The 144,179-nt window shown below is 37.2% G+C and overlaps 4 protein-coding genes across 5 annotated transcripts; all 4 read right to left on the reverse strand.

The window, feature by feature from the left end:
* Positions 1 to 30,060: 30,060 nt before the first annotated feature.
* Positions 30,061 to 34,828, reverse strand: LOC113333624. Its single transcript, XM_026580049.1, has 9 exons — positions 34,734 to 34,828; positions 33,606 to 33,663; positions 33,391 to 33,441; positions 31,563 to 31,661; positions 31,401 to 31,502; positions 31,233 to 31,307; positions 31,047 to 31,121; positions 30,766 to 30,840; positions 30,061 to 30,415 (listed from the first exon to the last, which is right to left on the reverse strand). Exons 1-9 carry the CDS (start codon positions 34,826 to 34,828, stop codon positions 30,068 to 30,070), a joined length of 978 nt encoding a protein of 325 aa, XP_026435834.1. The 3' UTR covers positions 30,061 to 30,067.
* A 10,439-nt stretch (positions 34,829 to 45,267) lies between these two features.
* LOC113333814 lies at positions 45,268 to 50,442 on the reverse strand. Of its 2 annotated transcripts, XM_026580221.1 has the most exons (6): positions 50,018 to 50,442; positions 49,869 to 49,937; positions 49,692 to 49,762; positions 48,300 to 48,353; positions 46,409 to 46,546; positions 45,268 to 46,070 (listed from the first exon to the last, which is right to left on the reverse strand). In XM_026580221.1, the coding sequence occupies exons 1-6, from the start codon at positions 50,121 to 50,123 to the stop codon at positions 45,348 to 45,350; spliced, it is 1,161 nt and encodes a 386-aa protein (XP_026436006.1). In that variant the 5' UTR covers positions 50,124 to 50,442; the 3' UTR covers positions 45,268 to 45,347. The 2 variants fall into 2 exon arrangements, with proteins under 2 accessions (XP_026436006.1, XP_026436007.1); XM_026580222.1 differs by lacking the exon at positions 48,300 to 48,353 and having other exon boundaries at positions 45,270 to 46,070.
* An 18,925-nt stretch (positions 50,443 to 69,367) lies between these two features.
* LOC113333524 lies at positions 69,368 to 70,150 on the reverse strand. Its single transcript, XM_026579960.1, has 2 exons — positions 70,095 to 70,150; positions 69,368 to 70,022 (listed from the first exon to the last, which is right to left on the reverse strand). Exon 2 carries the CDS (start codon positions 70,017 to 70,019, stop codon positions 69,456 to 69,458), a length of 564 nt encoding a protein of 187 aa, XP_026435745.1. The 5' UTR covers positions 70,020 to 70,022; positions 70,095 to 70,150; the 3' UTR covers positions 69,368 to 69,455.
* A 2,838-nt stretch (positions 70,151 to 72,988) lies between these two features.
* On the reverse strand, positions 72,989 to 73,504 carry LOC113333625 (uncharacterized mitochondrial protein AtMg00810-like). The gene has a single exon (XM_026580050.1). It carries the CDS (start codon positions 73,502 to 73,504, stop codon positions 72,989 to 72,991), a length of 516 nt encoding a protein of 171 aa, XP_026435835.1.
* Positions 73,505 to 144,179: the final 70,675 nt, after the last annotated feature.

Here is a 144,179-nt window from a genome sequence, read left to right on the forward strand (position 1 = left end):
TGTGTCCGCTGGTGACGTTCACTAACATGTCGATGTTAGGTAGAGGAAAATCATCTGTTCAAGTCTCTGAAATCCACGCAACACCTGATCTGTCCATTTTTCTTTTTTTACCGGAACCACATTAGCCAACCAGGTTGGATGATGAATGGTTTTGATGAAGCCAACAACTAGCAAATTCTGAATCTCAGTCTTGATTTTCTCTTCTACCTCTTGTCTGAATTGCCTCGGAGATCGTTTAACCGAATTGGATCCAGGTATGACATGTAGATGATGGGTGACCAATTTTTCATCTAAACCGGGTATTTCTTCATACTTCCAAGAGAATATGTCCTGGTAATCTTTGAGAAGTTCCTCGAGCTTCGTGCGTTCATCCATACACAAGGTTGAGCTGATGGAGATAGGCTTAGGAGATTCCTCATTCCCAATAACGATTTCGAGCTCATCAGTTGTGGATTTGGTGCCATCTTGAAGCTGTCGTGGAGCATCTAGCACTTTTTCTTGCGGCTCGTCATTGTTGTAGCATTCCGTTGGGTGGAGAAACTGGGTAACAGTCTCCCCTGCTAATTGCTAACAGCGGCATCGGTACACGGTTTTCCCTTTCTGATCACGGCTCGCCACAAAAGTTCGCTCCCTATTAGTGTGAGCATGGGTCGCGGTTTCACGTGATGAAGAAGAATTGGGACACCTTGTCAGCAAAGATGCATCATGAGGCTTAGCCTTCGATGATGCAAGTCGGTCCTCCACCTGGATTGACGCCCACGTGGGGAGTGGGATGCAATGAACTTTGTATGATTCTTCGCGCGGAGCTTCTCTTGGTTCAAACAATTCTACTCCACATATTGGTGCATAAGGAGACAATGATGCAGGAATACGAACGACTTCTTTATTTAGGATAGTCGCAGGCATTGGTGATACGTCGAGGGGACGATCCTATTGTCATGAAGCCATGGTCTCCCCAGTATCATATGGTAATCCGGCTCCTTTTCTATGACTTCGAATTTCACCTTTGATTGGACGGGCCCTACAGATAAATTCAGATTGACATACCCGTACGTGTTGGTTTGGCTTCCTTCAAAGTCTGTCATCGTGGTAGGCTGTCGCACGATCTTGCTTGGGCGAACCTTGGCCGTCTTGAGTGTCTTGAGAGTAATCACATTCGAAGATGCTCCCGTGTCGATGAGGGCCCTATTGAACTCTTAATCTTTGATGCGTGCAATAACGTGTAGGTCCCGGTTGTGACCTTCTTCCGCCATCATGTCTTCTTCCGTAAATGTAACATTATTCACAAACATCTCTGGTGTTTTTGAGGCTTCTGGACGCAAAGGAGTTAAATGCACATCCAGGGCTATCTGGTTGATTGCAACAAACGTCTCCGCCCGCTGATTCTTCGAGAGGTATAAAAGTTCGCATAAACTTTCCATTAGAGAAACCGCTTCCTGATCCACCAGCCTCTGGTTCATAGTGAAATTGAGGAGGATCATTGCGAGGATCAGTCCCTAGTTTAGAAATCTCTGTGACAGGAGAACCGCTCATATCTGATGTCATCTTGATGAGGAGATCGTATGCCATTTATTGTATCTTTGATCAGGTCCATGTTCTTCGTTTGAATCTCCTACACCCGTGCTAACTCGATCAATGTTGGGATTCTTCCGGTTACACCATCAGATACACTGTTGGGAAGAGGGGTATCTTCATTGGAGGAACTTCGATCGGGATTTGAAATTGTTGGGGGAGTCCTAAGACCAACCATTTTGAAATCAACCAAATGGGATTGGGTATTGAATAAATTGACTTCACAACTGAGAGATTAACCTTCCACCGTGGTCGCCAATTGTTTATGGGTGAAAACTGTTTCTGCTGGTTTTGGTAAATTTGGGTGTGTGTGGATGAGAAACGAATCTAAACCCTAAACAAATGCACTTCATGGGAGTGATTTTGATTCGAGAGATCAATCTATACAATTCTGGTCTTAACCAAGAGATGGTCGTTCCATACTTGCTTCGGTCACAAAGTGAAGGAGATGGGGTTGATCTTAGGGAGGGAAGCGAAGAAGGTGTTGAGATTGTGAAGGTGTTGGATGTTTATGACTTGTATCAGAATGTTGAACTGGCTTGATGTAACCTATCAGTTCTGAGTGTTTTCTGTATACTGATGACAACACTTGGTTCTTCTGTGTCTGTCTTGTTTGGAAATAGGTGAAGGACCTATTTATACAAGTCATTGAGCGCAACCCTCATCTGGTAGGAAGTGGAGGAGGTGAAGTGATGGAGTAGTGGGGTCGTGTAGGAGTGGTGATTGTCACACGATCACACCTTTGCCCACTTCCCTCATCGCTGTTAACCGTCCACCTTTTCCTGACACGTTCTTGTAATGGCGCGTTGCACGTTGTAAACTGCCATACCAATATCCCAGTAAGTATCCCCCAGTTTGTGACATGCTTGATGTCTCGAATGAGCGGATCGTGGGACCCACTACAGGAAATAGCATACGATGCTAAGTTAAATAACTAAGTTATTTAAGAAATTGATATTCATGAAATATCGTGTATGCTCGATGCATGTAATGCATTGAAAACAATCAATATGTATGAAGCATCGCTGTTTTAAAGCTTAACCGAATAAGTCGCGGATTAAGCGTCTTAAAATAGCATCACTCCCAACCATCTTCGAATGATCTTTTAGAGGCCGCACGGGCGATCTATCCCCTGGTCGATCACTCTCCGTGGAAGAGTGGCGGACGGCGATCATCGAGATGCTTCATTGGTCGCCTAGATTTTATCCTAAGCTGTCCGATCAAGCTAGCAAAGTTGGATGGACAAGATGGTTTGCGGCACTTATTTGCGACCGTTGATGGAATCTTAGGGTTCCTAAGAGGTGCGCAAGCATCCCTCTTTGGCTTGACCGAATCTACTCATGGGCGCCAATTTTGGTGGGACCGATTAGTCATGCATGGAGGCGGTCCGTTGTTGTGCACGTCTATCCCTCTCAGTCCTGTGAAGGCTTGATCTAGGCCACTCAAGTTGACTGGCAAAGATGAGTGGCCGTGATCGATTTGCGATAGGAATCCTTTGCCTCAAAGGATTTGGAAGCTGCGCGACATGCCACCTTTGGGCGTGCGTTTCGAGGCACTCGGCCGTGGTTTGCCTAAGCCGATCGATCTCATGCACAGGTGGGCCCATGGTGATCACGTCAACATCCTTGGGACTTCTTGAGTCTATATCTACACCCTCCGTTTAGGCTGGCGAAGATGGATGGACGCGATCGAACTAGGATTTTTAAACAGTCGCGCACACGTGACTTTGGCCAAACGGTTTGGCAAGATATGCTTCTCCTTTGGAGAGGTCGATCGTGCGGGTCCCACGTTGGACTGACGGTGAACATTCGTGCACCTCCTTGATGGTCTTAGGTGTGATCTAAGCCGTCCATATATGCTGGCTAAGTTGGATGGTTGTGATCAATTTAAGACATTAGTGGAATTTTCGTGATCTTGAAAAGCATCACGCCTTCCATGGTTTGAGCAATCGTTTCATTGATCCATGGCCTTGCCGTGAGAAAACCGATCGGGTGAGGGAGAAGTGGGCTCGCCTACGTGTGCGTTAGCACTTCCCTGATCATTCATGGGATGATCTGATCCGTCCAACCATGCTGGAGAAATTAGACGGTCGTGATGACTTTAAGACTGCCCTGAACAATATTGCTAGAGAATGGCTAACCAAAGCGCGTCGATACAAGATTCACTTTGTTAGAGAATGGTGTAGCCTGTAAGGGTATTTCGTGCATATCTCAACATTGACACTTGGAGATTCATGTTACTCTGCTGAGAGTAAACACTCAGTCATCATGCCATGCCAATAATGAGAGTTATGCTGGGAACAACACAGGAAATACTAGGCAAATCATGCATTAATTAATAATGCTAAAAATTCACAGAATATTTGGGATTGTTGCTACATACACCATTCTGGGTGAATTTTGTGTATTTATTGAATTGCTTCGAATAAATAAAATGAAGAGGTACTCATCATTTATCAAGCGGCTTTACCCTTTGCAGGATATCAGCGCATTAAATTTGATTTTCCAATCTTAGCTCTGAACTAGAATCCACCATCAACAGTATCATATTGAGTTCAAATAACTTCCTTCTAACTCTTTCAGTTATTCTTTTAGTCTCTCTTTACTTGGAAGGAAACTTTCTATCTTCCTGGCTAAGTAGTTCAATGGAATCTCTCTTCTATATCTCGTTGATATTTATCCGTTCAAATATGTTATATGCGTGACAAAACTGAAAATATTTTGGGTCATTGAAATAATGAGAGAAGGGGCCTGCAATGAGAGAGGACTAATGCCATGAAAAATCAAAGATTAAAACATTTTGGGTCATCGAAATAATGAGAGAAGGAGCCTGCAATGAGAGAGGATTAATGCCATGACAAATCAAAGATTACAGGTGAATATAGCATCCTAGCAATGCAACCAGCTTTTCATCAATTCCTATTCTGAAATTCATTTGAGCAATTCAAGCCATAATAAAGGAAAAAATACAGTCGGGAAAAAAATACAGTCATATAGATGAGATACATCAAAAGGGTCAAATGTCTGAAGCAACATCTAAGACATTTAAGTGAAGATCATTACACAAAAGTCTTGAGTTGTTGCAAGAAAGTCTAGGGTTGTTTATAAAATAAAAAAACACGAACCATTAATGAAACAGTGGGATGCACCAAACGAATTTACAATTGAATCACTGGAGATAGTATTAAGAATGCATTAGTATCATTTTGGACAAAAGAAAAAGGACTTACTAGACAAAAAAATAATTAATGACAGTACACATCCTTCCATCCAACGACATACCTACTATATAGATGTGGCAAGTGGTTTGGACTCTTCATAAGCCGAGCCAACAACAAAATTTAACTCGATTTAGGAAGATTTTTTTAAAAAACTGACCCGTGTATATCTCTATTCTCTGCCCATGTCTTTTATAGATCGACAACATTTCATGTTTTTCTAAATCTATGACAAAATAAAATGCAATATTTTTAGTCTTTGCTATTCAATATATGCAATATACCGACTTATCGTATCTTTTTGTTACACAAATCTCGCGCATACTATTTAAGATATATTTTAACTCACTACAAACTTTTTGTTTTTTTATAATCAAAAATTAGTATTTCATTTTATTAAGAAATGTTACACAATGATTTTCGAAGAAATAAGTACATCATAAACATAAAACAAATAAAACGAAAAATGCAAAGTGTAAATAAATTGTGAAGAGACTAAATCCATACATACAGGGTATCGAAAACAAAGGTTGAGCCCGGTCGTAGACCGGATGATACCTAGTGTATATATAACCCCACCAATGCTTTGATGTTTTTGGCCGTGAATTAGCAAGCATCCTAGTTAGCTATTTCTCTCCGATTCTTATAACACTTTGGTAGTTTTTGCCGCAAACACTATTTAGCTTCCAATTTAGCCATTTTCGACCCGATGATCAAATTCACTTGTATTTTCTTCAAAAGCACTAAAATAGTGTTACTAGCCAAAATATCGAGTCCTACCTAATATAAATATGGGTATAAAATGTAGCACTTACGTGCTTATCAAACACCCTCACACTTATATTTTGCCAGTCCTCGAGCAAAACAAAGAATATATCCGCTCCACGGCTGGATATGAAGAGTGATATCCGTTAAAAAAACAGATACATAAGAGGCATCCGCTCTACAGCAGGATAAATATCCGCTCAACAACTAGATATGGAGTAACATCGAAAGAGACCTGTTAGAGCATTGCTCGGTCGAACTCGCATGGGTTGCTATCTCAAGCATGTTTGTCAATGTTATTGATCAAAACTATAAGTCTTGATTTCTAGTCTACTATAGCTAAGGTCTCGGACTATGATAGAAAGTGTAGTTGAGATCAAGAACTCCATGGCAATCATCATACAAGACGAAGTACTACTCAAGGAACTGGTGGATCTTCATCGACTAAAAGGTATGTGGAGACTTGAACTTATCTATCACTCAAAAGTATATTTATCTCCTATATTGAGACAAAAGTCATTTTGCTATATAGACTTTAGATTATACACATTTGGTATTTCGAGCCGAGTTTACCTCGCCTATCTATTTCTCGAAATATGTGTTGGTAGCCAAGTTCATCTTTACCTAGTGACGAATGTCATGTTATGTTTCAATCACTTTGAAAATTGCTTTGACGAAAAATGGTTGGTGAATAACAACTATATAACGTTCTTTGAGAATGTTTCAATGATTGAAATGAGAGTTTAGACTATATAACCATTTGGAGGATATAAGCATTATTGTGGAAACACATATATGTATAAGTACTTATTGCTTGAACCAAAGTTTGCGAAATTTGTTGATCAAGTGAACCGAAGAAGTGCGTGAGCTAAGTCCGCGAACTCAGTCCGCGAACTGGCGAAGTTCTCAAACCCGAGAATTTCTGCTGGAGTTTGTGAACTCCATCCGGGAACTTAAGTCCGCGAACCCAGTCCGTGAACTTGAGTAGGTTATGTTTAAAAACGATGTTTAGTGAACTTATCTTTATAAACTAAGGAATGCAATTGAAAACCGTGGCTATAGAGTTCATGAATCGATTCATGTGAATCAAATCGTTTTTTCTTCAATTGTGTCTTGTGTAGTATATAATATTTCCTTGCAATTGAACAACTCTCTAACTAGTTCATTTGAGTCATTTGAACTAGTTATGGTGAAGAAGAATATAGTTGATATGAAAGTGATCATATGGCTAACCATTTGGTTAACTATTGTTGAACCAACTAATGTACAAGTTTGGGTACGGTTACACAAGCCCAGGAACGTACATTTCATTTGTGTATAACAAGCTATGTTTGCGATCTAACGGTTGATAAATATTATCTTGAATCTAAATCAGGTTTTCATCTAACAGTGAATATTGAATGATTTGTTACCAAGCTAACATTGATTGCAAACCCTGATTTGAAAGACCATATAAGGGAGAACTCTAGCAACCGGGAAACCTAATCCCCACACATTCTGTGTGATACTAGTTGTGCTAAGCTAGATTCGATTCTCCTTTAACCTTTGATTTCTTCTTCTAAACCAGGTTAACGACATAAAGACTTCATTGGGATTGTGAAGCCAGACCGATACTACTTTTCTTGTAGTAGTGTGATCTGATCTTGCTGTTTCTATCGTACGAGTACAATTGTAATAATTGGCTTGAGATTTCTATCTCCGATAGGCAAAATAAAAAGTAATCACAAACATCTTCGTCTCATCGTTTGTGATTCCACGGTATCTTTTTTCGCTGCATCGATTAAGACTATTGTGAGGTGATTGATAATACTAGGCTGTTCTTCGGGAATATAAGTCCCGATTATCAATTAGTTCCTGTTCACCTTGATTTATCAAAAGACGGAAAAAAACTCATACGTATATTCGTGGGAGACTGATTTATCTATTACCATAGACTTTTCTGTGTAATACAGATTTGTTTATTAAAGTCTTCGACTTTGGGTCGTAGCAACTCTTGGTTGTGGGTGAGATCAGCTAAGGGAATCAAGTACGTAGCATCCTGCTGGGATCAGAGAGTATGAGCATAACTGTACCTTGGATCAGTGTGAGATTGGTTGGGGTTCAACTACAGTCCATACCGAAGTTAGTTTGGAGTAGGCTAGTGTCTGTAGCGGCTTAATACAGTGTGTGTTCAATCTGGACTAGGTCCCGGGGTTTTTCTGCATTTGCGGTTTCCTCGTTAACAAAATTTCTGGTGTCTGTGTTATTTCTTTTCAACATTATATTTGTTTATACAATTGAAATAATACAGGTTGTGTGTTGTTCAATCAATTAGAATATCCGACCTTTTGGTTGTTGATTTAAATTGATTGACGCTTGGATATTGGTCTTTGGGACCATCCAAGTTACCTCTCTTTGACAAAGACTCGCAGATTTCTATTTGCTTGAGTATAAATCAAATCAAGAGATTGAGATATAAACTCTTTGATATACTTTTTATCTAGATTGAGTCTGACTGTCTAGTTGATTCTCTAGAAAGTATATTGGAGTTTGTCCATACAGATTGCTAAGCGAAATATTGGGTGTGGTTATTAGTTTTAGAGCACTGCTCAGTTGAACCCACTAGCGTTGGTATGTCAAGTTAGTTGTCAATTTTAGTTGCCAAAATGCATTCTTGATTTAGCATACTAAAGATAGTTTCGGACTAGATTAGGTCTAAGAAGTTGAATCAAAGCTATCCTTAAAAGATGAATATTGAAGACTAAAGAGTACAAGAAGACATCAACAATTACTTCATCAACAAAGGTATGTAATTGATTTCATTTGGATTCTTTTTCAATTCTACCTTTCTTATCTATCAAGATAAATGCTCACTCTATGGAACAATTCCAATTATGGTAAATACTTGAGGTTATTTGATTCGTGACCATGGAGACAATAACCTTTATCCTTATAAAGAATTTCATGTTATAGTGAATGATCTTATGAATCCAACGAGCCAAGAATCACTCAATTTTGAGTTATAACGATGAAGTTATGAGTGATTTATTAAAGTAACAATTATAAGTGTTTCCGTGATTGTTACAGTTCGTTAGTAGAAAACAATCCATGGACTGTTTGTGACAGTACACGGACTTGGGCCCAATTACGTGACTAAAAGCTATTTTTGGTCAAGTTGGTGATGTTTCCTTGTCTAAGCAAGATGGCTATTATTCCAAACATTTTTGATTACCATATTAAAGTGTTTGTGATAACTTTTAATTCCTGCCTAAGTTAGAATGTGATTTATTCACATAAATAAATATTTGAAAATTAATTATTTATTAATTATTTATGCATAATATTTGTAACTTAGGAAAGACTCCCATATTTAGGAGAGTCTTGAAAAAGGAAAATAGCTTTGCTTAGCTTCCAAGCTATTGCTCACTATAAATAAAGGGGTTCGTCAGTTTACACGTTTTTTATCCCCTTTGGAAAATTGGCGTAAGCTTTGCAGGTGGTTTTCTACGTCTTCTGTTCTTCGTGAACAAGAGTGAGATAAAAGTCTTTGTATTAGGGATCACAAAGCCAAGTTGGATTTAATCTTCGTGATTGATCAGACAACTTGTAATCTAGGTTTTTCACCTCTTGTCTATTCTAAAGTTTTCTCTTCTGACCATTCAAGAGTTGTTGATCATAAACCGTAGGTTTTGATAGATTTCAGTTTCCGATCGTATACCAACACTTGTTAGTCGAAATCGGAGACTACAAAGAAAAACCTCTATTGAGGCATCTCATAAAAATCCTTGAGAAGTTTTAAACAAGATATCTCTAGATTTATTCTAGTTGTTCTTGTTGTAGAGTTATTAGGTTTCTCTTCCTGTATTGAAGAGTATAATAATCCTTAATCTACAAGTTTGTTTTTGATATTACTTTTACCTAGTAATTTTTTTTATCAAAATAAACACAAGATTTCCAAAACCTTGATTCATATCTAAAGGGAAATCAAACCGGTGTTTTGTGCAAACAAAATATCGAATCGTATCAATCGTGGTGGTGTATCTTCTAAAGAGAACCTTGGGTTCTGCTAGAAGATTTGTGAGAAGAATTTCTAAAGAGAATTGATATTCTGCTAGGAGGTCTACAAGTGCTGAAGAAGGTATTACATCTAGTCCGAATAGGTATTAGGAAATTGGTGTAAAAACTTATAATCAGTGTGTGTTTATTCTGGACTAGGTTCCGGGGTTTTTCTGCATTTCCGGTTTCCTCGTTAATAAAATTCTGGTGTCTGTGTTATTTATTTTTCGCATTATATTTTATGTACATAATAGAAATATCACAGGTTGTACGTAAATATCAATCAGTTCTTGTGTCCGTCCTTAGGGTTGTTGAGTGAATTGATTGACACTTGAACATTGGTCTTTGGTACCGTTCAAGTTAATCCTTTTATATTCAATCGGGCTCGCAAATCCCTATTTTTTGATTGCAGATTGAATCAAGAGATAGAGATATAAAACTCTTTGATATACTTTTTATAGATTGAGTCTAACTGTCTAGTTGATTCTCTTGAAAGTATATTGGAGTTTGTCTATTCATATTGCCAAATGAAATACTGGGTGTGGCTGTTAGACCCCCGCGTTTTCAATTAGTATCAGAACAGGCAAACACGCTAAGACCTCATAAGTCTGTGTTTGTAGCAATCTGATTCTATGGACAGAGGTGCTATCTCTATAAACGTACCGCCAGTATTCGATGGCACGAACTATTTATGGTGGAAAATTGCTATGCGTTCTTTCATTCAAGCGCGATATTTTTAATCATGGGTTCGTATTGTTAATGGTTATGATCCGCCATCAGTTACAGTATACAGTGTAACTGTTGAAAAGAATATTGGTGATTATAATGATCTTGAGATTCCTGTTGCAAAGAAAAATTCTGAGGGATTAAATGCGATCATCCACACCATTACCCCAGATCTTCAGCACCACTTTACTACGTGCAATAAGTATAAAGATGCTTGGAATATCTTAGAAACCGTATTTGAAGGGAATGTCGCAGAGAAAGAAGCGAGGCTTCAATACTTAGCATCTGACTGGAAAAACCTTCGCATGTATGATGATGAAACCTTTGATGAGTTTGACCAAAGACTTTCTCAAATAGTTAACGCCTCATATTCATTAGGAAGAACTATTCTAGAGAAAGATATTGTGTGCAAAATTCTCAGGTCTCTACCATCAAGATACGAGTCTAAGAAACACGCCATTGAAGAATCTACACTCTCCATAATCACCCTTGTTAGAAAGTTAAAGATCTTTGATAATGAACACGCAAGAAAAGAGGTGATTTATCTTAAAGCTGCAAACAATTCTGAATCCTCTAAGGATAAATCCAGCTCACCAGACACTAAGGATGTTACTCCACAACAATTTAGAATATTCTTGAGACACAGGAAAAAGAGTTTTTCTAAAGGTGCAACATCTCCTAATGATGATGTACAATGTTATAACTGTCGTGGTTTTGGGCACCTGTCTTCAATATGTCCTAACTGGAGCCGTAGAAAATCGGAATATGCTGCAGCTTTGCCTACTCTTGATGATGGACCTGAATTTTATATTCCCCAAGAGTTGGCAGGCGAGGTTGCGTTAGCTTCTGAAAAAATTCTTTCGGATACTGATTCTGACGAAGAAGTGTTCCATGTTGATCCAGTTGCTGATAATCTTCTTAAAGAATGCCATCGGAAACTCTCAGAGGCTGAAAGCACCATCTTCAGTGACAAAGTTAAATATGACAGACTTCGTAGTCAGAATAAAGACTTGCAAGATCAACTTGATTCTATTGGTGCAAGAGATTATCTCAACGAAATACGAAAGCTTAAAGAAGAAATTGCCGAAGGTCGAGATCGGGAAGTCATTCTTCAAGCTACGCTAGATAACTTGGAGAACACTGAGATGAACTTGTTATTTGATTCAGAACGAGAAGATCTTAATGTTCAGTGTGAATCATTCAAGAATAATCTAGCTATTGCGCTTGAAAAGGTCAAAAGGTTGGAAGAAGAAAACTCAAGCTTAAAAGAGAGTTTGTCTAGAAATAACCGCTCAGATAAATTAATCTCGATATTGGGAGCATGTAAAATTCATCGTGATACACGAGGATTGGGATATAAAGGAATATACGCTCCTATTATTTGCAAGGAGGTAAAATATGTCAAAGCTAAAATTCTTCTCAACCAAAACCTTCCACGGTTGACAAAAGTAAAGTATCTCTACAAACTGCCGTTGAAGAAAAGGGGAAATACTGTCAAGCTCCAAAGCAAGAAGATACACATTCAGGTAATACTAAACATAACTTTTTCCATTTTACTAAACATTGTTTTTATTGTGGAAAACCAGGTCACTTGCAAAGGAATTGCAGATTTCTTAAACGAGATAAAACCAGATATGATTCTGTTAAGAAGACAAGATCTGATGTTCCAAATGGAGAAAAACTGAGTCTCAAAATATCAGTTCCTTCAGTATTCCCCCCAAGAAGTTTCAAAATTATATTGAGGAGAAAAGGAAATACGTTTCTCCAAGAGTTGATCAGAAATGGGTACCAAAGAAGACCAATAGAGCAACGAGTACTATTAAGAAGGATCTCCCAGAAAAGAGTTCGACAAGGGATAACATCTTAAAAAGGTATGGAGCAGTTATTGAAAGTTTCAAGGAAGTTTTTAAATTCCTAGATTCCATGTTTGATCTTGTTTTAAATACCTGTGGTGAGCAAGATTTTGTTCACCTCAACACAACCTGATTGTTTTGAAAGTGCATCCTCACCAAGAAGCGCTAATAAATGCGGTGGGAATTGCAAAAGAATTGGGGCACACATGACATGTTGGGAAATTTCTGAATATGTGAAACAATTTATTGTTTCGAGATGAGTTTATCTCGCTTACATATTCCTCAAAATGTGTTGGTAAGCTTTCCTTTCAACCAAGTTCATCTTTACCTAGTGACGAAAGTCATGTTATGTTTTAATCACTTTGAAAATTTCTTTGACGAAAAATGGTTTGTGAATAACAACTATATAACGTCCTCTAAGAATGTTTCAATGATTGAAATGAGAGTTTAGATCACATAACCAATAGTAGACATAAAAATTGTTGTGGAAACACATATGTGTATAAGTCCTATTCCTTGAACCAAAGTTTGCGAACTTTGTTGATCAAGAGAACCGGAATATGGCGTAAAGCCAAGTCCGCGAACTCAGTCCGCTAACTGTCGAATTTCTCAAACCCGAGAATTTCTGCTGGAGTTTGTAAACTACTTGCTTGAGCCAAGTTCGCGAACTCAGTCCGCGAACCCAGTCCACGAACCGGCGAAGTTCTCATACCCGAGAATTTCTGCTGGAGTTTGTAAACTCTGTCCGGTAACTTAAGTCCGCGAACCTAGTCTGCGAACTTGAGAAGGTTATATATCTAAAGATGATTTCTGAACTTAATCTTAAAAAGACTAAGGAATACAGTTTTCAAACCGTGGCTATAAAATTTCATGAACCGATTCAAGTGAATCAAATCATCTTTGCTTCAATTGTGTCTTGTGTAGTACATGAGATTTCCTTGCAATTGAACAACTCTCTAACTAGTTCGTTTGAAGTCATTTGAACTAGTTATGGTTAAGAAGAATATGGTTAGATACCACATGTATGAGTTTTAATTACCTAACTTGATTTGGGTTTGAAATTCTTAAATATAACAGGTTAGAAGAAATTATCAAAGCCATGGATGTTGGTTTTTATTGTCAAAGAAACCTTTTCCATACACTTATGGTAATCATTATTGGTGTAAATACTTGTGGGAAAGGTTATTCTTCCTTCTAAGCATATCAATTCCTGTTTATACAAGTTTGTAGCTTAGAAAAGATGATCACAATATTTGTTCTTCATATTGTGTATTATTACCATCATATAGTTCTATTGTTCAGTAACTTGATCTCAAGAGAGACTTTCAATGATTGGTTCTTAGTTTGTATCTCCTTGTGGGTTTTCTAAAATCAAATGTATAAATCCTTATCTCTGGAATAAGGTCGCTCTTTTTTTTCTTTCGGGAATGACATCAAATGGGGGAGAGTTCTTTTGAACTTGTGCTTAATGGTAATATCTTGAGGGGAGTGCGGCTGTGGAATATTATAGGGGTTATCTTGTATCTTTAAACTCCTTGATGAATGCATTCAGCTTCGGCTTTATGATTGCATCTAAATTAGTTGGTATGTATTTTTCTTTTTAGTCCATGAACGTCTCTTTCAGAAATTTCATTAGGATCCCGTTCTTGTACCTTTGCCAATTTTATTGACAAAAAGGGGGAGAATTAATATGTAGTTCACACTACAAATACGTATGGTTTTCGGATCATTATGTAAGGGGGAGTGGTTTCCATGTGAGATGGAGTATTGACTAAGGGGGAGTGATACATATCACCGTAGTATTATTGTCAAAGTTGTGATACAATGAAACTTTGATATTGTGTAATAATACTATGATGGATCTTCAATGAGTATAGGATGAACGCATGCAGAGTTGAAGAGCCAAGGAAATCAAGATTGTCGTTTTTACTTTTAACAAGTACAATCCATATGTAAAATGGTTTTGTCACTAAAATTGACAAAGGGGGAGATTGTTAGAGCACTTCTCGGTTGAACCCACTAGCGTTGGTATGTCAAGTTAGTTGTCAATTTTAGTTGCCAAAATGCATTCTTGATTTAACATACTAAAGATAGTTTCGGACTAGATTAGGTCTAAGAAGTTGAATCGAAGCTATCCTTAAAGGATCAAGATTGAAGATTGAAGACTACAAGAAGACATCAACAAGTACTTCATCAACAAAGGTATGTGATTGTTTTCATTTGGATTCTTGTTCAATTCTACCTTTCTAATCTATCAAGATAAATGCTCACTCTATGGAACAATTCCAATGACAGTAAATGTACATTTATCTATATATACTTGAGGCTATTTGATTCATGACCTTGGAGACAATAACCTTTATCCTTATAAAGGATCTCATGTTATAGTGAATGAGGTTTTGAATCCAACGAGCCAAGAATCACTTAGTTTCGAGTTATAACGATGAAGTTGTGAGTGATTTATTAAAGTAACAATTATAAGTGTTTCCGTGATTGTTACAGTTCGTTAGTAGGAAACAATCCATGGACTGTTTGTAACAGTACACGGACTTGGGCCCAATTACGTGACTAAAAGCTATTTTTGGTCAAGTTGGTGATGTTTCCTTGTCTAAGCAAGATGGCTATTATTCCAAACATTTTTGATTACCATATTAAAGTGTTTGTGATAACTTTTAATTCCTGCCTAAGTTAGAATGTGATTTATTCACATAAATAAATATTTACAAAATAATTATTTATTAATTATTTATGCATAATATTTGTAACTTAGGAGAAACTCCCATATTTAGGAGAGTCTTGAAAAAGGAAAATAGCTTTGCTTAGCTTCCAAGCTATTGCTCACTATAAATAAAGGATTCGTCAGTTTACACGTTTTTTATCCCCTTTGGAAAATTGGCGTAAGCTTTGGAGGTTGTTTTCCACGTCTTCTGTTCTTCGTGAACAAGAGTGAGATAAAAGTCTTTGTATTAGGGATCACAAAGCCAAGTTGGATTTAATCTTCGTGATTGATCATACAACTTGTAATCTAGGTTTTTCACCTCTTGTCTATTCTAAGGTTTTCTCTTCTGATATAAAACCATTCAAGAGTTGTTGATCATAAACCCTAGGTTTTGATAGATTTCAGTTTCCGATCGTATACCAACACTTGTTAGTCGAAATCGGAGACTAGAAAGAAAAACTTCTATTGAGGCATCTCGTAAAAATCCTTGAGAAGTTTTAAACAAGATATATCTAGATTTATTCTAGTTGTTCTTGTTGTAGAGTTATTAGGTTTCTCTTCCTTTATTGAAGAGTATAATAATCCCTAATCTACAAGTTTGTTTTTGATATTACTTTTACCTAGTAATTGTTTTTATCAAAATAAACACAAGATTTCCGAAACCTTGATTCATATCTAAAGGGAAATCAAACCGGTGTTTTGTGTAAACAAAATATCAAATCGTATCAATCGTGGTGGTGTATCTTCTAAAGAAAACCTTGGGTTATGCTAGAAGATTTGGGTGAAGAATTTCTAAAGAGAATCGGTATTCTTCTAGGAGTTTTACAAGTGCTGAAGAAGGTATTACATCTAGTTCGAATAGGTAGTAGGAAATTGGTGTAACAACTTATAATCAGTGTGTGTTTATTCTGGACTAGGTCCCGGGGATTTTCTTGCGGTTTCCTCGTTAGCAAAATTCTGGTGTTTGTGTTATTTCTTTTCCGCATTATATTTTATATATATAATAGAAATATCACAGGTTGTATGTAAATATCAATCAGTTCTTGTATCCGGCCTTAGGGTTGTTGAGTGAATTGATTGACACTTGAACATTGGTCTTTGGTACCGTTCAAGTTAATCCTCTTATATTCAATCGGGCTCGCAAATCCCTATTTTCTGATTGCGGATTGAATCAAGATATAGAGATATAAAACTCTTTGATGTACTATTTATAGATTGAGTCTAACTGTCTAGTTGATTCTCTTGAAAGTATATTGGAGTTTTTCTATTCATATTTCCAAACGAAACACTGGGTGTGGCTGTTAGACCCCCGCTTTTTCAATTAGACCCCCGTTTTTTCAATTAGTATCAGAGCCGACAAACACTCTAAACCTAATAAGTTTGTGTTTGTTTGATCCTTAAAAATTTTCCCATGGGAAATTTATTTGGAAAACTTGGTCTTGGCATCTGTAACGCACGCCAGAATCCCTTAAAGATTGCTCAAAGATTATTATGGCTAAAACCTTCGCTTTCGCCTGAGAATCTCACTTTATCTAAAAGGGAAGTTTTAGATAATGAGTATCAATCTAAAGAAAAAAATAAAAAGAAGGGAAGATTGAGGAAACGTTCATGAAGCTCAAGGATATGGACCCTCACTAGATTAACTCTTGATCTATATGAGGAATCATAATGGATCAATTGATAAAGATCTATTCAGAGCGTTTGAAGGCGTCTTTAAATTCTTAGAAAAACTTAATTCTATTAAGTCTAAGAATCACTCCGAAAAGGGTTCTGTACATAATATTGTACAACCTAGGAATCAGAAGAATATCCCTTCTAGTCATATCAAACGAAGGATAGAAAGCTCTGACTGCCCTGATTATATCACGGGAACTGTTCACAGATATCAACCATAAATGTTGCATGAGAATTCCTCTACACATTATGCCTCTTGGTAACAAGACTAGCAATACCCCATGTGTATATATCTTTAAATGGGGCAATAAATGGTTTGAGTTGTGTACAGTTTTGTTATTCACTTTTAGAATACCAATTTAAGCTTTCTACTGCATCCATCGTCTCTCACAATGTGTGTTGTCACGGGATGCATAACCTTTGATGTGATATTGGCTGAGAAAAACCCTCTTGTTTGTATGGGTCGCGGTTCACAAACGGGTCCAAGCCCATTATTGGCCTTATAAAGATGAAGTTTGCACACCATCTTCTTCATCCCATCAGTCAGCATACGTGAACCTCTAGGGTTTTGTTCATTTTTCTCCATTGAAGTCTCTTTGGAGAAATTGAAATAAAGGGTATTGAAAATTCTTTCCAAGTAAGTAAATTTCTCTTGTTCCTATCAATTTCTTAAATCTCATGATGAATTCTAAGGGTCAAAAAGAAGTTCCAAAAATATTTCTAGCATGGATTTTCCTTGTGACCAAAATTCCCTTAAGATTAGGTTTGTTGATGATTCTTGTAACTAGAATTTTTGAAAAGATTTCATATAAAGGTTTTATCCTAGAAAAGAAATTGGGTATCTCTAGTGGACATGAAGAGGATTTAAGTTGCTTCAAAAAATTCAAGCTTGGCAACATCTTTGATGGTCATGGTCATGGGTTTGATTCTCTCACAAGAATTTTCTATGCCAACATTCATGATGTTGATCTTAATAAGATGGAATTCAAATCCATGATTAATAGAGAAAGATTTTTTGTTTATAGGGAATTAATTTCAAATATTACCAACATTCCGTTGGGAAATGTGCGTCTTCCTAGACCAAGTGACGAACGTCCATCATGTGATGAAATCTCTCTTGGGCTTTGTGCCAAGAAGGTAACTTGGAATCAAGGAAAGTTTCCTACTAATGATCTTAGTATTGCATTGATGGCATTTGGAAAGCTTGGTATCCCCAATCTTTGTCCCTCCATAATTGAGAATTCTTGATGGAGTCATGAGTTTGCATAATTGGTCTATTTCCTTGATTCGTGGGTTCAAAGTCTCGATATTTGTGGCTTTATCATTTCTCAAATGACTTAGATGACTTCTCCCATCAAGATGTTAGGCAATCCTTGCTTTATTGGTCAAATTTTTCGTGATCGTGGTTTTGATTCAATCGGCAACTCTCTCGGGGTTCCAAAACCGGTTCGTCTTTGTACCTTCAGGCGCATAAGGGAAAATGTGTGCAAAATACAAAAAGATGCTTCACTTAATAACTGTGATCCTACCACCTTGGGTCTTCTTCAAAAAATTCACAAGGGCGTGTGTAAAGTCAATTCTAGGGTGAAGTGTGTGCAAGAACAATTGTCATTGGTTGCAACGAAGTTTCCCGAGCTCAAGGAAGAATTGAACACAATTCAAGCATCTCGGAGTATCTCCGATGAGGAAGAAGATGAGTAATTTGTATTCCTATTGCCTAGTAAATCTTCTATTTTTCTTGTTTTACTTAGAAGAATAACTAGAGTTTGAAATAGCCATTATTGTGATTACACATAGCTATGTCGAACGTTTTCTTCTTCACGTTTTTAGATTTATTGGTTTAAATTCTAAATTTGTTTGAAAGATGATTTTTGCAGTATTAATCGTTAAGGTTTTATATATTGCAAAATTATTATGGGATATGTGAGTTTACGTCCGTGAACTTGATTGTCCCATACTTTGTCAAAAGTAAAGTCGTTCGTGAGTTGATATGTATGTATTCATGAAAGAATGAATTGAATTTTGACAAATACAAAAGTTAAGCCTATTATGTCAATTTTTGATGGAAGATAGGTTAAAATCTTTTGTGTTCAAGGATTATGTCTATTGGATGTCATTATGCAAATGGTGATGGAAAATAGAATGAGTTCTTGATTTTTCCATGGTATTAGGTCGATCTCCGATCCACAATTTGTGTACATACTGTGTTGTTCCATAATGTGTCTTATGTTGAGCTCTATCGACTGAGTCATTGTTTTGGCATAGTTGTTGTTCCATGAGATACTTTGTGTCGAGCATGACCAATTAAATTGATTACTTTTGTGATTAGTTTGATTGTGTATTTTGATTAGATTTATTATGGGTTTTCTTGTGATTAATCTAATTGAGTGTTTTTAAGTCTCCATAAGTTTACTTGTGTTGAGCATTTCCGATTAAGTTAATCATGGGTTCTCTTATGATTAATTTAGTATTTTGGAATCAAATTCATACTTGTATGTAATTTGTTATGTCCAAAGAAATCCTTCTTTTCTTTTTGAAATTAAGGCCACTCTTGTTGTTCTTTTGGGAATGACATATTATGGGGGAGAGTTCTTTTGTACTTGTGCTTAATTGCCAAATATTTGTGGGGAGTGCGGCTTTGGAATATTTTAGAGGTTATCTTGTATCTTAATAAACTCCTTGATGAATACATTTAGCTTCGGCTTTATGATTGCGTCTAAATAAGATGATATATGCTTTCTTTTGGTCATGAAATGTCTCTTTCGGAAATTTCATTAGGATCTCGTTCTTGTACCTTTTCCAATTTTGTTGACAAAAAGGGGGAGAATTAATGTGTAGTTCACCCTACAAATACATATGGTTTTCGGATCATTATGTAAGGGGGAGTGGTTTCCATTTAAGATGGAGTATTGACTAAGGGGGAGTGACATATCACCATAGTATTGTTGTTAAAGTTGTGATACAATTGAACTTTGACGTTGTGTAATGATACTATGACAATGTATACCAATGATTAAGAACTCTTCTTTTCTCATTGTTATAGCTCCGGATTTTCAACAACGATGATGCTAAACTTACAACCTTTGGTATCATTGGAGTACTTTGGAGTGACAAAGATTTCAAGTAATGTTGAAGATTAGGCATGTGGAATAGGAGCTACAAAAGTTTATTTACATATTTTTTGTATTCCATATGTATTGATAGTTTTGTCATTAAAATCGACAAAGGGGGAGATTGTTAGAGCATTGCTCGGTCGAAATCGCATGTGTTGCTATCTCAAGCATGTTTGTAAATGTTAGTAATCAAAACTATAAGTCTTGATTTCTAGTCTACTATAGCTAAGGTCTCGGACTAGGATAGAAAGTGTAGTTGAGATCAAGAACTCCATGGCAATCATCATACAAGACGAAGGACTACTCAAGGAACTGGTGGATCTTCATCGACTAAAATATATGTGGAGACTTGAACTTATCTATCACTCAAAAGTATATTTATCTCCTATCTTGATACAAAAGTCGTTTTGCTATATAAACTTTAGATTATACACATTTGATATTTCGAGTCGAGTTTACCTCGCCTATCTATTTCTCGAAATATGTGTTGGTAAATCTTTCGCTTTAGAAAAGTTCATCTTTACCTAGTGACGAAAGTCATGTTATATTTCAATCACTTTGAAAATTGCTTTGACGAAAAATGATTTGTGAATAACAACTATACAACGTTCTCTGAGAATGTTTCAATGATTGAAATGAGAGTTTAGACTATATAACCATTTGGAGGATATAAGCATTATTGTGGAAACACATATATGTATAAGTCCTTATTGCGTGAACCAAAGTTTACGAACTTTGTCGATCAAGTGAACCAGAGAAATGCGTGAGCTAAGTCTGCAAACTCAGTCCGCGAACCCAGTCCGTAAACTGGCGAAGTTCTCAAACCCGAGAATTTCTGCTGGAGTTTGTGAACTCCATCCGGGAACTTAAGTCCGCGTACCCAGTCCGCGAACTTGAGTAGATTATGTCTGAAAACGATGTTTAGTGAACTTATCTTTATAAACTAATGAATGCAATTGGAAACCGTGGCTATAGAGTTCATGAACCGATTCATGTGAATCAAATCGTTTTTGCTTCAATTGTTTCTTGTGTAGTACATAAGATTTCCTTGCAATTGAATAACTCTCTAACTAGTTCATTTGAGTCATTTGAACTAGTTATGGTGAAGAAGAATATGGTTGATATGAAAGTGATCATATGGCTAACCATTTGGTTAACTATTGTTGAACCAACTAATGTACAAGTTTGGGTACGGTTGCACAAGCCCAGGAACGTGCATTTCAGGTTTTCATCTAACGGTGAATATTGAATGCTTTGTTACCAAGCTAACATTGATTGCAAACCCTGATTTGAAAGACTATATAAGGGAGAACTCTAGCAACTGGGAAACCTAATCCCCACACATTATGTGTGATACTAGTCGTGCTAAGCTAGAGTCGAGTCTCCTTTAAACTTTGGTTTCTTCTTCTAAACCAGGTTAACGACTTAAAGACTTCATTGGGATTGTGAAGCCAGACCGATACTACTTTTCTTGTAGTTGTGTGATCTGATCTTGCTGTTTATATCGTACGAGTACAATTATAATAACTGGCTTGAGATTTCTATCTCCGATAGGCAAGATAAAGAGTAATCACAAACATCTTAGTCTCATCGTTTGTGATTCCACAATATCTTTTTTCGCTGCGTCGATTAAGACTATTGTGAGGTGATTGATAATACTAGGCTGTTCTTCGGGAATATAAGTCCGGATTATCAATTAGTTCCTGTTCACCTTGATTTATCAAAAGACAGAACAAAAATCATAGGTATATTCGTGGGAGACGGGTTTATCTATTACCATAAACTTTTCAATGTAATACATATTTGTTTATTAAAGTCTTCGACTTTGGGTCGTAACAACTCTTGGTTGTGGGTGAGATCAGCTAAGGGAATCAAGTACGTAGCATCCTGCTGGGATTAGATACGTAGGAGCATAACTGTACCTTGGATCAGTGTGAGATTGGTTGGGGTTCAACTACAGTCCAGACCGAAGTTATTTTGGAGTAGGTTAGTTTCTGCAGCGGCTTAATACAGTGTGTGTACAATCTGGACTAGGTCCCGGGGTTTTTCTGCATTTGCGGTTTCCTCGTTAACAAAATTTCTGGTGTATGTGTTATTTCTTTTCCGCATTATATTTGTTTATATAATTTAAATAATACAGGTTGTGTGTTGTTCAATCAATTAGAATATCCGACCTTTTGGTTGTTGATTTAAATTGATTGACACTTGGATATTGGTCTTTGGTACCATCCAAGTTATCTCTCTTTGATAAAGACTCGCAGATTTCTATTTGCTTGAGTATAGATCAAATCGAGAGATTGAGATATAAACTCTTTGATATATTTTTATCTAGATTGAGTCTGACTATCTAGTTGATTCTCTAGAAAGTATATTGGAGTTTGTCCATACCGATGGCTAGGTGAAATATTGGGCGTGGTTGTTAGACCCTCGCTTTTTCAATTGGTATCAGAGCCGGAAAACACTCTAAACCTAATAAGTTTGTGTTTGTTCGTTCCTTAAAAATTGTCCCATAGGAAATTTATTTGGAAAACCTGCTCTTGGCATCTATAACGCATGCCAGAAACCCTTAAAGATTGCTCAAAGATTATTATGGTTAAAACCTTCGCTTTCGCCTGATAATCTCACTTTATCTAAAATGGAAGTTTTAGATAATGAGTATCAATCTAAAGAAAAAAATAAAAAGAAGGGAAGATTGAGGAAACGTTCATCGCGCTCAAGGATATGGACCCTCACTAGATTAACTCTTGATCTCTATGAGGAATACTATCATAATGGATCAATTGATAAAGATATATTCAGAGCGTTTGAAGGCGTCTTTAAATTATTAGAAAAACTTAATTTTATTTAGTCAAAGAATCACTCCGAAAAGGGTTATGTACGTAATATTGTACAACCTAGGAATCGGAAGAATATCCAGTAATTTGTATTCCTATTACCTAGTAAATCTTCTATTTTTATTGTTTTACTTAGAAGAATAACCAGAGTTTGGAATATCCACTATTGTTATTACACATAGCTATGTCCAACGTTTTCATCTTCATGTTTTTAGATTTATTGGTATAAATTCTAAATTTGTTTGAAATATGATTTTTGCAGTATTAGTCTTTATGGTTTTATATATTGCAAAATTGTTATGGGATATGTGTGTTTACGTCCGTGAACTTGATTGTCCCATACTTTGTCAAAAGTAAAGTCGTTCGTGAGTTGATATGTATGTATTGATGAAATAATGAATTGACTTTTGAGAAATACAAAAGTTAAGCCTATTATGTCAATTTTTGATGGAAGATAGGTTAAAATCTTTTGTGTTCAAGGATTATGTCTATTGGATGTCATTGTGCAAATGGTGATGGAAAATAGAATGAGTCATTGATTTTTCCACGGTATTAGGGTTATCACCGATCCACAATTTTTGTACATACTGTGTTGTTCCATAAGGTGTCTTATGTTGAGCTCTATCGACCGAGTCATTGTTTTGGCATAGTTGTTGTTCCATGAGATACTTTGTGTCGAGCATGACCAATTAAATTGATTACTTTTTTGATTAGTTTGATTGTGTGTTTCGATTAGATTAATTATGGGTTTTCTTGTGATTAATGTAATTGAGTGTTTTTAAGTCTCCATAAGTCTACTTGTGTTGAGCATTTCCAATTAAGTTAATCATGGGTTCTCTTATGATTAATTTAATATTTTGGATTCAAATTCATACTTGTATGTAATTTTTTATGTCCAAATAAATCCTTCTTTTCTTTTTGAAATTAAGGTCGCTCTTGTTGTTCTTTCGGGAATGACATATTATGGGGGAGAGTTCTTTTGAACTTGTACTTAATTGCCAAATCTTTTTGGGGAGTGCGGCTATGGAATATTTTAGGGGTTATCTTGTATCTTAATAAACTCCTTGATGAATGCATTTAGCTTCGGCTTTATGATTGCATCTAAATAAGATGATATATGCTTTCTTTTGGTAATGAAATGTCTCTTTCGGAAATTTCATTAGGATCCCGTTCTTGTACCTTTGCCAATTTTATTGACAAAAAGGGGGAGAATTAATATGTAATTCACACTACAAATACATATGGTTTTCGAATCATTATGTAAGGGGGAGTGGTTTCCATGTGAGATGGAGTATTGACTAAGGGGGAGTGACATACCAACATAGTATTGTTGTTAAAGTTGTGATACAATTGAACTTTGACGCTGTGTAATGATACTATGACATTGTATAACAATTATTGAGAACTCTTGTTTTCTCGTTGTTATAGCTACTGATTTTCAAGTAATGTTGAAGATTAGGCATGTGGAATAGGAGTTACAAAGTTTATTTATATATTTTTTGTATTCCATGTGTACTGATAGTTTTGTCACTAAAATTGGCAAAGGGGGAGATTGTTAAAGAATTGTTCGGTCGAACTCGCATGCGTTGCTATCTCAAGCATGTTTGTCAATGTTAGTAATCAAAACTATAAGTCTTGATTTATAGTCTACTATAGCTAAGGTCTCGGACTAGGATAGAAAGTGTAGTTGAGCTCAAGAACTCCATGGCAATCATCATACAAGAGGAAGGACTACTCAAGGAACTGGTGGATCTTCATCGACTAAAAGGTATGTGGAGACTTGAACTTATCTATCACTCAAAAGTACATTTATCTCCTATATTGAGAAAAAAGTTGTTTTTCTATATAGACTTTAGATTATACACATTTGGTATTTCGAGCCGAGTTTACCTTGCCTATGTATTTCTCGAAATATGTGTTGGTAAAGCTTTCACTTTAGCCAAGTTCATCTTTACCTAGTGACGTAAGTCATGTTATGTTTCAATCACTTTGAAAATTGCTCTGACGAAAAATGGTTTGTGAATAACAACTATATAACGTTCTCTGAGAATGTTTCAATGATTGAAATGAGAGTTTAGACTATATAACCATTTGGAGGATATAAGCATTATTGTGGAAACACATATATGTGTAAGTCCTTATTTCTTGAAGCAAAGTTTGCGAACTTTGTTGATCAAGTGAATCGGAGAAGTGCGTGAGCTATGTCCGCGAACCCAGTACGCGAACTGGTGAAGTTCTCAAACCCGAGAATTTCTGCTGGAGTTTGTGAAATCCATCCGGGAACTTAAGTCCGCGAACTTGAGTAGGTTATGTCTAAAAACGATGTTTAGTGAACTTATCTTTATAAACTAAGAAGTGCAATTGCAAACCGTGGATATAGAGTTCATGAACCTATTCATGTGAATCAAATCGTTTTTGCTTCAATTGTATCTTGTGTAGTACATAAGATTTCCTTGCAATTGAATAACTCTCTAACTAGTTCATTTAAGTCATTTGAACTAGTTATGGTGAATAAGAATATGTTTGATATGAAAGTGATCATATGGCCAACCATTTGGTTAACTACTGTTGAACCAACTAATGTAGAAGTTTGGGTACGGTTACACAAGCCCAGGAACGTGCATTTCATTTGTGTATAACAAGCTATGTTTTCGATCTAACGGTTGATAAATATTAGCTTGAATCTAAATCAGGTTTTCATCTAACAGTGAATATTGAATGCTTTGTTACCAAGCTAACATTGATTGCAAACCCTGATTTGAAAGACTATATAAGGGAGAACTCTAGCAACTGGGAAACCTAATACCCACATATTCTGTGTGATACTAGTTATGCTAAGCTAGGGCCGATTCTCCTTTAACCTTTGGTTTCTTCTTCTAAACCAGGTTAACGACTTAAAGACTTCATTGGGATTGTGAAGCCAGACCGATACTACTTTTCTTGTAGTTGTGTGATCTGATCTTGTTGTTTTTATCGTACGAGTGCAATTGTAATAATTGGCTTGAGATTTCTATCTCCGGTAGGCAAGATAAAAAGTAATCACAAACATCTTTGTCTCATCGTTTGTGATTCTACAATATCTTTTTCGTTGCGTCAATTAAGACTATTGTGAGGTGATTGATAATACTAGGCTGTTCTTCGGGAATATAAGTCCGGATTATCAATTAGTTCCTGTTCACCTTGATTTATCGAAAGACGAAACAAAAATCATAAGTATATTCGTGGGAGACGGATTTATCTATTACCATAGACTTTTCTGTGTGATACATATTTATTTATGAAAGTCTTCGACTTTGGGTCGTAGCAAATCTTGGTTGTGGGTGAGATCAGCTAAGGGAATCAAGTACGTAGCATCCTGCTGGGATCAGAGACGTAGGAGCTTAACTGTACCTTGGATCAGCGTGAGATTTCAAGTAATGTTGAAGATTAGGCATGTGGAATAGGAGTTACAAAGTTTATTTATATATTTTTTGTATTCCATTTGTATTGATAGTTTTGTCACTAAAATTGGCAAAGGGGGAGATTGTTAAAGAATTGTTCGGTCGAACTCGCATGCGTTGCTATCTCAAGCATGTTTATCAATGTTAGTAATCAAAACTATAAGTCTTGATTTCTAGTCTACTATAGCTAAGGTCTCGGACTAGGATAGAAAGTGTAGTTGAGCTCAAGAACTCCATGACAATCATTATACAAAACGAAGGAGTACTCAAGGAACTGGTGGATCTTCATCAACTAAAAGGTATGTGGAGACTTGAACTTATCTATCACTCAAAAGTACATTTATCTCCTATATTGAGAAAAAAGTCGTTTTTCTATATAGACTTTAGATTATACACATTTGGTATTTCGAGCCGAGTTTACCTTTCCTATCTATTTCTCGAAATATGTGTTGGTAAAGCTTTCGCTTTATCCAAGTTCATCTTTACCTAGTGACGTAAGTCATGTTATGTTTCAATCACTTTGAAAATTGCTCTGACGAAAAATGGTTTGTGAATAACAACTATATAACGTTCTCTGAGAATGTTTCAATGATTGAAATGAGAGTTTAGACTATATAACCATTTAAAAGATATAAGTATTATTGTGGAAACACATATATGTGTAAGTCCTTATTTCTTGAACCAAAGTTTGCGAACTTTGTTGATCAAGTGAATCGGAGAAGTGCATGAGTTATGTCCGCGAACCCAGTACGCGAACTGGTGAAGTTCTCAAACCCGAGAATTTCTGTTGGAGTTTGTGAAATCCATCCGGGAACTTAAGTCCGCGAACCCAGTCCGCGAACTTGAGTAGGTTATGTCTAAAAACGATGTTTAGTGAACTTATCTTTATAAACTAAGAAGTGCAATTGCAAACCGTGGATATAGAGTTCATGAACCTATTCATGTGAATCAAATCGTTTTTGCTTCAATTGTGTCTTGTGTAGTACATAAGATTTCCTTGCAATTGAATAACTCTCTAACTAGTTCATTTGAGTCATTTGAACTAGTTATGGTGAAGAAGAATATGTTTGATATGAAAGTGATCATATAGCTAACTATTTGGTTAACTACTGTTGAACCAACTAATGTAGAAGTTTGGGTACGGTTACGCAAGCCCAGGAACGTGTATTTCATTTGTGTATAACAAGCTATGTTTTCTATCTAACGGTTGATAAATATTAGCTTGAATCTAAATCAGGTTTTCATCTAACAGTGAATATTGAATGCTTTGTTACCAAGCTAACATTGATTGTAAACCCTGATTTGAAAGACTATATAAGGGAGAACTCTAGCAACTGGGAAACCTAATACCCACATATTCTGTGTGATACTAGTTGTGCTAAGCTAGGGCCGATTCTCCTTTAACCTTTGGTTTCTTCTTCTAAACCAGGTTAACGACTTAAAGACTTCATTGGGATTGTGAAGCCAGACCGATACTACTTTTCTTGTAGTTGTGTGATCTGATCTTGTTGTTTTTATCGTACGAGTGCAATTGTAATAATTGGCTTGAGATTTCTATCTCCGGTAGGCAAGATAAAAAGTAATCACAAACATCTTTGTCTCATCGTTTGTGATTCTACAATATCTTTTTCGTTGCGTCAATTAAGACTATTGTGAGGTGATTGATAATACTAGGTTGTTCTTCGGGAATATAAGTCCGGATTATCAATTAGTTCCTGTTCACCTTGATTTATCGAAATACGAAACAAAAATCATAAGTATATTCGTGGGAGACGGATTTATCTATTACCATAGACTTTTCTATGTGATACAGATTTATTTATGAAAGTCTTCGACTTTGGGTCGTAACAACTCTTGGTTGTGGGTGAGATCATCTAAGGGAATCAAGTACGTAGCATCCTGCTGGGATCAGAGACGTAGGAGCATAACTGTACCTTGGATCAGCGTGAGATTGGTTTTGGTTCAACTACAGTCCAGACCGAAGTTAGTTTGGAGTAGGCTAGTATCTGTAGCGGCTTAATACAATGTGTGTTCAATCTGGACTAGGTCCCGGGGTTTTTCTGCATTTGCGGTTTCCTCGTTATCAAAATTTCTGGTGTCTGTGTTATTTCTTTTTCGCATTATATTTGTTTATATAATTGAAATAATACAGGTTGTGCGTTGTTCAATCAATTAGAATATCCGACCTTTTGGTTGTTGATTTAAATTGATTGACACTTGGATATTGGTCTTTGGTACCATCCAAGTTATCTCTCTTTGATAAAGACTCGCAGATTTCTATTTGCTTGAGTATAGATCAAATCGAGAGATTGAGATATAAACTCTTTGATATACTTTTTATCTAGATTGATTCTGACTGTCTAGTTGATTCTCTAGAAAGTATATTGGAGTTTGTCCATACAGATTGCTAAGCGAAATATTGGGTGTGGTTGTTAGACCCCCTCTTTTTCAAGACCCGCTCTACAGTTGATCATATGCAAAACCTCAAGACCCTCTCAACACCTGATCATAATTTATTTTTTTTAGACCCGCTCAACAGCTGATCATATCGTGCAATTTTTTTTTATATAGACCCGCTCAACAGCTGGTCATAATATGGTTTTTTCTTTTAATCAAATTCTTAACGAACGTGCCACTCCGACACACTTAAACATTACATTGTCCTCAATGTAATTGAGTCATCCAACGTAGAAATTAAGGTGATAAATCCTAAAATGTTATGCAAAAAGCAAAAAATAGAGCAAAGAAAACAAATTTGATGGGTTGACTTCCATGAAGCAAAATACTATGGTTTGACTCCCATGAAGCATAATCTTTATATCTCTGCCTGCGGAAGCAAGGAATCTCAAACAAGGTGATGGTGCACCAAAGTAACCTGGCAAACATATATATAAAGTCGGAAAAGTTGGGGATCAACCCAACAAATCAGGTCAGCTGAAAAGATGAACCTGGAATAAAAATGATTAGTATCCAGAGAGCTATAACTGAATTCAATCTTATTCAGTACATAATTTGAATCTGCCCAACCATATGTGGTAATGTGAAGTAAATCAGATCCACAGATAATTAGTAAAGATTATTTAAAAAGTTGAACAGTTGTTGTACTCCCTGAATCTGGTTTTAAGTCCGAGGAAATAACTTCCGCGGCTGATATTGATTCCAATTCACCGGTATCAATATGTTTAACACTAACAAAAGCTTTTAGAAAAGTGGGAATTAAGTGTTTGACCCTCTCCTCACTCTTTCTTACTCTCTTGGCCATGGTCTTTAGATGGATTCGGATTTTTCAAGCCCACCTGAAAGAAATGGCCAAAACAATAACATGTAGGGTTATTTAACTAAATTTATTTACTGACATCAGAAATAATAAACTTTTCATTCCAAAAATACCCTTCGTTTAAAATCGAAGAATATATACTTCGATTTGAGAAACAAAAGCGAAAAACCAAAGTTTTCATCATAATCGCTCTGCAAATCCATGGCAACATCATAATCCGAGAAGATAACAAGCTGAAGTGTCGCCGTGAGAATCATAACGCCGAGAACATCATAATCACAGCAGCATATCGTCTCTGTAAACTCAGTCACTCCATTATTCACAAGTGGATGGATCCATATTATAATATTAAAGAATTTCAATCAAGTATATAAGCATATATAACTTACCCAAGCGGATGGATCCATGTGCAACACTTTCAGGTATTTTTTGTTACCAAGTTTACCCTGATCTTCGTCGAATGCTTTTTGCAGCTTATATGTGGTGTATGAAAATATTTCCGCATCAAGTGCTTAGTTGTACATTAGGTCCTCAATGGTTTTGCAATATACAGACAACGCGAATATATTAGGTTCTACTCCTACATACACTGTCCATGCAGCTGACCTGTAATTTTTACACAATATGTATATAATCATCGAATGTAAGATGAACCTAACAAGATAGTTATGCCTAGTATGTATAAGAGTAAATAGCAAGTTTTGACATCAACGCAAACACAACCTGCTGTGTATATAAGAGAATGAAAACTCACCTTAGGGTTGCGTTTAGAAAGAATAGTGACACAACTGGTGTTTGATCAAGGGTCAACTTCTGAAAAATTGTTACTCTACTATTTTTTTTCAATTTAGTTCTCTCGTTCCTTTTCTTCTTTTGAACAACCGGTTGCCGCAAAGGTTCATTTCCTGCCTGTTCTGTCTTATTATTTCTTCTTTGCACTCTTTCTTCTCTTGAATCAATGTTGAATTTGCTCTTTGCTTTTTTAATTTTTTTTTTTCTGAGTAGTCAGTTCCACCAGTGTACATTGGATCGTGTTTCTTCATTCTATCTTCACGAGTCATTATATCAGTCACCATTGAAGACACTTCTACGTACATATTCTTCCTCTTATTTCTGTTGATCTTTTGTTCAAGATTAACATTAGTAGTATCTAGTGGCAACCCATCTTTTGAAGTGTTTCCTTCAACATCCTACAATTTTCAATATACCATGCATATTTCAGTGTGTAGAATATTTTGTTACATGAGAATGATAAGCCAAAACATCAAGTTTATGATCATAAAGTTTTTTACTTAAACAATACGAATGATATACAGACCTAGTTCATTGTGGAAAATGTTTAATTGCAGAAAATATAAACACATTTTATTCAGTGTAGAGAGTATTCACACATTAAACAATACCAATGATATACAAACATAGTTCAGTGTGGAAAATAGTCAAGTGCAGAAAATATACACATATAGTTCAGTGTAGAGAGTATTCACACATAATTCAGTATATAAACTATTCACGCATTCAAGCTTTTGAAGATGTTTACCTTTGGAAGCTTTTCGGCTCTCAAACTTGTATTACTATCTCCAGCTTTTGAAGTTTTGTCATCGAATAATCCTTCCTGAAATATAAACAAAAATTTACATAAAATCTTAAATCAATCAACTAACTGTTCACATAGTTTAGTGTATAAACTATTCACACATTTTCAGTGTGGAAAATAGTCAAGTGCAGAAAATATACACACATAGTTCAGTGTAGAGAGTAGTCACACATAATTCAGTGTATATAAACTATTCACACATTCAAGCTTTTGAAGATTTTTACCTTTGAAAGCTTTTCGGCTCTCAAAATTGTATTACTATCTCCAGCTTTTGAAGTTTTGTCATCGAACAATCCTTCCTGAAATATAATTTTTTTTTTTACATAAAATCTTAAATCAATCAACTATTTGTTCACATAGTTCAGTGTATAAACTATTCAGACATTTTCAAGCTTTTTGAAGATGTTTACCTTTGTAAGCTTTTTGGCTGTCAAAGATGTATTACTATCTCCAGCTTCTGAAATTATGTTATCGAACAATCCTTCCTGAAATGTAAACAACAATTTTTTTTACATAAAATCTTAAATCAATCAACTATTTGTTATATGCAGGTAAATTCCACAATCAACAGAAATTACCTTTTCAAATTGTTGAAGAATTTCCCCCACCCTTTTGGAAACGTTTTCTGAATTCTCTTTCACAACATCATCCTGTCCTTTTGTACTCTCTATCTTTTTCCTCTTCCTTTTACTTTATGCATCTTTTGGTTCTGCATCAGCAGCTGGCTTTGGTTGTGGAACAGTAAGATTTGTGTCAGCACTGCTTTGTTCTGGATCAATAGCTCCTGCATTAGCATTCTTTGGTTCTAGAACTGTAAGATTTGCATCATCATTCCTTTCCTGCTTAAAAATAATAATATTTATTATATTATTTATCAAATTTTAACACAAAGAAGAAAATAGAAAACAATACAACTGATCGGTTGTCCGCCCGTCAAAAATAATTCACTTTCTCACTCAAATAGATATAAATATAGTACGTGATAAGAAAGAGTTCGTATCCACAGAGAGGCAATTGTTGTTATGCGATTTTCAGTGTCTAAGGTAACCAAGGGGGGATTTTTGTTGTTTTAACAAAGTAATAAAATAAAATAAAGCAAAGCAAATAATTGGAATAATTAATAGAGAGAGGATATTGGTTACGGGATAGTATCATACACAAACATGTATTTTCATCAATGACTAGAATTGAAATTTTAATCTCTCATTTACTAAAAGTCCTAGGATACCTTGATCGCAAGTATACCCCGCTAATTCCCTGATTTCATCTCAACCACATTAAAAGATGCATATGTGAATTCTTCCTAGAAAGCAACCTAAAGTGTAAAAGCACAATTAAGTTTAACTCTCTAAAAGCTTTAAGTTTTATGGCTAATCAGAGCAACCGAACGTGTAAAAACACTAATTCGATTTAACTAAGGTTATGATTCATATGTGACTAGTAGGATATATCACTACAAGCACTACTCACATTTATGCTACTTGTAATCAGGAATTTATCACTTTTTCGTATAATAAAACCTAATCTAGCAATAGATATGAAGACCAATCTAATTGATTCCGGACTCAATCAAACTAGCACTCAAATCATGCAACAATATTAACAATGAATCATAAACAATAAAGTTGGGACAAAACTGATCCATTGATTTAAATATCATGCTTGAGAAATCAACTTTTATCCCATAACCAATAATGTTATTTAGCTACTCATAGCTATGGAGTTCATCATAATCAATAATAAAGAAGATGAAAATAACGAAAAGCAAACCCTAGTCGCCGCTCTCCAATACTCCAAGTGAATAATAGAATACGTCCGCTTTGAAGTTGTAGAAAGACTTCTCTTTTATAGCTCCTCTTGTTCCAAAAATAGGTCCAAGTCTTCAAAGTCCATTAGATAAAAATCCACCAAGCCCATATGTGAGAAAAACCCATTTAGAAATTCTGCCAAAAATATGTTGCCGGAAAACTGGTTCCACCACCGGGAATTTGCCGGTAAAGTGGTCGGAAAAGTATCTCAGGTGACCTGCAAAGTCCACCCGATCACCGGTTAAACGGGTCAGCTCGGTGGTCAACTGAGTCAACTCGGGTCAAGTAGACCGAGTCAGTGACTCAATTCAGTAATGTCACGAGTCAGAAGCTGAATTAGTTAACTGACTTGGCTGAATGGACTAGGCCAGAACTGTTGCCAAGGCCAAACTAATTTTGCACAACCTTGGTGCTTCACAAATCCCGCTTCCAGCCATGTTGGCTAGACATTCTCCAGTTTTTTTTTATTGTTCTCAAACACCACTTCCAACTGCAGCTCATGGCTTGACTGCAACACCTTTTACTCACTGCAACAACAACACTAGCTCCCATCTGCTCATCAACATCTTCACTTCAACTGCAATTCAGTCAAGCAGCAATCCAGCTGCAACAGCAGTTCACCACAGACCACCTGCAACTCCATCCAATATCAGCACTTCCATTAATCTGCCAACCCTGCTGCCAAACACACAACTCCATCCCATGCTTCAGCTGACCTGCAATCAACAGCAGCATCAATTTCCTCCTACTCCATTCTCACTGTCACAACCACTGTGTAGTTCAGCTCAATAGTAGCTATTAACTCAAACACCTGCAATGCTCACATATTACTCATTGCAACTTCTTTACCAGCGCCATTCAGTCAGTCATATCCTTCTCTGTCTCAGTCTTGTATTCGAACTGCAGGCAAGACCGACAGCTGCTGCACATCAAGTCAGCTTCAAAACCAATTCATCCCGTGTTAGCATCAGCTACCCATCTCCTCAAGCACTTGTTATTCTCATGCTCACTGCAATCTCCATGGCCATTGCCCCTGCATCTCAACTTCCAGAACTCCCATTACAGATTTACAGCTGCATCACAACCTTATAATTCTCCAGCTCACAACACTGCACAGCTGCAACTATCAACACCATTGTCTTCAATTCAATTTTGTAGCTTCTCTGCAAAGCAGTTCAGTCCATCACCAGCATATTACTCCTCAATTAAGACTGCATCAACCTATTTCAGTCTCAAGCCACCACTGAACACAAACCCTGCACTGCTATCAACACACACAATCACCAATTGCAACCTTATCTCAATTACATGTGCTGCAAAATAAAAGCTTATGTTCCTCCAAGCATCAACTCCATCTCCTTTATCGAGTCCTGAACCCTCCAAATCCAGCCATAATTAGTAGCAGCAACCGCACCTTCCTACTGAAATTCAGTCCAAGAGGTTCACTGTTTGTACCTTGAGAACTCAACAAAAACTCAAACTTGGAACCATCTTTCCTTCTCCCTGTAATACTCAAGACCCTGTCAACTGCAACCTGCTAACACCATTCAACATTCTTCCAATTTCTCCACAAACCCAATTTCTTCTCGATCTGATTTCTTCATCAACAGAGGTCTCTATAGAAATTTCCATTGTCTTCCCTTCATATCTTGCATCTTAAAATCACCAGACCCATCACCAATTTCTCTGATTTCTTCGTTATTCTTCATCAACAGTCATCAATTCCTCCATCTGTTTTCAGCCCTGAACTTCCTCTCTATCTGTTCTCATTTACTGACAGATTCAGCAACCAATGTTTTTCTTTGTTTCTTTCCCATCTTCAATTCACAAGAACAACATCTCAGCAGCAACTTTATGGTATGTAACTTCTTGATCTCAGACAACAACCGCTTTTCTTTCTCAATTTCAGGTGAATGGGGTGACTGAAAATAATGAGAAGAGATAAACTCTTCTCTGAATTCTAGGGTAAGAAAAATTGAAGTGATACAACCACTCGGAAGAAATGGATAAGGGGGTATCCAGATAAGACACCCCAAGAATAGGATAAGGGCCAACCAAATGGCAGCCCCTATGTCGACTTGGCTCGATTCCCATGTCACTTACCTGCGCCTTGATCTTTTTTCTCCTTTTCGCTCCAAATGAACGCCTTCTTCTTCCTCGAATTCTTCCGCCAACATCAGTCGTTTCTTATTTCTCATATCCACTTTTTCTCTTTAATTTCTTGACATCACTAAAGTTGTCATGCTTTTCGGACAGAAATTTGCATCACTAAAGCCGACATACTTTTCAGACAGAGATGAAGAAATAAAAGCAAATAATGAGAAATAATCCTTCTTGCCCTTTTATGCGACGTTTCTTCTTCTTTTGTTCCAAATGACTCCAAAGTACCTAAAACCTCAAAAACAAAACATAAGGTACATAATTTACAAGAAAACTAAGCTAAGAAAGCATAAACAATAGATAAATATCAAGGTGTTTTAGACATCTATCAAATTCCCCACTTTGCTAGTCCTCGAGCAAATCAAACAAAATAATTTTTAAACATACATACAACTCCATGTCGCCGAGAATACGGTTACTATTAGCATAAATAACAGGCCTTTGAACCCCTAGGTGTCCCTAGTGGACGAGTTATAGTCTCGTGAAGGTTTACAAGAGGTCTTCCTACAAAACCTATATTTTCAACTCCATCTACCTGTGACAAATCTATGAACGAATCCAAAATGGCTATTGGAGGAGGTACCCTGATGCAAATCCAAATTAATATATATGTAAATTAAGCTTTACTCCGAAAGTTGAACAAACCACAATACTCGGAATCTGACTAACCACAATCACATATGAAAAGATTAAGAAGATGGATATATGAAGATAGATGTTTGCGAATGTTGACTAAGTGGAACGGTGTTTCCCATATTGTCTGAAGGTGACCGCCAAGATGAACCTACGAATCCTATTGGATTGAGATACTGGTATGAATTCTAGTGTCAACACAGCTGGGGTATACAAGGGAACCGGCGGTCGACAATCTTAATTCTAGATCAACTCAACTGGCATATACAAGGGAACCAGGAGTCGATTGTATTGAACAATAATAATAAAAAAAAATTCTTCTTTTCTTTTCTTTTTTCACTTACTTTTTTTTTTTACTTGACAACATGATTAGATCTTTTGAATCCAAGCGCATGCTTCTTGTCAGCGGATTACATGGTAATTCTCGTGGATCTTGCGTTCCACGCTTGCTTAGGCGACGGAGACAGGGAGAACACGCACATATTGTTATCCAAGTGTCATATTTTTATTCCGGTTGGTCTAATTGGTCAGGTCTTTTTTTTTTAGTAACTCAATCACTCTATTTCATCCTAGCAGTAATAAAAATTCGATGTTAGTGACCCACCAAATCACTTAGATAAACAATAGAAAAAATATGAAAAAGTAAAAATAGAAGGTGATATGGTGACATTCCGAGATATGGTAACAACTATCATATTATTTCTAACATTTCTAACACTTGAATAATTCTGTCCTTTTAGTTAATGGGTTCATCAACTCCAGCAGCCAAGATGGTTTCATCCGTTTAGATTGATAGTGTCATCCTATAGGCACATATTTCTATGTTTCGGAGTGTGTAAAGCAATTTTTTTAAGAGGCATCAAACAAACTATACAAACATATAAATGCTCCCTCACACTTAAACTTTACATTGTCCTTAATGTAAAATTTAGTCATTCAAAGTAAAGTTCAAGGTGGGAAATTCCGCAAATGATATGCAAAAACAAAGATAAAATGCTTAAAAATAAAAAGATAAAGATAAAGATACAAAACCGGTGGGTTACCTCCCACTAAGCGCTTGGTTTAAAGTCGTCAGCCCGACTTTCAGCTCCGATCACTCCTCCAGATGGAGTACTTCCACAAAATTGACTCCTTCCACGACTTCCGAAGAGAAGTTCTCATAATATGGCTTCAACCAGTGCCCATTCACTTTAAACTCTTTCCCTGTAGCAATTCTACGAATTTCTACTTCACCATGAGAAAACACATTAGTGACAATAAAAGGTCCAATCCAACGTGACCTTAATTTACCCGTAAATAATTGCAAGCGAGAATTAAACAAAAGCACTTTCTGCCCAACACAAAATTGTTTTCTAGGAATCATAGTATCATGAAATGCCTTAGTTTTCTCCTTGTAAATGTGTGAGCTTTCAAATGCATCACTGCGAAGCTCTTCTAGCTCTTGGAGTTGTAGCTTCTTTTTCTTTCCAGCACCATCCATCTCCATATTGCATTGATTGATATCCAAAAACGCCTTATGCTCAATATCCACGGGTAAGTGACAAGGTTTACCATACACAAGCCTAAAGGGAGACATCCCAATAGGTGTCTTGTATGCGGTTCTATAAGCCCACAAAGCATCATTAAGTCGCATGCTACAATCCTTCCTTGTTGGATTCACCGTCTTCTCAAGTATGGATTTCACCTCTCGGTTGGAAACCTCGGCTTGTCTATTTGTTTGGGGATGATAAGGTGTTGCAATCTTGTGCGACACATTGTACTTCTTCAACAAGTTTTGTAAGAACATGTTTTTGAAGTGAGAACCCCCATCGCTAATTATGGCTCTTAGAATTCCAAACCTTGCAAAAACATTAGCTTGCACAAAATCTGAAACCACTTTAGAATCATTAGTTGGGGTGGCCTTAGCTTCCACCCATTTAGAGACATAATCAACAACAAGTAAGATATAAAAATTCCCATGGGAGTTGACAAAAGGACCCATAAAATCAATACCCCATACATCGAAAACTTCAATAAATTGAATAAAAGTTTGTGGCATTTGATTTCGAGCACCTAGATTTCCTGTTCTTTGGCACCTATCACAAGTTGTACAAAATATATATGCATCCCTGAACAAGGTTAGCCAATAAAAACCGCTTTCAAGCACCTTGTGAGCGGTTCTCTTACTCCCAAAATTTCCTCCAAAAGCATAAGAGTGACAAAAAGACAAGATATAATTAAATTTAGATTCGGGAACGCACCCTCTTATTACTTGGTCACTACAATTTTTCCATAAGTATGGATCATCCCATATGTATTGGTTTCCCAACTTCTTAAGTCTGTCCCTCTCAGCACGAGACAAGTTCTTTGGGATTTGTTTAGACACCAAGTAATTGACAATATCGGCATACCATGGTTCTCCAAAGGAAATTGAAAATAGTTGCTTATCCGGGAAACTTTCACGCAATGGGATAGCTTCCTTTTCCACAACAAGACGGCTCAAGTGATCCGCAACGATGTTCTCAATTCCTTTCTTGTCTTTGATTTCAAGATCAAACTCTTGTAAGAGTAAACTCCATCGTATAAGCATCAGTTTCGCTTCTTTCTTCAATAGAAAGTACCTAAGTGCTGCATGATCAGAAAAGACAACAACTTTTGTACCAATTAGATAAGAGCGAAACTTTTCCAAAGAAAAAACAATAGCTAACAACTCTTTTTCAGTGGTTTTTTAGTTTTGTTGGGCCTCATTTAACGTTCTAGAAGCATAATAAATAGCATGAGGTATCTTCCATACACGTTGCCCAAGCACCGCACCAACCGCATAGTCACTTACATCACACATGAGATCAAAAGTCTTGCTCCAATCCGGTGGTTTAATGATAGGGGCTGAAATCAAAAGTTCTTTCAAACGATTGAATGCCGCCATACACTTTTCATCAAAGTTAAAAACCACATCTTTTTGCAATAAATTGCAAAGTGGTGATGCTATCTTGGAAAAATCCTTGATAAATCTATGATAAAAACCTGCATGACCAAGAAAAGAGCGTATTTCCCTCACTGTAGTGGGAGGGGTTAGAGCACGAATAAGGTCAATCTTATATTTATCAACTTCCAAGCCTTTGGAAGATATTATACGGCCTAAAACTATGCCATGAGTTACCATGAAATGGCACTTCTCCCAATTCATCACAAGGTTTGTTTCAACACATCGTTCAAGGATTAAAGACAAGTTGTTCAAGCAAAGGTCAAATGAATCACCAAAGACACTAAAGTCGTCCATGAACACTTCGATTATGTTTTCAACATATTCTGAAAAAAATACTTACCATACACCTTTGAAAGGTAGCTGGAGCATTGCACAAGCCAAAAGGCATCCTTCTATAAGCAAAAGTACCGAAAGGACAAGTGAAAATGGTTTTATCTTGGTCCTCCGGTGCTATCACAATCTGATTGTAACCTGAATAGCCATCAAGGAAGAAATAGTAAGAGTGTGCAGCTAAAATTTCAAGCATTTGATCAATAAAAGGAAATGGAAAATGATCCTTCCTAGTGGTGGCATTCCATTTCCTGTAATCAGTACAAACCCTACAACCGGTTTGTACACGAGTTGGGACAAGTTCATTCTTATCATTCTCCACCACCGTCACACCTGATTTCTTTGGTACTACTTGTATCGGGCTCACCCACTTGCTATCGGATATGGGGTAGATAACACCCACTTCCAAAAGCTTGAGTATCTCCTTTTTCACAACTTCCATCATTGGGGGATTCAAACGACGTTGTGCTTCCCTTGTAGGCTTTGCATCATCCTCCAAAAGGATCTTGTGCATACAAACGACATGACTTATACCCTTGATATCATCAATTGTCCATCCTATGGTCGTCTTGTACTTCCTTAGCACTCGTAGAAGTTTTTGCTCCTGTAATTCACTAAGCTCGTTAGAAACAATCACATGTAACTCTTCCTTGTCACCCAAGTACAAGTACTTTAAGTGACTTGGAAGAGGTATCAATTCTAACTTTGGATATTTAACAATGGAAGGTACAAGCTTTTCATCACTGCATGGTAAAGAAATAAAAGAGATATTATGAGTTTCCAGGCATCCTTGTAGTGAATTAAGATCACCAAGGGTTTCCTTGACTTCATTACCACACTCTACACCATTATCCATGGATGTAGTTAAAACGGTTTGCAAAGTATCTTCACCATTCAATTCAAACACTTGTTGTGCCAATGTATCCATAACATCAATGGAGAAACAAGAGTGGACATCACTAGGATATCTCATCGTCTCGAAAATATTGAAACGTATTGTTTCTCCATCAAACTCCATAGTTAGCGTTCCATTGTCCACATGAATAATAGTTTTCGCCGTTTTCATGAAGAGACGCCCAAGTAACAATGGAAGAGACGAGTCCGGTGACCCTTCATTCATCTCTAACACGCAAAAGTCAGCTGGAAATACTAATTGATTAACCTACACAAGAACATCCTCAACAATACCCATTAGGTAGACATTAGAGCGATCGGCTAATTGCAATACAATTTCAGCCTTTTTAAGAGGACCAAGATCAAATTGAATTATACATTGATGCAGGCATAACATTAACGGATGCACCTAAATCCAACATAGCTTTGTTAAATGTAGTGTTACCAATTGTGACCGGAATTCCAAAGCTACCCGGATCCTTGCATTTCAGTGAGAGTTTGTGTTGTAAGATTGCTGAAGCATTCTCCCCCACACTTAGCACTTCATTAACTTTGAGACTTTGCTTATTGGTACACAAGTCCTTCAACACCTTTGCATACTTTGGAACTTGCTTAATAGCATCAATGAGTGGTATGTTTACATGGATATTTTTGAGAACGTATAAAATCTCCTTTTCTAGTTCTGCCTTCTTGGAACTTGCAAATCTGCAAGGGAAAGGTAAAGGAGGAACATAAGTAGAAACCGGAGTTTTAGAGTTAGGAATAAGTACCTCAGAAGTTTGGGGAGAATCCTCATTCTTCTCCTCCAAAACAGGTTCCTTTGGTGTTTCCACCTTGCCCGAATCAGTAACTTCGGGTTGCACAAGTTGTGTACCACTTCTCAACGTAATAGCATTCACATCCCCTTTTGGCTTAATAGGTTGAGAAGGGAGTTTCCCACTATTTTGTGCCTTCAATTGGTTCAACTCAATAGTCATAGAACCAACTTGAGCTTGCAAATCCTTGACCGTGCTCTCCGTCCTTTGCATAAAAGATTTCAGCAACTCTTCCATACTTGACCCCTGATTTTGAGGTTGTTGTTGTTGTTGTTGTGGTTGATGAAATTGTTGTCGCGGCTGGAATTGTTGTTGATAAGATTGAAATCCACTCGGATGGTTGAAATTAGGTTGTTGAACCGCTCCTTACTTGTTCGCATAGATAAAATTGGGGTGATCTCTCCATCCCGGATTATAAGTGTTGGAGTAGGGATCATACCGTCTTTGCTGATTTGGGAAGATCACGTTAGCTTGTTCATTGGCATCTTTATACCCTTGAGGAGGACTTGGTATCACCGCGGCTGCAACTTGTTCCATCATTGCTATCATGTTACCCATTTGTTGACGAAGTTCCTCGACCTCGCTTACTTCATTTACTCTCCAAAGAAGCACATCTGAACCACGACTCAAGAATTGTTGGGAGTTTGCTGCCATGTTTTCAATCAACTCTTTAGCTTGTGCCACCGTATTGCTCACTAGTGCACCACCACTTGCAGCGTCAAGAAGATTCATATCACTTGATTGGAGTCCTTCATAAAAGTATTGGATAATCATAACGTCGCTAAATTGGTGGTAAGGGCAGCTTGCCACCAATCTCTTGTATCGTTCCCAACATTCATGTAAAGATTCTCCCATATTTTGCTTAATCCCGCAAATCTCCTTGCGAATTTGAGTAGCCTTTGATGAAGGAAAATATCTCTCTAAAAAGAGTTTCTTCAACCCATTCCATGTTGTGACACTTCCGGGAGGAAAATAATACAACCAATCCTTAGCACTATCCATCAAAGAGAATCGAAAAACTTTCAACATTGCACCATCCGCATCAGTATCCGCTGGAAGCATGGCCATGACAATGGTGTGGAAGTCCACAAGATGCTTGTTTGGGTCTTCATTCACCATGCCATGGAACTTTGGTAATTCTCTAAGCAACCCCGGCTTGATCTCGAAAGTAAAGTTTGTTTGAATACACCCTTGTTGTGTATCCAAATTGTGAGAAGCCAAGTCCTTGAGTGTACGATTTGCATCACCTATTGCTTCTTCTTCTTCTTCAAAAGGTAGTTCTTGTTCAACCGGTACCTCTTGTTCTAGAACTTCTTGTTGTAACTCTTCTTCCACTTCTAACTCTTGTTCTTCCGTTGTATCTTGACTTGGTTGGAGTATTGTGCCTCTTCGAGTGGCTATCCCGCTCCTTGGATAGTTCCAATCTTTAGAAGCCATGGATTAGCTACCTCAAAACAATTATCGCAAACAAGTGAGAAACAAGACAAGAAACAAAAAGCAAATATGGAAGCGGAAGTGATGATAAGAAAGTAAAAACTTAATAACAAGTTGTATGCCTCCCCGGCAGCGGTACCAAAATTTGATCGGTTTTTAGCCCGTCAAAAATAATTCACTTTCTCACTCAACTAGATATAAATATAGTACGTGATAAGAAAGAGTTTGTATCCACAGAGAGGCAATTGTTGTTATGCGATTTTCAGTTTCTAAGGTAACCAAGGGGGAATTTTTGTTGTTTTAACAAAGTAATAAAATAAAATAAAGCAAAGCAAATAATTGAAATAATCAATAGAGAGAGGATATTGGTTACGGATAGTATCATTCACAAACATGTATTTTCATCAATGACTAGAATTGAAATTTTAATCTCTCATTTACTAAAAGTCCTAGGATACCTTGATCGCAAGTATACCCCGCTAATTCCTGATTTCATCACAACCACATTAAAAGATGCATATGTGAGTTCTTCCTAGAAAGCAACCTAAAGTGTAAAAGCACAATTAAGTTTAACTCCCTAAAAGCTTTAAGTTTTATGGAATAAGACTAATCAAAGCAACCGAACGTGTAAAAACACTAATTCGATTTAACTAAGGTTATGATTCATATGTGACTAGTAGGATATATCACTACAAGCACTACTCACATTTATGCTACTTGTAATCAGGAATTTATCATTTTTTCGTATAATAAAACCTAATCTAGCAATAGATATGAAAACCAATCTAATTGATTCTGGACTCAATCAAACTAGCACTCAAATCATGCAACAATATTAACAATGAATCATAAGCAATAAAGTTGAGAAAAAACTAATCCATTGATTTAAATATCATGCTTGAGAAATCAACTTTTATCCCATAACCAATAATTGTATTTAGCTATTCATAGCTACGGAGTTCATCATAATCAATAATAAAGAAGATGAAAATAATGAAAAGCAAACCCTAGTCGCCGCTCTCCAATACTCCAAGTGAATAATAGAATACGTCCCCTTATAAGTTGTAGAAATACTTCTCTTTTATATCTCCTCTTGCTCCAAAATTAGGTCCAAGTCTTTAAAGTCCATTAGATAAAAATCCATCAATCCCATACGTGAGAAAAACCCACTTAGAAATTCTGCCAAAAATATGTTGCCGGAAAACTGGGTCCACCGCCGGGAGTTGGCCGGAGAAGTATCTCAGGTGACCGGCAAAGTCCACCCGGTCACCGTTCAAACGGGTCAGCTCGGTGGTCAACTGAGTCAACTCGGGTCAAGTAGACCGAGTCAGTGACTCAATTCAGTAATGTCACGAGTCAGAAGTTGAATTAGTTAACTGACTTGGCTGAATGGGCTAGGACAGAACTGTTGCCAAGGCCAAACTAATGTTGCACCACCTTGGTGCTTCACAAATCCCGCTTCCAGCCATGTTGGCTAGACATTCTCCATCTTTTTTTATTGTGCTCAAACACCACCTCCAACTGCATCTCAGGGCTTGAATGCAACACCTTTTACTCACTGCAACAACAACACTAGCTCCCATCTGCTCATCAACATCTTCACTTCAGCTACAATTCAGTCAAGCAGCAACCCAATTGCAACAGCAGTTCACCACGGACCACCTGCAACTCCATCCAATATTAGCACTTCCATTAATCTGCCAACCCTGCTGCCAAACACACAACTCCATCCATGCTTCAGCTGACCTGCAATCAACAGCAGCATCAATTTCCTCCTACTCCATTCTCACTGTCACAGCCACTGTGTAGTTCAGCTCAATAGTAGTTGTTAACACAAACACCTGCAATGCTCACAGCTTACTCATTGCAACTTCTTTACCAGCGCCATTCAGTCAGTCATATCCTTCTCTGTCTCAGTCTTGTATTCGAACTGCAGGCAAGATCGACAGCTACTGCACATCAAGTCAGCTTCAAAACCAATTCATCCCGTGTTAGCATCAGCTACCCATCTCCTCAATCACTTGTTATTCTCATGCTCACTGCAATCTCCATGTCCATTGCCCCTGCATCTCAACTTCCAGAACTCCCATTACAGATTTACAGCTGCATCACAACCTTATAATTCTCCAGCTCACAACACTGCACAGCTGCAACTATCAGCACCATTGTCTTCAATTCATTGTTGTAGCTTCTCTGCAAAGCGGTTCAGTCCATCACCAGCATATTACTCCTCAATTGAGACTGCATCAACCTATTTCATTCTCAAGCCAGCACTGAACACAAACCCTGCACTGCTATCAACACACACAATCACCAATTCCTACCTTATCTCAATTACCTGTGCTGCAAAAGAAAAGCTTATGTTCCTCCAAGCATCAACTCCAGCTCCTTTATCGAGTCATGAACCCTCCAAATCCAGCCACAATTCGTAGCAGCAACCGCACCTTCCTACTGAAATTCAGTCCAAGAGGTTCATTGTTTGTACCTTGAGAACTCAACAACAACTCTACTTGGAACCATCTTTCCTTCTCCCTGTAATACTCAAGACCCTGTCAACTGCAACCTGCTAACACCATTCAACATTCTTCCAATTTCTTCACAAACCCAATTTCTTCTCGATCTGATTTCTTCATCAACAAAGGTCTCTCTAGCAATTTCCATTGTCTTCCCTTCATCTCTTGCATCTCAAAATCACCAGACCCATCAACAATTTCTCTGATTTCTTCGTTATTCTTCATCAACAGTCATCAATTCCTCCATATGATTTCAGCCCTGAACTTCCTCTCGATCTGTTCTCATTTATTGACAGATTCAGCAACCAATGTTTTTCTTTGTTTCTTTCCCATCTTCAATCAACAAGAACAACATCTCATCAACAACTCTACGGTATGTAACTTCTTGATCTCAGGCAACAACCGCTTTTCTTTCTCAATTTCAGGTGAATTGGGTGACTGAAAATAATGAGAAGAGATAAACTCTTCTCTGAATTTTAGGGTAAGAAAAATTGAAGTGATACAACCACTAGGATGAAGTGGATAAGTGGGTATCCAGATAAGACACACCAAGAATAGGATAAGGGCCAACCAAATGGCAGCCCCTATGTCGACTTGGCTCGATTCCCATGTCACTCGCCTGCGCCTTGATCTTTTTGCTCCTTTTCGCTCCAAATGACCACCTTCTTCTTCCTTGAATTCTTCCGCCAACATCAGCCGTTTCTTATTTCTCAGATCCAATCAATTTCTTGACATCACTAAAGTTGTCATGCTTTCCAGACAGAAATTTGTATCACTAAAGCCGACATACTTTTCAGACAGAGATGAATAAAGAAAAGCAAATAATGAGAAATAATCCTCCTTGCCCTTTTATGCGACGTTTCTTCTTCTTTTGTAGATACTCAAAAACAAAACATAAGATACATAATTTACAAGAAAACTAAGCTAAGAAAGCATAAACAATAGATAAATATCAAGGTGTTTTAGCCACCTATCAACAACACAAAGAATAAAAAAATACTATGCAATATACCTTCATCGTCATTAAAATGTTGGATAATGACATGTTTTCAACAACCTCATCAGTGTCATCCAACTGTGTAAAGTTTTGTAGTTTTTCATGTTCAATATTATCCTCCAATACACTTTCATCAAAAACTAGTTCAACTTTTGTTTCTTGAGATGGTAAAGGACTTATATCACCCATTGAACGTGTAACGAAATCAATGATTGGATCTCGTTCAAAGGAATAATCTGTTGTAGCTTTATTCGACTGAACGTTAACTGAATCATCTTGCAAGTCTTCTGCTGGTGTCACACATGCATCATTAGATGTAATACACATCATTGCTGCTGGTGTTGTATCATTCTTCGACTGTACGGAAGAAGAAACATCTGTTGTGACTTGTCTTTCTTTTGCAGAATCAGAATCAACTGTTGTATCATTCTTCAATTTAAAGGAATTGGGTAGACTCTTTAATTTTTTTGGACAGGCTTGGAAGTGCAATTTATTCAACATTTCTTCCATTTTAGGGTGTACTTCTTCATTATTAGCAATCAAATTCTGCATTACTTGCCAACTTGCTTTGATTTCCATGCTCAAGTTTTGATTTCTTTCTTCTCTGTTTTCTACCAAAGATATACTTCGACCTTCTTCAATCATACCAAGTGCCACTCTTTCATTTTGAGTTATTTCATCAAAGAAGTTTTCTCGAAACTGCAATTAGAGTTATTTTAATCAACTAGAGTTTTATCAAGATATGTTAGTTGATTAGGAGTACACAAATTAAGCAAATGATATTATGACTTGAAGAGAGATGTAAAGGACATACAGGCCAAACTCTAGTTGACAGACCATTAATAAAACCCTGTGTCACATGATGTTGCAAGAATAGCTTAAACATGCCTTTTTTTTGTGATGTTTAGATTTATACTAATTAAAAGTCGTTACAAGAGTGATAAGACATTGCGTTAAGTATTAGTACTACAAACAAACAGGGTGGACGAATATCTCAACTTTTAAGAGACGTACATTTAAAAACGTTATGAACTTACCAAATAGTTTGATGCATCCATATCTTTGAGTAAGTCTTTGCAAATATGCTTCAGGTTCCACCTGCTTGCTCGTGGTACAAATTTGTCTTTCCTCAACTCATTCGGTTCCACTATCTTAGTTTGCTCAGCGAACCAAATCTGTTACAAATTATAGGAAATAAAAATGAATAATCGTAAGTAGACAAAAAAAAACTTTAGTACCTTTAAACAAATGAATAAAACATGTAGAAAAATTTTCAGTGCAGAATATAGACACAGAATGTTTCAATATCCAGTGCAGAATATAGACACGCAATATTCAGTGCAGAATATAAACACACAATTTTTCAATCTCAATGTGGAAAATATTCACACATTTTTATCTAATGAATATCTCCTGTGATGAATATATACACACATTTTAGCACCTCAAATGAATAAAACCTGCACATAAAATATTCAAACTAAAAATAAGGATTCAATGATAACACTCAATAGCTAACAAGTCAAATAATCATTAGCAAAATAAAAATGTAAAAAGTCTAATCTTCTAATTTTTATTGGGTTGTTGAAACTTTTGTTTAAGCGTTTGGCTAATTCAGAATGAATCAAGTGGGCCCATGATAAAGTTTTACATTTGTTGAAATCTTGGACCAAACCCAAATACCTCTCCTTTATTGCGCCAGCATCTTTAGTGGTAAAGAAAATAGTATTGCACATGAAAAGACCTACCAGCATCACCAAGTCTTCATCGTCCCTTCTTGTAAGAGGTGGTTATGTTTTCTTTAACAGTTTAAATATTGCATCTCGTATGTTTGTCTTTGAAGCATATTTTTCATCACCAAAATACCTAAGGTAAAACTCAGATTCTCTAAAAGAATCACCATACATCGCCTTTTTGGTTTCTTTTCATCTGCCTTTAATGCATGGCACCCCAACAATGACAGCTAATTTTTCCGGGGTGGACGTCATTGTATATTTCTTACCTCCACGAACAAATTCAAACGTAATTTCTTTTCCTGTTGCTTCTTTCAAGCACGTCAATAACTTTGTGAAAGCTTCATCAATTTTGTTCCAACGTGCTGTAGTGTACTCATTCTCCATTATCATCATAAACAAATCAGCAAAGGGAGACTCTTTAAGTACCTCTATTTGTTGAGCACTCAAAATCAGATTTTCCTTTTTCATATCAATCACTAGAGCATTCAAAACAGACAAACCAGCTCTATAACAGAGTTATCTTGTTAACTCTAAGAAGAAGCAACAGGAAAAGAAATACAATATCCTAGTATATCCTATAACTTTGATTTCTTGTTAACCAGCTCTATAACAACTTTATCTTGTTTTCTAGTACATCTCTTAGATTTCTTCTTCTTAGAAACTTCATCAAAATGAAATACAATATTTTAGTACTATACTCAACATCATCAGTGATTTTTATCATTTCTAACATAACTTTCTAACTCTAGTAGTACGCTAACATTCCACATGACATGTTTTAGTTCCACAATGATAGGCTCGTTCCACGAATATTCTTTATAACAAAGCCACCATACAAAATAATGCAGAAGGCAGTTGTCATAATAAACTAAAACAGAGAAGCTAAAAAAATTGCGAACGCTAGTAAAAATACAAGGGCTTCCAAATAGTTAATTATGAAATCCTTAAAACATGAGAATGCTTCAGTAAATTGTTGCTTCATACTCAATTCATAAACATGTCATGCTAACTGTTTTTGCTACTTGTGGAATGCCCATGAAACCACAAGTATTACGGTACAAATCACTGGAAGAGGGATGGACATTGCATCTTACAAAAATAATTGAATTCAATCGAATTTACTAGTTATCAACTTTCAATGTATAAACTATTCAACATGAAGAGGAGAAGAAAAAACATTAGGGTTTATTACCTTCTTCTTCATCGCTATCCATATCCAATGTATATTTGTTATTATGGTTTGATCCTCATACAAAGACAATGAAAATTTTAGTCTGTGCAGAAAACATACACTCACTGTACTAAGGTTTGATTTCCATCAAATTGAGTTTTTCTGAAAGCATTATTACCTTAAACCATATATGTCTATAAGGAATTATCATACATCTATCTGTATGCTTTTCCCATAATGATATACTTATTACATTATTAGATAATAAGTAGATTATTTCACAAATATAATCTTATCTTACTAATATAAAGAAAACGAGACTACATACACAATGAACAATGAACAAATTGAAGAGTCTTCCTTTGCTCATTTGTTTATAATAATAGAACTAAAGTAACAAGTAGTTCATAATACTAATGAGTTTGTGAGTTAAATCTAAATTTAAGTAGAAACTAGAGACACTAAAGTAACAAGTAATTCTGAAATACATACAAATATTTAGTATTAACATAAGTTTTAGCCAACATGAACAGAAAAAGATTGGTTACTGCGCTATCGGTGTATACTTAGCCGTTGCAGTGCTAACTTCTTTTACAATCATCTGTAAGCCTTCCTATCTTACTACTAGCCGTCCGATTCGTAAGTACCATATGCTTAATTTTATATATGTTTTCGTGCATTACAACAATGAAACATATCTTCATTATTACTTTTCTGCAGTGAATTATAATGCTGCACTCACTGGTTACATTCCCTTCTAAACAGTGATGGAACAGAAGAGTTTGGTTTATAGTAAACAGTGATGTAACCAGTGAGTGAATTATAATGCTGCGCTCACTGGTTACATTCCCCTCTAAACAGTGATGGAGCAGAAGAGTTTGGTTTATATTAAACAGTGATGTAACCAGTGAGTGAATTATAATGTTGCAGTCACTGGTTACATTCCCCTCTAAACAGTGATGGAGCAGAAGAGTTTGATTATAGCTCAGAATTGAACTGAAATGAATGGATGAGTGGGGTTTTGCAAATCAAATTGAACTGATATATTCATATTTTATGGTTAAATTGAACGAGGATGGGCAAGAATCCTTTGCAAATCAAAGAATTCGAAGCACAATTAGACTAGAAACAAGCTTAGAGTTTTCATTAACAAGTAAGACACCATTTACAGGAACACTGACTAAGCTTAGATAGTAATACACCACAAGCTGATAAACAGACTACCACAAACACCATAACATATTTATTTTTCACATTTCACACAAAAATACAAGAATCCAACACAAGACTAAAGCAGATACAAGAAGTAATTCATTGTTTTAAAACTTGTGTGCAGAAAAGATATACTCAGTGGTGATTTTCATAATATTGATTTTTATGAAAGTATTTATGTTTTCAATTAGGGTTTAGTACCTTCTTCTTCATCAGAATCCACTTATGTAGTACTACATTTAGATCTGGGTTTTTTTTCGATGTTGATCCTCCTACAAAAACAAATTTCAGTGTGTGCAGAAAACATACACTCAATGGTGATTTCAATCAAAAATGAGTTTTCTGAAAGCATTTATGTTGATAATTAGGGTTTAGTACCTTTTTCTTCATCACAATCTATTTCTGTAGTATTACGTTCCATAGATTTGATTTTCTTTTTCGATGCTCCTACAAAATTCAGAAAAATTAGTGTGCATGTAACATTCACTTAATCAAAAAATTCAGAAAAAAGAGAAATTAATAACAACCTTTCTTTGCTTTTTTAACTGGAATCATTGTTTCTTCTTCTGATTCAGTTTTTTCTGAATCTTCTTCAATTTCAATTTGTTTTAAGATTTTCTTCTTTCTCGTCATTTATCTGAAGTGGATTTTACGAAGACTTTAATGAAAATTAAGATGATGTAGACTTTATGAAGTAAAATTGATGAAGAAGAAGATGAGAAAATGAAGGCAAAGTAAAGTTGAGAAACAGAAGCAGAAAATGCTTAAACAAATTGATGAATTAAAGCTACAGAGACTGAGTTCAGCCAGAAAATTTATGAAGTAAAATTGATGAAAAAAATGTTAACATCATCACTGTTCTCTTGATGAATTTTCTTATGAAGAATGAGTTACTTCAGAAGAAGAATAATGAATTTTTTGATGTATTTGGAGACCGATGGGATGCTATTAAATTTTTAGAGAAAAATGGTAGTAACTGTCGTTGGGAGAAAAAAAGTCATATTAACTGTTTCTTCTTATCTTATTAAAGGTTATTTTGGTAATCTAACATATAATATTATTGTAGAGCCACTATAATAATTTACAGAACTTATTAAATAACCCTGGGGTCATATTTGCATATCCCATAATTTACAGGGTTATTTAAATAAATTTCCCTTTTGAAAATTATATATCGGGTGGTTTCAGAATCAAGGGGGAGTCTGGGGGTACTGTTGATGGCTAGGTTCTGGTTACTTTTTTGGTTATGGCAAGGAGGAGCTAGCTTGTGTATTTTTCTGCACAACCGTGAAGGTTTAGGAGGGGATACAATAAGAGAGGAAGACGATCATTTGTCGGGTGACAATGGTGATATCGGCCGTTTGGTATTCCTTTATTTTGTAATTTATTTTATGAATTTTGAGAAATCCATTTCTATGGTGTGCTAGATTTTGTAACTAGGGTTCATGGAGAAAGCTACTTTGAACATAGACCATTATGAAATAAATTGGGATTATTTTGGTATTAGGCTATAAAAATGAATCTTGAAGTCTATAATTATGTTTATTGATTTTATTAGAATATGAGTTGTTGCACACCGACTTTGTATGATATGTTAGCCTAAATTCATAAAATCATATAGTTCGCAATGGTATTTGTTAATATTTGATAATTCATGCTTAGGTTAATTCTTTTGATGGGTTATGCTTAGACGAAAAAAATAATAATTGTGAATCTATAAATTATAATTTGATAGGTAATGCTTATAAATCTGATGGGCTATACTTAGGAGATGCGAGTTTATGATCGGAAGTTATATCCATAATAGGTGTTGCAATAGAACAAAGCTATAAACACATATTTGGAATTGGAGTTCTTTTCGGTGCATAATTATAAATAGTAGTGGAATCCATAGACCCTGGTTACCGACTCCTTCTCATTGGATTTTATTATTTTTTTTCTTTTCTTTTCGTTCATTTTAAATCTTTAATTCTAAAAATCACAAAAACATCATCTCTGGTTAGTTTATTAGAGATATTGATTAGAGTATTTCCACCGCTCCTTACAGGAACGACCTGTACTTGCCTCGGTCTACTAATTAGACACCGTGCAATTGCGGTTATTATACTCATGTGAAATAAATTGTAGGCACCTAATATAGTACAATAACCGCGACCGCAGTTATTATACACCGTGCGATACTTTCATCTGAACTTGTAGGCACCTAATATTCTACATGCTTCATATCATTTTTTAGGTGTTTACGGTATCTTGTTGCACTAATTGCCAATATTATTACCAAAATGTGTTTTTTTTCTTGTTCGTTGCGAGTAAATGTGTGGTAATTGTTCCTGATTTTTGTTTTGTAATGCTAGGGAATGAAAAGAATGGTCTGAACATGAGATATGCATAAAGTGGAGTTGCTATGCCTTGTCGAGCAAGATCTCGAGTTAGCTTTAAGCAGATACGTGTAATGGAAAAGGCATACAGGGTGCGAGCAGATTTATGTAGTGAATGGAACTAGTAGTGACCAAGAAGTTCAAGAAGAAGAAATCTATGATCTTGAAATAAATCAATGGGCCGAAGTTCAGAACTCAAATACATGGAAGCAAGCCCAAGGTCCGTTCTTGAATACCATAACAAGGTACTCATGCTTTACACAGAATCAGTTATGTCTCCCAAATCCCGTTTCCTTCACGAGAAACAATTCTATGTGTTCTTCTTTCCCATAAAAAACTCAGCCGACCATCTTTTCTTTGTCCCCCATATCTACCAGCATGTCATATCTCTCAGATTTTCAATACCATCCACTCAACTGAAAAGCCTCCCCTGATTTCCTTACAATTTCCGACAACAAAATCTCGAACTCTATCTCTGTTGACCCATCCCCCTTTAACCCTAATTCTCTGTCACCCTTTGGTACTCTCTACCCAATACCATTTCATATCAAATCAATCTTCCTACTTCACACGACAATTTCACCTCTCCCCTACTGATAGAAGCTCGAAATGAAGATTGATTTGAGGTTTTAATACATCGAGACAAGGTCAGGTGGCGTTGTACAAGTATAAGTTTCTTGTCAAGTGACTGAAAGTTGTATTCCTTAAGATCACGTTCACGGAATCGGTTCAAAGTTTCATTTGGACAAGATTTTTTCTAATCATCAGTAGATGTAGAAGATGGTTTCTCATCCTCTTCTGACTTGATGTAGTTAGGCAAACTACCATCATCTTGATCTGTTTCAGATGTGACTAAACCGGTTTTATCACAGTCTGTAAAAGTCGAGCAAGGACTTTTAGTTTCCTCAAGGTCAGAAGAAATTACAACAACATCATTAGTCAGAGTCATAGGACGTGTCTCTATATCTTGAGTAAGAGATTTACCAAGAGCTTCTAATTTGACAGTGAGATCCATATTCTCTTTGGCTAGAAGATTCAGTTGAATGTATTTATCTATGATCTCATTCTTAAGAAGATTTGACTCTGTCTTTAATATCAGCACTTTTGTAGACAGAGATTTTATAGGCTTTAGGAGTTTTACCAACTCTTTATCAGCATCTTCTTTTCCATCAGAGAATGACATGGATGTTTTCGCAGCTCCTGGATCATGAGTTAACGAAGTGATAACATCTTCAACTTTTGAGTATTCATACTCTTGCATAATGTTAACTGAATCAGACATAGATTCAATTTCTTATAGGTTGGATCGCACCAAACACAGATTGTTAGATCTTTTCGTGTTTGCCTGCTCTGACACCAATTGAAAAGACGAGGGTACCCAAATATACCTCAATCTAAAAAATTTCCACATATAAGTCCTTTATCCGAAAGTGATTTTCTATGGACTGAGTCGAGACAATACAACTAATCGTTTCACACTTCGTGTGATCGTCTATGGATACGAGATCGAGACAATACGACAACAAGATAACTTGTGTGATTGACTATGGATACAAGATCGAGACAATACAATAACGAAGTATGTTTACTTGATAATAGGTTCAGACTTAACCAAACACAATAGGATTGCTATCAAGTAAATATGAATTAACGTTTGTATAATTTACTTTAAATTATAATAACAACAATTATAATTGTGGAAAATAAAAGTAAATGACATAGCAAGATTTTGTTAACGAGGAAACCGCAAATGCAGAAAAACCTCGGGACCTTGTCCAGAATTTAATACTCTTAAGATTAAGCCGTTATACAAAATCAAAACCAACTTCGTATAGTTGAGACCAAACAACTAAACCTATAGTTCACCTAGTTCCGTCTGTATCCCCGCGCCTCCAACTTGCAATAAGTCACGCACTTGGAACAGTTCCTTTGGTTCGTATTCCAAACAGTAAAGGAACAACAAATCTATTCGGTAACAACTCTTTTCAAACAAGTGATATAAGTTTGATAAAAGGCTCTTCCGTTTATCCCAATAAACTCCTTTGTCAGGTCCTTAGATCTATCTTTTCAACAACTACCAAAGTAATTGTGAAGATTATGCAATCAATACTTTTAATCACAAAGAAACGTATTGATGCCGATCTACTCAACCAATCAATCAAATCTATCACAAAGATAAACCGATTACAGTTGGATCCCCATCTGATCAAGTTTTGTGCACACCAAAGATTATGAACCCAAATATCTTCTTTGTCTTCAAATCTTCTTTGATCTTCAATAAACACCTGCACACAAAAAACTTGAACTCTTGTAATCAATCATAGACAGAACGGAGTCTGTTAACAATGATGGATCATCATAAGACGTATTTAGATCTACAAACAGTCTAAAGATCCCCTTCGACACTTCTATCTAGTTTGAGTGAATCTTATATCAGAAGAGAATATTCTCAAGCATAAACAAACTTGGTGCAATCGAAGTTCAACAACCGTTAGTCAATCAAATCAATCGAAAACTAATAATAAACTGCAATTATTTAGTTTCCCATCAACGGTACTCGTAGAGCTTCCCAATCCCAAAGAAGTCTTTAAAATGAGAGGTCGTAAGAGATTTCGCCTAATTAGGATACTTTCCTCTCCGAATAGACGACTCCACCAGTAACAACACAACTAGGTAGTTTTGCTGGCTCTGAGGATTAGTTTGCTTGAAATGCAAACTTCAGTATTTATAGACAAGGAAGTTTGGACACCAAGGAATTTCCAAAACCGAAAATATTCTCAAGATATGCAATATTCCAAATTCGGTTTTCATAATTCCTGGAAATGCTCTGTCCAAATATTGACCGAAATCTCAGTAGAAAATTTCCAACTAGTAAATGCACATTACTAATTTTTATTTTCTAAAGATATGCATTTTGATTGCTGGATTAAAAGCATCTAAAACTAAAAACCTTAATTAAAAGATTCTCAATTTATTTCGATCCGGGATTCTCCTTTAGCTATTAAGGAATATCTTTGAACAATAAAAGATAAGATTTACTGCTCATGTTCAAAGTATGTCGACATATTTACTTTGTAAATCCTTTTTCAAATTTACAATCTTTGAACCGATTTGCCACACTTATTAACAAGTTTAGAATTTGTTCATCTGACTTCCAAGAACTATGTGATTGATTATCTTATCAAATCACCATTAATGGGTTTCACGGTTCTACCTCAACATAAAGTTTCAGTTCTACCTCCAAGTGGGTACTAGGATCGGTTACACTAGTTACCATAAAATGGATAACTAAGTACTAGGATCGGTTACCACTTCTTATGGTAAAACTTGTGATCAGTTGACCAAGTTATAGGCTCGGTTACACCAACTTACTAAAACTTTTTAAACCTCTTACAAGGATCAATTACACTCTCTCTTGTGATCCGTCACACCTCGATCTTACCGTCTTAGGTGATTACTTAAGATCGGTTTCACTAATAAAAGTCATGCCAATACAAAAGTTAGGCCTTGTGAATAGTTTTACCAAGATACATAAACAAGTTATGAGCGGTTATACTAAACACACATATTGGTAATTCAAAAGATTTCCAATGAATAGCAATACCAATAAGCCTAGTGATTTCCCTTTCGATTCACAAAACAAGTTTATGAACTTACTCCTTTAAACGAATGTAAAACATTGTTTCCTAGGACGAAATCTTCACCCATACCCATACATAATCACAATAGCACTCATACGATTATGTCGATATCTTATATACGAAGTTCAAAAGATAGACGTTATACTTCATATTGTAATTCCTCAATACTATATCTAACTAGAGTATAATATTCACAGCTTCACATTTATGTTTTCAATATGCACGACTTGAAAGATACGTTAGGGAATGAAACAGTTCAAGTCAAATATTACTAACCTAAAGTGGAAGGATGATGTGGTCGTTGTAGCTCCTTACTTCTTCACATTCTTCAAGTCTTCACGTAATACTTGTAATGTATCATATCATAATACTTCAAGCTAACCTATACGAAGTTTCCTCTAGTAAATAATCAAGCGACTCTTTAAATGAGTTTTGGTTCACTAAAATATGACAACCAAAATTGACATACCAACGCTTGGTGGGTTCAACCGGGCTATGCTTTAACAATCTCCCCCTTTGTCAATTTTAGTGAAAAAACTCTTACATCATATGGATAAACAAATTACAAGAATTCATTACACATATGCTTGATTCCAAGTTTCAACAACACAATAACTTGTATTCATTCAATCCTTTAAATGTCGTTGTTGACATTATAATAACAAAGCTAATACTCCCCTTAACGGTAAGTATGTAGATTTTCAATCCACACGTCTTTGTTATTTTCTTTGTAGTCCATATAACCACAAGTATCAATATGATATGTTACTCCCCCTTAATCTATGCATTACTCTTTCGTTAGATATAACGTTTAAGTACCATTGTCCTTTCCTTAGTGATAGCAAATCAATACAAATCAATATCAGTATCACTTGTTTACTCCATATATTTCTCCATCTTTTTGTCACAAAATGACAAAGGTACGAGCAAATAAAGGACGAACCGAAAAGATCTTACAAATCTTACAAAGAGACTTGCAACCTATAAGAGTTAAGCACGAGGGTTCCACACACCATTTTTGATAACCAATATCAAAACCGAAACTACAAGGTAATTTTGTTTTGACATGTTACCAAGGAAACAATTGGTCGAAGAAATTTTCCTTAATAGTGTAACAAACTAAAAATCGACTAAGCACCTTAGTTCCTTTACTAAACCGATTGCACAAATACAATCGCTTGTTTGATAAGACCAAAAGAAATATCAGAATTAACTCTATTTTCTCATCAGGTTCTAATTATTCAAATAATAACTTAGACCTTTCACTTTTAAACAAGACAAGTACTAGGTTAGTTAACTAGCATTTATTGTTAAGGAATTCGATTAGACTTGAATAACCGCAATCTCCACTTTGATAAGTCTAACTAAGATCAGTATTAACTTAGTTTCTCTTCTCCGGAATCGAATTGGACTAAACAATTCATCCCGTGAACCTTTTGTTAAGCCATAAGAAATTCATACAAACCAAATAAATCAACTTGCATAATTATTTACCTCAACCGGAAGCAATTGAAACAACCATAGACATTAAGTACCGCAATTGCACCGAAATTTTATAAGCCTAAACAATTGATACCAAACAAAAAAGCAAGATAACAATAGTTTTTCTTAACCGGAAATAATTGAATCACACACACATACATACACAAACAATGGAATAAACATCAATTGTACCGAAATTTTGTTAAGCAAAAGCAATAAATATATGCAATAAAATCAGGCTTTTCTTAAACAGGAAAACGCTTAACTAACAAATTCGTTACCTCAAGTTCCGCATCCTCTTATCCTTTTTCTTCATATCTTTCCGGGGCGTATATCATCATGTTGTCATCCTCTCGTAAGAACAAAAGAACAACAACAACCAACCTTTACCAGAGAAAGGTTGATAACCAGTTTTAACTAATGCAATGTGTCGACGGTGGATTTTCGACAAAGGTCAAAATCGTAAAATCATGATACTGCATGTTTCTCACCCGGCTTCAGGAACGCATGTGACGATTCATATTTTACGATCCGTGAACCGTTTCATGATTTCTGATCGAGTTCCTCTCAGAGTCATGATGAATATGTTTCTCGAAAGGCCTCCCACTAGCTGAGCGTTCGATGCTACGCATTTCCTCATGCCCTCTATGTAGAAGAACGATTGGGCGGTCCTCTAGACATAATTGTTTGTTAGAGGGCTTAACGCCTTCAGGATGTCGGTGATACTCGTTGTTCCCTGACTACATAGAGAGACCCCCCCCCTCTACATAAAAGAACGATTGGGCGGTTCTCTAGACATAATTGTTTTTCAGAGGGATTAACGCCTTCAGGACGTCGGCGATACTCATTGTTCCCTGACTATGTAGAGAGACTGTGTATAGATTCAGGCAGCTCTCTGGACATAATTGTTTCCTGGAGGGATAAACGCCTCAGGACACCAACGCTGCACGTTGTTTCCTGACTATGCACTCTTCAAAACGAGTATGATGCTTCAACTATCTCATATCTCGATTCTACAATAGTAAAATTCTACCGTGACATTCACCGACTGAATTCCTAGAAAATAATCTATTTTATCTCATTACTCCGTTCCATGGCTATACCCGACTTATTCCATAGATTAGTAATAGATAACCAATTTATCTCATTACTATGTTCCCTGAATTCCCCGACTGGATTTTATGGATTAGTAAGAGATGCACAATTCATAATTATTACTCTGTTTCATGAATCATTCTCCGCTGAATTTCATGAATTAGTAATAATTACTCAACAATCGGTCGTCTGGACTATCATCGAGTAAGCCCCAATAAAATGGTGTAAGTGTACTCAACAATGATGCACGAACGAGCACCCAAATGCACGAACGAGCATTCGAATATTGTTTCCCTCATCTCATGAAACTCCTTCGTTTGAGCAAAAATCATGGTTTCTTCATATTTTCTCAAATATTGCTCAAACCATGAAAACGCCAAAAAGTCAAATGGTCGCATGACCGACTAGGCTATTCATAAAAATATTTAAATATTATTATTTTAATATTCTCAAAATACTGATCAAACGAGCAAAGTTCTACTTGCTCATTCGAGATCAAACTCTTCTGAAAATCCAAGATATTGCTCAAACGCACACCAGAAAATATCAGAACTCTCAGAACTGAGACACGGACATTATGGTGACAAGGGAATGCTTCCTTGACTGACCAAGGCCGGCCCTAGGGGTTGCAAGGAGCCGATCCCACACATCTTTATGATTTTGACCTAATTTTCTCAATTGCTCATATTGGGTCCAAACTCTTTCCAACCGACTTGGAATTTGCTAAAACGACCATAAGCTGGTCCCACGACCACCAAGGGCCGGTTTTATGCTCCCTTGGTCGGTCCCTCACTTCTCCATAATTCGGTTTTATCATTTAATGCTCAATTGAGCACTATTTCAATAAATGATTAAACCTGCATTTAATCATCATTCCACCAACCGGTCAACAAAAGACTCTGGTGCGCGCTCAGTCGAGCACTTGAGAACCACATGGTCGTCCATCATCCCATGTGGTCGTTCCCTCCTTCACTCAGTGACCTATTTTCAGCAATTCATCAATTGACGAACAACTGACCAAAATTAGGGTTTCGAACAAACGCTCCACAAATCATCATTCTGAGCAAGTTCAGACACTAATAATTTTATGTTGATCCAGTAATCAACATCCAGATTAATTATATAATATTCAATAGGCTACCAATATTTTGATTAATATTTTATTGGGTCACGTTACTAATAATTCATCGAATTGAGCAATACTTGTTCAGTTGCTCGAATGTTGATCCAACTATTAATATTCAATAATTCATCGAATTGAGCAATACTTGCTCAGTTGCTCGAATATTGATCCAACTATCATTATTCAGTAATTCATTGAAATGAGCAATACTTGCTCAGTTGCTCGAATATTGATCCAACTATCAATATTTAGTAATTCGTCGAATTGGGCAACTTGAATATTGACCTAAGTATCAATATTCCGCCAATATTGATCCAACTCGATATTCAACAATTCATTGAATTTACAATATTTTCTCAGACGAGCAATATCAACAGAAGAACTATATGACATGTTAAATCCATGAATCACTGAGCATTCGTCACTCATGCTCAATTCAACAAAACTTAGACTCACTTTCTAATCAAGTCAACGACTGACTAATCAAATACATGTCTGCTTTGCAGACTCCACGTTCGTGGGACATCAATCACGTCACATGGGGGATATCAATTAGGGTTTTGGTTTGGTGTCCTACAACACGTGTGTTCATCCGCGATGAGAAATGTGAGTAAGTCGTGCAAACAGTTGAGGGAGTTAGCAAAGTAGTGGGTGAACGATCAACCAAGTCTCCACACGATATGGAACTGATTTTACCACGATCTCCCACTTTCCCACTCTTTCACTCAAGAAACCGTCACACTTACTAGGATCAAGGTGTTCAATATTATGACAATATAAATAAGTCTAAAATCAATGAATGAGGGGACAACATATGTCTACACGGAATTCTCTCGATCGAAACTTATTCACAGAACTCAACACTCAGAAGTTCATCAATTATCGAAACCCACAACACATCCATAATCCTTGATGATCATTGATCTCACACACTTCTCAGCTTCCCTCCTACAGATCAACCCTCTTCCCTCTTTGTGACCGAATTGACTCTGGAACGGCCATTGACTTGGTTTAGGAGGGATTCCTGCAGATTGATCTCTCGAACTCAAAGCACTCCCATGCAGTGCATCTGTTTGAGGTTAGGCAGTTCGCTCGGTTGAGGAGCCTCTCTCCACTCCCTAAAAAACCAGCGAATCGTTTTTTTCCCAATCTACAGATTGGCGACCACGGTGGGAGAATAATCTCTCTGTTGCAATCTCACATTTTCACAAAAATGGTTGGTCTTAGGTCTAACTCAACCACTCCGAATTCCAGTTATAATCTTTCAAATGGAAATGTTCCTCCTTCTAATACTCCATCAAATGGCACAGACGACAAGGAAATCCCGACCTTGATCGAGTTGGCACGAATACATGAGATTCATACAAGGAACATGGACCCGATGAAAGAGACGCTAAACAACATATTGAATTTCCTCGTCAGGTTGACATCAGATTTGAGTAGCGCCCCTGCTCAAGGAATTTCGGCACTAACGGCTAATCCTTCAACTGATGATCATCCCCAAGCCAACAGTTTCACTACTTATGAGAAGCCGGTGGATCTGGAAGTTACACATTTAATTAAGAATTTATGTGAACTCCTGCACTTCTCCAGAGAACAACGTACGGACACGTTCACTGCACTCAACCAGATATCATATGGTGCGCGAATAGTTTCATCATCTCTAGTAGTTGAACAAGTGTCCATGGTATCTGAACATTCGATCAACAACATCACCTTCACTGAGGAGGACCGAATGGCAGACGAAGGACATAACCGAGCCATGTTCGTAACTGCTTCTATCAAGGATTCCGAATTCAGGAGAGTTCTCATCGATACAGGCGCTTCTACAAATCTCATCACTATGAAGACTCTCAAAGAGGCCAAAGTTCCACAAAGCAAGATTGTTCATCACCCCATATTAATGACGGGTTTTGAAGGAAGCCAGAGTCACACATACGGGTATCTCTATGTGGATCTGAAAGTAGGGACGATTCAATCCGCTGTCAACTTCCATGTAATCGAGAAAGATCCTGATTATCACATGATACTAGGACGACCATGGATCCATGACAATAAGGTTATTCCTTCGACATACCATCAATGTATGAAAGATTTGCTCAACAGCAAAATTATCCGCATTGCAGCTTCAGTGTCTCCTTATGCTCCGGTTTATGATGCTGAGTTCCCGGAACCACCCAAGAGCATCCCTGAACCTCCAAGCAAGGTCTACAGTACTCCACTCCCAGGTTGGAAATCTATTGAGAAGACTGAAAAACTATCATCGTCAGATGCTAAATCGATTAAACCATCTGCCACAACGCTCAAGCGCCGTCAGGGTCAAGGTACAACTCATAAAAAATCCAACTTTATTTCTAATTATGATGCTGAAGGAATAGTCATTTATCTCCGTCAAAAAGATTAGAAATTATTAGGGGAGGTCGATGAAAAATCCCCCCCCCCCTGAAGAATCATGCCAGAGCGAGCAGCCGCCTGATGAAGAAATTCAAGATGCACCACGAAAGCTGCAAGATGGCACAGTTCCACCACTGACGATCTTGAGACTATCAACATCAGAACGGATGAAAAGTCAAGGCCGGTTTTAATTAGTTGTGCTCTCTCATCAGAGGAACGAGAAGGATTGATAGGTCTGTTGAAAGAATATCAAGATATTTTCGCCTGGAAGGACGAAGAGATGCCCGACCTAGACGACAAATTAGTCACTTATCATCTGCACATTACTCCCGGTTCCAAACCTGTCAAGAAACAGCCCAGGAAGTTCAGGCACGATATCGAGGAACAAATCAAAGTCGAGATCCAGAAGCTACTAATAACAGGGTTCATCAGACCCATTCAACATCCAACATGGCTGCCGAACATAGTCCCAGTCAAGAAGAAAAATGGTCAAATCCGATGCTGTGTGGACTTCAGGAAACTGAAAAAATGTTGCCCGAAGGACGACTCTCCCTTACCCAACATTGATATGCTCGTTGATGCAACCAGTAGTCATGACATGTTCTCATTCATGGATGCTTACAGCGGATACAACTACATCAATATGTACGAACATGATGCTAACAAGACCGCGTTCTGGACTCCTATTGGAAACTTTCATTATACGGAGATGCCCTTCGGACTGAAGAATACAGGAGCCACTTACCAGCGAGCCATGACCGCGATATTTCAATGATATGGTGCACAAGCAAGTGGAAGATTATGTCGATGACGTGGTGGTGAAATCGAAAACTCGAGCATCCTACCTGGAAATTCTAAGACAAGTTTTCGAAAGATGCAAGGAATATAAGTTAAAGATGAATCCTCTGAAGTGTGCATTTGGTGTTTCCTCTGGAAAGTTTCTAGGATTCCTGGTCACTGCAGATGGAACCAAGGTCGATCCAGACAAGACAAAATCCATCACTACCATGCCTCCTCCACGCATCGTGAAAGAGCCCCAGAGTTTATGGGAAAGGTAAATTATATTCGGCGTTTCATTCCTGGGTTGGCTCAACTCATTGCTTCGTTCACTCCTCTGCTGAAGAAAGTAGCAATTTTTACATGGACGACCGTTCAACATGAGGCATTTCAGAAAATACAGGAAATATTATTATCTCCTGCTGTCATGAAATCTCCAGTGCAAGGACGTCCACTAATACTTTACACAGCTTCTAGTGACGTTGCTATCGGAGCACTTCTCGCTCAAGAAGATGAAGAAGGCATCAAATATCCAATCTATTAATTCAGTCATACGATGAGGGATGCTCAACTCCGATACCCAAAAGCCGAAAGAGCGTTTCTAGCACTGGTTCACGCGATCCAAAAGTTCAGGCATTATCTACTATCAAACAGAGTTGTATTGGTGGCCAAAGTCGATCCCATAAAATTCTTATCGTCGAAACCTGCACTAATTGGGAGACCAGCAAAATGGCTACTTCAGATGTCAGAGTTTGACATAGCATGTTTCCCACCTAAATCAATCAAAGGGAAAGCAGTTGCAGACTTACTTGCTGCTTTTCCTGGAGAGGACATCACAATGCTGCACGAAGAAGTGCCCGGTGAGTTTCCAGAGATCTCAATCATTCAGGAAGAAACATGGCTATTGTACTTTGATGGATCCGGCACTCCGAGCAATGATACTGGCGGTGCAGGCATTTATCTAGTATCTCCATCCGGTGAAGTCTTCTCACATTCATTCAAGCTGGATTTCCACTGCACCAACAATTCAGCAGAATATGAAGCTTTCCTCCTAGGGTTATCTTTGGCCAAGCAAGCGGGAGCGATGCACCCGGAGATAATAGGAGACTCAAATTTATTGGTCAATCAAATGAATGGTGTGTACCTTTCAAAGAAGTAACACTTGCTCCATTCAAGGCCGAAGCGCAATGACTACTAGCTCATTTTTCTGATGCAATAATTATGCATACTGACCATATCAACAATAGACACGCTGATTATCTAGCGGCTCTTGCGTCCAAACTGCAGTTTGAAGGGTCGGATAAATCCATCATTGTGCAAATACGTTCTGTATCATCTACCTGGATTACTCAAGTTGAAGATGCTCAATCGAGCGACTGGCGGGCACCCATCATTCATGAATTGAGCAGTTCTCTTACAGAAGGGAAAATCAGCCTCAAGGAGTTGAAAAACTTTTTTCTGCTGCATGGAGCATTATATTATCACAAACCTGATGGATCTTGTCACGATGCCTTGGAAACGAGGAGAAAAACTCAAACGCGTACATGAGGAAATATGCGGACAAACCCTGGTGGTCACACTTTACATGAGGCTTCAAAGGCTCGGGTACTATTGGCCCTCCATGGAGGTTCAGTCGAGAATGTTACAAGGGTACTGTCCCAATTTTCAGACACCACCTCATCATTTGGAGGTTCTAACAATCCACCATACTGGGGACTGGAGATAACCATACATAAAATATTTTCGTGACAAAAATATACCATAGGAAAATAAAGGGGCGATCAAACTCACCCAGAGGGCCAAACGGTTTTTCTACCTTGAAGGAATTTTGTATCGCAAAAGCTTTGGTGGGAACCTTATGAGATGCTTGGCTGGGCATGAAATTCCCACAATCTTGAAAGAGATCCACGAAGGTGAACATCAAGGAAGGAATAAATTATTTCTCCAGATTCATGAGAAATATTATTGGCCGACCATGGAAGACGATGCCGCTGCCTATGTTCGGAGATGTCATCAATGCCAAGTTCATGGTAACCTCATTCACACTCCTTGTCTTCCATTACATTCCGTGAGCAGTTCATGGCCCTTCTACAGTTGGGGACTGGATATCATCAGAAAAATCAATCCAGCGTCTTTGAAGTAGCATGAATATATCATCATGGGAACTGAGTATTTCACCAAATGGGTTGAAGCTATTCCTCTCCAAAGCACCACTGGAGTCACGATTGCAGCTTTCATCAAGGAATACATCATATGCAGATTCGACGTTCCTAAACATATCATCACAGATAATGGAACTCCTTTCACCAACAAACATGTTGCAGAACTGCTCGAGGAATATGGAATCAAACAGATTTTCTCCACACCATACGATCCCCAATGAAACGGACAAGCGGAGAGCACCAACAAAACCTTGATCCGGATTCTTAGTCGAACAGTTCATGACAATCCACGAACGTGGTATGAAGAATTTGTTAGATCATTGCTCGGTCGAACTCGCATGCGTTGCTATCTCAAGCATGTTTATCAATGTTAGTGATCAAAACTATAAGTCTTGATTTCTAGTCTATTATAGCCAAGGTCTCGGACTAGGATAGAAAGTGTAGTTGGGCTCAAGAACTCCATGGCAATCATCATACAAGACGAAGGAATACTCAAGGAACTGGTGGATCTTCATCGACTAAAAGGTATATGGAGGCTTGAACTTATCTATCACTCAAAAGTCTATTTATCTCCTATCTTGAGACAAAAGTCGTTTTCCTATATAGACTTAGATTATACATATTTGGTATTTCGAACCGAGTTTACCTCACCTATTTATTTCTCGAAATATGTGTTGGTAAAGCTTTCGCTTTATCCAAGTTCATCTTTACCTAGTGACGAAAGTCATGTTATGTTTCAATCACTTTGAAAATTGCTCTGACGAGAAATGGTTTGTGAATAACAACTATATAACGTCCTCTGAGAATGTTTCAATGATTGAAATGAGAGTATAGACTATGCAACTATTTGGAGGATATAAGCATTGTTGTGGAAACACATATATGTATAAGTCCTTATTGCTTGAACCGAAGTTTGCGAACTTTGTTGATCAAGTGAACCGGAGAAGTGCATGAGCTAAGTCCGCGAACTCAGTCCGCGAACCCAGTCCGCGAACTGGCGAAGTTCTCAAACCCGAGAATTTCTGCAGGAGTTTTTGAACTCCATCCGGGAACTTAAATCCGCGAACCCAGTCCGCGAACTTGAGTAGGTAATGTCTAAAAACGATGTTTAGTGAACTTATCTTTATAAACTAAGGAATGCAATTGCAAACCGTGGCTATAGAGTTCATGAACCGACTCATGTGAATCAAATCATTTTTGTTTCGATTGTGTCTTGTGTAGTACATAAGATTTCCTTGCAATTGAATAACGCTCTAACTAGTTTATTTGAGTCATTTGAACTAGTTATGGTGAATAAGAATATGGTTGATATGAAAGTGATCATATGGATAACCATTTGGTTAACTATTGTTGAACTAACTAATGTACAAGTTTGGGTACGGTTACACAAGCCCAGGAACGTGCATTTCATTTGCGTATAACAAGCTATGTTTTCGATCTAACGGTTGATAAATATTAGCTTGAATCTAATCAGGTTTTCATCTAATGGTGAATATTGAATGCTTTGTTACTATGCCAACATTGATTGCAAACCCTGATTTGAAAGACTATATAAGGTAGAACTCTAGCAACTGGGATACCTAATCCCCACATATTCTGTGTGATACTAGTTGTGCTAAGCTAGAGTCGATTCTCCTTTAACCTTTGGTTTCTTCTTCTAAACCAGGTTAAAGACTTAAAGACTTCATTGGGATCGTGAAGCCAGACCGATACTACTTTTCTTGTAGTTGTGTGATCTGATCTTGCTGTTTCTATCGTACAAGTACAATTGTAATAATTGGATTGAGATTTCTATCTCCGATAAGCAAGGTAAACGGTAATCACAAACATCTTCGTGTCATTGTTTGTGATTCCACAATATCTTTTTTCGCTGCGTCGGTTAAGACTATTGTGAGGTGACTGATAATACTAGGCTTTTCTTCGGGAATATAAGACCGGTTTATCAATTAGTTCATGTTCACCTTGATTTATCAAAAGACAGAACAAAACTCATAGGTATATTCGTGGGAGACGGATTTATCTATTATCATATACTTTTCTGTGTGATACAGATTTGTTTATTAAAGTCTTCGACTTTGGGTCGTAGCAACTCTTAGTTGTGGGTGAGATCAGCTAAGGGAATCAAGTACGTAGCATCCTGTTGAGATCAGAGACGTAGGAGCATAACTTTATACCTTGGATCAGTGTGAGATTAGTTGGGGTTCAACTACAGTCCATACTGAAGTTAGCTTGGAGTAGGCCAGTGTCTGTAGTGGCTTAATACAATGTGTGTTCAATCTGGACTAGGTCCCGGGGTTTTTATGCATTTTCGGTTTCCTCGTTAACAAAATTCTGGTGTATGTGTTATTTCTTTTCCGCATTATATTTTTTTATATAATTGAAATTATACAGGTTGTGAATTGTTCAATCAATTAGAATATCCGACCTTTTGGTTGTTGATTTAGATTGATTGACACTTGGATATTGGTATTTGGTACCATCCAAGTTTATCTCTCTTGTATTTAAATTGAGAATCGCAGTTTGCTTGAGTAAGATTTAAATCGAGAGATAGAGATAAAAAACTCTTTGATATACTTTTCTATTGATTGAGTCTAACTGTCTAGTTGATTCTTTAGAAAGTATATTGGAGTGTGTCCATACAGATTGCTAAGCGAAATATTGGGTGTGGTTGTTAAACCCCCGCTTTTTCAGAATTTCCCATGGCTTTATGGGCCTACCGCACCGTAGCAAGAAGCTCAATCAGGACTTCACCGTATTCTCTCGTCTATGGCGTTGATGCTATTCTCCCAGCTCAGATCAACATTCCTTCTGCAAGAATCGCAGCGACAAGTGGAGTGCAGTGGGATGAAGCTGAAGTGCCTAATTCAAGAATTGCTGAATTGGACATGCTCGATTCAAGAAGGGCCAAAGTAGAAAAATATGCGAAAACCTACAAACAAAGGATTTCCAAGGCATACAACAAAATGGTAAGACCTCAAATATTTCAAGTAGGAGATTTGGTTTTGAAAACAGCAAAGCATATTCAACAAGACATGTCCGCTTCTAAGTTCTCTCCTAAATAGGAAGGGCCTTATGTAATCATCAAGGCAGTATCCAACGAATATAACAAAATCTTAGTTGTTAATGGAGGAGTGGAAGGAAACATCATCAATGGCAAGTGGCTCAAGGCATATTATGCTTGAATGATCAGTAAATAATTATGTGTTAAATTTCAAAATGTAATTTATATTCCTTCAAAGAGTATGCAATATGCTCATTCATTCGAAATTCAAAAAAATTCATGAATCTCACAAAATTCCTCCAGTTATCCTATTTTATTCAATAACACGTTTCAAACCTACAAAAAAAAGGGAAATCTCTCTCAAAAGCTCACTCAAAGCAAACCCTCCAACAACAAGTAGTTCTTACTGAAAGCCATGTCAAGCCTCTTTTGAAAGTTTTCATTCTTCACTCTCAAATCCTGGATAGCTTTCTCAACCATTGTTGACTCCAGAGCGAGTGCCTATTCCTCTTCTATGATGGCAGTGGTAGCAGAAATCATATTTGCAGCAGCGGCGCCCTATAAACCTTGATAATCTCGAGTCGACGACGGAGCCAGCTTATATTAAACCGCGGGGTCTCACAGTTCGATATCATATCATCCCATCTATGCAACTTTTCGTTTTTGATATCTCGCAGATTTATCTTGTTCATTTCATCAATAATGGGAAATAATCCAGCAACTGTGGTCAATAAGTTTGGCAGAAAACCTCTCCACATTTCAGTGGTAGCAATGTGTCCATACTTCCTCCAAATTCTAGTGTAAAGGGATACATAACACTTAGGGACGATGAAACCGCCAACGAGTTGACTGTCTGGGCAAACGTTGACCATGGGAGTATCAAATGGGAGTCCAGCCGTTGGGTACTCACGAACAGAAACCCTGGAATCAGCATCTACAAAGTTGTTTGAGTTTTCGTCAGCATGGTTTTCTCCATCACCATCAGATGCAACCACAGACTTTCCATTCTTTCTCTTCATCGCCTAGACAGCAACATGAACATCAACCTGCGATGACGAAATATTCAATTTCAGTAAAATTGGATAAGTGCTTGTCGGAGGAAATTTTCATTCAGGAACTCACGGATGTTCCAGCTTCAACACGAGCAGACCTGTAACGAGCGGGAGCCTTAACATTCTACTTAGGCCTTAAACTGTAAGAGGAAGAAGAAACTCGATTCCCTTGACTGCCCTGCAACAAATCACTTTCTTTGGTTAAAAATTCTGACTACATGAAAATAAGAGGAAAGCGTACAACTTACCGATATGGACGTCCCAACCCCATGCTTTGCCAGGGATTCATTTCGAGAAGAAGCACTGCTACCAAACATGATGATGAGAGGTATGATCGTGAACAAAAATTTCTTCTGATAATATACAAGATATACAAAAGTGGAAGGAGATGTGCTATATAAATAAAAAAACCCTAAGTTTTAAAAGTAAAAACACAAGACGGTGGATAGTTATCTTCTACGGATGGTCAAATCAGTTGTGATTTCTACTGAAACTCTAGATATCAAACTAGATCATGTTGGTGATGTGGAAGAAGAGCGACAATACTGGGGAATGACGGTTCAACCAGGTATGGTCAATACTTTGACTACGAATCGATCATTTGTGCAAATCACCCATTTCTTTAGTTTGCTCATGCAATCGTACTTCCGTGATTAACTTTCACACATGGACATTGGCCCATCTCATTCAAAGGCATGAGAACGGTTAAGTAGAAGATAAAATAAGGTATTATTATTCAAAAATCAATTCCTAAATGCAACGTCCCTATAAACAAAACAACCAATTCAGAAAGATTGCGAGTAATACTAATCATCAGAGTCATCAGATTCGTCATCGGATTCACCGTCATCTTCTCCAAGTTATCCTTCAGAAGCTTCATCAGAACCCTCACTGGGGACTTCTTTCAATTGGTCTTCAGGGTCACCATACGTTGCGTCTAAGTAATCATCTTCTTTGCATTCAGCTCGAAAGTCAGCCTTGGCCAATCGCTCAGCCCTCATACTTGGAGGATAGGGCTTAATTTTGCGTTCAGAGGGCTTCCAGACAGATTCGACTTCCTCAGCATCTGAGTCAGAAGTTACGCCGTCAGGGTGTGGTTGAACCTCATCCTCAGCTGCCAGTCTCGCTTGTTGGACTCGCCATCTTTTCCGCCGATAAGTTGCAAGCTTTTCATCTTCAGCTTTTATTTTCTGCTCCTCATGTCTTTGTTTCTCTTTCGCGTCCACATAAGTCAGGAAATCATTCATTCCCTCACGAATGGATTTCAGATGAGCAAGAGGCATGCCACGTATCAGATTTCTAGCATTTCTGAAAAGTTGATCGATCTCTACACGAGCGTCTGCTGAATTATTCATCTGTGATTTGATGTTTCTCGAACATTTCTCGGAAGAGTCAGAAATGTAGTCATCACTTGGAGCTTCCATTATCTGCTGCCAAAAATGTGGAGTCAAACCATGTTGGCAACAATATGTGTTAAAATGGTAATCCTCAACTGTTACCTATTTACGGTTTCACGAACTTAGTGATAAAAGCGTAAAACTCCAAAAAATCTTGCTCGTTCCTTCAAACCTGCAAAGACGAGCAACACCCATTATTTAAAACTCGACATCTGACTTTTCACGAAATTATGAATAATTCACATAACCCTTCATGTGAAGATTCACTAATTTTCTACCGCGTGTACATACAATATGAAATCACGAATTCATGGAAACATTGTTTGCTTTCAACGATTACTCAAAAATCAAAATTTGATTTCTTTAACAATTTTTTTTAAACTCATGCACACAAAAATAAAAATAAAAAAATTACGTGAGTGATTTAAAAAAAAAAACTTTGTTTTGCTCAAACGAGCGTTTGTCTATGAAACGAGGATCTTTCTATTTTCGTAAAAGTCCACATATTTAAAATAAAATTTTGAAAGTTCACAAACAAAATTTTATCATAAAGTGCAGGTCTATTTCAAAAATATCTTGGGATTATTGTTCATTACTTTAAAATTTTGTGTGAAAGTTTCCTAAAGGTATTTGTGTGAAAGTTCACACTGTGAAATTAAAATTTTGGTTTTCATGAAACCTCAAAAACAAAATTTTCTCTACTGCAACTAGATCATGTCTATTCAAGAATATATGTATTTCTTTCATTAGGGATCATTGCACGTTTCTTAAATAACGAACAAGCGGGGGGAAATATTTGTTAAAACAATTTTTCATAAAACCTACACATGCATGTATACCTATGAAATTTTGATTTCGAACAACTCATGAATAATACACAACAAACTAAAAAAAAAAATCACATACCTTTGTCGGCGCCGGAGTTCGCTGGAAATCGGTCGGCGACAGTCGGTGGCGGTGGAGCTCCGGCGTACACAATTATTTTTTTCTCTGCTCGAGCGTGAGAGAGAAGGGGAAGGTGGTCGGTCATCTTAAAAAAAAAATTCAGGGCTTCTTCCCTTTTATTGAAAATTTATTTCCAAAACCTAATAAAACATGAAGTTCCTTTTTGGGGACCGGGCCCGCAAACGCTAAACCGACCAAAACAGGGTGCCCGATCGTCCAAATCAGCAGTACTTCATCTCTCCGTGCTCATGAGATGACACTCTATCTTACTGTCAGGGCCCTTACCTAAGCATTTGCTCGTACATGACACCATTGGAGCAAATCGAGGGTTCTGAAAATACCTTTGTATGACCGAGTTTAACTGCTTATCTCGTCAACTGTAAAATCACCATCTAATGCTTACTGCGGAACATGAATGTCCCTCACTAAGCAGAGGACTTAATGTTGATGGTGGATTTTCGACAAAGGTCAAAATCGTAAAATCATGATACTGCATGTTTATGACCTGGCTTCAGGAACACATGTGACGATTCATATTTTACGATTTGTGAACCGTTTCACGATCTCTGAGCGAGTTCCTTGATAAGCACGAAAGTGCGACGTTCTACTCCCATATTTACACTAGGTAGGTCTCGATATTTAGCTAATAAAATTGTTTTAAGCCTTTTACAGGAATTACAAGTGAAATTCGTTCACCCGGAGAATAAATGGCTAAATGAGGTGTTAAATGGCGTTTGCGACAAAATAGCCCAAGGCACCAAAAGAGACAGGGCACACCTAGCTATCATCACCCATGTTGATCACCACTCCAGCCATCTCACGCATACGATGGAGGACAAGAACCGTCTGTGCTTGTTCAAGCAAGCCCGACCCACTATTGGCTGAAGAGAAAGTGAGACGTGTCATTTCTCCCACCATAACAATTCTGTGTTTGGTTTTCTTATCTAATAAAGAGAAGGCTCCAAAACAACATCTTCTCTTTCTTATCAAAATGAATCCGAGCAACTAGGTTAGGCAGATATTCCGTGCTCCATTCAGTTCATCTGAGGTGTGAATGAAGATGAAATCATGAGGATTTGGTGAAGCTAATCAATTGCTGAAAGTAGGGTTCGAATCGGTGAATATTCCAGTCATGTTTGAGCTCGGTAAATTAAACCCAAGACCTGATTTGGTTGAATCAGTGGCAATAGTGGAAGTAATTGTTTTGGTGATGGATTTGTGGGTTCTGTGCTCAGGATGGAATGCATGGTACAACATCAACAACAATGGTTGAACACAGACGGTGATGAGTTGAATTTGCTGGCGATAATGGAGATGGGAGAAAAGGTCGTAGCTGAAGTTCAGGGAGAAATCGCATACCCTGAAATCGAGTTCTACCTTGGTGGTTTTGGCATCAGTTGAAAAATGATTCGAAGTTGGGGCTAATTGAGACGTCAGTTGCAATTTGGAGATGGAGTGAAGCTTCCAGTCGGCTGAGTTATGATGGGTTTTTGCTGAAACTTCGATTGTGCAGGGAAGGGTGAACTGGTATTGCTGGCGACGATTTATGTAGTTGGTTGCGCCTGAAGTTTCTGTAGGAAATGGAATAGATTGATCAAACGAAAAAGGTTACAGACATAGAGTTAATACATGTAATTATAACTGTCACTAGACAGATAGGATACAATTAAGCAGACAGCTAAGAAGACAATGAACCATCCAGAGTATGACACATGGCACAATATAGACCATACAGAATAAGACACATGACTGTGTATTACAGGACACATTAACTGTCTCAACATTCCCCCTCAAATGATGGACCATTACTGGAACTGCTCACTGACATAATGCATCATTTGTTGTTGTAGTCTGAAGAACAACTCCTTAGGCATACCTTTTGTAAAAACATCAGCTATTTGATGTAAAGTTGGAACATAATGAACCTGCACAAAACCAACATCTACCAGGTCTCTAATAGTATGAAAATCTATTTCAATGTGTTTTGTTCTGGCATGAAATCTGGGATCGGCTGCAAGACTTCTGGCTCCAAGATTATCACAATATAAAAATCAGGGAGTTGTAACTGAGAAACCCAATTCATTTAGCAAATAAGAAATCCATTGAACTTCAGTTGCAGTGACTTCAAAAGCCTTATATTCTGCCTCAGTGCTAGATCTGGATATAGTTGGTTGCTTCTTAGAAGACCAAGCAACCAAATTTGGACCCATAAACACACAATATCCAGTAGTAGACTTTCTAGTGTCAGGGCATCCAGCCCAATCACTATCACTGTAAGCAGAAATGGTGGTACAATCTCCAGGTTTAAACTTAATGCCAGAGCCTAAAGATCCCTTCACATACCTCAAAATACTTTTGGCTAGCTGCAAATGAACATCAGTTGGCTGATGCATGAATTGAGAAACATAATTGACTGCAAAGCTCAAATCAGGCCTGGACATATTGAGGTATTGAATTCCTCCTACAAGAGATCTGTAACTAGCAGCATCAGTTAACAAAGTACCATCATATAATGAAGCTCTTTTCCCATATGCCACAGGAGTTTTACAGGGTTTGCATTCAAGCATGTCATGCTTCTACTCTAGAGAATATTTATTCTGAGTCAGTAACAGGGTTTGAGAATCTGAATTCCAATTAGCTTCAATGCCCAAAAAATAATTCAATGACCCCAAATCTTTCATAGCAAATTCTGATTTTAAAACTTCAATGAAACCCTTGAGTTGAACATCAGAAGCACCCACCAAGATTATATCATCAACATACACTAAAAGGATCATCTTTAGACCATCTTGAAGAAAATAAAACATAGAATTGTCATTAACTGACTGAAGGAAAACCTTGTTAAAGCATAAATTTAATAAATCTCTCAAACCAAGCTCTTGGAGCTTGTTTTAGCCCATAAAGAGGTCTTTTCAGCTTGCACACATAATATGGATGTTCTGGATTTACAAAACCAGGTGGTTGTCTCATACAAACATCTTCATTTAAAAACCCATGTAGAAAAGCGTTTGACACATCCAACTGTCTTATAAACCAACCATGACTCACAGCTAAACTAAGAACACGTCTGATAGTAGCAAACTTCACCACAGGACTAAAAGTCTCCTCATAGTACACACCATCAATTTGTCTATATTCTTGGGCAACTAACCTAGACTTGAATTTTTCTAGAGTACCATATGATTTTAGCTTAGTTTTATATACCCATTTGCATCCTAAAACATTCATTCCAATAACAAAAGGGACTTCTTCATAAGTATCATTACAAATAAGTGCTTCATGCTCATCTTCATTGATCTAGCCCATCTAGGATCCTTAAGTGCTAGAGTAAAAGATTTAGGCTCAACCAAAGAATCCACAAGAGCTGTCAAAGCTGTGGGTATATGATGTTTCAAGTCATCTCTATGTATCCAAGCTACCCATTTATCATCTAAACCTTTCTTTTTACTAATACCATATTTAGACCTAGTATGCATTGGAGAAGCAACAGATGTAACATTATCTTGCAAGGATGAAGGAGATAAATTCTTAGCATGTGAAGAAGCAGAAGTATCTGAAGAAGAAAATACCTCAGTAGAAGATGATGGAGAAGAAGTAGCAGCAGCAGATGTATCTTGTATAGGAGCATCAGAACAATCTTCAATAACTACAGAAGTAGTATTTTTGCCAGCAAAAGGAAAAACTTGTTCATTGAATCTAACATTTGTAGTAGTATAAACTCTATGGGTTTTGTAATCAAAACACCTATAGCCTTTATGAAAGGGACTATAGCCAATGAACACACAAATAGCATATGTAGGGCTCAACTTATCTTTTCTAAAGCATCCAAAAAAATTCAGAAAAGAGTAATCTGGTAACTTTGCAAATAACACTTCATAAGGACATTTATGACTCAGTAACTTTGTGGGAGTTCTGTTGATTAAGTATGTTGCACTTAAGAAAGCATCAAACCAGATTTTTTTTGGCATAGAAGCATTAATAAGAAGTGTATTACCCATTTCTGTAATCTTTCTATGTTTCCTTTCAGCATCTTCAGTCTGTTGGTGCAAATGAGGACAAGATATTCTAAGAGAAATACCATTTGTATCAAGAAACTCTTTAAACACTCCCTTAATTAACTCCAAAGCTCCATCACACTTAAATTCTTTAATCTTAGAACTCAAAAGATTTTCCATTAATTTTTGAAATAGAATGAAACAAGACAAGTTGTCTGACTTCAACTTCATTGGATAAATCCAATGAAACTTACTATAATCATCCATGAATAATATGTAATATCTATACCCTAATGTAGAAGAGACAGGTGTAGCACCCCAGATATCACAATGGATTAATGCTAAAGCACAAGTGGAAGTAGATACAGAACTTGGGAAAGACAGAAAAATACTTTTGCCTAACTGACAAGAAGTACAGACAAACTCAAAAGTGTTGTTAGAGAGCTTAATAGCTGAAGTGGAGGATAATTTCCTGATAATCTTGGAAGCAGGATGTCCAAGCCTGTGATGCCAAATGACTGGAGAAGCTAAGACTGAAACAACAGCAGTAGTGTGATGAACTGGTAACATAAGAAAAGACTTGAGAGGATACAAATTATTCTCCATAAGTCCTTGAGCAAGAATCTGATTAGTCTGTAGAGATTTGATATTGTATCCCCAAGGAATAAATTCAAAAGAACAATTATTTTCAGCAGTAAATTTTGCTATGGATAATAAATTGTATTTTATAGAAGGAACATATAGAACATTATGTAAATCAAATGAAGTAACTTTAGCAGCAGAAGTATAAGTAGAGTAGCTAAAGTAGTAGAACCAGTCATTGTAATGGGTAAAAGCTTACCATCCCCCAACATGACTTGTTCTGCACCTTCATATTCTTCAGTTTCATCCAGAATAGTTGAATCATTTGTCATATGACCAGTAGCTCCAGAATCTGGGATCCAAATTGGACCAGTAAGACCAACACTCCATTGACCAGCAGTGACAGAGAAAGCATTCCGAGTAGCCATATTGTTTTGTTCAGTGAGATGCCATGGATTTGTTGAAGTAGAAGTCTCAACACCTGCAAAAGCCTTATGACTAGATCATGTAGTCTTCCTTTGTGGAGATCTTGGAGGTCTTTCTTCAGGAGCATATCTGTATCTACATCGCGTTCCAAAATCTCCAAATTGATTACAAATCTAACAAGGAATGGAGTTGTATTCCAATGGTTGCTTAACTGCTGGATTGAATTCCCCTTTCTTGAAAGTAAAACCAGAACCAGAATATGTAGTACCAAACTTTGGAGGATAAGCATTGGACATAGGTTTCTTGGAACTAGAACCATATGATTTATACTTCTTAACAAAAAATGCAGAATTCGTTGGATCTTTAGCTAAGTAAGAAGATGATTCATTATCTTGATCTAGCATCCACTTTTCATGAGTAACTAATCGAGAACGTAACTCAGAAAAAAAAGAGGTATTTCTCTATTTTGCATTGTTATTAAAAAATGGGAATATTCTCGGTCTAAACCAGACAAAGCATACATTACAAGATATGAATCTGGTACCGGTTCACCAATTTCAGCCAAAGAATCAGAGATGGATTTAATTTGTTGCAGAAAATCAAATATAGTAGAGTTGCCTCGACGAATTGAATGCAGTTGATATCTTAATATGTTCTTCCTGGCAAAGAACTGTTCACTAAAAATCTTCGCAAGATGATTCCATTTATCTCTCGTTGTAGGTTTACCAAGTAATTTTGTATCTAAAGAAGGAACTACAGTTGCACTGATGCAAGAACCGAAGAAATGATCAAGATATTTACAATATGAAAACTTCGGATTTGTCATAGGAACGTTGTTGTGAAGCAATAATGGAGACTCAGTTGGAAAAGATCCATCAACAAAGCCAAATAAGTCGGTACTAATCAAGATCGAAGATAACTGATCATTCCGAACCAGAAAATTAGATCCATCTAACTTTTGATACACAAAATTTGAAATGTTTGGAAAAGGTAAAGGATTAACATGAAAAATTGGATTGAGGAACATTGTAAAACGACTGATGTTGATATTGTGGTGGTGGTTGTGTTTGTGGTTGCGGAAGAATAGGTGGAATTGATTGTTGTAATGGCGGATTTGAAGAAGAAGCCTGATTTGTGGTATTGATATTGAGATTGGTGTTATCCAGATTGTTGTTGTGGTTTGATAAGGAATTCACAGAATTCATGGTTTTTTCACCATTAATGGCAGTTTTCTAAGATTGTTGTTGGATATTAGGGTTTGTTTTAGGTTGATAAGGATCGACTGGTATCTGATACCATGTAGGAAATGGAATAGATTGGTCAAAGGAAAAAGGTTACAGACATAGAGTTAATATAGCAGACAGTCTCTGTAACTGTCAGTACAGCTAGGACTAGATAGATAGGATACAGCTAAGTAGACAGCTAAGAAGACAATGGACCATACAGAGTATGACACATGGCACAATATAGACCATACAGAATAAGACACATGATTGTGTATTACAGGACACATTAACTGTCTCCACAGTTTCGTACAAAATTTCCGTGCAATTGCCTGAGTAAGAATTGGAATTTGATGGGTTTTCTGTCCAAGTGAAGCTTCCCTTGTATTCAAGGTGTAGAGTGTTCAAATGGTGAAGGAAGTGGTTGTTTTGGCAGAGACGATACAATGGGAATGGTGGCATTGATTAATATAGAGGGAGAGAGCAAAGTGCTGGCTGTTTCCACGAGATCAGTGGGTTCAAGAACCATGAGGAGGTGTGTTCAAATGTTGTTCGTGTATTGTTTAGTTTGTGCAGTGATGGTGGTGATGGTTGTTTTCTACTTCGAACTCTTGGTCTCGACTAAAAAGTAATTTGGCAGAAGAAAAGCGTGGTTCAGAGATGGGTTAGAGCAGTCGAGTAAAAGCAACACAGAATTGTTGCTGCCATTTTTACATCTGCAGGCTATTGACGACGAGATAAAAGAGTACTGATGGCAGCGCCGCAGAGAGCAAAGAACAGCTGGTGCTAGTTGTTTAATGATGTTGTCAATAGATTTCGATTGGGTAGAATTTGGCTGAACTTAGGCTACTGTGATTGGAGGGTTTCGTCTACCATGGTGCTGGCCAAGAGATGCTTCCATCCATGAGATCAAAGTAGTCAGTTTATGCAAATGGTAGTGGTGGAGATTGGTGCTGCAACCAGAGTAGGCATTTGGGTTTTTTACTGAGATTTGGAAAAGGGCCTGAATTTAGCAACTGGTTTTTGCGATTGGACCGGGCTGTGGCAGGTGCTGGTAGCGGTCAACGAGGGCATTGAGATACCTATAAGTAGGAATACACATACTCATATGGGGGGAGGCCTTCTACACGGGGAGAAACTAGGGTTTGAGTTTTCAATATGCTTAGTTTATTTCCTTTATCAATTTCTATGGTTTTTGAAAAAGCTATGATTTGCTAAACTATTGTTAGGGGTGAAAGAATGAACTTGTAGGCTAGATTATTTATGTTCATGAGCAAGAGTTTCTTTAAATCAAAACCTTAATTATTATGTTTGAGTATCTCATTTGTTGATTGTTATTATAAATCTTTTCATGTTTTATGCCAAGTGTACTACATAGGGAAGTTATAGATAATCCCATTAAGACCTGATTCACAATAGATTTATGAACATTCTTCTACTTTGTATGCCAAGTATACATAGTGATTAGGGGTTCTACTTTTAGGTCGAGATCAAACATATCTTTCGTCGATTATTATAAATAGTTCTTAACGACATATCTTCCATGTATTAGTCGTTGTGTGTTGCTGCTTTACATGAGTAATATCGAGACTCTCGTGATAAAACACAAGTAATAACTTGCAACGGATTCCCGGACCCTTAACCATTTATCACCTTGCTTTTCACTTTAAAAGTTTTGTTTACATTCAATTTATTTGTTTATTTCCGTAGTATAAAGTTCTGAAATTTCCACTTGAATTAACATTGATTAGGAAATCGATTGTATTAGTTAGAAGTAATTTAGAAACACTCCTCATGGGAACGAACCACATTTGTTGTTGTATACAATTCGGATACCGTGTGCTGGCGGTAAAACAAAGTCGGTCTTCCGACCCATCATTCCTCTCAGAGCCATGATGAATATGTTTCTCGAAAGGCCTCCCACTAGATGAGCGTTCGGTGCTACACATTTAATTGTGCCCTCTATGTAGAAGAACGATTGGGTGGTCCTCTAGACATAATTGTTTGTTAGAGGGCTTAATGCCTTCAGGACGTCGACGATACTCGTTATTCCCTGACTACATAAAGAGACCCCCTTATACATAGAAGAACGATTGGGAGGCTCTTTGGACATAATTGTTTGTCGGAGGGCTTAACGCCTTCAGGATGTCGGCGATACTCGCTGTTCCCTGACTATGTAGAGAGACCATGTATAGATTCAGGCGGCTCTCTGGATATAATTATTTCCCGGAGGGCTAAACGCCTCAGGACACCAACGATGCACGTTGTTTCCTGACTATGCACTCTTCAGAACGAGTATGATGGTTCAACTATCTCATATCTCGATTCTACAATAGTAAAATTCTACCGTGACATTCACCGACTGAATTCTTAGAAAATAATCTATTTTATCTCATTACTCTGTTCCATGGCTATCGCCGGATGGTTCCATGGATTAGTAATAGAGAACCAATTTATCTCATTACTCTGTTCCCTGAATTCCCCGACTGGATTTCATGGATTAGTAAGAGATGCACAATTCATAATTATTACTCTGTTTCATGAATCATTCTCCGCTGAATTTCATGAATTAGTAATAATTACTCAACATCGGGCGTCTGGACTATCACCGAGTAAGCCCCAATAAAATGGTGCAAGTGTACTCAACAATGATGCACGAACGAGCACCCAAATGCACGAACGAGCATTCAAAAATATATACAAACGAGGAATCCTACACAAAACAGGAGAGAAAAATTATAATAAAATAATAAAAGAAGAGGTGCCTAGGGACCGGGCCCACCGGCCGGCCGGTTCCCACGCCTCATCTCTTTATTTTTCTTATTTTATTATTTTCATGAACTCATGAAAACTCCTTAATTCGAGCAACTTTCCTTGTTTGAGCAAAACTCACGGTTTCTCCATATTTTCACGGTTTCATGAAAAATAATAAAAATAGGGAAGGTGTCGCGGGACCAGGCTACCTAGCCGACCGGCCATTCCCTAGACGTAGCCGGTCCCACACCTTGCAATCCCTTGTTTTCATAATTATTGTTTCCCTCATCTCATGAAACTCATTCGTTTGCGCAAAAATCATGGTTTCTTCATGTTTTCTCAAATATTGCTCAAACCATGAAAAAGCCAAAAAGTCAAATGGTCACATGACCGACTAGACTATTCACGAAAATATTTAAATATTATTATTATTTTAATATTCTCAAAATACTGATCAAACGAGCAAAGTCAGGAATTTCAGTCAAGATCAAACTCTTCTGAAAATCCAAGATATTGCTCAACTAGTATCACACAGGAGGTGTGATACTAGTTGAGCAATATCTTGCGACTCTAGTCGCAACTAGTATCACACATGAGGTGTGGGGATTAGGTTTCTTAGTTGCTAGAGTTATCCTTTATATTGTCTTCAAATCAGGGTTTGTAATCAATGTTACCTTGGTAACAAAGCATTCAATATTCACCGTTAGATGAAAACCTGATTAGACTCAAGCTAATATCTTTCAACCGTTAGATCGAACTTAGCTTGTTACACACGAATGAAAAGTGACTTCATTTAGATATGAGTAACCGTACCTAAACGTGTACACCTTTGTTAGCTCAACAATAGTTAACCGAAGTTAGCAATATGAACACTTTCATATCAACCCCATTCATCTTAATTATAACTAGTTCAAATGACTCAAATGAAACTAAATCTGGAGTTGTTCAATTGTTTATATTCTTATAGAAGTATACAAGACACAATTGAAGCAAAATCGATTTTGATTCACTCGAATCAAGTCATGAACATTATAGCCACGATTTGCAAAAAATTGCGTTCCTTATTATATAAATATATTAGTTCATGAAAAAACCGATTTTAGAACATAATCCACTCAAGTATGCAAAAAGGTACGCATACCTTAGTGGTCGGACTAAGTTTGGGTTCGCCAGCGAACGGGTACGCATACCACCAAACTCAGTGAAGTCCCGGAACATGAACCTCACGCCAGTACGCATACCGGTATGCGTACTTAGTTCCCGGACCTCTACTAAACCAATCAGTACGCATATGGGTATGCATACCATGGTTCCCGGACTTGGATTACACATATGTAAGTACGCATACTGTGCTTATATCCAATTGTTCTAAACTCTCATTTCAACCATTGAAACATTCTCGGAAGACGACAATAGCTGTCTCACACAAACTATTAGCTTCAAAGCAATTTTCAAGTACTCGAATGATCAATACGAAATATTTCGAGTCTACATTAAATGACAGTCTCACACAAATCATGTAAGATGTTACCAGGCGATCTTTACATGATCATCTTTTGACTTTCGTCAAGAATAGAAGATGAACTTGGTTAAAGAGAAATCTTACCAACACATATTTTGAGAAATATGTAAACGAGTTAAACTCATCCCGAAATATCAAATGTGCATAATTGAAGTCTATATATCTATATGACTTTTGTCTCAAATAAGATATAGCGTAGATAGACTTTTGAGTGATGGATGAGTTCAAGTCTCCACATACCTTTTGTTGATGAAGTTCCACAAGCTCCCCTTAGTAGTTCTTTGTCTTCAATCGATGAACGTCGTGAAGTCTAATGCTCAACTACATTATCTATCCTAATCCGAGACACAACTATAAGTAGACTAGAAATCAATACTTATAGTTTTGGCAACTAAACTTGACACACAAGCTTGAGATAGCAACGCTTGCGAGTTCGACCGAGCAGTGCTCTAACAATCTCCCCCTTTGTCAATTTTACTGACAAAACTATCAATACATGTGGATTACAAAATAATTAAACTTTGTAGCATCTCATCCAAATGCGTGATTTCCTTGGTTCTTCAATATTACTCGAAATCTTCATCACTTCCAAGTACTCCGGCGATTCTGAACGTGTTCAACTCATCATCATAGTTGTTGAAGATCCGTAGCTATAACAATTAGAAAACAGTAGCTCTCAATCATTGTTATACAGTGTCATAGTATTATTACACAACATCAAAGTCCAATTGTATCACTTCCCCTTAGTCAATACTTCAACTCTCATGAAAACCACTCCCTCTTACATAATGATCCGTAAACCATATGTATTTGTAGTGTGAACTACACATTAATTCTCCCCCTTTTTGTCAATATAAATTGGCAAAGGTACGAAAACTAGTGGGATCCTAATGAAATTTCCATAGAGATACTTCATGACCGAAAGAGAACATATCAACTTTGTTTTGATGATTTCACAAAGCCGAAACTAGTGTATTCATCAAGGAGTTTATAAAGATACAAGAAAACTCCTACAATATTCCACAACTGCACTCCCCACAAAGATTTGTCAATTAAGAACAAGTTCAATTAAGAACTCTCCCCCATAAAATTTCATTCCCGAAAGAACAACAAGAGCGACCTTAATTTCACAAGAAAAGAAAGATTTCTTTGGACATTAAAAAATCAAATGAAACATGAATTTGTATCTAAAATACTCAATTAAATTAACCACGGGAGAACCCATGATTAATTTAATCGGAAATGCTCACATTAGAGAACTTATGGAGCCGCACAATACTTACACGAAGATGTGGATCAGGGAAAGACCAATACTGCGGAATATTCAAAGATTCATTCTATTTTGCATCAATATTTTCATAGAGACATGTAATAGATTTAAATTCGTATTTGTAAATAGAATTTCATCCCATATTCCATCAATATTTGCATAATGACATAATAGGATTAACTTTTGTTCTCAAAAGTTATTTCTATCTTTTATCAATAAAGACATATGATAGACTTGACTTTTGAGCAAATATGGGACAATCACAGTTCACGGACGCAAACACACATATCCTATAACAAGTTGCAATATATAAAACCATAAAGATTAATACTGCAAAATCATATTCCAAATAAACTTTAGAATTTAAATAAATAAATCTAAAAACATTGCAAGATGAAAATTGGTGGAAATAGCTATGTGTACTCACAATAATTGTTATTCCAAACCCTAGTTATCCTTCTTAAAACACAAGAATAAATTCTCATAAGAAGTTTCCTAGAAAAAATAAAGACAATCAAGTTTACTTGATAACATCATACCTCTGAAAGGGTCCATCATAAAAATATCACTGATATCCTTGATTCTTTTTACTGTAGAGACTTCATGTTCATGAGTTAGAACATTAACTTTCCGATCAACAATGCGGGCAAGATGCCTAGCCTTGACACAGTCCATGATGAGTTTCTTATGATTCCTGATCAAGATCTTTTGAGTATCAAGGATTTTGGTCTGACCATCAATAAGCTGATTCATTTGCATTTGAAGATTTGCAATTCAACCCTAGAGTCATTCTGAAAAAGAATTAAATCCTTCATGAAAGAGGAAAACAACACAAACAAACACAAGACAGACGGTTACCAACAGTAGACTTGTGCATCTTACAAATATCATCCTTGCAACTCTCAAGTCAGATACAAGGACGAAATTTCCTAGAACTAGGTAGCAAGGTGAGATGTAATCCCACCATGAGTATTGAGAGATGCACTGTGAATACCATCTGAGAGTTTGAACCTAGTATGTCTTGTCTTTCTCCTCCTTTTTCTAATTCCAGAAGAATTTGACATAACCTTTTTAGAAAATCCATTAGAGGGAATTTTCTAAGAATTAAGTCTAGGACCTCTGGAAATTGGTTCTAGAGGATTTGTGGAGAGAGGTCTCCTCCATCTAGACTTGGATCTACCAGGCTTATTCTCATAACCACTAGGAATGCGTATTTTAGTGGTGTAAGAGTTTGCACCAAGAGGAGAAACATGATTCTTGTAGAGATTTCGAGAAGGGAGACCATTGAAATCCCTCTTATGAGAGTTCTGGGTTTCTGCAGGAATTAAATCCATTGTAGAGGTTGTTAGAGCATAGGTCGGTTGAAACTACCAAGCGTTGGGTTCAAGTTTGGTTGTCATATTTTAGTGTCAAAAATCAATTAAAGAGTCGCTTGATTATCTAATAGAGACAACTTCGTATAGGTTAGACTAGAAAGATTAAGATTATGATACATACAAGTATTACTCGAACACTTGAAGAATGTGAAGAACTAACAAGCTACAACGACGACATCATCCTTCCTCTTGAGTTAGTAATATTTTGACTTGAACTGTTTCATTCCTAATGTATCTTTCAAGTCAAGCTATATTGAAAACATAACTGCGAAGCTGTGTATGATTACACTCTAGTAGTGAGACATGATCACATGATCATAGTGTTAAGGAATTAGAATAAGAAGTATAATGCTTATATTTTGAACTTCGTATATAAGACATCGACATAATCGTATGAATGCTATTGTGATTATGTGTATGGGTAAAGGTGAAGATTTCGTCCTACGAAACAATGTTTACATTTGTTTAAAGGAGGTACATTCATGAACTTGTTTTATGAATCAAAAGGGAAATTGCTAGGCTTATTGGTATTGTTATTCATTGCATATCTTTGGATTACCAATATGCGTGAGTTAGTAGAACCGATCATAACTTCTTATGTATCTTGGTAAAACTAGTCACAGTGCCTGACTTATGTATTGGTATGACTTTTATTAGTGTACCCGATCCTAAGTAATCACCTAAGATGGTATGATCCATATTTATAATTGGTGTAACCGATCCTAGTAATTGGTATGACCAATCACAAAAGAGTTGTGTAATCGATCCTTGTAATTGGCGTAACCGGTCCTGGTAATTGGTGTAACCGATCCTAGTGACTTGTGTAACCGATCAAAAGTAATACCATAAGAATATGGTAACCGCTCATGGTAAATGACGTAACCGATCCTGGTAACTAATGTAACCGGTTTCAGTAACCGTATTAAGGTAGAACCGATCCTTGTGTTTGGTAGAACCGTAAACCCATGCTTAGTGTATTGATACTTGATCAATCACGTAGTTGTTCTCGGAATACAAATGAACTAATTTTAAACTTGTTTGGAAGTTTGGTATACAGGATTGTAAATATGAAAAGGGATTTACAAAGAAAAAGATGTCGCCATACTTTGAACATGTTCATTAACTCTTATCCTTTATTGTTCAATATTATTCCTTAATTACTCAAGGAGATCCCGGACCGAAATATATTAAGAATCTTTTAATTAAGGTTGTTAGTTTTATATGCTTTTAATTACCAGCAATTAAATGCATATCTATGGAAAATAAAAATTGGTAATGTGCATTTACTAATTGGAGATTTTCTAGTGAGATTTCGGAATTATTGGACAAAGCATTTCCAGGAATTATGAAAACCGATTTGGGAATTTATTGCATATCTTAAGAATAATTCGATTTTGGAAATTCTTTGGTGTCCAAACATCCTTGGTCTATAAATACCCAAGTTTCCGTTTCGAGCAAACTATCCTAGAGCCAGAAAAACTTCATTTTTTTGTTGTTTCTGGTGGAGCCGTCTATTCGGAGAGAAAGTACCCTAATTAGGCGAAATCTCTTACGAACACTCGTTTAAAGACTTCTGTGGGATCAAGAAGCGATCTACGAATACCGTTGGTAGGAAACTGGATAATTTCAGTTTATTTTAGTTTTCGATTGATTTGATTGACTAATGGTTGTTGAACTTTGATTGCACCTAGTTTGTTTATTCTTGAGAATCTTCTCTTCTGATATAAGATTCACTCAAACTAGATCGAAGTGTCGAAGGGATCTTTAGAACTGTTTGTAGATCTAAAGACGTCTTGTGATAATCCATTGTTAACAAACTCTGTTCAGTGTGTGATTGATCACAAGAGATTCAAGTGGTGTTGTGCAGGTGTTTATTGAAGATTAAAGAAGATTTGAAGACAAAGAAGATTTTTGATTTGGTTTTTATATCTTTGGGTGTGCACAAACCTTGATCGGCTGGGATCCAACTAGAATCAGATTTATTCGATATCTTAGTTGTGTAAGATCGGCATCACCTTATAGTTTCTTGTTTGATTCTATATTGATTGATTGCAAATATAAAATCTGCTACTTCGGTAGTTGTTGGATAGATTGGTCTAACCAGGCAAAGGAGTTTATTGGTTAAACAGAAGAGCCTTTGCTTGTGACTTGAGATATCTTCATTTGAAAGAATCAAGATAGTTGTTACCAAACAAATTTGTTGTTTCTTTACTGTTTGGAATACGATCAAAAGTAATTGTTCCAGTGCGTGCACTTATTGAATGTCGGAAGCGCAGGGATACTGAAGAAACTAGGTGAACTATAGGTTTAGTTTCTTGGTCTCAACCATACGAAGTTTGTTAGATTTTGTATAGCGGCTTAATTCCGAGAGTATTCAATTATGGACTAGGTCCCGGGGTTTTTCTGCATTTACGGTTTCCTCGTTAATAAAATCTTGTCGTGTCATTTACTTTTATTTTCCGCAATTATAATTTAAAGTAAATTACACAAACTTTAACTCTGTATTACTTGATAGTGATCTTATAGAGTTTGGTTAAGTCTGAACCTATTATCAAGTAATCACACTTTGGTTATTGTATTGTCTCGATCTCGTATCCATAGACGATCACACAAAGTGTGAATACCTATTTGTAGTATTGTCTCGACTTTGTCCATAGACAATCACTTTCGGTAAGAGGACTTATAGGTGGATAATTTAAAGATTGTGGTGTATTTGGGTACCCCCATCTTTTCAATTGGTATCAGAGCGGGGAAACACGAAATATCTAACAATCTGTGTTTGGTGCAATCCAACCTATAATATATGAGTCAAAATAAGAAAAACAAAGCTAAACTTATGAAGAACTCAGTTAACGTACAACAAGATGCTGAGAATGAGGTCTCAGAAAAGGTCAATGAAAATTGGTCTTGTAAGTCTTTTCGAAAATCAAGAAGAGAGTCTAAGACTGATAATTTGATTGAGAATCAGGATTCTGATCATAAAAGAATGAATCCAAAACTAAATGAAAGTGTTTTGGATCCGACTCCAATCACTGGTGAAAAATATTCTATTTCTAAAAGAGAAAAGAAATTTAATTCACTGGTCTGCGCAAGTTCTGAATTTCGTAAAATGTTAGAAAGGTTTTTCAAACATGTTGAAAATTATTCAGAAGAAGGAAAAACCATTGACATCCTAGATGTTGTTCTAGAAATTATTGTTCAATTAAATGTAAGAATATACGAAGGAAAGTGAGAAACACTCAGTTTTCAAAATAATCTAGCAGATTATTTGGAACAAAAATTGGCCTTGTGCAATGAAGTATATCAATAAACTTCAGAGTGTGAAATTCTTACTCAATCGCTGGAGCATTCACAAACAAGGAACGATATCCTTATAGAAGAACTTCTTACAGAGACATGTCGAAAGGTATACTTTGATAAGTGTTTAGAAAAACATTTTCAACAGGGAATGAATACCTTAAAAGGACATATAGAATGTCTTGAGCAAAAGAGATCTGCAATTTGTTTAATGGCAGATCAAGATCACACGGGTTCAAATTCAAAGAACATACCATCCTGGTCACAAGATGTAATCAAGGATATAACATCACGCAATATTCCTGGTAAAGAGGATGAATCCGTAATCAAAACTAGGGAACACGATCATGTTCCTAGAAATAAGAAGGAAGAAGTTCCTCAAAAGGCACTCGGTGAGAAAGGTGCTTCTCACCCCCAACGTTTAATTGTGTTGGAAAGTGCATTCTTACAATGCCCGATCAATTGACGTAATGAAGCACAATTACTTGGGCATCGTGTATCCTGTTAATATCTCTTATTCAACATAGAGAGTTAGGGCTGGCAATGGATAAATATCCGCCGGATATTGGCCATACCGATAAGGTTAAGGTTAAGGGTTATCGAATATCCGATAACATCCGACGGATATCAAAAATCCAATTCGATAAGGTTAAGGTTAACCTACCGGATATCGGATTTTTATCCGTTAATATCCGATTTTGTTGGACAGAACTCAGAAGCAAAAGCTGAAATTTAACGGAATTTTCAAGTGTTTAACTTAACTGAAAGACAGAAAACCCACACAAACACTACTCCAGTGTCTCAGTCACATCACACATGAAAAAAAAACTACAAACACCCAACCAAACAGTCTGCAAACTAAAGTACACAACAGCAAAAAAGAAAAAACCATGTCTTCTTGTACACAGACTTAACAATAATGTCAAACAACTTGCTAGTGATGATCTTCCTTGGCTGCCTGGTTACATGTTGCATCAACTTCAGTCGATGACTTCCATATCTGCATTCACAAACAATCAATTAAAAAAGAAAAACAAATAGTCTTAAACATGAGAGACATCTTCTACATTGTAACACCAAAAACTGAATTCAAAGCAGTGTATATTTAGGTTCTCATATTATTGGTTGTTCAAGTACTGGTCTCTGCGGAGTGTTCATGTGACGGAAATGGGGAAAAACGAAACAAAAGAGAAGCTCTGAAATACAAATTAACAGCAATAACATCAATATTAGTATCAAGTGGAATTGGTGTTTGTATACGAATTATGGTAAAAGAGTATCAGCATTAAGACCAGAAAACAATATATTCTTTATGATAAAAGCATTTGCAGGTGGAGTTATACTAGCAACAGGGTTTATACATGTTCTGCCAGATGCTTTTGAGAATTTAACATCACCATGTCTGAAAAAAATCCATGGCCCAAGGGGTTTCCCATTTACTGGTTTTATAGCTATGATGTATGCTATTGGTACATTAATGGTGGATACATTTGAAACTAGTTATTATAAGAAAAATCCATTACATTCATAATTACACAGAAGATTAATGAGTTAAAATATGAAATGCTATTACGTTAGTATGCGCTGAATCTTTTAATATCTTAAAAAGGTCCTAGCAGATTCCAATTATAATTTTCAAAGTAGAACTAGTGGCCTAAACAAAAAAAACCTTTCCTTACCATTCCCCACAAACTCAGTAACTAGTGAGATGAATTTCGCCACATTATAGTCTCTATCTAGTATAATAATCCTTGAACTAAAATGTTGAAACTGGTCACAGAAATAAAATGATCTTCCACGAAAACCAACCTCAATGCTGAGATCAAAGGACCAAGGGGAGGTCGATCTCAAAGATGACATCACCAGGGGACTAAGGGGAATTCACACATAAAGCAGATCAATGGATAACAAAATTCAGATCTGATTAATCAATAACAATCCATGAATTTAACAACCACATCAACAAACAAAACAAGAATCAGGGGAAAAAGGTATTAACATACATCTGATATCTTGCTGGATTTAGTATCTCGCACCAGAACGAAAACTTTTGCTACCTATACCCAATTCTTCATTAGCTTCTTCCACTGTAAGTCACCGAAAAAATCAAAACGTCAGAAATTGGAAAATTAGCTTTCAAAAATTAAAAATCAAAAGAAAAATATATCATTATACCTCTCAGAAATTGAAAAATTAGCTTTATAGGGTTTATATTTGATTCTTCTTAGGGTTTCAAAATATACACTCTAGGGTTTGCGAAATCAGATTATTCAAAGATAAGTTTGATTTCTATAAAATGGGTTCTTCAAAGACAGATTTGATTTCCGTAAAATGGGTTTGCCTATATCAGTTAGGTTATGGTTTTTCGTGTGTTAGGTGTAGAAAAACGGAAGATAGATTATAGTTTCTCTTTCTCGCTTCTCCCGACAGTCGATAGATAATACCTAGGGGTAGGAAATTACAAGTACACCCCTAGGCTATCGGATGTCGGATATTAACCTAACGGAATGACCCCAATCTGATTCCGATTCCGATAAGAGGTATTATCCGATAAGCTATCGGATTCCGATATCCGATATGTCGGATTAAATCCTATAGGATGTTGGATTTTCGGAAACGGATCTCGGATTTCGGCTATCCATTACCAGCCCTATAGAGAGTATACACAGTCTACCTAAAAGATATTTTATTTGTCTTCATGTGTAGAGAAGTTGTCTTACAACAACTTGTGTAAAAATGATAAGTTTACTTGTCTAAAGTACCTTATGATACCTGATCTAGAAGATCAATTTTTTCCAAAGAATCCTTGTGATTCAATAACACATTAAATGCGAAAATCTTTTCAAATTTGGTAAGAACTGTCTATTTAAGGCTGACACCTATGTTTGGTATGTGTTAAAGAATACTCGAGTATATGTACTCATCTTGATTGAGAACTTATACTAAAGGATGTATCCACAAACCAGATCTCAAGCGAAAATTCTGAAAGCCTTGAGTGGAATGGCTTCTATTGAAACTATTAATCTTGATGATTCCTTCAAGAAATCTGGTTGTGAAGATAAAGGAAAAGAAAAGGAAGATGTGACTCATCTTCTTGTTCAAAACAGTTTGGATGCTAAGATTGACATTCTCAATCTTCGATAAGTCCTCCTCAGTACTATTGAAACACATCATAGACAGGCAGCATTACTAAGAACTGTTATCCGTAACCAAAGGAAGTTGATTAAACTTGGAATCGGTAATAGGGAGTATGCTCGGAATATTAATCGTAAGGTTAATGCTTTAGCCTGTGAACATAATCAAGATACTGTGTGCAGAATCCGAGAAATCCATTGTGATGCTGTTAATGAAGATCCTGAAAAATTTGAGGAAATTGAAGATGATCTTTGAAAAATCTGCTTGAAGATTGATCTAAGAAAATAGACATTAGTTTTTGATTATTTCAATTATTTTATAAGGTCTACTGCTGAATAAAACTATCTATACTTATTGAATAAATTATTATTTTATAATTTTCTTGTGATAGTTTTTCCGATTACATAGTATGTGCTTGAATGCTTTATATTATTGCTATATTTCTATGAGATGTTTGATTATGGTTTTCTTAACCTTAATATTCGATCTCATATGTGTGAACCCTTATGGTTTGTGCGGCTTTTTGATTTAGCAGGATTAAGTTCTAGCCCATGTTGGTAGGCTTTATCAAAAGATCATAAGGTGTTCCGATTGAGACTCATATGTAAAAAGTCACAATGTGTTTACATGAGTTGTGTTTAACATAAACATATGTATTTCGGGTTTTCAACTTTTGTTATTGGCACGAATTAGTTAAAACCGATTCAACCTTTTCTCTGGTAAAGGTTGCTCTTTGTTGTTCTTTTGTTCTTACGAGAGGATGACAACATAATGGGGGAGAGTTCTAACTTGAACTTGCGCTTAATGATATTGTAGCTCCCTCTAAGCTAGCAGCTAACTAATCCAAGAGTTAACCATAAAAATAAGGCATTATGATCTAAAACATCTATTTAAACGTTAAGAAAGAAGTTCTAAAAAAAGATTAACCCGAATCTAAGCCCTCTCTGAAATAAATATAAGAACTCCTCTCAAATGATACATATTCAATAATGAGTTGGTTTACAAGTAGAATATAAACACAGAATAAACATAACCAACTAACTAAACCAACTCCTCGAAGCTTTCATCACCACGTACACATCTTGATCTGTCTATGCAACTGAAAGTGGGAATTGAGTGAGCACATCATCCCGAAGGATGCCAGTAGAAATAACAACTACCTTTCGAGTAATCACTAGAATAATTTAAAGACAATGCAGGTTTTACTGAAAACCATTAACACGCAGAATACAAATAAAATATACTAGAATAATAATAATTGTACTGAAATATAAAGTTCTACCAACCAAACCGACACACACTCACAACATAAATAATAGTTGAGCGACGTCTTCCTTCGGAGTAGCAAGGCAACTGTTGAAGATTCTTCAATGATCATTAAAGCGCACATGAGGTTTCCGTCCTCAAGTCATAAACGATATGTACCTTACCAGTACCTTATTATACGCGTACTCTACATAGCAAGTATTCAAAGAAACTAATGGTAACAACATTATATCCGATAGAAGTGCTTACACAGTGGAGAGCCCGTAATCCGTCCACGCGTAAATCCAACATCATATATAAGACTCTCAACATCATTCTCTCTAAACACCAAAACATAATATAATAACTTTTGAAAGTAATTTAAAAGAAAAATAAACATTCATGTATGAGACATGCTTTGCCCGTACAGAAATAGGAAAATAATATTCAGTGACACGAGTAGACACCTAATAGTTTATTAGTTGGCAACAATTTTCACTCCTTTAGCGCATAAATATAGATACAACTTTTGGGCAACCACATCACACACCAATCAAAAGAAAACCTTCTCCCTTTCATGCAAACAATAAGTAAAGATTGTAACAACTTTCCAGACAATGGAAAGAATCACTTTTGAAATAAGTAAATACTCCCAAAACACAGATATTAGTTGTTTCTAAAGATCCAAGCCCATCCCAAAATGTAAAAGAAAACTAGTTTGTATTACACATATATAGTTGCATACACATATCATATACTAACAAAGATATGCATGAAATTCATAAGATATAGATTTGTAAAACAATAATGAATACAAGAGAGTTCGTTATCGATTCCCACCTCTTTTGATGACAAACCTCGCATACCTTGATATCCATAATCCACTAATTCATTCTTTAGATCGATCGTTGTTAATAAAGATTAACTGTTAATCACACAAGCACTCTAAAAATTAGCCAAAAGGCTCATATAAGGCTCATAACACAATCTCATACAATTCTCTAGTTATAAACTAAGTGAACTATCTAATGGTTTTATGTCCATTTGTGGTTCTACACCTTTTCAGTAAATCTAGCTTTAGCATATCTAAAGTTTACTAATTCAATTAGATTGGTTCTATGTTCACTAGATATGTCTTATGAATATCTACAACTTTGTAGAAAATACCAAGAATAATTCAGACCACAAGTGGTCCAAAGACTCTATTAAGAATTTTGGCCAAAAGGCCAAGCCCACTAAGCTAGTCCATTAAACCAAGGTCCAGCCCAACTGAGCCAACTAACGGTCGCTAACGGTCAAACCGATGGTCACAGGTCAAACCAAGAGTCAACGTCCAAGTCCAATCAAAGGTCAAGTCAATGGTCGACTGGTCAAGTCTGGTTTTGGCTCACTGAGCCAGTTTTCAGTCGAACCGATTCAACTCAGTCAGATGCACATAATCAGCTTAACAAATTGAGTCAGCTAAACTGACTGGGATGACTAACATGCTTAAATTCAAGAAGCAATACTACACTGCACAAACCAAAACCTAAATATAACTTTATAAAGAATTCACCTAAACTATACACAACCATCACTACAATCTAGCAACACAATTTAATTACTCCCATATCTCTATTCACTGAACCATTGCTTCTGCAATTCTAACTTTAAAACAACATTCCCTTCACTGTCCTCACTAATTCAGCACCAACAGCTTCACTTGTATCATATCTTTATATTAGCAACAACAGCACCACCAACATATTTCCATGTCCAATCCCTTCACCACCAGTTCACTCCATGACTTCCCAAATACCACCACTTACAACTTCAGCTATCTTCCCATCAACCTCAATTCAACTCAGTTCAACATTTCTACCTACACCAGTTCAGTTAACTTCAACAGCAATTCAACAATATATCACAACACCACATATTTTTGTTCCCATACACAAACACAGACAACCACCTGCAATTTCAATTCATTACAGCTGTAATCTTCTTTATCAGCACCAACAGCTACATCCACAGCTCATCCCAACACAACAACATCACCACAACCAATTCCAGACTAACTCAGACTCTTACATACACATAAGGACACTTACTTAATTCTGGTAACTTCAATTGTATAATCCTAATTCACTGCCACTACTTCTCTTTCTCATTCCACCTGCAGGTCATCAACATTTGTAAAACATCACCAGTTCTTCATTACATTTCCCCAGTGATCCCCTGTAATTCAAATCTAAACCAAACTACACCACAACTTCATTCTGTTCATCTCAATCTCAAATTCCATTAACTCAATAAACATTCCTAATTCTATTCTATGACAGATACTAACAATCCTAGCATCAGGTTCATCTAAACTCAACTCAACATCAGATTCATTCACAAATACAGAAATTCAATAATCTAAATAATTGAAACAAAAATACTAAACTCAAACGAAAGTGGAATCTTACCCAAGCATGAGCATCCTCTGGATAGCTAATTTCCCAATTCAATTCCATTGAAACCCTAATTTCCATTTTGGGGAAGAACAGAAAACCCTAATCTTATTTAATCTTGAATTTCTCTTCATCCTTGATCCTAATTCATTCAATTGATCAATACCCATCTCAATTCGCCTTTCCTAATTATCAATTTTATCTTCTAATCCTTCTTTGAATTCTTCTTATGAACCCCAACTCTTGATTCAAATCTCAAAACAGTTCTACGGCTTCAATTAGACATTAACCCTCTTAATCTTCATCTATCCGCAGCTCTATTGTTCATCTCTCGATCTTAATCTCATCATCATCCTCACCTTCATCGATTCACAGAGAAGCCCTAACTTCGATTTACAACAGCAACTCTATATTCCTCTTCCTCTGTTCAATCAACCACGGAGGTAACACCTTCTCCTTCACTTCGTTAACACACCAAGCTTCTTATGAATCTCTCAAACAAAATCACCCTCAATTCATCTCTCGAGCATCAACAGAGGAAGAACTGAGAAAGAGAGAGAAGAAGAAGAAAGAAGAAGATAAGAGAATAATGAATTCTCTTCGATCTGGTATTGGATAAAACCAAATAAAATTATGAAGGCGCCCACGAAACGGGTAAGGGCAGCCAACGCGGTTTATCTGCAAAAGACTAATTTTCCCTTCATACAGATTTGATGTTTTCTTCTTCGTCCAATATCTGAATGACACGTTCGAGTAGTCCAATTCGCATAACTTTTCGAGACCTATACAATGATACTAGTTGTGTATCTAGATCGTTGTTAGATTAATTTCTGTTAATTAAAATCTACGTTAACTAATTGTTGATACATGGAAATGATTAATCATACGAATAACCTCCCCTTAACCTATCAAGGTCCCCCCCCTTCTAGGAATAAAAGGGACTTGGGGACTAGGCCTAACCCATTAATATGGGAAGTTCTAATCCACACAAGAACACACTAAGGAAGTTGGGCTTTGGATTAAAGAGAAAGGCCCTTTAGGGTTTGGTATTAACTTAAGGAGAGGGAAATGGCAGTTTAGTAATATGGTAATCTTATGGGTGTTTATCCATAAGAGGGCCATTATAAAAGGAAAAGAGGGTACACTTCTTAAGATCATCATTAATCCACCATTATCTCTCCTAAACCTCTCTACACCTTGGGAGTACTTTTCTGTGATTAGGGCTAGTTCCTCCTTCCCACTTTTACCCCCTCAACATTGCGACCACAGTGGGAGATTCTTAGCCTCTAGTCCAGCATGATACTCCCAGGTGCGAGCCATGAGATGCCAGCGGGTGGAGCATTTCCCAACCCGGACCGTTCCACTATGAAAGACATTCAAGGAGAAAGTGATGAAGAGGTACATGTCCGAGCGGCAGTCACTACATCTATTTTGCAAGGAGCTGGAGGGTATCAGAGGAAAGAAGAAGCGCCTAAAGAGAAAGCCGCGGCAGAGATCAGCGAGCGAGAGATGTCCGAGTTACAAGAGGAATTAAACGCATCCATTAAAAAGCAGCAAGAGCTACGTGGACGACTGAAGCGAGCGAGAGAGCAAGGAACAGAGGAAATTAAGGCTTCCAAGAACACAGCTCCGAGCATGACAGAAGATGCAATCGCCAAATATCTAGAGGCAAAATATCGAGTAACGAAACACAACTCCTATGATTCACTGGAGCCGCCATACTCCACCGAGGTTTCCGAGTACTCATATCCTGAAGATTACGTGTCACCAAAATTCAAGACATATGGAGGAAAGAGAAACACACGCGAGCATGTAAGTCGTTTCATATCATCAATGAACGCATATGCTCAGGACGAAAGCCTTTGCATGAAGGATTTTCCAAAGTCACTTATAGACAATGCTTTTACTTGGTATGATAGTTTGAAACCCGGAAGTATCCGTTCATGGCCCGCCATGATACAACTCTTTCTGAAAAAAATTTATTCCGCTGAAAAGAGATTCACATCAATAGATTTGGGAAGATGCACCCAGCGGGTTGGAGAAGAAATTGGGAAGTTCATAACCCGTTTCCAGGATTTCACACTTGAATGCCATGAGGACATCCCGGAAGGGCGCTTGGTGGAAATTTGTATTTGAGGAATGGATGCGGTCTTCCGACCAAATTTGACAAATTTCAAATTCCAAACTTTTGTCGAAGTTGAGGAGGCTGCAGCTCGGATATCAGACTGCGCGAATGTTATGAACTCCTGATCAAGTGAACACAGCTGGCAATTACATTCTGTTAATGAGGCGTCGAATGATCAAGGAGGCGATATAGGTAAAGGAGGAGCGGCTGTTTTTGGCCCTTATCGAGGAGGACAATCAAATAGGATAGGTGGAAGAACAGACAGAGGGAGACCAAATACGCCACCACTACCATGCAGCAGGGAGTAGATAGTAGGACTTCTGGAGCAATGGGTATCTAACAAAGAAGAAACTCCGCCACCTGTGATTACGAAACCAACCGCAGCGGATAAGATGCATGAACGGTACTGTCATTGTCACAGAAGAGTCCATCATCCGACTGTGGAATGTTTTTCTCTATGATATATAGTGCAAAGGAAGTGAGCCAGAAGCGAGCTAGAAATAGGAGAGCAAAGCATTCAGAAGGATCCGCTCCCTCAGTACCAAATCATGATGATCTCTCATGAACCTACAGAAGAGGAAACCTAGATACCATGGGAAGATGAGAAGGAAGAGGAGGCATACGAGGCAACTGAGACCGCTACCTTCTCAGATACGACCGGAGTCGCTAGAAAATTCTCCCAAACAGTCTTAGCCCAGCAATTCTTTGATTCACTTGGTTTTAGCGAGGATCAAATCCGCGAAGCATCCAAAGCTATTGCAGCCATCGCATCTTGCAAGGCGTACAATCCATTGTCGCGGGAAGCTATAACCTTTATTGATGAAGATATATGTTATCTGGTAGAGCACCTCCGGACCTTGTACCTCACAACCCATATCAACAAGCAGCCTCTCAAGCGAGCTTTTATAGACGGTAGAGCATATTTCAACATGATTTCATTGCACACATTGGAGTCCTTAGGAGTACCAAGAGAGTCAATCAAAATGCGCAACGACTGTGAAGGGGTTTGGCGGACAAACCCAGACGACAATGGGAATAGTACATCTGATGATGAAGATTAGACCCATCAGAGCGCTAACGCCTTTCTACGTACTAGAGGATGATACCGCATTTCATGTCTTACTAGGAAGAGGATGGCTTATGAACCACAATATGGTGGCATCTACGTATCATCAATGTGTTAAGACCAATATCGGAGGAAGACAATTCCGAATCCCAGCTGCGAACAATCCTTTTGGTCCAGAAGAGGCTTACATGGCAGATGCGGTTTTCTACACACAACCAGCTGTAGACCAAGGCGAAAAAACAGAGTGTTTTATCACCCTCCCTAAGTGGGAAGAATTCCAGCCAGAGGCAGAAGTAAAAGGAAAGGCCAAATCCGTTTTCAGTCCGTCAAGGATGGGACCCGCAGCGGGAAATAAACAAGCTATATTCGAAACAAAGAACACTCAATTCAAACGTTTCTCATGACCAGAGGATGTACACGTTTACCGCTTATAGAAATTAGTCGGGGAAGCTTCCAGTCAACAACACGACTGCGCCATGTCATCGGTGGATGAAAAAAATATGATGGAAGCGACCCCACTTGGTGAAGATTGGCGAGAAGAAGTAGAACCCTTGATTTCGGTAGAGAAAATGATAAAATATTTACCTGAGGAAAAGACGATGCCCGATCTAACTATGGACAGACTAGAAGAAGTGAACCTCGGCTCAGAAGGAGAACCACGATGCGTGCGTATCAGCAAGCATCTAGAAGAAGAAGAAAAATCACGATTGATTAAACTGCTCAGTGAGTATAGAGATGTGTTCTCATTTATGCATGACGAGATGCCGGGCCTTGACAGCAACCTGATCGCACACAACCTCAATGTCTCACCCGAGTATCAACCCGTCAAACAGCGGAGCCGTAACTTTTATGAAAGGGTGGAGTTGGCTATCAAGGAAGAAGTGGAGAAGCTATTGAAGGCTAACATGGTTAGCTAACATCGTCCCAGTAGAGAAAAAGAATGGCAAAATTCGATGCTGCATCGACTATCGAGACCTAAACCGAGCGTGTCCTAAGGATGATTTTCCGGTACCGAACATTGATATAATGGTAAATAATACGAGCATATATGGTATGTTTTCTTTCATGGATGGATTTAGCGGATACAACCAAATCAAGATGTCGGTAGAGAACGCGCACAAGACGGCTTTCCAGACTCCATACATAAATTTCTTTTACACAGTCATGCCCTTTGGATTGAAGAACGCGGGTTCCATTTACCAACGAGCCATGGTAGAGATCTTCCACGACATGATGCATCATATCATGGAAGTATACATTGATGATATGGTGGTAAAATCTCGAGCACGAGTGGATCATCTTAACCATCTGAGGCACGTTTTCAACATATGCAGAAAATACCGATTGAAAATGAATCCTCTCAAATGCGCGTTTGGTGTTACCTCCGAAAAATTTATAGGGTTTGTTGTCACTGACAAAGGAATACAAATCGATCCGGACAAAGTCGAAGCAATAACCACTATGAGATCGTCGGCAAATGCAAAAGAGCTGCAAACTTTTATTGGTAGGGTGTCTTACGTTCGGAGGTTCATTCCGGGCCTGGCGTAACTGTTGTGTGCGTTTACACCACTACTGAAGAAAAAAAAATCGTTCGAGTGGGGTGAGGAGCAAGAGCAAGCCTTCCAGAAGCTCAAGGAATGCTTGATCAGCGCAAGAGTCCTACGACCCCCTGTCAAAGGCGAGCTTCTCTATTTGTATACATCGTTTACCAACGTGGCGATTGGAGCGTTATTAGCTCAATACCTTGGCAACAACCAATTACGCCCAATCCATTATATCAGCAGAGGGTTCAGAGACGTGAAATTCAGATACTCAAGGGCAGAGCAAGCATGCTTAGCACTCATCTATGCCACGCAAAAGTTACGATCGTACCTGCTCGCGCATGAAACCATAGTGGTGTCCACGGCTAATCCAATTGCCTTCTTAGCAACAAAACCCGTATTATCCGGCAGGATAGCTCGCTCGATGCTACAATTATCCGAGTTTGAACTTAAATATCAGCGGTCGAAAGGAGTACGAGGGCAAGCATTCACGGACTTGTTAACAGCGTTCCCAGGAATGAACATGATAGAGATAAGTGAGGAAATACCTGGTGAGGTAGAGGAACTCGAAGAAGAGGAGTGCTGGACAATGTTCTTTGATGGGTCTTCATACGGCTCTTATGGAGGAGCAGGAATAGTCTTCACTAAGAAAGAATTGTTATCATTCTCTTTCAAGCCATACTTTGAATGTAGTAACAAGGTGGCGGAATATGAAGCACTAATCCTCGGATTACGATTGGCGGAGGAGCTCAACCTGGGAGCCATTGATGTCAAAGGAGACTCAAAGCTAGTCACAAACCAAATATCGGGAAACTTTCAGGTAAAAGAAGCACATCTGGTGCCATATCGAGCGGAAGCCCAAGAGTTGATTGCAATAAGAGGAAACACCGTCATGGAGCATACATGAAGGTCCACTAACAAACACGCGGACGCTATGGCTACACTGTCGGCTAAGATACGATTAAACGAATCTGATAAAGGCACTATAGTAGTAAAAAGAAGAGCACTGCCCAGCACATGGAAATAAGACGTCGTATTCGATCTAAATGATGATTGGAGAACATCGTATATCGAAGATCTGACTAGAGGGGCGGACGATCAAGTGTTGCCCATTAAAGTACTAAAGCAATTTGTTTTAATACGAGGAGCATTGTACTCTCGAACATCTGGAGGCGCTCTGTCGCGGTGCGTAGGAAAGTCAGAGGCACATGAAATACTAAATCGCGTCCGTGAGGAGTCATGCAGACAGATAGGGGGAATCCTGTTATATCGACGGTTAGAAAGGATGGGCGTATACTGGCCAAACATGGCAGTTCAAGCAGCTGTGGTCCAAGACAAATGCGATGATTTCCAAGCACCCCCGCAACAAATATGCAGCGCGGAGATAGTAAAATGGAGACAAAACCTACATAGATTTCATCCATCATGAGCACCTGCCGTCAAACAGACAGGAGGCGTTAAAAATTCAAAGAAAGCCCGACCAATTCTTCTTAAGTGAAGGCGTCCTTTATAGGAAGAGTTTCAGAGGAAAGGTATTACGTTGTCTATCACAGGAAGAGGCGGAAACCGTCATGGATACAACCCACAATGGAGAGCACCAAGGTATGCGGAAGCTCTTCCTACAGCTACACGAAGCAGGGTGTTATTGGCCCATAATGGAATTCGATACTGCGGAACACGTAAAGATATGTCAGCAATTTCAAAGTCACGGATCGTTGATCCACGCCCCACATACCTGGATGCATAGCATCGTCACCCCATGGCCTTTTCATAGCCGGGGACTTGATATCATTGGGCCGATAAACCCAACCTCGTTCATGCGTCACAAGTATATCATCACCGCAACCGAGTATTCTACCAAATGGGTTGAAGTTATACCACTACGAGACTACTCGGGCGTAACAATTTCCTCGTTCATCAAAGAACACATCACCTGTCAATTCGGGGCACCTATGATCATACGTTCAGATAATGGTACCTCTTTCGTTAATCAAACTGTCATAGATCTGTTGGATCAATACGGGATCAAGTTCCATACTCGACTGTCTACTACCCGCAAGGGAATGGACAGGAAGAAGCTACCAACAAAACAATGTTAAGAATATTAAGTCGAATGGTATATGATCATCACAGGAGTTGGCACGAACAGCTACCGCTTGCACTCTGGGTGTATCGAATCTCCAGAATAAGTTCCACAGGCGCGTCCCCTTATTCCCTAGTGTATGGAGAATATGCGATACTACCAGTGGAAGTTTCCATACTATCCGCGCGTGTGGCCATGGCTAGTCTCACTACTCCGGATGATGTTAGTCGATTTGCACACCTGGACAACTTAGAAGAGCGACGAGCCAAGGCTGAGCGATTTGCAGATAAGTATAGACATAGGACAATAAGGTACTATAACCAAAAGGTGAAATAATGAGTCTTCAGCGTGAATGATGTAGTGATGAAAATCGCACCGCACGTCCAACGTAATGATAAAGCAGGTAAGTTTGCTGCTAACTGGCAAGGTCCTTACATGATAAGTGAGTCAGCAGAAAGTGGATATTATTACCTAAAGCGGATGAACGGATCCCGCATTAATACTCCTATCAATGGTAAATGGCTCAAAACTTACTACACTTGAATAACTTAATGTACGCCGGATGGCTGAAAATAATAAATTATCTATTTTATATTCGAACTGAGTCATGATGAATCCTAGCATATACCGTGATTAAATACATCTAAATACATAAATAGTCCAAGAAAGGGCTAGGCTCCGTGCACGACTTTATATGAAGTGCACCAATAGTCCAAGAAAGGGCTAGGCTCCGTGCATGGCTTTAGATGAAGTGCACTAATAGTCCAAGAAAGGGCTAGGCTCCGTGCATTTCTTTAGATGAAGTGCACCAATAGTCCAAGAAAGGGCTAGGCGCCGTGCATGGCTTTAGGTGAAGTGCACCAATAGTCCAAGAAAGGGCTATGCGTCGTGCATGGCTTCAGATGAAGTGCACCAATAGTCCAAGAAAGGTCTAGGCTCCATGCATGGCTTCAGATGAAGTGCACCAATAGTCCAAGAAAGAATGAAAAGCCCGCATACAATTTGATGAGATGCGCGGACAAACGAATTAAAAGGACATGATAAAATAGACAGGCTAATCAAACAGAATTCATTGGTTAAGGTGAAACAACACGAAACTCTATAATAGCGGCATCCTTAAAAGAACTTCTACACGCCCAAGACAAGAAAAGCGTAAAAGAAGAATAACGCAGTAACATAGGTTAAAGGAACGACGAAAGAACTGAGTTCGCGCGCCTCAGCCGGATACGAGCAATAGTCAGCCTGTCTTCCATACGTTTCATCCGACCGCGAGCATCCACAAATGCCTCAAAAGCCTCATTGGCAGCCATCACATTTTCTATTGAGGGGTCCACCCGGCTGGTACTTAGTCGGTCAGCATAAAGTTCCATAGTTTGAAAATATTGCACTTGACTGATCCTAAACATTCCCTCATGCTCTTGAACAAGTCGAGTATTACCAGTGACAATAGCCCGTAATAGTTTCACTTTTCGTTGCCTAAGAGACAAACGTAATTCATTAACTGACTCTTCCGTTAGAACTTGAACAAGAACAATACCATAACCTTTTGTTTACAAAACTAAGTTATATACCCAAAAAAAAACAAAAAAAAAAAACAAGTCGACTCAGCAGTAATTAGCATATGACAGTGAGCAATATCTTGGTCCACATCTTGCATCATCATAAGCGCTTCTTCACTCTGAGTGGTAGCTACAGCTAAAGCTACTCGTAGATCTCCAGGCAGTTGATCTACCTCGAACAAAATCCTCTCAGATGCGTTACCTTGACGAGCTATTTTGGAAGTCTCCTCTTGCTCCTCCAATGCTTTGTGAGCATGCCCTTGTACAATGAACCTATGAGTCCGTAAAGCTCTCAATTCACTCTTTAACACCAACAATCGTACCAGTTCAACTGGCTTAAGCGCACGATGCATCAAGGCACGTACCATACATAAAGACAAAGCATAACCATGCATCCGGCGACTGGGAAAATGAGCAGCGGAAGTGTTATAATCCGCAATAACTTGCTCAATGTCTAACAGGGTAAGATTTATCTCTCGTACTAATTGATCAGCTGCATGCCGGGCGGAAGCAGCATCATCCAAAGCACTCTGAATTTCAAAAGAGATTGGTCCAGATGATCGAATTTCCCGAGCCTTTAGAAATGCCTCATACCGCTTGTTAAACTGAGCGCGTGCCTCCGCACGACCTGCCAACCTCTTCTGTCTGATTAGTGCTATCTCAGCTCTCACAAGCCGTAGGCGGTCTAGTTCAGAACCTCTCCTAAAAGGGGATATCAACGCCGGAACAAAAACTAGAACCAACACATAACCATGTAAACGCTCAACCATAAGGAACTTAGTAAAAATACAATAAGCAGAATTAGAGAATAAAACGTCATACCAACAATAAGAGCCTATTTATAGAAATTTGTACAACGATGCATTTATTACTACTTCATAACTACCGTCATAACTACCCCTTAAAAAATCATGGCAATACATGTAATGCTGATCGAACTTCAAATAAAGCGGCCTCAATAGACCCCACGCTACGATCCGCCTCAACACAACAAATATGGGTAAGCATGCGTTGCTCATGGAAATAACCACGATGCTCGAGAAGCGATAAGTCAGGAAGACCGCCCTCAACCTGAATCCTCTTCACAAGATGATCCGCAACAGATAGTTTCTCATGCCAACTTACATTGTCAACTTCAAAATTATCTCGAGCAAGGCACATCATGCGGAGAAGATGACTTAGATACTTCATCTCAAGAACCAATCTAATGCGACCATCCATAACTCAGGTAAATGGAAAAGAGAAGAAAAATTTAACAATGTTTCAGTGATTAACTAAAGCAAGCTCTCATATGTATATAATCCAAATAACACGATAATCAAGATAATATTTATTACAAAAAAAAGATGATGAACATAAAGACTCCTTAAAATAACGAAGAAGAGCCGGCTATAAGAGAACGACAGTAGGAAATTCCCTCGTCTAAGTCTTGCATCATCAACTGAGCTTCCCCATACTGAATAGTAGAGTCAGTAAAAGCGCTACGCATTTCCTCCAACACTTGATGAACTTCACGCACGACTTCACTAGAAGCACAAGCTTGTCGAGCTATGCCTAATGTTTTCGTATGCTCATTATAAGCCTTCTGGGCTTTATCCAAAACCATCAGGCGATTGGTCCGCAACATACCAACTTCATCTTTCAAAATGAGTAAACGAGCTAATTCCTCCCTCATATCAGTAGGATGGATAAGAGCAGATACAACACAAAAGGTTAAAGCACATCCGGGAAGGCTCGGGCCCGCCTGCTGAGAAACAAAAGCATGACAGTCGGCTATTGCCTGCTCAATATCCGTCGTCATGATTAGCGTTTCCTGGTATAAACGCTCAGCTTTATTTCGAGCGGCTATGGCATTATCCAAGGCATGCTGAATGGATATAGTGACACGCCCGGATATTTGTCACCTCGAGCCATTGAATAAGTCTCATGTTGCTCATCAAAGCGCGCACGCGTAGACGTTCTGCTTACCATCCTAACTTCCCTAAGTATCTCCACTTAAGATTTTACCAATAGCAAGCGAGTTATCTCATGATCCTTTTCATAAGGAACAACTAGTGATGGTACCAGAGCTAAAGCCAAAGTATACCCATGAAGACGATGAGCCATCAGCTGCAGAAATATAGCTAGCAACCAAAGAAGGAACAAACTATAAAAAGAAATATGAAGGACATAAGACGTATTCACCCCTACTTATAATAAAACATAAGGGATACCATATTTAATACTATACAACCATAATAATAAATGTAATTAAACTAAACAAATAATAACACATGTCCCATGAAATAAAAGCAAACCATAGAATCCTCAACCTCACCAATAAAAAGAAAAGGGTTTCAAAAGTGATCATTAAAAAATATTTAAAGCCACCAATTCGGCATTCTTTCTGGTCAAACGCCCATTGACTTCCTCAGCAGCATCACGAGCGACTTTCAACTCCTGGGTAGTACGGCCCACATCCGCCATAAGCTGATCATAAGTTTCCTTCTTCCCGTTTGCGACATCGAGCAGCTGCTGGTACTCCCGTTCCAACTCTTCAATTTCACGAGGTAGGGTGATCCGCGCACTATAACTAGCCTTTGTTGAGTCCAACAATTCCTTGAGCCATTTGATGGGGAAGCGAAGAGCCATCAGGGTCTGAATGTTAGTGTCCTACTTCCTCAAAACAGCCGGATCAATTGGAGTTGCCTCCGCCAAAGAAAGCCCTTCCGCTATGTCGAGTAAGTCTTCGGTAGCCACGATCAAGGAATTGACAGGCATTTCTTCATGAATGCACATATGACCAAACTTCTTCACTATGCGATGATAGGTAGCTGCTTTAGAAGAAGGCAACCAAAATCCGTGTACCATAATATAACGGTTATCCACACCAGCTTCCGCCGAAGACACGACACGTGGGTATTGAAATTTGGGATCCTCCGGAATAGACATCAGTTCAGCATCCGCGTTCACGCCCTGAGAAACTTTGGGAGTTGATTTCTGACGCTTGCCATTGGCGCTGCCAGATTCGTTTCCTTTAATAGATTGATTCGAACCGCTTCCCTTACCTTGAGCGTCGTCGCGTTTTCCCATATTCCAAAAAAGAAGAAGAGAGAGAAGACGGATATTAAGAAAAACAATTATAGGAAAGATACATTGGCACAATAAGAGAAATTCAAAATACACGCATACCGGATCGGGAGGAGGAGGGAAATTAACAGGAGAATGAACTGATTGGCGAGAAGAAGAAGACGAACTTGACACAACAGGTTCTGAATGACCTAAGGGGCAAGAGAAATCTAAAGCAGAGAGAAAAATAAAATAGTCACTCAAAATGAGGGAAGTGGAGATACATATATAGGTGGCCAAATGCATTAAATAAGTTGCAACGGAAACATTTTAACCGACACGTGTCGATATGTCAAAGTAATATAATCATGAACAAAACACACTCACGGGATTTACAAGGGGACGAACTTTGACCCTGGACACCGCTTTTAAGACCATTACCCTCTTTAGAATAATCATTGATAGAACGATCCGATTTTGACTCGTCTCCATCACCTAACATGTCGGAGGGAGTGTGAAGAGGATGATTGGGATCTTTTAATCGTTTGAATAATTAAAGGACGAGTAGAATGAAGAGTCATACAGGGAGAAAGTATCTCAGGACCTCTCTGGATAACTGCTCGACCAAGTTGACACTCCACACGTTCAATAAAAGTACTGGCGGATGATGACCCCGGTTTTGGAGCCTGCGGAGAAAATGAAGGAGAAATATTAGCTCTCCGGGAAGAAGGCAATCGCGGATTGGGTAATATACCAGCATCTCATCTCATCTCATCTTTTTAGCAAGTCGGTCGTCCCTCCTTTCCTCAATAGGCAGGTTAATATATTCTTCAAACATAAGACATCTAGGTTTGCAGCCGATAGGCAGAGAATTCTAGAAATGTGTGGCGAACCAAAATAACTAAGCAAGTGACTTGATAAATAAAAAATAACACAAAAGAGTAAGGGAATACCTTAGCAGGAGGAGGAGACGCAACCAAAGGAATTTGCAAAGGCTTCATAAGAGGAACACGCCTCCTTTTCTTGGAATTGGATGGGGGAAGAGCGCTACCTTTCCCATCCCCTTGAGAAAGCTCGTCACCAGGAAGGGGGTCCCAACTGGTTGAACAAGAGAGGAGAACCTTGTTGATATAAGATAGCTTATACTTCTTAGAAACCTCAGCATTCAATTTCACACGACCCGAGGCACGTATCTCCTTGAAATCCTTCTCGGTGAAAGGGCGGGTAGCATAGGGCTCCTTGATGAGTAGGTTAAGCACATTTCGACTAACACTATTACGGTACCCAAGCCATTCCATGGTAACATGAACTTGGCGACGGGTTGAGGATAACTAAGATCAAAGAAGGACTGGCGATCAATCATTTGAAGCCCACTTTTGAAAACGAAGCGATCAAAGCTTTTCCAGACCTCTTTGTCCTCGTCAATTGAAGAAGGAAGGAAAACATCAAAAGGAACTCCCTGATCAAAGCCTAATTTTCGCGTGACACGAACAGTGTTGTACGACTCGGAAGAAAATTTCCCATCATAAAATCCGGGAAGACGCCCAGGTAAAACAGAGACGAGAATATCAAATTTATCCGCTGAAGGCGTCTCTGCTGAATAAATCCTTCATGGGGTTTGGCTAACAAAATTGTAGTGGAGAGAACCAGTACGACCATCCTGATATGTGAGGGGATTAAATTTCGCACCCTAGTCCATAAAGTCCTTAAGCTTCTCCTTAGGATGATGACCTTTCTTGTGATAAAGAGCCATCCGAGGATGACACTCTGGTTTTGTCACCAAACGCTTGGAACCATCTTTTCAAACGACTTCTACTTGACGAGAAAGGGACAAGGGATTCAAATGAGAAGGCCTATACTTAGGGAAGCGCTCCCAAGTCCATGCCTGAATAAAGTTGGCGGGAAGGAAAGTTTCAACCGTGTGGGATCCATCCACGCGACGAATATCGCGAACCAGCAGGTCTAGATGATGATACAAACCACCCAGAAACATAGGGGCAAGTGGGAAAGACATAACTGAACTTGGAAATGTTAGGGAACTACGTTCGGATTTCTTGTTTGTTAGAATGTTAAATAATGGATTTAATCATGCCGGTGATGCAAATGAGGAGCATGGAGAGATGAATTATTAGAGTTGCTGACTAATCATTAGTGGATACTACCCGTATTTATATCATGTGAGGCACCGACCAAAAATTCTTTGTAGCTGACTAAAAGCTTTGTTTTGAGTGTGTGTCACCGTACGTTAATTCCGGGTAGAATGGTGAGCTACCCAACTTCACACCAATTTTCAGCACTATTTTTGATCTCTTGAGTGCTACTTTTGTCAATCATGAGGGTGACGTCTATAGATGAAAGCCTATTTCTTGTAGTTCGATTTGCAGTTAGCACCATTCTCTCTCACCACAACAACGGGTCCATAAGAACACTATCATCATCAACAAGGGAGCAACATCAAAATCTACAAGGAAAGTTGAAGACGTTCAAGGTTTACAAGCAACGGAACGAGAAAAAGAGCAAATTTCAAATTCAAGTAAAGCAACATACAATGAGCAGATAAGAAAATCAAAAGGTGAGAGTTATCGAAATTTATGATATCGAGACAATACAAGTTGTGAAGAATCAAGCGTTAAAGTACTTTTCCCACGGCCGCGGTTTGTTTTATTTTCATTTTGTTTTATATTTTATTTCTCTCATCATCAAAAAAAAAAAATTTGAAAAAAGAAAAAGTAAAAAAAAAAAATGATGATAAGTGAAAGTTTTTGGTTTTTATTTATTTAATAAGTCGTGGGGAAGGAAAATATATAAGGAAGTTTCAAGCGACAAGTATTTAAGGTAAAGAGTTACAAATTGTCAAGGATCTACGAAGTTCGAGAGTTTATCATCAATAGTTGAAGCCGAAGACGAAGACCAAGAAGATGAAGACGAGGAGCGGAAGATGTTTCTATTGGATGCCGTGAGAGTGGTGTTATCATCGTTGCAATCAGATATGAAGGTGAGTAAGTAATCTCATTCTCGATAATAGTGGTTGATTTCCTTTCTTAGAGATCGTCATAAAAATGGTTTTTCAAAATGTTAAAGGATGTGGGTTTTTAAAATATTTCGGAAGTTGTCCTTCTCACCATTCAACGTGTCGCAGGATTTCTCTCTTCATTCCTACATGCACACATATGAGAACCATAAAAGTACGTCTTTTGAGTGCAATTTCATAAAACCCTTTTTGGTGAGGCAAAACTCGAGGTGAAATGCTTATTGGTCGTTTCTCAAACACGCATTCTCTCATTATGGTGTGGTTATTTCTCACTCAACATTTAAGAATGAGAATATGTTCTTTAGTATTTCTAACTTCTTATTACTAGCATGCAGAAATTCTATGTCCTCATAGCTCTTTGGATGCTTGGGACGCTGGAACGCTTTGAAGTTGTAAGTTTTAATTTGATTTGCTCGAGGACTAGCAAAGTCTAAGTGTGGGGGAATTTGATAGGTGTAGAATACACCTTATTTACCATCTATTGTTTATGCTTTCTCTGCTATGTTTTCTTGTAAATTATGTACTTTACGTGTGTTTTTGAGTTATTAGGTACTCTGGAGTCGCACGAAGAAAAATAAGAAGAAATCACCCAATTTCAGCCAAAAGGACGGAATGTTCATTATCAATGCAAATACTATCTGGAGCCCAGTCAAGGTTAAGGGGCGACTCTATTTGGAGGAGTACTAATTACAGTTAAGCTAAAGGATAAAGGGAAACCCACTTAAGTGTTTAAGCTAGCTGGGGATGTCATTGGCAGGCCCATAGCAGTACCCAGATCCACCCCAATGATTATTACTTAATCCTAAATCGAGAAACACTCTTCTTTCTCAATCATTTGCTACTGAAGTTGAGAAAGGAAAAATGGAGGCACAACTTAAATTCAGAGAAGAGCAGAGGATGCTGCTGTTAAAATTGAGAGAATAAATTAAGGATTCATGATGAGAGATAGAGCAGAATTAACACAAAGAAGAGATGGTGATGTTGGTAGTCTCTGTTAAGGATTTAGAGATTGAATCGAGAGAGGAACAAATGGGTTTGAGAAGATTTGAAAAGGAGTAGTGATTCAGATGGATTTCAGGATCTCAGAAGATGGGTTGTGTTAGTCGATTGAAGAACACACAGAAGAAATGGGAGCATATGATGATTGAACGCATATGGGATTGAGTTCGAATGAGTTGTTGTTGCTCTCTGGTTTGTATGGAGAAGATAATCCTGATGATGTTGAAATCAGTAATAGAATGAGGTGATATTGATTGGCTCGACAGAGAAGAACATATCGAGATTGGGTTTGCGCTGAATTTAAAGATGGATGATGTTGATTTCCTGTTACTGTTGGGTGTTTACTGCTACCGTTTTATTCTTGGAGTCGAATCAAAGAAGATGAGAGTGACCTATTGATAAAATGGGTATGAGGTTGTGTATAAGAATGAGAAGCTGTTGTTATGAAGATGTGGTTTGCAAACTGCTCAGTTAGATGTATGTTAGGATATAAATTTGTGGAGGAATGAAGCTGAGAGAGGCCGGAATTTGGCATGGGAATGTCGTATAAACAGCCGAGACTTGGCCGGACTCTGATTCTGGCGAGTCAACTCAATGATTCAGATGACCGATCCTGACATCCAACTCAGTAAATCAGCTGACTAAGACCGAGTCAGAGCAGCTGATTCAGTAGCTGACTATCCTACCTTGATCCAGATGAATAACGGGTTGACCTTCTTGACCGTCTAGTGTAACTGAACAGTGACAGAATATTCCTTATGTGTTGAAGAATCTCAGGTCACCGACGGTGACTTTCCCGTCCGAATTCCGGTGATCACGAGAACTTTTCAGGCGACCAAAATTACAGATTTTTGTGTGGATTCTTCTCATGGGTGTGAATACTTAGATTTGGAAGTTGGATGGGAACTTGGAAGATTTGGAGAATTGGACTTGAAATTGGAATTAGGCTCAAATTGGGAAAGTGGTGTTATTATGAGAAAGGGATTTTTTTCCTACAAGGATTGGAGAGCATTGAAGCCTATAAATAAAGGAGTTCTCTAAAACTTTTTAAACACATCTACTTTGGAGAAGGAGTTAAAATGCACAAGGATTGGAGGAATGAGCAACCAACATCTTTTAAATAAGTTTTTCTTTCTTATTTAATTATTATTATTATTGTGTGAACTCCAAACTATGAGTAGCTAATTTTATTATTGATTGATGATGAATTCCTAGTTCTTGACATGATTTGAGTTTTTGTTTTAAAATATACCTTGAAGTTTTTCACATGATTATCGTTTATTTTTACTAATAGGAATATTTAATTAATTTGTTGCGGTTACGACGTGCATCACATACCCACCCAGTTCTAGAAGACAAAATCTTATGAACTGTCTTATAGTTCACTTTTGCTACATTTCTCATAGACACTTCTGAGATAATTTTATTCACAAAATATATTTGGTATTGTGGATTATGGTTTACGCTTGAGTATTATTGAACACTTTTGTTGCTTGTAAATTCACATGCTTACTTATCCGCTATGGAATATCATTGTGCATGGTTCCATAATTAACTATCCGGACCATGGTTCATATTCTTCTATGTAATTTCAAGGCAGAACTTTTACATGCTTACATGAATTTATAACCTGGAATTTCACCTAAACTAGGAAAGTGTTTGATTGAATCTCAAGCTACCTTATCTTTGAATTCAAAATTATTTGTGGCCTTGAAAATATATAAATAGAGAGAATCTTACAACTGGATTTATTAATCCAAGGCACTCTGGTGTCCTAGTTGCAAATCTAAAATCGTCCTCTATAACCTAAGTTTCTTTACAAAACTGAACTAGTTTACGACTTTGAAGACTTCACTTAGAGATTCGTGAAGCCCGCTTAGACTATCATTTTACCTGACAGTTCTTATACCTGGATATTTTTCTACTCGTTATTGAAGTTCACGAACTTCAGATCAAGAACAAGATAGATAGAAATCACAAAGTTCTCTTTGTGTCAGACTTTGTGATTTCTCAAGATAGATATCTAAACTCTTCTTTGATTTGTTTGGATTTTTCTTGAGAGGTGGTTAGAAATATGGAATTCTCTTTGATAAGAATGTAAGCGTTCCATATGTGTGAGGTTTGCTAGAGTTTTCTACTGCAAACATATTTCTAAACTTAGATTGAAACGTGTATCAAAAGGAACATGAGATATGCTTGTCTGTCAGAGGCAGATATGTATCAAAATTATTCACTAATGTTGAAGCAACTCTTAGGCTCTAAAGGACCTCAGCTATGGGAATCAAGTGCGTAGAACCACGTTGGGTTCAAAGACATAAGGAGTACGACTGCAACTGAACTGCTTGGAGGGTTAATTAGGACTATATGTCAAAAACATTGATCTCCGAGAAGGATCTGAAAGAGAGATTATTCTTCAAAAAGGGTTGGAAATCAAATCCGTATAAGCAAGGAAATCGTTTCCATGTTAGCTAAAATAAAGGCTTCCTTAGCGAAAGCTCTTCTGGATTCGAAATGGACTTAACAAAAAAAAAATCTTCTGGATTCAAAACATGAAAAGAAAATATCCAATCCATCGAAAGATATTAGATGTCCGTCTCTTGATTATTGTTTAAAGAATTGTCGACAATCAGGAGATGAAAGAGGGGTGGCTTAAATCAACTTGGTATGACTCATATTCCATCTAAAATCACATGATGCTGTAAAATACACATTAATTCCCTCATGTATGTTTTTTGTTTCAAGTAATCATTATTAACATACATGTAAACTCTTTCGACAAAAGATAACGATTGATAAATCTCTTCAGGAAAAGGCTCAAACGCTTCTTTCTAATGTCAGGAGATTTACAAAAATCTGACAAGATATCTTGTAAAATGGAAACATACTGTCAATTTGGGAGTATTCCCTTTAAAGTCCACCTCACCCTTTCAGTTTCATGAAAGACGATACATGGCAGGTGATCTTTCACGGTTTGTGAATGCAGATGATTCTAAAAAAGGACCTGTAATATTTGGAGATGAGAGTTTTTGTTATATTAGAAGAAAAAAATGATCAAGCTTCTTGGAGTAGCTGAAATTCATCACGTTGTTTACATCAAAGGTATGACTGCTATCTTCTCTCTATTAGTTAATTTTGTGAAAAATGCCATATAGTTATATTCAATGCTAAAGGATGTGATACTGAAGATAAGTCTGGAAAAGTAATTTTTCATTGAGTTCGTTGAAAAAGTAATTGTTATCTTTTAGATATTCAGTTTAATCTTTGTTGCAATTTGACCTAAGTGGAATCATCGCACCAATTATTCAGTTTAATCTTCATTGCAATTTGACCTAAGTGGAATCAACACACCTAAATGGCATGAGCATTTTAATCACATCAATTATTGCTTTCTTGGAAAGATCATGAATAAAGAACTTGTCGGGGGGGGGGGGGGTACCCAAAATGCCAAGGTCGATGTTGTTTGTGGTGATTGTCAAAAAGGAAAACAAACAAGACTTCATATAAGTCATGAAAAAACATCGCCACCAAATCACCCCTTGATTTAATTCCTATGGACCTCTTTGGCGCATCCCAACAACCTTCTGTTGGAGGGAAGGAATATACTTTCGTAATGGTTGATAGTTGCATCAGATTCACTTGGTTGGAGTTCCTAGTTCATAAGAATGATACCCTAAGTGAATTTAAGATTATTGTAAATAGAATCCAGTATGAATAAGGTTGCAAACTAACGAAAATTAGAAGTGGTTGTGGAACATAATTTAGAGATACTATAACTCAACAAGCTAATGGAGCTGCAGAAAGGAATAACAGGAATATCCAGAAATGCCCAGGGTATTGCTTCATAATAAAAATTACCTCCACAGTTTTGGGGAGAAGCTGTCTTCACCATATGTTATTAGACCAATAGAGAACTTAAGGTCTCGTACCCTAAATACTCATTTCAAGTTAACGTACTGGTAACAAATCTAACTTGGGATATTTTCGTATGTTTGGAAGCAAGTACTATATCCTCAAAGATTGAGAACAAAAAAGGAAATTTGATTCTAAAATTGTTGGAGGATTTTTCCTAGACTATGCGTCGGATAGTCGTCGGTTTTGTTAGAGCTATGCTTGGTTGAACCCACAAGTTTTGCTATCTCAAGCTTGTTGTCAATGTTAGTTGATCAAAACTATACCTTGATTTTAATTATACTAAATCAAGTCTCTGACTAGGTTAGAATTTGGTTGTTGAGTATCAGACATCACCCTCGAAGACTGAAGATCGATGGAGACACTTGAAGAACTTTTGTAACTGGTGTGTGAAGATCGACCCATTATATTTTAGTCACTATCTCACCATTTTCTATGTAGTATGACTTCTTATATTTACAACGAAGAAATTCCGAGTCAAGCTTGTCTTATTAAAAAACCCGAAATATGATTCTAGCAAAGATGTTTAATAGTCCTTAATAATATTAGTTTGAAAAAAAATTATCTTTTGAGAATTAATTTATGGATCTTGAAAATGGCCCAAGAAGTGATTTTATCACTTGAGAATGTTTCAAATATTAAAAGATAAAAATTCGAAACTTAAGATATTTCTGCTCGGGTTAGGTTGGCGAACCACTTCGTATTCCATAGATATCTAAGTTTAAGAAATACTAGGAAGGTTGGCGAACCAGTTCGCAAACCGTAAGTTCAGTTTGGGGAAGTTCACAAACTGTGGCGAACTAAAATTTTAAGGTTGGTATAAAAGGATAGCAGGTCTTATAGGGTTGGCGAACCCGGTTCACGAACCGTAGCACCCTGACTCGTGAACAAGCCTTACGGTTCAAGAACTGTCTCACTAACGGTCCTAGTAGAATTTAGCATATGTTTAAAGACTTTTTTATATATATGTTTAGCATTGTTATGACTCTCCTAAACACTTCTAAGATTTTATTGATCACTTAAATACTTGTGTTAGTGCATCATAATTAAATTCTTAGGTGTTTAAATGAACATCAAATTGCTTAATGTTCATATGGCATATTTGCTAAATAGAACAGTCATTATACAAAGTTCGATAAATGGACCATAGTGTATATCCTTCTATTGTATTTTCAATACTTATTGCTCACATGTTTAAGTTAAACCCTAACCAGCGTCTCATCTAAACAAACAAAGTGTTACTTGATTCTCAAATTATATTAGCTTGAATTCTAAGCAACACTTAATCTTGAAAAACTATAATTAGAGATGCTCTTTAAATAGGGAAAATCAACCCCTGACACTTTTTATCCTAGTTGATTGCTAGAGTCATCCTCTACTGACCTAGGTTTCCCCTGAGAAACATAATTAGGTCTACGACTGAAAGACTTCGCTTTAGGGATTCATTAATCCAGGTCCGACTGTTTTTACCTTGATAGTTCGTGTATCCTGATCTTTCTTTTTCTGTTATAGAGTTTTTCATAATCTCTTTCGGAAAGATAGACAGAAATCACATAGTTCTCTTCATCTCAGACTTTGTGATTCCTCAAGATAGATATCTGAAAACTGGTCTTAATTGATAAGTTGAAGATTATTCTCGAGAGGTGGTAAAAGATCCAGGCTTCTCATCTAAGTAAGCGTAAGTGTTCCGGATTGTGAGGTTTACTATCTTTTTCTATTGCAAACAGATTTCCAAGCCTTGATATTTGATCTAAAGGGAAATAAGATAAGCTTATCTGTTAGAGGCACATTGGTATCAAAAGTCTTCATTTAGGCTGAAACAACTCTTAGGATGTAAATGACGTCAGCTAAGGGAACCAACTGTGTAGAGCCTTACGAGGTTCAAGAGACACAAGAAGCACGACTATAATCGAATCACTTAGAGGGTATATTCGGTGTCAACTAAATTCCAATATGAAATTTAATGGTTGGCTAGTGTCTATCGCGGTTAATACAGTTTGGTGTTCAAATCTGTACGAGGTCCTGGGGGTTTTTCTGCAGCTGCGGTTTCCTCGTTAACAAAACTTCTGGTATTTTGTGTTTTTCTTTTTTCGCATTATATTGTCTTTCATTATAATTGGATTTAAGCAAGTTATACTTATTCAATCTTAGTAGATACGTTCATCTAATTGTGATCGATTACGAGACTCATTTCTTGTAGAATTCGTATCTAAAAATATATATAACAAGTTTATTTCTTGGCATAATTCCGACTGGATTATTTATATACGACCAGATTGATCTTGGATATTGATTTTTGAGATCGTCTAAGTACTCCTTTTAAATTTAAAATTCACTGACTCCTTCTCTATATACATATTGATTGCGAAGATATATAGATATAAACTATGTATACATATTGTAAAGGATCACTCAGTTGGTCATCTTGCAATTGTATTAGGTTTTGTCCATATAGGTTGCCGAACGAAAAGGTTGGTAGTGTACCTAGTACACTTTCCTTTTCCATTGGTATCAAAGCAGGCAAACATAGTTAGACCTAATAAGTATGTGTTTGAAGCGATCTGTATTATGGGAAAATACAATCTATGATAACATATCACCAGTTATCGAAAGAAATGTTTTTATGGACTCTATTAATGAGATCGGATCTCCTTCCCTATTAGGATTAGATGAGCTTTCTGTTCTCATAAAACAATCGATTGCTAAAATTTGTTATCCCTCTTATCTTCCTGATGAGTCTGACTCAGAAGTAGAAAGGAAGCATCCAAGGAAATTGTTGATATTCTTAAACGTCTTGGAATTCAGGGTTCTGAGATTAATAGGCTGAAATACAAAGTCAACAATCTTATTAGTAAGGCTAATAAAACAGATTCGTGAATTAAGATTCTTCTCGAAGAAAAGGCTGAAGTGGATATGCAAATTATTCCGCTTGAGGCTCAACTTGAAAATAATTCCTTGGAACTTCAACGTCTACTGGATACTACCCAACTCCATGTAGCACGTGTGGATATGAAAAATTATCCTTATCTATGTCTTCTTTAAAAATAAAAGAGTTAGAGGAAGTAGTTGTTAATGGGTACCCATGATAACTCAAGCAAATCTCTTTTAGAAAGTCATGTTCAACGTATGACTACTTTGACAAAGGATGATCAATTCTGACACAAAAAAAAACAAAAAAACGGTATCTCCAATGAGGAAAAGTTTTTCTGAGAAATTTATTCCAACTGTTTCCACTAGAACTCAGAAGCTCTGCAACTCCCATAATACAGAAGGATATGTTCGGCGGAAGTGTAATCTTATATTGGAAAACAATTGGATTGTGTCTCTTCAAAATACCTTCAATCTCATCTTAAAATAAATTACATGCACTCGAAAGTCATTTGATATTTGAAAAATTACCAAGTGATAAAATCATTTGCTTTCAATTGATCTACAAATTAATTCTCAAACAATAAATTGTTCCGAACTAATATTGTTAGGGACCATTGCACATCTTTGCTAGAATCATATTTAAAGATTTTTAACAAGACAAGATTGACTTGAAATTTCTTCTTTGTAAATCTACTAGAAGTCATACGACATAGTCTCAACAGATAGAATGGTAAGATAGTGAGTAACATAAAATGGTTCAGCCTTCACATACCTGATATAAAAGTTCTCTAAATGTCTCCGTCGATCCTCAATCTTCAACGGTGACGTATGATACTCAACTACCAAATTCTAACCTAATCCAAGACTTGACTTAGTAGACTAGAAATCAAGATATAATTTTGAGCAACTAACATTGACAACAAGTTTGATATAGCAAAACTTGTGGGTTCAACCGAGCATTGCTCTAACAATCTCCCTCATTGTCAAATTTGGTGACAAAACTATTCAATACATATGGATTCAGAATAAAAAAACTTTTCATCTTAAAATCTACCATGCTTGATTTCTTTGATTCTTCCACAAATGTCTTGAATTCTCGTACTTCAAGTTCTTCCATGTTTCAGCGTATGTTCATTTAGCACCTTTGTTGTTGAAGATCCGTAGCGATAAAACTTATGAGAATACTCAAAAAGAGCTTAATTGGAATGAAAAATCACTCTACTCATTGGTTTTTATACAAAAACATAGTATTGATACCTTTCTCAAAGTTCAATTGCACCACAACTTTGAAACAATACTATGGTTATATATTCTCCCGTTAGTCAATACTTACATCTTTTGCAAAATAGGTAAAACCTATAGAAATAATACACCCCCATACATAATGCTCTGAAAAGACAAATGTTGTAGTAATATACTACTTAATACTTCTCCCCTTTTTTGTCAACAAAATTGGCAAAGGAGAAAAGTAGAGATCACAATGAATTAAACAAAAGAGTGTCAAGACTAGAGAACACATACCAACTTTTATTTTATATGATTTCAACAAGAAAACTAGGCTTGCGTCAAGGAGGTGTATAGAAGAATCTTGTACAATTCCACATCCGCGTTCTCCACAAAGATATTACGTTTAAGCACAAGTTCAAAAGAACTCTCCCTTGTTTGATGTCATTCCCAAAATAACAACATGGTCGAACTTTACTCTAATCACAAGAGAAGGATTTTCTTTGGATATTAACAAACTTACTCGCCAGTTACAAACAAAGTAAATTTGTATCCCAATATTTTTCTCTCATATCGCCAGTTACGAACAAAGAAGTTAAAAGCAATTTTAATGTTAGATGCACTAAGATACAAGATTTTCATGAGAAAAATAATCATCGACAAAAACTATTCTTTATGCCAGTTACGAACAAGAGAACAATTAGTGCGATATGTCTCAAAATAAGAACTACAACTTATCTAGCCATCTACTAACGTATAGATTAAAGTTCACCACTTATCCCCTGGCGGTTATGCAATCAAGGAAGTAAATATATTCCTAAAGAACATCTTACGGAATCCTGTAGAAGTATATTCACAAAAAATGTAATCGTGGAGAGATCAATACTGCAATTCTCAAAATAATCTACTCCGTTTTTGTAAGAGTTAAGAGCTTAACCTATGAGAAAATATGATATATATGTTCTAATCACCAGAATGTGATATCAAAGAACATTTCTAAAAAAATAAGCAATACATATATATAATCCATGAATATTAGGTATTGCAAGTCATCTTCCAAAATAAAATTTAACCAAGTAAACAAGTAAGATGATAATATTTAGAATAGATAATGTAACACATAATAACAACTCCAAAATCTAGTGTTCTTTCTTAAACAATAAGAATAGAATTCCTACAAGGAGTTAACTAGTAAAAAGAAAGAAGAAAAACATCTAATTAGATACTAGTAGAAACATCATCGATTCTGAGACCTTTGAGTTTGTCATCAACAACATCCGCGAACTCTTCAGGAAAAATATTTTCATTGAGAATGTCAAGTGCGATTTCATGAGAACAATGTCATATGAAATCTTTTTTAACTCAGTTCTTAGCATATCTTGACTTTTCAAGGATTCAACAAGTTTAATTTTTGCTTCTTTAAATTTTTTAAGAAAATCATAAACAACATTAGCAGAAATCATATGCAAAGTAGCAATTGACATTAGGACGATCATTAGAAGTATTAAATTTACCAACTTCATCTTCTACCAGGGTTATGTTCTTCTTCCCTAACAACCAAATACCACTGTAGTTGTTATCAAGAGCTTTTTCCATGTTGTTGTGAGCATCTGACATGGGGGACTTGCTTGAATGCAGAATAGACTTTGAATGAGAAAACTCAACTCAAGTATAAGGTATTTATATTGGTGAACATACATGAGTTTCCAGGAAAATAGTCGGTTCGGTGACTCTTTTTGGAATTTAAGTTAAATTAGGAAACAGTTCGTTAACAAAATTTTCTTAAGAGATTACAAAAACATGAGTTACCTTTTGAGACTCAGAATCTCCCCATATAAGCTAAGAGAATTTATCTGCACAGAATATTATATTTTCAAGTCTTTAATAGTCAATATTAAACTTGAAGATAAAGTTGATACATCAAACCTATTTATGATCGGAAAATCACAAATTGTATGAAAAGATTATACCTCATTCTTGGAGCAGGTCTCAACAAATAACTTGTAATGTCTTTAGCTTAAGCTGTATATATTTGATGATCGCAATAATACGCAGTAATTCTTCTTAGAAGAGACAAAGAGAGGTAAGTCACACAACATATTTGAGACAAATAAAGCACTTGTTATTTAAATCCTCATCTTACAGGGTTTCTAATAAGATGATGTGGATTACTGTATCTTTGCTTACAAAACACCAAAATGAGTATTTTCATACTCACCGTGAGATAAATTTCCATGTTTCGATTTTACTCTACTTCTGTGTTTACCTTTTGTTTTAGAGAAGTTATTGAAAAAGCGGGGGTCTAGCAACATCACCCAATATTTCGCTTAGCAATCCGTATGGACTAACTCCAATATACTTTGCTAGAGAATCAACTAGATAGTCAGACTCAATCTAGATTAAAGTATATCGAGGAGTTAATATCTATCTCTTGTTTTGATTTACTCGAGCTAACAGAAATCATCGAGTTTTTAATCAAACACAAGGAATAACATGGATGGTACCAAAGACCAATATCCAAGGATCAATCAATGACAACCAACAACCAAAGGTTGGATTACTCTAATTGATGATCTAATGCACAACCTGTATTATTTCAATTATAAAGATAAAACAATATAATGCGGAAATTGAAATAACACAGACACCAGAAATTTTGTTAACGAGGAAACCGCAAATGCTGAAAAATCTCGGGACCTAATCCATATTGAACACACACTATATTAAGCCGCTACAGACACTAGCCTACTCCAAGCTAACTTTGGACTGGACTGTAGTTGAACCACAATCATTCTCCCACTGATCCAAGGTACATTTGTACTCCCCACGCCTCTGATACCAACAGGATACTGCGCACTTGATTCCCTTAGCTGATCTCACCCACGACTAAGAGTTGCTACGACCCAAAGTCGAAGACTTGAAAATAAACAAATCTGTCTCACACAGACAAGTCTATCAAAGGATCAATCTGTCTCCCACAGATAAACCCTAAAAGGTTTTGTTCCGTTTTTTTATAAAAATCAAGGTGAACAGAAACCAATTGATAATCCGGTATTACATTCCCGAAGAACAGCCTAGAGTTATCAATCACCTCACAACAATCATAATCGTATGGTAGTGAAACAAGATGTTGCGGAATCACAAAAAATGAGACGAAGATGTTTGTGATTACTTTTTATATCTTTCCTATCGGAGATATCAATCTCAACCCAATCAATCTGATTGTACTCGTACGATAAAAGATGCAAGATCAGATCACACAACTACGATAAAAGTAGTATCGGTCTGGCTTCACAATCCCAATGAATTCTTTAAGTCGTTAACCTGGTTTTAGAAGAAGAAAACCAAAGATCAAAGGAGAATCGACTCTAGTATGCAAACTAGTATCACACGCGAGGTGTGGGGATTAGTTTTGCACAGATACTAGAGTTCCCCTTATATAGTATTTCAAATTAGGGTTTGCAATTAAGTTACCTTGGTAACAAAGAAATCAATATCCACCGTTAGATGAAATCCTGATTTAGATTCAAGCTAATATTTCTCAACCGTTGATGGGATTTCAAGTTGTTGTAGTAGTAATAGGTCCGTTGAGACTTGTGAAAGCAAAAGATTTTAGATTTAATGAAATTTAAAAACAAAAAAAACTTAATTCAAGATTATTAGGAATAACCAAGACACTGATTCCACTATCACACATGAATAAATTATGGAAAATAATCCAAAACTCTAATTATCTTTTAAGTCTCTTATTTGTTAATTCACAAATAATCAAACATATTCTCAAATATTAATTGTATTCCCCAAGCATAGACTATCAATTGATTAAACAAAGTATAATCTATCAATTGAATCACAAGTAATTAAGAAAATTATGTAAACATTTAAAAACTCTGCAAAAGCAGTGATTGAGTGAATTATAATTAAAAATTAGAGAAAATGAAATAGTTACCCATTATTCATGTGTGAATAGCTTCCTCATTGCGTTGGTTGTGGGAGAATTAGCTCATCATCATGTTGGAAACACACTCAAAATTCATTTTTATTGCTCAAAGGGTGTTTACAAAGATGAAATGGAGAAAAACTATTAACCCGGGTTTTGTAACAGTTATATTTGTTACAAACTGAAAAGAACGATAGAACAGTACTGTCGCTGATTCTGTAGCTCTCGACCCACGCCTGTGTGTCGTTTCCACTGTTGAGAAACGAATGCTGTTACACGCCATATGTTCTTGGTGTTCTTCACAGCAGCAGAAATTGTGATTCTTCTGCAACTCGACTTTCACAGCTCTGTAATCTCCCAAACTCTCTGTCACCCCTTATATGACCTAAGGGACTCTACCCGAAAGATGCATCGAATCTCCTCCATAACTTCACAAATTCTCGGCAGTGAAAGAAAATATTTTCGGATATTTTCTTTCCTGTTTTAGCTTCTTACGCGTTTTACAGCTGCAAACTCTCCTTGTTTAACTCTTACATGCCTCTAGCATTCTCCCAGCACATTCCAAACTCTCTTAGCAATAAAAGACGCGTGAAAATCTTCCCCCTTTTCACGTACTCCCCTGTTTTGCTCCATGACACGATTCAGCCAATTATGATCCGAATGAACACCCATAACATGCCTGTTATGAAAAATCACAACTACCCACGAAGTTTCAGCCATTTAATCTCTGTAGAACATCGTCAAAATCTTGATTAAAATTTGCCAGTTCACTACAAAGTTTTCCCGCCAATTTTTTCTTTTTAAACGAAGGAGAAGGGTCCCCCTAACCAAACCAGGGGTGCAAATAGTAGGTGGCTCTCTGGGGGTGCAAATAGCAGGTAGTGTCCCCCTTAGTAATTGGGTGCTGAGGATGAATTTGGGTTATGCATAACCCTGAGTGCCCCTTAGCCAAATCTGGGGTTCGTATAGCAAATGTCCTTCGGGGGTCCAAATAGCACTTTTTGAGCAACTTTTTCCACACAAGTGTATTTCTCCAAAAACACCTACACAAACATAAAAACTCCATAATAAGTACCAAATCAAGCACTAGCAATAGAGACATTGAAGAAAATTCAGCCAAAAAAATGTGTCTATCAAAAACCCCCAAACTTATTATTTGCTAGTCCTCGAGCAAATCTAATATAAAATGACTACACTTAGCACGTGCAGCAAGCCGTTAAACCGCTAGGTGTCCCTAGCGGAAGAGTGTTGTCTCCGGAGGGTTTACCAGAGATGTTCCCACAAAACCCTTAATCCAGACCCTATCTATCTACCCAGAACCTTGGAAGGCACTAAAGAATCTCCTTGGTTGACATACAATCATTGACTATAGGAGGAAGTACCCTGATGCGAAATTCCAATTGATGTACACGAGTTTGCACTCAGCATACTAAAATTCATATATAAGTGTCAGAGCTCTACTCAGATAGTTTCTAGACATCATAACCGGAGTCAACCAATCACATGGAAAGATTAAGAAGATGGATAAATAGAAAAATAGGTGGTTTAAAGTGAACGGTGTTTCCCATATCTGTCTGAAGGAATCTACCAAGATGAACCTATCATAATGGACTGAGATACCGGTCTGACTAATATCAACGCAACTGGCATATACAAGGACACCAGTGGTCGATAAACCTAACTCTAGGTCAACACAACTGGCATATACAAGGGCACCAGTGGTCGACTTTATTGAATTTATTCCGGTTTGTCTGATGGTCTGGTCTCATTTTTTTATATATATATTTTTTTTATCTCAATCACCCTAATTCACCCTAGCAAAGGTAACAACTTGAATCGTGTGCCCCACCAAATCACTTAAGAAATAAAAACAGAAGGGATTAGGATTCAACGAGATATGGCGAAACTACCATGTTTTTTTTAATTCTAACACCTGAGCTTTGTGCTTTTATGAATAGACTCTTTAGATGTTTCCATATAATCATATTGGTTCCTCAACTCCTACAACCAAGATGTTCCCATCCACTTAGATTGGTTAGTGCCAACCTTAATAAGCATAAGTTTCTAGGCTCTGGAGTTTTTTTTATTACAACTAAAAGCTAACAAAAAGTTTCTTTCCCCACCCCCAAACTTAAATCTAACACTGTCCTCAATGTTTCTAATGAAAGAGCAATACCAAAAAGTAAAGTAACATGAGGAATCAGTAAAGAGAGAAGTCGGAAAGATAGTACATGGGTGAAGAGAGAAATAAAAAACTAATATACAACATACAATCTCCTCGATGGTCAATCAAGGGTAAACAAGGTCCTCCAGAGGGACCTCCCTCAACGTCACCTGTAGGAAAGGGCTCTAAAAATGGTTTCAATCTCTGACCGTTAACCTTCGAAGAACTACTACCATCCGGTGTCTCGATCTCAACAACTCCATGAGGAAAGACAATGCGAACAATAAAAGGACCCGTCCACCGAGAACGTAACTTCCCAGGGAAAAGATGCAAGCAGGTATCATACAGAAGAAATTTTTGACCTGGAGAAAATGACTTTCTTAAAATATTCTTATCATGCACAAGTTTCATTTTGTTCTTATACTCCTTAGCACTATCGTATGCATATCTACGAATTTCTTCCAACTCATTGAGCTGGAGTTTCCTATGGGCTCCTGCCTTGTCTAGTGAAAATTTTAGCTTCTTAACAACCCAATATGCTCTATGTTCTAACTCAACAGGTAAGTGACATGCCTTGCCATACACAAGTCGATAAGGTGACATTCCAATGGGGGTCTTAAACGCAGTACGGTAAGCTCATAAGGCATCAGTAAGCCTAGACGACCAGTCTTTCCGATTAGGATTAACTGTTTTCTCTAATATACGCTTTATCTCCCTATCGGAAACCTCTTCCTGACCACTAGTCTGTGGATGATATGGGGTAGCTACCTTATGTGCAATACCATATTTCTTCATCAAAATCCTAAAAGGTCCATTACAAAAGTACGACCCTCCATCACTAATTATAGCTCGCGGTGTACCAAAACGTGTAAGTATATTATCTTTCAAGAACTCAATCACAACCCTATGGTCATTAGTCTTACACGCAACCGCCTCAATCCACTTAGAGAAATAGTCTACAGAGACAAGGATGTATAAGTTACCAAAAGAATTAGGAAACGGAACCATAAAGTCAGTACCCCACACATCAAAGACCTCAACAAATAAAATAGGGTTCAAGGGAATCATGTTCCTACGACAAATGGTTCCTAATTTCTGGCAACGTTCACAAGTAACACAGTAACTGTGGGAGTCTTTAAACAACGAAGGACAATAGAATCCACACTGCAATATCTTAGCAGCAGTCTTCTTAGCACTAAAGTGACCTCCACAAGCATGATCATGACAAAAGGAAATAATACTGGACTGGTCACTCTCAGGTATACATCTCCTAATAATCTGGTCTGGACAATACTTAAACAAATAAGGATCATCCTAAAAGAAGTGTTTTACCTCGGCTAAAAACCTAGAACGATCTTGTTTACCCCAATGTTGGGGCATTCGACCAGTAACAAGATAGTTCACTATATTTGCATACCAAGGTAATTGGGTAACAAAGAACAATTGTTCATTAGGAAATTTATCCCTTATAGGAAGGGAATCATCAGGGGAATTAACAACTAGCCTAGACAAGTGGTCTGCTACTACATTTTCGACACCCTTTTCGTCTCTAATGTCTGGAGAAAACTCTTGCAACAAAGGGATCCACCTAATCAATCTAGGTTTCGCATCCTTTTTATACAGAAGGTATTTCAAAGCAACATGATCAGTATATATCACGATCTTAGAACCTAAGAGATAGGGTCTAAACTTGTCTAAGGCAAACACAATAGCTAACAGTTCCTTCTCGGTGGTGGTATAGTTCAACTGGGCATCGTTCAGAGTTTTGCTAGCATAGTAAATCACACGAAGTAATTTGTTTTCTCGCTGACCTAGCACAACACCAATAGCATAATCTGAAGCATCACACATTATCTCAAAGGGTAAGCTCCAGTTGGGTGCTTGGACTATGGGGGCGGTAGTGAGTAAATTCTTAAGCTTCTCAAAAGCCTCTAAACAAGCATCATCAAAGACAAAATTAACGTCTTTTGCAAGCAAATTGCAAAGAGGTATAGAAATCAAGCTAAAATCCTTAATGAATCGACGATAAAAACCTGCATGCCTTAAGAATGACCTAATATCTCTTATGGTTTTTGGGACCTGTAAAGTTTTAATAAGGTCAACTTTGGCTCTATCTACCTCTATAACCTTCGAAGATACGATATTCCCTAGAACAATTCCTGAACGAACCATGAAGTGACATTTTTCCCAATTAAGCACTAAATTCTTTTCCTTACACCTAGTCAAAACTAATGACAAACGATGCAAGCACTCATTGAAAGACGAACCAAACACTGAAAAATTACCCATAAAGACCTCTAAGAACCGTTCTACCATGTCAGAAAATATGCTCAACATACAACGCTGAAAGATCACAGGGGCATTACATAGCCCGAAAGGCATGCGTCTATACGCAAAGGTACCAAAGGGACAGGTAAAAGTGGTTTTCTCTTGGTCTTCTGGGGCAATAACAACCTGATTACAACCGTAGTATCCATCTAAAAAGCAATAATGGCTACGTCCAGCTAATATCTCTAGCATTTGGTCGATGAAGGGAAGGGGAAAGTGGTCCTTCCTAGTGACCTTGTTCAATTTTCTATAGTCAATACAGACACGCCAACCCGTGGTCACCCGGGTTGGGATTAACTTATTATTCTCATTCTGGACTATAGTAATACCGGATTTCTTGGGAACAACCTGAACGGGGCTGACCCACTTACTATCTGAAATAGGGTAGATAATGCCTGCATTTAACATCTTAAGAACCTCGGTTCGAACTACTTCTTTCATATTAGGGTTCAGTCGACGTTGCATCTCCCTAGAAGGTTTGGTGTCACTTTCTAAATAGATATGATGCATACAATCAGTAGGACTTATACCTTTAATGTCTGCTATGGTCCACCCTAACGCTTCCTTGTTGTTCTGAAGGACGGTTACTAGCCTACTTTCCTGATCACTATCCAAGTCGGATGCTACAATCACAGGTAAAGTCTCAGACGGGCCTAAAAACACATATTTCAGTGTATCTGGTAATGGTTTTAGGTCCAACTTAGGAGGCTCTTCTAACGAAGGAACTAGGGTAGACTTAGAAACTAGTAGTGGTTCGAACTTAGGTTTCCATCCATTATTAGTGTCTAACAAAGGGGTTGAGTCTAACAAAGCATTCACCTAATTAATCACATTATCATCATCAAAATCAATCCCAAAGTGAGCTAGGCATTTCTCTAATGGATCTTCTAACAAAATGTTTGGTAATGACTCCTCGACTAATGTTCCTATCATGTTCACCTCTTCTATGTTCGAGTCATCTAGCTCAGAGGGTAGCTTACTAATATTAAAAATGTTCATCTCAATAGTCATATTACCAAAAGACAAATTCATAATTCCGTTTCGACAGTTGATGATCGCATTGGATGTAGCTAAAAATGGGGGACCTAAAATCACTGGTATCTGGTTCTCTGGGTCAGGGACAGGTTGGGTGTCTAGGATAACAAAATCCACAGGATATATAAACTTTTCGACCTCTATAAGAACATCTTCGATCACACCACGAGGAATTTTAACGGACCTATCAGCTAACTGAAGTGTCATCTAAGTAGGTTTCATCTCACCAAGTCCTAGCTTAAGGTACACATGGTATGACAGTAAATTCACACTGGATCCTAAGTCAAGCAAAGCTTTCTCGACACGGTATTTACCTATTGTGCAAGAAATAGTAGGGGACCCTGGGTCTTTATAATTAGGAGTAGTGGTATTCTGAATAATAGAACTCACATGACTAGCTAGGAAGGCTTTCTTCTGGACACTAAGTTTTCGCTTTCGCGTACACATATCCTTAAGAAACTTGGCATAAGCGGGAATCTGCTTAATCGCATCTAACAATGGGAGGTTGATAGTAACCTGCTTAAAAACCTCCAATATATCATTAAAATTGGACTCCCTCTTAGTTGGAACTAGCAGCTGTGGGAATGGGGATCTAGGAACAAAGCCGGGATCAATATGATCCTCATTGGTCTCTTTAGAGACTCTATCAGTCTCCTCAGTTTCTGGTTCAAAAGGGTGAACTACAACATGTTCACTATCAGGCATGGAAACCTTGTTGTCTATCACTCTACCACTCCTAAGGGTTTTAATAGCATTTACATGTTCGGATGGTCTTTCACTTATTTCATTAATTCCTCTAGGGTTGGGTTGAGTTTGACTAGGAAACTTACCTCTTTCTCTTAAAGACTCATTTATCTGACTAACCTGGGTTTATCTTCAATGTTTTTAGATTTATTTGTTTAAATTCTAAAGTTTATTTGGAAGATGATTTTGCAGTATTAATCTTTATGATTTCATATATTGCAACTTGTTATGGGATATTTGTGTTTGCGTCCATGAACTATGATTATCCCATACGTGGTCAAAAGTTAAGTCTTTCATATGTCGATATGCATGTATTGATAAAAGATTGAATGAAGTTTTGACAAACAAAAGATAAGCCTATTATGTCATTATTGATAAAAGATAGGATGAGTTTTTGGTTACAAAGATTAAGTCTATTATATGTCATTGTGCAAATGATGATGAAGAATAGAATGAATCTTTGTTTATTCTGCAGTATTGACCTTCCCTGATCCATAATTTTTATGTAATACTGTGCGGCTCCGTAAGTTCTCTTATGTGAGCGTTTCCGATTAGATTAATCATAGGTTCTCTTGTGGTTAGTTTAATTGAGATTTTTGGATACAAATCCATGTTCTTATGTAATTTGTTAATGTCCAAAGAAATCCTTCCTTTCTTGTGAAAGTAAGGCCGCTCTTGTTGTTCTTTCGGGAATGACATTTTATAGGGGAGAGTTCTTAATTGAACTTGAGCTTAATTGCCAAATCTTTGTGGGGAGTGCGGCTGTGGAATCCTGAGAGTTAGCATGACCTATTCTCTTATTTTCTTCTAAACCTTGAGCGACAGATTGCTGAAACTGCACAATGTTACGAGTTAACAAAGCAAGAGACTCTTCTAAACTCATAATCTTCTTATCCGAAGGGTTGTGAAACTGTGCCAGAGCTGAAGGATTCTTAGTATAGCCAAAACTGGGGGAACTTGAGAGTTACTAGACTGACCTTGATTCTGGCCCTTAGACCAAGAAACGTTGGGATGGTTTCTCCGGCCAGGGTTATAGGTTTCTGAATATGGGCCAAACTTCTGACGGTTATTAAATCTAGTGTTGTTATAAAGAGCATTGGATTGATCCTCAACAGTATGGCCTTCCCAAGAAGGCTCTATTCTACCATTAGTACCACTAGAATGACCTAATTCTAAGGCTTCTAACCTTTTGGCTATGCTATTTTAGCATCTGACTCATAAGATCCTTCTACCCTATTGACATTTCCTCTACTTAGAAGAATCGATTTCTGGGGTTCCCTACTATTTTCCCATTGTTGGGTCTTATCGGCGATTTCATTCAAAAATGTCATCGCCTCATTAACAGTTTTATTCTCAAACCCACCTGTGCATAAGGACTCAACCATGGTTGTTGTTGAATAATCTAAACCCTCGTAGAGGATCTGAACTAACCTAACCATCTCTAAACCATGATGAAGATTGAGATATTAAGTCATTGAACCTTTCTAAATACCTATATAAAGATTCTCCCTCTTGTTGAGCAAAAGTACAGATTTGTGTCCTAATAGACGATGTTTTGTTCCTTGGGAAAAACTTCTGTATAAAGGCAGATATAAGTTGGTCATAGGTTTCAACTGACTCAGAAGCCAAACTATACATCCAAGATTTGGATTTATCTTTTAAGGAAAAGGGGAATAACCTAAGTTTCAACGCATCATCACTAAGGTTTTTAACTTTCAGAGTACTACAAACTTCCTCAAATTCCCTAACATGAAAATAAGGATTCTCATTCTCTTTTCCTAAAAAGATTGGGAATATCTGTAAATTTCCAGGTTTGAGTTCATAATTTTCCTCGGTTTCAGCTAACTTGATACAAGATGGACGAGAGGTCCTAGTTGGGTTTAATAAAGCTTTCAAAGTTGCCATTTCTGGCACTACCAAAGGACTAGGAGTACTTTCTTCTCTAGTTGTCAAGTTTTCAAAGCTGAAATTTCCAAAGACAGGGCTCTCAAAAGAAGAGTCTTCGAGCTCCCCGCCTTCACAAGAAGAACTACTAGGTTTATCACTAATCAAACGACCTAGAGTGTTTCTTTTCTAAGCCCGCTTTTTAATAACCTTGGGCATACACTAGAAAAACAAAAGAAAAAGAAAGAAATCCTAAAAGGAAGGGAAGTTCTATGCAAACACAAACAAGGATGACTCCACCACAGCAAACCTACTGATTTCTAGCAAACAAAAAGCACGATGGCTCCACTTAGATTGTTTCTAGACCAGCTTCTAATCCTTCGAAAGGGAATTCGTTAAAATTTAAGCAAACCCCTCTGGAATAAATCCGAGTTTAAGTAAGTTGAATTGAGATGAGGGAAGCTCAGTGGAGCTTTGGTACCCAAGGCCTCACCGGCATTACAAGGCGGCGTATTCAACTCACAGAAACCATCATGAACTTTGAAGCATGCTTAAAAGAGTAACCAATATTTTTCGAATGACTTTCCTATTAGGGTCGTTACCTATAGGTCTCGTTCTAGTCAAATTTTAGGCTTAGGTTCGCGTTTGGTTTCGTTTTCCTAAGGCGGGCAAGAAGGGAACAGTGATGAAATCCGAACCCTTATCTTGTATGGCCAGTCCTTGCCCTTTACTAGGAAATTAAAGCAGCCGTTTTCAAATCCTCAGCATATATGCAAAACGAAGGAATACAGTAACTCGCTGACAGGGGATTCGCGAGTGTTTCGACAAACATACCTCCCGTACCAGACGGGGGATGAACCGTTGTAGCCGACTCGGGCCACGACTCCTATGTCATGTACGAACCCGAGGGGCCGAGGCGATATCGTAATCGCCGTCCTTTTCTGCAAACAATTGATATTTAAACTACCCTTCCATAGGGTTTTAAAAAAATAAATAAAGTCCCAAAGTCCACAGTCCAAAAATAAAGTGCAAAAGAAAAAGATAATCCAAAAAAAAAATCTAAAAAAAATTTGTCTCTCTCTCTCTTTTTGTTTTTTAATTAATTTTTATTCTTCTTTTCTTTCGCTCCTTTCGCTTTGCTTTTACTCCAAATCTTTAAGTATTCACCAAAAACTTTGGCAAATTTTTCTTTCGCTCCAAACTCCAAAATATGTAAGGAAAAGACAAAAACCCAAAAATGTAAAGAAGAACAAATAAAATAAAATAAAAAATGAAAAACAAATAAAAACCTAAAAAAAAAAAAAAAACTCTAAAAACTCTAGCGTAAAGACAAGTCCGCGTCGGCGGCGCCAAAAATTGATGGGATTTCAAGTTGTTGTAGTAGTAATAGGTTCGTTGAGACTTGTGAAAGCAAAAGATTTTAGATTTAATGAAATTTAAAAACAAGCAAAACTTAATTTAAGATTATTAGGAATAACCAAGACACTGATTCCACTATCACACATGAATAAATTATGGCAAATAATCCAAAACTCTAATTATCTTTTAAGTCTCTTATTTCTTAATTCACAAATAATCAAACATATTCTCAAATATTAATTGTATTCCCCAAGCATAGACTATCAATTGATTAAAAAAAGTATAATCTATCAATTGAATCACAAGTAATTAAGAAAATTATGTAAACATTTAAAAACTCTGCAAAAGCAGTGATTAAGTGAATTATTATTAAAAATTAGAGAAAATGAAATAGTTACTCATTATTCATGCGTGAATAGCTTCCTCATTGCGTTGGTTGTGGGAGAATTAGATCATCATCATGTTGGAAACACATTCAAAATTCATTTTTATTGCTCAAAGGGTGTTTACAAAGATGTAATGGAGAAAAACTATTAAACCGGGTTTTGTAACAGTTATATTTGTTACAAACTGAAAAGAACGATAGAACAGTACTGCCGCTGATTCTGTAGCTCCCGACCCACGCCTGTGTGTCGTTTCCACTGTTGAGAAACGACTGTTGTTGCGTGCCTTATGTTCTTGGTGTTCTTCACAGCAGCAGAAATGGTGATTCTTCTGCAACTCGACTTTCAAAACTCTGTAATCTCCCAAACTCTCCGTCACCCCTTATATGTGCCAAGGGACTCTATTCATACCCGAAAGATGCATCGAAAGAAAACTTCACAAATTCTCGGCACTGAAAGAAAATATTTTCGGATATTTTCTTTCCTGTTTTAGCTTCTTACGCGTTTTACAGCTGCAAACTCTCCTTGTTTAACTCTTACACGCCTCTAGCATTCTCCCAGCACATTCCAAACTCTTCCAGTAACAGCAGACGCGTGAAAATATTCCCCCTTTTCACTACTCCCCTGTTTTGCTCCATGACACGATTCAGCCAATTCTGATCCAAACGAACACCCATAACATGCTTGTTATGAAAAATCACAACTACCCACGAAGTTTCAGCCATTTAATCTCCGTAGAACATCGTCAAAATCTTGATTAAAATCTGCCAGTTCACTACAAAGTTTTCCCGCCAATTTTTTCTTTTTAAACGAATGAGAAGGTGTCCCCCTAACCAAACCAGGGGTGCAAATAGAAGGTGGCGCTCTGGGGGTGCAAATAGAAGGTAGTGTCCCCCTAAGTAATTGGGTGCTGAGGATGAATTTGGGCTATGCATAACCCTGGGTGCCCCTTAGCCAAATATGGGGTCTGTATAGCAAATGTCCTTCGGGGGTCCAAATAACACTTTTTGAGCAACTTTTTCCACACAAGTGTATTTCTCCAAAAACACCTACAAAAACATAAAAACACCATAATAAGTACCAAATCAAGCACTAGCAATAGAGACACTGAGGACAATTCGGACACAAAAATGTGTCTATCATTAGATCGAAAACTTAGCTTGTTACACACACATTTGGGTACGGTTAACAAACCTAGAAGCGTGCATTGTCAAGTGTGTGTAAAAAGCTAAGTTTTTGATCTAACGGTTGAGAAATATTAGCTTGAATGTAAATCAAGTTTTCATCTAACGGTGAATATTGAATGCTTTTTGCTAAGCTAACATTGATTGCAAAACCCTAATTTGAAAGACTATATAAATGGGACATCTAGTATTGTGCAAAACTAATCCCCACACCTTACGTGTGATACTAGTTTGCGTACTAGAGTCGATTCTCCTTTAACCTTTGGTTTTCTTCTTCTAAAACCAGGTTAATTACTTAAAGACTTCATTGGGATTGTGAAGCCAAACCGATACTACTTTTATCGTAGTTGTGTGATCTGATCTTGCATCTTCTATCGTACGAGTACAATCAGATTGATTGGCTTGAGATTGATATCTCCGATAGGCAAGATATAAAAAGTAATCACAAACATCTTCGTCTTATTTTTTGTGATTACGCAACATCTTATTTCGCTATCATACGATTAAGATTATTGTGAGGTGATTGATAACTCTAGGCTGTTCTTCGGGAATATAAGACCGGATTATCAATTGTTCCTGTTCACCTTGATTATTATCAAAAGACGGAACAAAACCTTTTAGGGTTTATCTGTGGGAGACGGATTGATCCTTTGATATACTTGTCTGTGTGAGACAGATTTTTTTATTGTCAAGGCCTGCGATTTTGGGTCGAGCAACTCTTAGTTGTGGGTGAGATCAGCTAAGAGAATCAAGTGCGCAGTATCCTACTGGGATCAGAGGCGTAGGAGCATAACTGTACCTTGGATCAGTGGGATATTGATCTGGGTTCAACTATAGTCCAGTCCAAAGTTAGCTTGGAGTAGGCTAGTGTCTGTAGCGGCTTAATACAATGTGTGTTCAATCTGGACTAGGTCCCGGGGTTTTTCTGCATTTGCGGTTTCCTCGTTAACAAAATTTCTGGTGTCTGTGTTATTTCAATTTCCGCATTATATTGTTTTATCTTTATAATTGAAATAATACAGGTTGTGCGTTAGATCATCAATTAGAGTAATCCAGCCTTTGGTTGTTGATTGTCATTGATTGATCCTTGGATATTGGTCTTTGGTACCATCTAAGTTATTCCTTGCATTTGATTAGAACTCGCAGTTCCTGCTTGAATAAATCAAATCAAGAGAGAGATATAAACTCGTTGATATACTTTTAATTGATTGAGTCTTGTTTATTCTCTTAAAAGTATATTCGAGTTTGTCCATACAAATTGCTAAGAGAAATATTGGGTGGTGTTGTTAGACCCCCGCCTTTTCAATTGGTATCAGAGCAGGCAAACACGTTCAAGACCTCAAAAGTCTATGTTTGTAGCGATCTGACTATATGGTCCATAAAGTCTCAATTGACGCTTCACCAGGTTTAAAAACCAACCGTAGAAAAAATCCTGATAAACTGGCTACTCTTTGGAAAGGGTTGGATGAACAAATCCTGATCAACTCTGGTCTTGTTGCAGAAATTGCAATTCTTAAGGATTTGATATCTGGTAATAGTCCCTTGGTGAATCTGAGAAACTCCAGTTGTTCCTCTGTAAAGAATAGTCGTAAATCGGATAGTAATCAACGACCGGTTGATGTGAAAACTGATATGACTAGGAACCACTCAGACAAACTTCAAGGTTTTGGCCCGTATTGTTGTTGTGATTCTTCCAATCACCTTCAACAAGTTTTTATGTCGTTTCAAAAGAGTCTGAATGTTGCAAGTAATCTTTATAAGAAAACTAAACAACTTTTTGATACTCTGAAAGGACATACAAAACTATCAGGAAACTCTAAACAGGGAAGTACTAATAGTATGGGTGCCTTTGCTTTAAGATCTACGTCTCATTTTCAATGGTTTCTTGAAGTGGATGTAGTAGACATATAACAGGTGATCTCACATGGTTTGTTTCATCTATTGACTACGAAGGAGGTCCTGTAACGTTTGGAGATGGGAGTAGTTGCTACATTAGCAAGAAGGTAATGACCAAACTGCCCGGTGTTCCAGAAATCCATAATGTAGTATACGCAAAAGGTATGACTGCTAATCTTCTTTCTGTTAGTCAAATTTGTGACAAAGGCCATCGAGTTTTCTTCAACGCAAATGGATGTGACATTGTATACAAAACTGGGAAAGTAATTTTTCAAGGAACTCGTGGTAAAAACAACTGTTATCTACTTGATACTCAGTTTAGCAACCGTTGCAATTTGACTAAGGTGGAATCTACACATCTTTGGCATGAGCGTTTTGGTCACATCAATTATCTTCTTCTAACTAAGATCATTAACAAAGAACTTGTTAGAGGCATTCCCAAAATCAATGCAAAGATTGAAGGTGTATGTGGTGCCTGTCAAAAGGGTAAGCAAACGAAAGTTCACCACAAATCATCTCGAGATATTCTCACTAAAGCTCCACTTGATTTAATTCATATGGATCTCTTCGGACCAATTCAACAACCCACTGTTGCTGGTAAGAAGTATGCTTTAGCTATGGTAGATGATTACACCAGATTCACTTGGGTTGCATTTCTATCTCATAAGAATGAACTCTTGGTGAATTCAAGATTATTGTTAAAAGGATCCAGAACGAAAAAGGTCGCAAACTAAAGAAAATTAGAAGCGATCGTGGAACATAATTCAAAGACACCAAAGTATTTGAATTCTGTGACGAAGTGGGGATCATTCAACAATACTCACCACCTATCACTCCTCAAGCTAATGGAGTTGCTGAAAGAAAGAATAGGAATATTCAGGAAATGGCCAGGGTAATGCTCCATAACAAAAACTTACCATTAAGATTTTGGGGAGAAGCTGTTTTTACAGCATGTTATTTGATCAACCGTGTGTATTTATGGTCTAAAACCCTTAACACTCCTTATGAGTTGTGGTACGGAAAGAAAACCAACCTACACTATCTTAGGATGTTTGGAAGTAAGTGTTATATTCTGGAAGATCGAGAACATAAAGGGAAATTCGACACCAAAAGTGATGAAGGTATCTTTCTTGGCTATGCTTCTGATAGTCGTGGTTTTCGAGTATTTATCTCAGAACACAAGTCATGATGGAATCTGCTAATGTTATCATCAACGACATTAGTAACTTTCGACATGATAATCCTCCTGCTGAATTGCCTCAAACCGAGACAATTGAGAAAGTCAAAGAAATTCCAGAATCACTTCAAGTTATCCCAACAGTTACCGATCCTGACATTTCTAGTGACGAGGAAAAGAGCACTAATCAAGCCATTCCTGACGAACAAGAACGTGTCCCTCCACGATATCTCTGGGTTCAAAGAAATCATGATCCCAACAATATTATTGGAGGAAGAGATTCTACAGCCAAAACAAGAGGACAGCTTCAAAATATGTGCAATTTTGGTTGTTATCTTTCACAAGTAGAACCAAGGAATATTGACGAAGCTCTGAACGATCCTTTTTGGGTGAATGCAATGCATGAAGAGTTAAATCAATTTCAAAGACAATATGTGTGGGAACTTGTACCTTGTCCCTCCAATACCAATATTGTTGGTACCAAATGGATATTCAAGAATAAGTATGATGAATTTGGCACGATTTTTAGAAGCAAAGCTAGACTTGTCGCTCAAGGATATTCACAGATTGAAGGGATTGACTTTGACGAGACCTTTGCTCCTGTGGCACGCCTTGAGTCCATTCGTATTTTGTTAGCTCATGCTTGTTTTCTTAAGGTTAAGATGTTTCAAATGGATATAAAATCCGCGTTCCTCAATGGAATTTTAAAGGAGGAAGTCTATGTCGCTCAACCTAAGGGGTTCGAAAACCCTGATTTCCCAGGTCATGTGCTAAAACTCAAAAAGGCATTGTATGGGTTGAAACAAGCACCTAGATCCTGGTTTGAAAAACTTACCACTTCTCTGATTAGAAAAGGTTTTTCAAGAGGCGGAGCTGATAAAACCTTGTTTACCAAATGGAGTCGGAAAGATGTGGTCATTGCTCAAATGTATGTAGATGATATCATCTATGGATCAACTTCTGAAAAATTTGCAAAGGACTTCCAAGTCTCTCTTGTTAAAGAATTTGAAATGAGCAATGTTGGTGAATTAAAATTCTTCTTAGGATTACAAATTCAACAACATAAGGATGGAATTTACTTATCCAGAGAGAAGTATGCTCGAGATCTTGTGACAAGGTTCGGCCTGGATAAGTCTTCTCCAAAATTAACACCTACACCCACTACTGGTAAACTACATAGAGATGAGAAAGGAGTAAAAGTGGATCAAAAGTTGTATCGATCTATTATTGGTAGCCTTTTGTATCTTACAACAACTAGACCTGATATTTTTTTCAGATTTGGTTGTTGTGCCAAGTTCCAGGCAAATTCAAAAGAGTCTCATCTTGCAGCTGCAAAAAGGATCATTCGATATTAATCACACTGCCGGGTATGGTTTATCTTACACTTTTGATACTAACACTGATCTATCTGCTTATTCAGATGCTGATTGGGCAGGATGTGTAGAAGACAAAAAGTACATCAGGGGGTTTCTACTATGGACTGAATCTTGTAGCTTGGCATAGCAAGCAAGAAGCAAAATTCTCAATCCCTGTCTACATGTGAGGCAGAATATATTGCTGGATCATGCTGTACTCAACTCCTATGGATGAAACAAATGCTAGCTGATTATGGAGTTGATACTGGAATAATGAAGATCTTTTGTGATAACTCTAGTGCGATTCGAATCACTGAGAATCCCGTTGAGCACTCAAGAACAAAGCACATTGACATAAGGTACCATTTTATTCGTGATCTCTATGAAAATGGTATCATAAGTATGGAATTTGTGCCTTCCGAACAACAATTGGCTGATATTCTTACCAAACCATTAGACACTGCTACGTTTCAACACTTGCGGCAGTCTATTGGTGTTGTTTTGGTTCATTAAAACGTTTCTATAACTCTTGCCCCTATGCTTATCTCTATCTTTTGGGCAATTGAGTTTGAAACTCCAGTAGGTTTACTCCAGTTCAGTTTCTGTAGAGTTGTTTTTGTCTTGTTAGTGTCATTTTTGTTTCAAAATCCTTCTTTTCTTTTGAAATTAAGGTCGCTCTTGTTGTTCTTTCGGGAATGACATCAAATGGGGGAGAGTTCTTTTGAACTTGTGCTTAATGGTCATATCTTGAGGGGTGTGCGGCTGTGGAATTTTAGAGGGGTTATCTTGTATCTTTAAACTCCTTGATGAATGCATTTAGCTTCGGCTTTATGATTGCATCTAAATTAGTTGGTATGTATTTTTTCTTTTTGTCATGAAATGTCTCTTCGGAAATTTCATTATGATCCCGTTCTTGTACCTTTGCCAATTTTATTGACAAAAAGGGGGAGAATTAATATGTAGTTCACACTACAAATACATATGGTTTTCGGATCATTATGTAAGGGGGAGTGGTTTCCATGTGAGATGGGGTATTGACTAAGGGGGAGTGATACATATCACCATAGTATTATTGTTGAAGTTGTGATACAATTGAACTTTGACGTTGTGTAATAATACAATGACACTGTATAACAATGATCGAGAACTATGTTTTCTCATTGTTATAGCTACGGATCTTCAATAACGGTGATGCTAAACTTACAACCTTTGGGATCATTGGATTACTTGGAAGTGACGAATATTTCGAGGAATGTTGGAGATTAGACATGTGGAACGGGAGCTACTAAAGTTTCTTTATGTTTTTTGTATTCCATATGTATTGATAGTTTTGTCACTAAAATTGACAAAGGGGAGATTGTTAGAGCATTGCTCAGTCGAACTCGCATGCGTTGCTATCTCAAGCATGTTTGTCAATGTTAGTGATCAAAACTATAAGTCTTGATTTCTAGTCTATTATAGCTAAGTCTCAGACTAGGATAGAAAGTGTAGTTGAGCTCAAGGACTTCATGGAGATGCATCATACAAGTAGAAGAACTACTCAAGGAACCGGTGGAACTTCTCGACAAAAAGGTATGTGAAGACTTGTACTTATCTATCACTCAAAAGTATATCTACTCTATCTCCTACTCTTTGAGACAAGAAGTCGTATGCTATATATATAGACTTGGATTATACACATTTGGTATTTCGAGCCGAGTATACCTCGACTATCTATATCTCGAAATATGTGTTGGTAAGCTTTTCGCTTCGATTAAGTTTATCTTTACCATGTGACGAAAGTTGTGATATGTTTCAATCATCTTGAAAATTTCTTTGACGAGAAATGGTGTAACAACTATATAACGTCCTCTAAGAATGTTTCAATGATTGAAATGAGAGTTTAGATTACATAACCAATGGTGGACATAAGCATTATTGTGGAAACACATTTATGTATAAGTCATATTCCTTGAACCAAAGTTTGCGAACTTTGTTGATCAAGAGAACCGGAAGAATGGCGTGAGCCAAGTCCGCGAACTCAGTCCGCGAACTTCCGAAGTTTTCAAACCCGAGAAGTTCTGCTGGAGTTGACAAACTACTTGCGTGAAACTAAGTCCGCGAACCGGCGAAGTTCTCATATCCGAGAATTTCTGCTGGAGTTTGTAAACTCTGCCCGGTAACTTAAGTCCGCTAACCTAGTCTGCGAACTTGAGAAGGTTATATATTTGAAGATGATTTCTGAACTTAAACTTAAAAAGACTAATGAATGCAGTTTGCGAACCGTGGCTATAAAAGTTCTTGAACCGATTCAAGTGAATCAAATCATATTTGCTTCAATTGTGTCTTGTGTAGTACATAAGATTTCCTTGCAATTGAACAACTCTCTAACTAGTTCATTTGAAGTCATTTGAACTAGTTATGGTGAAGAAGAACATGGTTGATATGAAATGCTCATATGGCTAACCTTTTGGTTAACAATTGTTGAACCAGAAAGTGCATACGTTTGGGTACGGTTAACAAACCTAGAAGCATGCATTGTCAAGTGTGTGTAACAAGCTAAGTTTTCGATCTAACGGTTGAGAAATATTAACTTGAATCTAAATCAGGTTTTCATCTAACGGTGAATATTGAATGCTTTTTTACTAAGGTAACATTGATTGCAAACCTTGATTTGAAATAATATATAAAGGAGACATCTAGTATTGTGCAAAACTAATCCCCACACCTTACATGTGATAATAGTTTGCGTGCTAGAGTCGATTCTCCTTTAACCTTTGGTTTTCTTCTTCTAAAACCAGGTTAACGACTTAAGGACTTCATTGGGATTGTGAAGCCAGACCGATACTACTTTTATCATAGTTGTATGATCTGATCTTGTATCTTCTATCGTACGAGTACAATCAGATTGATTGGCTTGAGATTGATATCTCCTATAGGCAAGATATAAAAAGTAATCACAAACATCTTCGTCTCATTGTTTGTGATTCCGCAACATCTTGTTTCGCTACCATACGATTAAGATTGTTGTGAGGTGATTGATAACTCTAGGCTGTTCTTAGGGAATATAAGACCGTATTATCAATTGGTTCCTGTTCACCTTGATTATTATCAAAAGATGGAATAAAACTGTAGCGCCCCCTAAGCTGCAGCTAACTAATCCAAGATAATAACTAAATACGGAGGTACTAAGAAACTAAATCATATCCTTCAGCATCCAATTAAGAAAACTACTACAAAAGGTAACCCAAGAACTAGCCCCGCTCAGAAATATATATATACAAGAGCTTCTCACAAGTGATACATATAAAATAGTCATTTGGCTTACAAAAATAATATGCAACATAATAAACATAGCAGAAGATAATCAACTAGCGAACTCAACCCTTGAAGCTTCCGCTGCTCAACTCTGATCTGTCTCTGAAAATGAAAGTGGGAATGGGTGAGCACAACATCCCTAAAAGGGGTTCCCCGCAGGAATAACATTTAACTTTTAAGCAATCATGGCAAGATATAGAAAACAATAATGTTTTCCCAAACATTAAAAAGTGACCAAGTCACTGAAATAAACAAACATGTATATGTAAAAACTCCTTCTTCAAACAATGTATAATATTTGTGCTAACCACACTCAATAGATATTGATATCACCAAGACCATGATGACCCACTCTAAGCAATAAAAGCTGAATTCATGTAGGTATAAATGTGAAGGAGCGTATCCTATATACCACACATGGAAATTCTCATTTCCCATAAAAATTCATGTTGACAACAAAACATTACAGGTCCCTTCCAAACCATGGAAAGATTAACAAAATCAATAGAGTGATCATAATGCAAATTAAATAAAGCATGCAATGCATAAACTGACAGTGCATGAGTTTATTAAACAAAGATTTTTGTAAAAGAAACAACAATGGTTACAAAAGAGTCAGATGTATTCCCACCTCTTTTGATGACAAGACACGCCTACCTTGAGATCCACGATCTACTGGTTCATCCTCTGAATCGATCGTTGTTAATATAGACTAACTGTTAATCACACAACAAGTCTAAGAATCTATCCAAAAGTCTCACACAAGAAAAGTCTTTCTAATGATTCTAGGCCCATTTAAAGTTCTCCATCTTTTATTTATCTATCTTTAGCATAACTAAGGTTTACTAATTGAATTGGGTTGGTTCTATAGTCCATTATCTAAGTCTTCTGAATATCTGCAACTTCGTAGAAGAAGCCAAAGAATAATTCAGACCATAAGGATCTAATTCATCAAACTAGTTAAACTAATCCTAAGCCCAAGTTTACTGAACAAGCCCATTACACAAAGCCTGGGCCAACATGGTCACTTAACCGTCACTGACGGTCAAAGTTAAACTAACATTAACGTCCAGTCAAAGGCCAAAGTCCAGGGTAAATGGTCAAGATCAAGTCAACTGAGTCAACTCAGATCGGAATCTGTAACTCAGTGAGTTAACACCGATTCAACTCAGTCAGCTAAACTGACTGGGATGACTAAAGGCCTAATTCCTATAGCGGCTACAATTCTTACACCAACTCCTTATTAACATTTCAAAAGAAATCTATTTATTCAAAAACAAACTATAAATTCCAATTACAAACAAGGATTAAGCCTACCTGCAATTGCAGCTTTTACTGCTAGCACTAACAACGGATTCTACTTGGTTCAATCCAATGTAGTCAATATCGGCCGTATCGGCCGATATATCGGGGATATTTCGGATATCGGCCCAGAACGATACGATAAGAAGGACATCGGGGATACGATATTCGCCCGATAATATCGGCTGTATCGGTCGATACGAAATTTTCCTACATTTCCCGATATGAGACGGTATTGGTCGTTTTCTATAAAGTTTAAGGTTAATTTTGGCGAAGAAAGTCTTCCAGGTGGTAGTAGAGGTGCATGTAGCTCTCGAAGCAAGTTACTAAAGTTACTCTTTTGTTTTTTTGATAAAATTGATGTTATCTATTATATCTTATCCGAAAATGTGTGGAGAAAGTGTTTAATATAAAATTATAGTCTCTAAATCTAGAACCGATATTATACCGATATTTCAACGATAATATCCCCGATATAAAATCGTACCAGTGTATCGGTCCCGGCCGAGATGAACCGATATCCGATATTAACTACATTGGTTCAATCACAATACACTTCAACTCAACCATACAACCATTAACAGTACCACCAACCCCAATAGACTGCAATGAAGACACCAGACTATCAAATACATCCATATTCACCACCAGTTCATTTATGATTTGAAGCTACACTTGAATACAATACACATAACCATCACAACCCATTCATTCATGTCTCTTGAACTTCAACAGCACTTCCAACCCCGTGAGTCGTAACACCAGATCCACTTACATGCTCATTCATCCTACCTACGCTTCTATCCAGGCAATACATTAATAATCACCAACACAACTTCAAACTGCAACTCCTACAACAACTTCTATGTTCACCACTAACTCAAATCTTCTCTGCAATGCTACTGGTTCATCTCCAATCTTAAACTTCACTACTTCCATCCCCAATTCTCATTCACCTGTACCATTTCATACATCATTCATCTATTTCAACTTAACACCACAACACAAATTCATTGTCCAGTTCATTACAATTCAATACAATCCCATGTAGCCACTAACAACAACTTCAACTCTGTCACTTACCCAACCCAACTGACACACATCTTAGTTCATGGCATCTCATAACTTCAACAACAATAAATTGTAATACTCTAATAAAAATCTCAGAGAAGATCATTACCTCAAACAAGTTTTTCTCAAGCATCAAACATATCAGCACTCAAACCAATTCCATCATCTTCTCTTCTCTAATTCGAACCAAAAACAACATTCAATTCTTCATATCAACCATACCCAGCCTTTAATTCCTCCTTAATTAACTCCACTCAAACTTCCAATAAATTCAGAACCCTAATTCTAATTTGGGGAAGAACACGAGGAACTGAAATTCAAATTAAACACATGCAACCATTACTACTGCATACCCGATGAAAACCCATCTCAAAACTCCCTTTTAAAACCTCAATTTTATCCTCAACCTCATATTCTGAATTTCTTGTAAACCCTAATTCTTTTATTCCTCTCTAAAATAGCTTCAGAATTTCAATTAAACCTCAACCTTTTTTTTATTCTTCATCATCAACCCCCCAAAACCTCATTTAGCTAATCACTTCTCCATGTCTTGAATTCAAACCAAAACCCTAACTTCATCAAACTTGAATTAATCTTCATTTTTAACCCTAATTCATCCAATCGATCAATACCCAACTCTAATTTCCCAATTCGTAATTCAAAGAACGGTTCGCAGAGAAGATCCTAATTCTCTTTTCATAACAACACCCAAACTTCACCTTGCCGAAATCAATAAACACCAATAGCACCCTCATCTCTTTATCAACATCTTTTAATTCATCTGCTCTAACTCAATGATTGTCTCTCTCTCTCTCTTTCAAACCAACTCTCAGTCACACGCAAAGAAGGAAGAACAGGGGGAAAAGAAGAAAGAAGAAGAAGAAGAGGAAATATAAAGAAAAGAGAGAAAATGTATTCTTCTAGATCTGATTTTGGAGATAAGGCAAAAGCAAAATGATAAGGGGTACTCACCCAGATGATATGGGAAGCCCATGCGGTTGAAACTACATAATGACTATTTCTCCTTTCACACGACTAGAAAGATATCTTCTTCATCTGGTATCCGATTGGCACATTCGAGTAGTCCATTCTGCGTAACTTTTCTAGATCTATCTAGTGGTACTAGATTAGTATCTAGATCGTTGTTAGATCAATTCCTATTAATTAATGTTCGTGCTAAACTAATCGAGTTATCATTGGCTAATTCGACACTTGACCGGTATAATAACGTTGACAAGCTTGCGGGTCTTTACATTCTCCCCACCTTATTCATTTTCTTCCTCGAAAATCAATCCATCCTTTCGGTCTTCAGAAACTCCCCACCTTATAGAAAAATCCCATCTCTTGTCTAAGCGCAAACAACATGAACAAAGCACAAACCTATATGGCTTTATACTACTAAAATTT

This window comes from Papaver somniferum, unplaced genomic scaffold, assembly GCF_003573695.1.
Source record: "Papaver somniferum cultivar HN1 unplaced genomic scaffold, ASM357369v1 unplaced-scaffold_133, whole genome shotgun sequence".
NCBI classification, from domain to species: domain Eukaryota; kingdom Viridiplantae; phylum Streptophyta; class Magnoliopsida; order Ranunculales; family Papaveraceae; genus Papaver; species Papaver somniferum.

What these genes read in the sequence shown, in the direction of transcription:
- LOC113333624 (XM_026580049.1), bottom strand. Translation starts at nt 34,828, where the DNA reads ATGAGAAATAAGAAACGACTGATGTTGGCGGAAGAATTCGAGGAAGAA. An exon ending in CAGCCAAAAAGCTTACAAAG is followed by an intron (nt 31,122 to 31,232) that starts GTAAACATCTTC and finishes ATTATATTTCAG; the next exon opens with GAAGGATTGTTCGATGACAA. An exon ending in GAGCCGAAAAGCTTTCAAAG is followed by an intron (nt 30,841 to 31,046) that starts GTAAAAATCTTC and finishes TTTATATTTCAG; the next exon opens with GAAGGATTATTCGATGACAA.
- LOC113333814 (XM_026580221.1), bottom strand. Translation starts at nt 50,123, where the DNA reads ATGACGAGAAAGAAGAAAATCTTAAAACAAATTGAAATTGAAGAAGAT. An exon ending in AGTTAAAAAAGCAAAGAAAG is followed by an intron (nt 49,938 to 50,017) that starts GTTGTTATTAAT and finishes TGAATTTTGTAG; the next exon opens with GAGCATCGAAAAAGAAAATC. An exon ending in GGATAGCGATGAAGAAGAAG is followed by an intron (nt 46,547 to 48,299) that starts GTAATAAACCCT and finishes AATTTGTAACAG; the next exon opens with ATTTGGTTCGCTGAGCAAAC.
- LOC113333524 (XM_026579960.1), bottom strand. Translation starts at nt 70,019, where the DNA reads ATGGAAGCTCCAAGTGATGACTACATTTCTGACTCTTCCGAGAAATGT.
- LOC113333625 (XM_026580050.1), bottom strand. Translation starts at nt 73,504, where the DNA reads ATGCTTGAATGCAAACCCTGTAAAACTCCTGTGGCATATGGGAAAAGA.